This window comes from Ranitomeya imitator, chromosome 10 (genome assembly GCF_032444005.1).
Source record: "Ranitomeya imitator isolate aRanImi1 chromosome 10, aRanImi1.pri, whole genome shotgun sequence".
Lineage (NCBI taxonomy): Eukaryota > Metazoa > Chordata > Amphibia > Anura > Dendrobatidae > Ranitomeya > Ranitomeya imitator.
This window is the reverse complement of record NC_091291.1, coordinates 101180878-101325056: the sequence shown is the minus strand read 5'-3', so window position 1 is coordinate 101325056 and position 144179 is coordinate 101180878. Positions and strand designations below refer to the sequence as shown.

Here is a 144179-nt window from a genome sequence, read left to right as displayed (position 1 = left end):
TTCTATATGTCTAATTGAAGGGGATGTACCAAGATCACTATTTATCACCTATACACAGGTTGGATGATCGGTGTCTGATCTCTGGGATTCCCATCTCTGGAATCCCCATCAATTACAAGGGTTCACATGTTCTCTGGATAACTGACAGGTTGTGTTCTTTGCACGGCCCTTTTAAATCAAATGGATGGAATCCCCTGACCAGAAAGAAAGGAGAACTGCTGGAAAAGTGCCAGCTATTGGAGTCACTTTAGGATCTGGCTCTCCCATGGATTCTACCTGGAAGACCCACTGACAATTTTCAAAATCTCTCCTTTGCTATAAGTTAGGTCTTGCAAAATTCGATAGCTTGAAATCCTGTCCTAACCTGTTCCTGCTCGCACAGCTGCTGTGTGTTACAATGAATCAGTGTAGGTAAGCCATCTCTATCTGAAGTCATCATGACAGTGTTTGCATTGAGTGTACAGCTCATGAGGCCGCTAAATATATACATATATATATTTTCCAACACTGTGGCTGTATGTTATATTACTGCCTCCAAATGTGACACAGGACCCAGACACAATGCGACGCTATAGACTATTCAATGGGGGAGGATTATTAATGTATATATGTTTAATTGTTAGATTTATTGTATATGCAAATTGTCTCTTCAGAGAGGATTTACACATTTAATTCCCCAGAAGAACTTGCATGGCTGATAAGTCTCCTCACTCTAACATGCCAGGCCTTAGATTTATTGTACAAACCAAGAGCAAAAGATATACAGGAAGTTCCAGCGATGGTTTATTAACGCTGATTCTGGTGGATAATTTATTATCCTGTTACTACTTTTTATACCATTTAAAGTTTGTGATGATCTCACATCAAGTTCTGTGACTAAATCACTGGTTTATAAACACTGGCATTGGCCGTGATCTTTCATTCCTGATCCACAACTGTTTTGTGAATTCAGTGTTGAGGACTTTACTTTGACATTACTTTGCTGCATCCATATATAACCTTTCTGATAACTAATCAAGCAGTTAAGGGTTATTCTCAATATTAACAGTGATTACCTTTTTATTATGAAAGGTCCCAATTATCCTCATTCCTTCCTCTTCTTTTAAGAGTAGGTGAGCTATAACAAAATTCATATGGGGGGACATCCCAGAATGATATGTACTATATTATCTAAACCAAAATCCTTAGAAGTTGCCAGCAGCTATATTGCGTAGGATTTTCAATGGAAAATTCCATAGTCGCACCCAACAATGGGTAAACCTAGAATAAACCTTAACTGCTTACAAATTATCGACTCTACCCTGAGTTCTACCTTGTTCCCATCGACATAACGAGGGTAGGACCATCATAGATGACTATTAGTGATGAGGGAGTGTGCTCGTTACTCGAGTTTTTCGAGCATGCTCAGGTGTTCTCCGAATATTTTGGACGTGCTCATAGATTATGTTTGCGTCCCCGCAGCTGCATGATTTGCAGCTGCTAGACAGCCTGAATACATGTGGGGATTCCCTAACAAATAGGCAATCCCTGCATGTGTTCAGGTTGTCTAACAGCCGCAAATCATGCAGCTGCAGGGACGCAAACATAATCTACGAGCATGCACAAAATACTCAGAGAACACCTCGAGCATACTCGGAAAACTCAAGTGACGAGCAAGCACACTCGCTCATCACTAATGACTGTCTTCTATGGACTTTGGACTATTTGATCACAAATAGACAATTTATCCAGAAATATAGCTTTTTAAATGTTTTTTGTCTGTTTTGGAAAAAGCACTGGGCCTGGCTCCCTTATCCTATGGTCGCCTGTGCTTTTCCAATAGTCTTCATCGGTTTTTGGGTATTAAGTGGTTTTGTCCACAGTTATCTCAAGTTTTTCAGGAAATTGCTGCCACTTCTCTTGGCTCAGCTCCAGCCAGGTGTCTGTCATCTCCTCAGTTACTCCAGACTTCCATGCTACAACAGAGTTATTTACAAGCTCAGTCTAATTTTTGTAGTGTTGGCCAAACCTCTTAGCAAATTACCAACTTCTCGCTATCGCTATCGATCCTGTTGAAACCTGGCCACTGTAATCAAGTATTGCATCTCATCAAGTGGGTTTCGAGTTCTATACTACATTGCTATTCTGAGGTAAACCATTTCTTCACTATAAGTCCCAGCTTGCATTCATCATTGCTATTAACTATTTTCCATGCTAGAAGACACCAGTTTGCATTTATTTCTCTGCTTTACCTGTGATTAACATTTTTACTGCAGGAAAATTCCCACAATGTATTTACTACTGTTATACCTGTGATTGACCATTGTCCAGCTGGAATATAGCATACTGTATTTGTAACGAGAGTGGTGGAACCATTGTGCCATGATCCGAGGAGAGCCTGGAGGGGAGTAACTAGGTGAACACTTGACTCTTCACTAGAGCCCCTGATGGTGGGGTTAGACTTGGCTCCAGATGGACACCAGGTGCTACACCAGGACAGACCTCGGACATACGGCAACTGACCCCCAAGGTTGCAGAAAGCTGGAATGATCTAGAAGGGAAGTTTCACCTGGTACAGGCAGACACGGCAGGAACACTGGAGCGGCAGGTGCTGGCGGGGATGGCTGTTATACAGCTGGACACTGGCAGGTGCAGGAAAGTATGGCTGGTATACAGATGGGCACAGCAAGTGCAGGCAAGTACTTCTGAAATACAGGCAGGTACAGGCAGGTATTGGAAGATAAACTAAAACAAGGGACTAGAGAACTAGAGAGTATGCAACTAACAAAGTGAACACCTTGGTCAGGCTCCTCCCATCAGGTGGAGGTGCCTTAAATAATAAGTGTCTCCCAGCCATTGGCTGGGGATACTTTAAGATGGCGAGCGCTGTTCCTTTAAGAAGGTGAGAGCACGCACATGCCCCCTAAGCACAATATTCGGGGATCTGCGAGCCGTGTGCAGATGCCAAGCAGCAGCAGGAGGAAGAAGTGAGGGATGAGGGCCGCAGCGGTGAGTGAGTTGGCGTCCCAGCCAGGGGAGGAGGGAAGTGGAGCGCCCCCAGATGCAGGGCCGCGGGTTACTCGGTACTGGTCCTCTCTATCTCGGTTCTAGGGTTGTCACGGTGGCTGGACCCGGTCCATGACCCTGCTAAGGGGCATCCAATAAAAGGTGATACGAGTCTGTCAAGGTTTAGTGATGCCACCTGTGGTATTCGGTCAGGATGACCGACGCTGCTTGGGATCCACTGGGGTGGTGTTATGGCAGCTAGATGGTATACCTTCCCACAGGTGAAGTATATCCCCAGGGCTTCCCAGTAGTGTAGGTGGTGATGATGTGAGGCGCAGTTAATAACGAGGACACAGGGTTGCAGTCTCTTTACCTTTTACTGAAGACTTCGGGATCCGCAATCCAGAGCACTGCTAACAGGGCTGTCTGAGACCGGCCAGTCCGAAGGCACATGCAGAGTTCCCTTTGCAGGTGGAAATCAGTGCCTACCTCTAGCGCCTGTGTGTTGCAGTTCTTCCCTGCTGAGCATTCGGGATAGTCCTCACAACTTTCGTATTCGTTCTTTCTCTCTCTCTCTCTCTCCGTCCCCCAAGTTTATCTGGATAGGACGCACCCGTTTGACGGGAAGGCTCGGAGCTATTCTGGGACCCTTGAGACGCCCCTCTCCACACTTGCCCCTATGTCTGCTTAGGTGATGTATGGTAGACAGCCAACCTATAATCAACTGTCCTGCGGTATTTGAAGTAATGCTTGGAGTCAGTTACTTCCTCGGTGTTCCGGCCACCGGCTACGCGCCTCAGTAGGATGTTGCCGTTCTCGGGGCACGACTCCTACTGGCTCTCCTTTGTGCTTTGATCTCGTTTCTCACTTCTCCACAATATCCTTCTCTTCGTGTCCTTTCTTTGGATGCCGCCGCAAGACTCCGTCACTTTCTACTCTTTCTGCTAGGTACCTGCCAGGAACCCACCCCTGACAGGTCCTCCCTGGAGGTCTCCCAGGCTGCGTTCTGTTCTAACTTCCTATCCGATCCCCAGTTTTACCAGTGTGAGGAGTGGCCTAATACATAGTGCCTTTTGCTCCCCCTGGTGGCCGGAGTGTGAAGTGTAATGTGTGACTGTGATACCTGGTCAGGTGAACTCCTTTAGTGCAATCAGACATAACATCACTCCCCTTAGCGGCAGAGTGACATTACTGCAATGACCAGGACCCTGGGGCGCTGCAGAAGCATGCAGGATTGTCAGCGCTACAGTACCCCCTTTCACACCCCCTCTTCTTCAAGCCCACAAGAAATATCTCCAGGAGGAGAGGGGCATGGATGTTCTCCCTGAGCTACCATGACCTCTCCTCAGGGCCAAACCCCATCCAATCCACAAGAAAAAAAGTAGTACAAGTAGTAGCTCGGTCCTTGAAGAACGGTCTGAAGATTACAGGCACGAGGAAAGATACCTGAAAAGAATTGGGGATCATAGTAACATACATAGTAACATAGTTAGCAAGGCCAAAAAAAGACATTTGTCCATCCAGTTCAGCCTATATTCCGCAAAGAGGTTGTAAGCTACAGAATTATTCTGTTTGAGAATCTTGAACGGACATATGAAGCAAGGACCCAATTTATACGAGGGTAGCTTGAGACTGACGTACTTTGAAGAGAGCCAAACTTTATCCCCAGAACGAAACAGAGGCGGGTCTAGATGTTTCTTGTCCATGTGCCTCTTCATCCGTTCACAAGATTTCATTAATGTGGTCTTCGTGGTCTTGGTGTTCTCCCATATTCTGGAGAGCCCTTTATGAGAGCTTCAGCCGCAGGAATATCGGTGGCAGTAGACAGAGAGAACAGAATATTGGGGTGTTGACCATACACAACAAAAAACTGAGATTTAGCAGAGGATTCACTCACATGGCTGGAATATGAGAGTTCGGCCCAAGGGAGCAGTTCGACCCAATCACTGTGATGAGCATTATCGAAGTGCCGCATGAAGTTGGTCAGGATCTCATTGACCTGCTCTACTTGGCCATTGGATTGTGGATGGTAGGTTGAAGAGAAGTACAACATTTAGCAGTTTACAGGTAGCCCTCCAGAAGCAAGAGGTAAACTGAAAGCCTCTTTTTGAGACTATATGAAGAGGTAATCCACGGAGGCGGAAAATATGTTAGATTAACATCTCGGCAACCACAGCGGCAAATGGGAGGTTGGTCAGCAGAGTAAAATGGGCCATCTTAGAAAAGCGATCCACAACTACCCAGATGAGGGTATATTTGGCTGATACTGGAGATTCGGTAATGAAGTCCATCGCAATGTGCTGCCAGGGAGCAGATGTTATGGGCAACGGAAGTAAGTGGCCAGTTGGAACCTGTTTTGGAGTTTTATTCTGGGCACAGGAGAGACAGGCGGAGACGAAATCTGCAATATCTTTGTGTAGGGAAGGCCACCAATAATGCCGTGAAATGAGAAGAGCTGTCTTATTCTGTTCAGCGTGACCAGCCAATTTAGCCTAGCAACCCCAGTGAAGAACTCACTTCCTGTCCAGTTGAGAGACAAAGGTCTTTCCGGATGGTACCCGAGACAAGTCCAGCAGAGCGACAGTAAGCATCTTGGAGGACTCAATGATGCGCTGAGATGCCTCCTCCTGGTCAGAAGTCAGAAAGGACCTGGAAAGCGCATCCACTTTTGACGAGCGAAGAACAAGGACCACCTGGCTTGAAGCGGATATAGAACCAGGAACATAGCTGGTAGGCCGGTGATTCACGGCTGAGGTCGCCACAGCTTAAGCAGAGATGGAAGTGGCCGCAGATGTCAGGGTATCCAGTCAGGTGGTCACAGTCCGTAGATAGGACATGATTTTATCCTGCTGGTCCCTCTGGTGGGAAACGTCCTGGTAAAGGTCAGAGATTAGAGAGGGTCGAGAGCCAATGAGTTCCATGGCCTGAGCAAACTGTAACGAGAATAGTTGAACCACTGTGTCATGATCCGATGAGAGCTTGGAGGGGTGTAACTAGGTGAGCACCTGACTCTTCACTAGAGCCCCTGATGGTAGGGTTAGACTTGGCACAAGATGGGCAACAGGTGCTACACACATTGTATGGTCAGGAAGCCACTACAATCTTCAAGTGGCCTTTTTATCCATATTACGGGGAATTCTGTTTTCTACAGCCACACACATGGTAATGCCTAGATATTGGCGAGAGTGCGAGTACCTATCCATTTTGGAATGGCTTAAGGAAATTGGTCATAGAGTGAAGATGATGGAGCTGTTTGAAAATAATTCTGTGGACTGGTATACATTTTATAAGACCTGGTTTGAATGGCAGATGTATTAGACTACTCATCACTTCCACAGACTTTTTTTTAATCTGATCGGAAGGTACAACTAGACGTATGGAGTGATTGGTGATCATGACTCCCCTGTCATGTTTCCAGCATTTTTTTTTGTATTTCTGCTTCCCCTAGTTAACACCTTGGCTGTGTTGGTTATGGGATCTGAAACCAAACATATCAGTTTCATATATATGGCTGTAGTTAATTCTCTTACTGTAAATGAAAACGACGTCATACCAATTTCTGTCTTTATGTATTCTGTGGGAACTTTTTGTGTATGTTTTGCTTCTTTTTTATATGCGCTGCTGTAGATTTTTTTTATTTGAAATGCAATAAAAATGAATAAAACTAAACATTCTTAATGGAACATTCTTTGGAGGTCCGAATACTAATGAATAGGACAGGAGCACGATACCTGCCAATTCTGCACTATTCCAGCATGTATATGTACAAGCTAGGTCATTGGTGTAACTTACTTCACAAAGCAAAGTGGGAGGCTTTGGAGAACGTCTTTAAGGCATGTCTTACATACTCCCTTGTATGAGCCAGAGTCAAGTGCTACATGGAAATGTCAGTGAGTCGCCCGCCAGGGCCGTGGGGTACCCGGTACCGGGTCTCGTGTTCACAGGGGGATGTCACAGTGGTGACCCGGTCCGTGGCCCTGGGTGCCTATGTAAAAGGGAAACTGAATAAAGTTTATGTTCGTGACGCCACATGTGGTATTCGGTCAGTGGGGATGGACGCTGCTTTAAGGGGTCCACTTGGGTGATGTTATGGCAGCTAGATGGTATAACTTCCCACAAGTGAAGTATATCCCCAGGGCTCCCGGTGTGTAGATGGAAGATGGTGAATGTCGCAGTAAAGAACGAGGACACAGGTGTGCAGTCTCATTATCTGGTTTACTGAAGACTTCAGGCAGCCACAGTCCAGGGTACCAGATCACAGGATAGGCAGAGTCCGGCCGGCTTGGAAGCGAATCCAGAGTTTTCCTTTACCAAGTGGAGATGAAAGCCTTCCTCTAGCGCGGTGGTGTTGGAGTCCCTTACTGCCTATGGCTTCTGATAAGGTCCTCACAGTTCTTCTCTGTCCCCCATATAGGATAGGATAGGACACAAACCCATATGGCAGGTGACTCTTTACAGGATCTCTATCATTACCCGGGCTCTATGCGTCACTGTGCCTCCTGGGTATTGAGGCAGACAGGTAAGTTGCAGTTCAGCTGTCCTGCCGGTCTCTGCTGTAAGTCTTAGAGTCCCTCACAACCTCGGTGTTCTGGCTACCGGTAATCTGCGCCAGCCAGGGAGGTAGCTAATTCACTGCTCTGCTCCACTGGTGTTCCTTCTCCTGTGCTTCACTCTCCTACACGCTCACTACAATCTGTTCGGCTTTCAGTATTATTTCTGTCCAGGAGCTGCAGCACTTTCTCGTGGCTGCACGGCTCCTCATACGTTCTTCCTGCCTCAGACTGCTCCAGTCTGCTCTCTGGCACTCTCTGACTAACTTTCCCTTCAAACCACAATATACAGTTAGGTCCATATATATTTGGACAAAGACAACATTTTTCTAATTTTGGTTATAGACATTACCACAATGAATTTTAAACAAAACAACAATTCAGATGCAGTTGAAGCTCAGACTTTCAGCTTTCATTTGAGGGTATCCACATTAAAATTGGATGAAGGGTTTAGGAGTTTCAGCTCCTTAACATGGGCCACCCTGTTTTTAAAGGGACCAAAAGTAATTGGACAATTGACTCCAAGGCTATTTCATGGACAGGTGTGGGCAATCCCTTCATTATATCATTCTCAATTAAGCAGATTAAAGGCCTGGAGTTGATTTGAGGTGTGGTGCTTGCATTTGGAAGGTTTTGCTGTGAAGTAAACATGCGGTCAAAGGAGCTCTCCATGCAGGTGAAACAAGCCATCCTTAAGCTTCGAAAACAGAAAAAAACCCATCCGAGAAATTGCTACAACATTAGGAGTGGCAAAATATACAGTTTGGTACATTCTGAGAAAGAAAGAAAGCACTGGTGAACTCATCAATGCAAAAAGACCTGGGCGCCCACGGAAGACAACAGTGGTGGATGATCGCAGAATAATCTCCATGGTGAAGAGAAACCCCATTCACAACAGCCAACCAAGTGAACAACACTCTCCAGGAGGTAGGCGTATCAATATCCAAATCTACCATAAAGAGAAGACTGCATGAAAGTAAATACAGAGGGTTCACTGCACGGTGCAAGCAACTCATAAGCATCAAGAATAAAAAGGCTAGACTGGACTTTGCTAAAAAACATCTAAAAAAGCCAGCTCAGATCTGGAAGAACATTCTTTGGACAGATGAAACCAAGATCAACCTCTACCAGAATGATGGAAAGAGAAAAGTATGGCGAAGGCATGGTAAAGCTCATGATCCAAAGCATGCCAAATCATCTGTAAAACACGGCGGAGGCAATGTGATGCTTGGGCATGCATGGCTGCCAGTGGCACTGGGTCACTAGTGTTTATTGATGATCTGACACAGGACAGAAGCAGCCAAATGAATTCTGAGGTATTCAGAGACATACTGTGTGCTCAGATCCAGCCAAATGCAGCCAAACTGATTGGTCGTCGTTTCATACTACAGATGGATAATGACCCAAAACATAAAGCCAAAGCAACCCAGGAGTTTATTAAAGCAAAGAAGTGGAATATTCTTGAATGGCCAAGTCAGTCACCTGATCTCAACCCAACTGAGCAGCATTTCACTTGTTAAAGACTAAACTTCAGACAGAAAGGCCCACAAACAAACAGCAACTGAAAACCACCGCAGTGAAGGCCTGGCAGAGCATCAAAAAGGAGGAAACACAGCTTCTGGTGATGTCCATGAGTTCAAGACTTCAGGCAGTCATTGCCAACAAAGGGTTTTCAACCAAGTACTAAAAATGAACATTTTATTTAAAATTATTGAATCTGTCCAATTACTTTTGGTCCCTTTAAAAACAGGGTGGCACATGTTAAGGAGCTGAAACTCCTAAACCCTTCATCCAATTATAATGTGGATACCCTCAAATGAAAGCTGAAAGTCTGAACTTCAACTGCATCTCAATTGTTTTGTTTAAAATTCATTGTGGTAATGTCTATAACCAAAATTAGAAAAATGTTGTCTCTGTCCAAATATATATGGACCTAACTGTATCTCTATATGCAGGGGAGTCACCTAGAAATAGGATCAAAAGCTCCCCCTTGTGGCCTGGAGTGTGAACATGTTGCATGTTTGTGTTACCTGGTGAGAGTTATCCTTCATCACTTCCAAGCGTGACTCTCCCCGTGAGGAAAGTAATGTGACTGTGACGACCAGGATCCTGGGGCGTCACACTAGCTTACATTGGAGAACTTGTCCCAGCCACGATTTGGAAACCTGTTCCCCAAGCTGACCAGCAATAATTTGCTGCTGGCAGGGGAAGTTTGGATATAGAAAAGGGTTCCTTTTTAGACCATTGCCCTTTTATGTTGGAGAAAGGGTCCTATGACAATGCCTTACTGCTTTGTACTTTATTTGACCTTGACTAAATCAAGCATTCCGATCAGTGAGAGTATTGCAGAGCTATCTAACCATATCCTCTCGTGGAAGAGAAAACTCCACATTCTTTTGGATGCTGAACACCGGCTTTAGAGGTTCTTACCGGTAAATCTCTGTCCTGCTTTGATGGCTTCATATTCTTTCATCCATGATAAAATAAACATTAAAAGTATCTGATTTCACAAAGAGCAACAAATTGTATTCTCAAAACTGTGCCAAGCATTGCCAAGTGAAGCTGAGAAACATTGGATGGCCTATTAAGATAATGTAGCCACTATGGTGCGAAAGATTGGCAACAACTAAGTATGGTCCAGACTACTGCACTGGACTAGCATCCTTTTGTAGGTCATCAAAGGCTTGGTTTTCTCTGATACCATCAAAAAATGCCTAAATTCTGTAATTTACAGATGGTTTTGAGTTTTCAGGGTTCAAGCATGGTGGTGAATGCATTGGATCCATGAATTAATATAGGCTTAGCTCACTAGTCATCAATAGCGTGTGACGTCACAAAAGCTTGCTACGGGATCCTGTGAAGTCCAGAAACCTACGCGTTTCAGGGAATCTCTGTTCCCCTTCATCAGAGTATGCTGGATAGGAGTCACAGGTGGAGATTTAAAGCTTAGAAACCCATCCATAAGATGTTTATTCTAAGAAGAGAGAAGCACGAAAATCAATAAAGTCTATTTATATATATATTTAAATATTAAGACATAAAAGTCCCATGAGGATTGTGGTCAAATGCCATAGGACCAAAATTTTCTGATTATCTTTAACCCCTTAGTGACTGAGCCAAATTTTTGAAATCTGACCAGTGTCACTTTATGTGGTAATAACTCTGCAACGCTTCAACAAATCCCAGTGATTTTGAGATTGTTTTTTCGTGACACATTATACTTTATGATAATGGTAAATTTAGTTCAACATTTTTTGTGCTTATTTATAAAAAATATAAAAAATTTGAGAAAAATGTTAAAAAATTAGCAATTTTCTAAATTTGAATGATTATCCCTTTAATCCAGATAGTCATACAACAGCAAACCATTAATAAATAACATTTCCCACATGTCTGCTTTACATCAGCACCATTTGTAAAATATTATTTTATTTTGTTAGCATTTTAGGAGGTTTAAAAATGTAGCAGCAATTTTTCATTTTTTCAAAGAAATTTACCACATTTATTTTTTTAGGGACTTATCCATGTTTAAAGTGACTTTAGGGGTCCCATATATTGGGAAACCCCCAAACGTGATACCATTTTAAAAACAGCACCCCTAAACATATTGAAAACTGCTGTCAGGTAGTTTATTAACCCTTCAGGTGCTTTACAGGAATTAATGTAAAATGGCATGACAGAAATGAAAATGTGTATTTTTACCACCTAAATGTTGCTAACTTCTAAACAGATTACTGCAGCCGTCAGACTCTAAGGCCGCTATTTGGTCATGAATTGCCATCGCAAACATCAGGACAACAAAATCATGATCTGTGGGCACCAATTGGAATAAAGAAGAAGCCCCCACACTCTGTTAACCATTTATAACGATGTAGTCACTATTTACAGCAGCATCTAAGGGGTTAAACAGATTTAGAAGGCGCAAATACTGATTGTGGCTGATACAGCAAGTTGTCAGCTATAGTGTACAACCAACAGATGCTGGATTGTCATCTGTATGGGGAGGCTATTCTCTTAAATCTCAGGTCAGTTAAAAGACGTATTGGCGGTCATTAAGGGGTTAATATATTTTTTTTTACTTTTAATATGTTATATGAAAGTTTAGGTGTATTAATTAATAAGCATACAGTTAGGGCCAGAAATATTTGGACAGTGACACAAGTTTTGTTATTTTAGCTGTTTACAAAAACATGTTCAGAAATTCAATTATATATATAATATGGGCTGAAAGTGCACACTCCCAGCTGCAATATGATAGTTTCCACATCCAAATCGGAGAAAGGGTTTAGGAATCATAGCTCTGTAATGCATAGCGTCCTCTTTTTCAAGGGACCAAAAGTAATTGGACAATGGACTCTAAGGGCTGCAATTAAATCTGAAGGCGTCTCCCTCGTTAACCTGTAATCAATGAAGTAGTTAAAAGGTCAGGGGTGGATTCCAGGTGTGTGGTTTTGCATTTGGAAGCTGTTGCTGTGAGCAGACAACATGCGGTCAAAGGAACTCTCAATTGAGGTGAAGCAGAACATCCTGAGGCTGAAAAAAAAGAAAAAATCCATCAGAGAGATAGCAGACATGCTTGGAGTAGCAAAATCAACAGTTGGGTACATTCTGAGAAAAAAGGAATTGACTGGTGAGCTTGGGAGCTCAAAAAGGCCTGGGCGTCCACGGATGGCAACAGTGGTGGATGATCGCCGCATACTTAATTTGGTGAAGAAGAACCCGTTCACAACATCAACTGAAGTCCAGAACACTCTCAGTGAAGTAGGTGTATCTGTCTCTAAGTCAACAGTAAAGAGAAGACTCCATGACAGTAAATACAAAGGGTTCACATCTAGATGCAAACCATTCATCAATACCAAAAATAGACAGGCCAGAGTTAAATTTGCAGAAAAACACCTCAAGAAGCCAGCTCAGTTCTGGAAAAGTATTCTATGGACAGATGAGACAAAGATCAACCTGTACCAGAATGATGGGAAGAAAAAAGTTTGGAGAAGAAAGGGAATGGCACATGATCCAAGGCACACCACATCCTCTGTAAAACATGGTGGAGGCAACGTGATGGCATGGGCATGCATGGCTTTCAATGGCAGTGGGTCACTTGTGTTTATTGATTACATAAAAGCAGACAAGAGTAGCCGGATGAATTCTGAAGTGTACCGGGATATACTTTCAGCCCAGATTCAGCCAAATGCTGCAAAGTTGATTGGACGGCGCTTCATAGTACAGATGGACAATGACCCCAAGCATACAGCCAAAGCTACCCAGGAGTTCATGAGTGCCAAAAAGTGGAACATTCTGCAATGGCCAAGTCAATCTCCAGATATAAACCCAATTGAGCATGCATTTCACTTGCTCAAATCCAGACTTAAGACGGAAAGACCCACAAACAAGCAAGATCTGAAGGCTGCGGCTGTAAAGGCCTGGCAAAGCATTAAGAAGGAGGAAACCCAGCGTTTGGTGATGTCCATGGGTTCCAGACTTAAGGCAGAGATTGCCTCCAAAGGATTTGCAACAAAATATTGAAAATAAAAATATTTTGTTTGGGTTATGTTTATTTGTCCAATTACTTTTGACCTCCTAAAATGTGGAGTGTTTGTAAAGAAATGTGTACAATTCCTACATTTTCTATCAGATATTTTTGTTCAACCCTTCAAATTAAACGTTACAATCTGCACTTGAATTCTGTTGTAGAGGTTTCATTTCAAATCCAATGTGGTGGCATGCAGAGCCCAACTCGCGAAAATTGTGTCACTGTCCAAATATTTCTGGCCCTAACTGTATATAATAGCTTAAGGCTGTGTGCATACGTTGCGGATTTTTCGCATTTTTTCCGCCATAAAAACGCGATAAAAACACTTAAAATACGCATACATATGCATTCCATCATTTAGAATGCATTCCGCAATTTTTGTGCATATGTTGCGCTTTTTTCCGAGAAAAAAAACGCATCACGGAAAAAAACGCAGCATGTTCATTAATTTGGTGGATTTTTGCGTATTTTCCTCTATATTATTGCATCCCAGAACCTCCGGAAAAAAATGCAAATAATCCGCAAAAAAAAAAACGCGCAAAAAAACGCGAAAAGTCCGCATGCTGATTTCTTGCAGAAAATGTCCAGTTTTGTTCAGGAAATTTCTGCAAGAAATCCTGACGTGTGCACATAGCCTAAAGTTGTAATTTCTTTGAAAAACAACTCACCATTGAAGTTGCATGTTTTAAAAATGTATGCAAAAAAAAATTAATTCTTAGTTACGGGCCATCACAAAGGACTCGTTGGTCTGTCAGCAGATTCTAGAAGTTTCTATCATGTTGGGCACTAGTGTATTACATATCTTACATTTTCCTTATCATGTGTGTTACATTTTAGCAGACTACTTATGGTAACCAGTAGCTTATGGTGTAACAGGGGCAATAGGATTAACTTTGTCCAACATTTTTTCAGCATCCCAAGAACACCCAACCAGGGGACCTGGAAATAGCCAAAGATCTCTTAAGGACTCTAGAAAACTCCTAATGATTGAAATGAGGGACCTCTGGGAAGTGGTTTCATTAAAACAATATCAACAGGCAAACATCACACCAAAAGGTCTTTTGGTCTCCAAAACCCTAGCAGGTGACTTTGGGGAACCTGTGATCTCTAAGGAATGGGATCTCTTGTTTACCAGTTTTTCTAAGCAAACACTTCAGTTCATTATCACCCAAAAAATCTATGAAGAATTTGGTTATCATTGGCCCCTATCTCCTCCTTCTATGTCCTGACTCTGCACTGAAACATTATAATGAAACACAGCAAAGTGCCCTGGTTAAATCTGCACCTCCTATACATAGAACAACTCGGCACAGATGGCAACAACCCTGGCACACTCTGCAAACACGTTTCCTACAGCAGTGCTCCAGGTGCGCCGAACGTCTCTGGAGAAAGTCCAATCTGCCCGAAGATTTCATCCATTATAAGTTTATGCTTAAAACATACAACTCTGTCCTTCACCTCTCCAAACAAACCTATATCAACACCCACATCATCTCACTATCAAATAATCCTAAACGTCTCTTTCACACTTCTTATTCCCTACTCAACATAAGAGTGCAAGCCCCAACCACAGATCTCCCTGCTGATGTTCTGGCCAACGATTTCAAAGAAAAAATTGACCATATCCGACAGGAAATTTTTTTCCCAAACCCCTCATACCATGCACTGCCCTCTCCTTCCCCCATTGCATCTAGCTCACTCTCTGACTTTGAATCAGTCACACAAGAAGAAGTGATCAGGCTCCTTGCATCTTCCCGCCCTACCACTTGCACCAATGACCCTATTCCCTCACATCTCCTCCAGTCTCTTTCACCTGCTGTAACCACTCACATAACAAAAATATTCAACCTTTCTCTCTCTTCTGGTATCTTTCCCTCCTCATTTAAACATGTCATCATGCATCCATTACTTTAAAAAAATCCCTCGACCAAAACTGTGCTGCTAACTATAGACCCGTCTATCTTCCCTTCATCTCTAAACTCCTGGAACGCTTGGTCCACTACCATCTAATCAGCTATCTATCAGATCACTCTCTTCTTGACCCTCTTCAATCCGGTTTCTGCTCTTCACACTCTACAGAAACTGCCTTCACTAATGTCTCTAATGACCTACTAACAGCTAAATCTAATGGTCACTACTCCATACTAATTCTCCTGGATCTATCTGCAGCATTCGACACTGTGGATCATCAGCTCCTCCTCACTATGCTCCACTCCATCGGCCCCAAGGACACCGTTCTGTTCTGGTTCTCCTCCTACCTCTCTGACCTCTCCTTCACTGTATTTTTTGCTGGCTCCTCCTCCTCTCACCTTCCTCTTACTGTCAGTGTTCCTCAAGGATCAGTCCTAGGCCCCCTCCTCTTCTCCTTGTATATTGCCCCTATTGGACAAACAATTAGTAGAATTGGTTTCCAGTACCATCTCCATGCTGATGCCACCCAACTATACACCTCTACTACTGACATCATGGCTGCATTATTACAAAACACCAGCTGTTGTCTTACCGCTGTCTCCAACATCATGTCCTCCCTCTATTTGAAACTGAACATGTCAAAAACTGAACTCCTTGCGTGTCCTCCCTCTACTCCCTTTGCCCGACATTGCCTTTTCTGTGTGTGGTTCTATCATTACTCCCCAGCAACATACCCGCTGTCTTGGGGTCATACTTTCGACTCTGCAAAAACTCTTACTGTTGCTCTTATTCATTCTCGTCTGGACTATTGTAACTCTCTACTAATAGGTCTACCTCTTACCAAACTCTCCTCTCTCCAATCTGTCTTGAATGTGGCAGCCAGGATCATATTCCTCACCAACCGTTACACCGATGCCTCTACCTTGTGCCAGTCATTGCACTGGTTACTCATCCACTCCAGAATTCAATACAAACTTATCACTCTCACCCACAAAGCGCTCCACTGTTCAGCACCACCCTACATCTCCTCCCTCGTCTCAGTCTACCACTATACCCGTGCCCTCCGTTCTGATAATGACCTAAGGTTAGCATCCTCAACAATCAGAACCTCCTACTCCCGTCTCCAAGACTTCTCATGTGCTGCTTCAATTCTTTGAAATGCACTGCCCTGGATAATTCGATTAATCCCCAATACCCACAGTTTTAGGCGTGCCCTAAAAACGCATTTCTTAAGACTGGCCTACGCCTCAACACATTTGTTTAACTATCCCTGTGTTGCCCATTCAAAATTCAGGATAGAAATCAGGATAGAAATAACAAAAAACTAATGTGAGAAGAAAAAAAAATATCAAATTCACATCAAGTTAGAATGGTCTGGACAAATATCCATTATTAAGCTGCTGGTCACTTTTTAAGGAAAAATGGTAAATACACAAGTACGCAAATCCAATTTATTACTGACAGCATCCAATTCATTCTTACCCACAATTAAGTTATATATACAGTAATGGTCAATTGTACCTTCAGACATGGGGTACAACCATGGACACCAAATTTGCCCCTAGTTATGCCAACTTATATGTGGGTGAGTGGGAATAATCCTCCATATATACTCAAGAAGAATTACATGCTGGTTTAGTTCTGTGGTGTCACTTTATCAATGATGTTCTTTTTATATGGGAGGGCTTCCATGATACTGTATCCAATTTCCTTAAGGAATTGAACCAAAATGACTACGGCCTTTAGTTCCCCCCACAGTCAATTTAAAAAGTGTCAATTTCTTAGACTTAACCATAGTCATGGATCAAACCAATCTAGTTACCAAGAGTTTTCAAAAGAGGTGGATTGCAATAGCTTTATAATTCTAGCAAGCTGCCATCTTTCAGCAGGGCTACTGAACATCCCTAAAAGTCAATTTACTCATATCCACCAAAATTGTACCGATTTCATTGACTATACTGAGGAAGCAAAATTCCTAAAAGAACTATTCATCAGTAAAGGTTATAATGCAAATTCATTAGAAACCACCTTAAAGGAATTACAAGACATTCCAAGGACAAGCTTGATCCATACTACGAGGGCATCACTAACACCCCAAAGTATACAGGAATAGATTGGCCAAATCACTTCTTTATTTATTACTTGAATGACAAGTTCTCTATATATCAATAATGTGTCATGCTCCCTTGAGCATCAATTACAGCTTGACAATGATGTCTCCTTCTCCTCACAAGTTGAGTTATTGTCCTTTCTTGAAGGGTGGCCCTCAGATTATTGAGGTTCTGGGATACAGAGTTACGAGCAACTACTAAGCTTATCCCATAGGTTTTCTATTGGATTCAGGTCTGGAGAAAGTGCAGGCCACTCCATTTGAGGTGCCCCAGTATCCAGCAGCCATTTCCTAATGATGCAACCTCGATGAGCTGGGGCATTGTCTTTCATGAAGATGAAATTAGGCCTGCACTGTTCATGCAGAGGCATAATGACTGGATTAATTATGCTATTGAAGTAGTAGGCACTGGTCACTGTAACATTCACAAAGCATAGGGCAGTTCTGTATTGACTAGGCCACCTGCCCACCCTGTAACACCACCACCAAAGGCTCGTCTAGAGACAACAGTGGCTGACGTATAGTGGTCTCCTTGACGTCTCCAACATTGTTGGCGGCCATCATTTCTGCTCAGCATGAATCGAATTTCATCAATGAACAACAGTGAGGCCCAGTTGTCCCTCGTCCAGTGTAGATGCTTGCTTGCCCATGCAAGACGATGACACCTGTGCTTGGTGGAGTGGTCAGGTACCCTTGCAGGTCATCTAGCACACAGACCATACTGGTGTAACAGATTTTGAATGGTCTGTCAGTCATCAGTCAAAAGCTTAGAGAAGGTTACATTAAGTTCACCTGCAAAGGTTAGATTGCATTTTAGGTTCATCCTGAAAGTTCACCGAAAGCCAAATATCCATAACTTTTTGTGAAGAGTATCTGTATAAAGCTTTCTTTTTGCTGCCCTCCTGCTTCTCTTTTTGGAGCAAACATTCCTATAGACAGGGTTTCTGGACTCCACAGGATCCCAAAGCAAGCTTTTGTAACGTCATCCGCTACATCCGCATATGCCCTAGTGGTTACCAGGGATGCTAGTAGCCCATGCTTCATTGTTGCTTGGAAAACATCAGCGTCTCGCTTTAACAAGAACTTCAGACTCTGACAGCAGGAGACTGTGTGCATTGGAGCGCATACAGGGAGATCGGCAACCCACATCCATCATTAGAATTTCATGTACCTGAACAAGGGACCAGTCTAGCAAGCTGTATGTTTGGCTTCACAACCTATGTCAACGTAAGGTTACGTTTCGACCCAACCTGGGTCTTTCTCAAACATTGCTTGATTCGGTTGTATAGAAAATGTAGGGTGACTGCCTGTTGGGTGTTTGTGAGAATGACATGCTGTCCAAGAAGAGGGCTTTTGGAGAGCTGTCCGGGGAGCTGGGTGAAAAGCGCAGCGCGCGCTAGGCTGTGGTAGAAACAAGGGACTAGCCTAACAAGCTGTATGTTTGGCTTCACAACCTATGTTAATCCTTGCTATGAATTATCCGGCATTAACAGTGTGCCAAGATTAGGAGTCCAATTCATCAAATATATGAACTTCCATTCCTATTGAGGAATACTACATTACTTATCCCTTTTAACCCCTTATGTGCACATATATTTTGATTCTACAGGAATCATCTTTTTTTATTTTCTTTTAATTTTTTTTACAAAGTATAAAGCATAGATAGCATTTTCTCTTGTGTGGGTTTTTTAATATAACCCTATATAATTATATACCAGTATATCTCTATACTTCTGCCACCACTTTTTTTCTAATAGCGTGACAGCATGTTTATTTATCCCTTAGTAGGTTCTTACTTACGGGCCATCACACAAGACCTGTTGATCTGTTGGAAGCTTCTAGCAGTTTCTATAATTTTGGGCACTCGTATATTTGCATTTCTTACAATGTATGTAAAGCGCTATTGAATAGGTTGACGCTATATAACTAAACATAATAGACTATCAAGTCTGCATTCAAAAGGATCCTGAGCAACTTCTGGAAGAGCTGTGGATGACTAGAAGAGTATTTTCCGAGGGTAGAATCATAGAATCATAGAATGTTAGAGTTGGAAGGGACCTCCAGGGTCATCGTGTCCGACCCCTGCTCAGTGCAGGAGTCACTAAACCATCTCAGACAGATGTCTGTCGAGCCTCTGTTTGAAGGATTCCATTGAAGGAGAACTCACCACCTCTTGTGGCAGCCTGTTCCACTCACTGATCACCCTCACTGTCAAAAAGTTTTTTTTCTAATATCTAAGGCCGGTTTCACATTAGCGTTGCGGAGGGCTGCGGACTTCCTCCGTGAAGCCCCGCCCTCGGCCGCACCTCCGCCGCTTGCACCGCTTACTTCGGCATGCGGCCGGCATTCGGACAGCATACCTATCTTTAACATTAGGTACGCAGGTCATGCCGCTGTATGCGGATGCTTCCGCATGCGTCGTTTTGACGATGTGGCGACCAGCATAGAACGCAGCTTGAAGCAATTTTTTTTCTCCGCATCGTCAAAACGATGCATGCGGAAGCATCCACATACAGCAGCACGCCCTGCGTACCTAATGTTAAAGATAGGTACGCAGGCTGCATGCCGGCCGCATGCACAAGTAGGCAGAGCTAGCGGCCGAGGGCAGGGCTTCACGGAGGAAGTCCGCAGCCCTCCGCAGCTCTTCAAAACGCTAGTGTGAAACTAGCCTTATCTGTATCTTCTCCCTTTTAGTTTCATTCCATTGCTTCTCGTAGTGAGGTATGTGGCCAGGTGACCTGATTGTCCCAACCTGGATTCTTCAAGACGTCTCAGAGGGTTGAGTGATGGTCGATGATAGAGCAGATCTTTGTTCTTCTAGCTGACGCCGTAGTCCCCTAAGCTGACATCCTGTAGAAAGTTCTTGGCTGTCATTTTGTAAAGAGTTACTGGTTCTTTGGATCTGAAAGGTTAGAAAGGATAGAACTCCAATTGTAGCTGACGCATTTCAGAGCTCAACTTTTAGTTGTGGAGGATATGACCAAAGATTGAGGTCTGAAATGACATTGATATTTTCATAGATCAAATAAGTAGGTCTTTACAAATACTGGAGTTCTGGACTTTTCATGGTTTTAATTATATATTGGGTATTCAGCAAACTTTTAAAAATCTAATATACAGTGAACAGAACCTTTCACAACTGGAATTTTCCATGTATGGACACTGCAGCGAAAATCAAGTGAGCAGGATTCTCATGAGTACTTTTCAGTGTAGAATGGAAAGATCATACAATCTGAGCAACTGCGAGGAAGCCTTGTTATTAATGCTAGACTACTGGGGCCGGCATTTCACAGACTGACAATCTTGTAGGGTTTTGTCATATATCAGTGTCAAGTGCATACCAAGAATGGGGCAATTGTGGAAAAACATTGAGTGAAAGGGGATACCGTGGATGTGAATGAAAGTGGGCAGAGGAAGATGGCAACAATCATTCTGAAGAAGCAGCAAACTGCAGCTGAACATAACGCTGATGCTCCAACTTACGTGTCTGAATACACAAATCTTGCAAAAGAAAAAAAGGAAAAGCGCAAAATTCCAACATTCTAATTTTTTTTTAACTGAAGATATCTTGACACAAAAGCAGGAGGTATAGTAGCTCTGTAAGAGCTGTAGATAATTAATAATAGCATTTGTAAAAAAAAAAAAAAGAAGAATATTTCCAAATAATATAAGCTTTGATTTACTCCTTTTTAAAAACTTTACACAGGTTTATCTTAATTCATATGTAACAACATGGCCATGGCGTAAGTATCTGGGTAGCAGGCCCAGCATCTGCTATGGAGTGCAGTGACTAAGGGGCCATTTCCAATAAGTAATAAGTGGGTGTGTAAGATGTAATGCAGCCCCATCCTATACCGGCTCTACCGTTACCCCTGCTGCGTTACCCAGCTCTTTTCTGGAGGATTATGTTTTGTCAATCTCTGTATTGGGGCATCTTAAATGAATGCTGTGATGTCACCGTATAAACGGTGATCTGTTCAATGTGCTTTTTTCTGTGCTGATATCATAGTGCACATCTTTCCTGTACTGTGACATCACTGTGTGCATTCTCTCTGTTCTGTGACATCACTATATGCATTCTCTCTATACTGTGACATCACTGTATGCATTCTCTCTGTACTGTGACATCACTGTATGCATTCTCTCTGTACTGTGACATCACTATATGCATTCTCTCTATACTGTGACATCACTGTATGCATTCTCTCTGTACTGTGACATCACTGTGTGCCTTCTCCCTGTACTGTGAACATCACTAATTTAACCTTATTCTTTTTCCCACTACTCTGACATTATTGTGTGCATTCACCCCATACTGTGAACATCCCTGTTAGTGTATCACCTGTTCTATAACATCACTGAGTCACCCATGCTCTTTTACGTTGCTATGTGCATTATTCCTGTACTATAGATCAATGTGTGTTGTATTTGGTACTGTCATCACTTTTTGTGTAATCATTGTGCTATAGTCACTACATAGGTGACCCATGCACTAAAACCACACTTTGGATTATCTCTGTCCTGTGACAATACTGTGTGAATTCTCCCTGTACTGTGACATCACCGTGTGCATTATCTCTGCACTGTGACAATCCTGTGTGAATTCTCCCTGTACTGTGACATCACCGTGTGCATTATCTCTGTACTGTGACATCACTGTGTGCCTTCTCCCTGTACTGTGACATCACTGTGTACATTATCTCTGTCCTGTGACAATACTGTGCCTTCTCCCTGTACTGTGACATCACTGTGTGTATTATCTGTCCTGTGACAATACTGTGCCTTCTCCCTGTACTGTGACATCACTGTGTACATTATCTCTGTCCTGTGACAATACTGTGTGCCTTCTCCCTGTACTGTGACATCACCGTGTGCCTTCTCCCTGTACTGTGACATCACTGTGCACATTATCTCTGTCCTGTGACAATACTGTGTGCCTTCTCCCAGTACTGTGACATCACCGTGTGCCTTCTCCCTGTACTGTGACATCACTGTTTACATTATCTCTGTCCTGTGACAATACTGTGCCTTCTCCCTGTACTGTGACATCACTGTGCACATTATCTCTGTCCTGTGACAATACTGTGCCTTCTCTCTGTACTGTGACATCACTGTGTGCCTTCTCTCTGTACTGTGACATCACTGTGTGCCTTCTCCCTGTACTGTGGCATCACTGTGCACATTAGCTCTGTCCTGTGACAATACTGTGCCTTCTCCCTGTACTGTGACATCACTGTGTACATTATCTCTGTCCTGTGACAATACTGTGCCTTCTCCCTGTACTGTGACATCACTGTGTGCATTATCTCTGTCCTGTGACAATACTGTGCCTTCTCCCTGTACTGTGACATCACTGTGTACATTATCTCTGTCCTGTGACAATACTGTGCCTTCTCCCTGTACTGTGACATCACTGTGTGCATTATCTCTGTCCTGTGACAATACTGTGCCTTCTCCCTGTACTGTGACATCACTGTGTGCATTATCTCTGTCCTGTGACAATACTGTGCCTTCTCCCTGTACTGTGACATCACTGTGTGCATTATCTCTGTCCTGTGACAATACTGTGCCTTCTCCCTGTACTGTGACATCACTGTGTGCATTATCTCTGTCCTGTGACAATACTGTGCCTTCTCCCTGTACTGTGACATCACTGTGTACATTATCTCTGTCCTGTGACAATACTGTGCCTTCTCCCTGTACTGTGACATCACTGTGTGCATTATCTCTGTCCTGTGACAATACTGTGCCTTCTCCCTGTACTGTAACATCACTGTGTACATTATCTCTGTCCTGTGACAATACTGTGCCTTCTCCCTGTACTGTGACATCACTGTGTACATTATCTCTGTCCTGTGACAATACTGTGCCTTCTCCCTGTACTGTGACATCACTGTGTGCATTATCTCTGTCCTGTGACAATACTGTGCTTTCTCCCTGTACTGTGACATCACTGTGCACATTATCTCTGTCCTGTGACAATACTGTGTGAATTCGCCCTGTGATGTAACTTTACTGTTTGCATCTTCCCTTGACTGTGACATCTCTGCGTCCATCATCCCTGAGCATAATACAAAACCAATATAGTCAATAGCTGAGCTGGCTGCTAAAACTGGTCATGGTGGAGCGGAGTCCTCTCCGTTAGGCCAGAAAATATGGCTGTCACTACATTTCCCACAAGGGGTATCAGCCTGCTCTCTTAGGATCTTGAACAGCAAATTTTCTTAATCGCGCAAGGATGAGCCCAAGGATGGAGGTTAACCACAGGGTGTCTGGCAAAGCTGCATGTGGGATATGTCATGGTGGTGACTGTGGTTGTCACACAGCGTTCCCAGAAACACAACAATATACTGTATATCATGTATCGGACAAACAGAAAATAAGAGTCACTTGGTCATCTCCCCGTGACCTACCTGCAAGATCCTCGATGATATCCAGGGATGAACTCCAGGAGAAGCGCTCCACAGCGCTGTAGCCCAGCTCCGTCAGGGATGTGGGGAGCGTCTCAAGCTCATAAGCTCCCCGTTTTTTCCAATACAGAAACATATTGAAGACAAATGCAATAAATATCCCCAGATAAAGAATCTTAGAGAAGCCTCCTTATGATCTTACTGCCTTCATTCCTCCGTCCAGAACCTAGTGCTTTGGATTTGGGGGATTTGTGTGAAGAATTTTAGCTGTATCATCCCTGGGGTTAAAGGAAACGGGACGCTCTTTACTTCCAAAGGGGAGAAAAAGCTCAAGAGTTCTGAACAAATAATGAATTCATGTTCATAAAAGGCAGAAAACTGGTAAAACACAGACTGTGGCTATACACTGACCAATGGTCTCCTCACCAGACCAGACAATGGGCCTTTCTCTCGCCTCCTACAGACGGCTTTGAAAATGTGTTTTTCATGGCTCTGAAAGAAATTAATGTAAGGAAGTATGACATTTAATATAAGGATAATTGCATTTCTTAGGGTTTGCTGTTTAGTCGCTGGATATTAAAAAAAATAAACATAATTGGGGACAGCAGCGATGCGTAGAGAAGAGGCCCTCCAACATCTTAAATGTTGAGATTAGCATAGTAACATAGTTAGTAAGGCCGAAAAAAAGACATTTGTCCATCCAGTTCAGCCTATATTCCATCATAATAAATCCCCAGATCTACATCCTTCTATAGAACCTAATAATTGTATGTTACAATATTGTTCTGCTCCAGGAAGACATCCAGGCCTCTCTTGAACCCTCTCGACTGAGTTCACCATCACCACCTCCTCAGGCAAGCAATACATGGTTATTAGATCGCCCCTCAGTCGTCTTTATTCTAGACTAAATAATCCTAATTTCACTAATCTATCTGGGTATTGTAGTTCTCCCATCCCCTTTATTAATTTTGTTTCCCTCCTTTGTACTCTCTCTAGTTCCATTATATCCTTCCTGAGCACCGGAGCCCAAAACTGGACACAGTACTCCATGTGTGGTCTAACTAGGGATTTGTACAGAGGCAGTATAATGCTCTCATCATGTGTATCCAGACCTCTTTTAATGCACCCCATGATCCTGTTTGCCTTGGCAGCTGCTGCCTGGCACTGGCTGCTCCAGGTAAGTTTATCATTAACTAGGATCCCCAAGTCCTTCTCCCTGTCAGATTTACCCAGTGGTTTCCCGTTCAGTGTGTAATGGTGATATTGATTCCTTCTTCCCATGTGTATAACCTTACATTTATCATTGTTAAACCTCATCTGCCACCTTTCAGCCCAAGTTTCCAACTTATCCAGATCCAACTGTAGCAGAATACTATCTTCTCTTGTATTAACTGCTTTACATAGTTTTGTATCATCTGCAAATATCGATATTTTACTGTGTAAACCTTCTACCAGATCATTAATGAATATGTTGAAGAGAACAGGTCCCAATACCGACCCCTGCGGTACCCCACTGGTCACAGCGACCCAGTTAGAGACTATACCATTTATAACCACCCTCTGCTTTCTATCACTAAGCCAGTTACTAACCCATTTACACACATTTTCCCCCAGACCAAGCATTCTCATTTTGTGTACCAACCTCTTGTGCGGCACGGTATCAAACGCTTTGGAAAAATCGAGATATACCACATCCAATGACTCACCGTGGTCCAGCCTATAGCTTACCTCTTCATAAAAACTGATTGAATGACAAACTACTTTTCCTATTTTTTCCTTTGACAGCTGCGTATATATATATTGGCCCCGCATGGCTGCTATCTGGGGCACTGTTATGGTGTGAGGCATGACTACTGAGTGGTGCACTATTATTGTGGTGGGGGCATGACTACTATCTGGGGCACTATTATGGTGTGGAGCATGACTACTATCTGGGGCACTATTATGTTGTGGGGTATGACTACTATCTGGGGCACTATTATGGTGTGGGGCATGACTACTATCTGGAGCACTATTATGGTGTGGGGTATGACTACTGAGTGGTGCACTATTATAATGTGGGGAATAACTACTATCTGGGGCACTATTATGATGTGGGGCATGACTACCATCTGGGGCACTATTATGGTGTGGGGCATGACTACTCTCTGGGGCACTGTTATGGTGTGGGGCATGACAACTGAGTGGTGCACTAATATGGTATGGGGCATGACTACTATCTGGGGCACTATTATGGTGTGGGGCAGTACTACTGAGTGGTGCACTATTATGGTGAGGGGCATGACTACTGAGTGGTGCACTATAATGGTGAGGGGCATGACTACTGAGTGGTGCACTATTATGGTGTGGGGAATGACTACTGAGTGGTGCACTATAATGGTGAGGGGCATGACTACTGAGTGGTGCAGTATTATGGTGTGGGGAATGACTACTGAGTGGTGCACTAATATGGTGTGGGGCATGACTACTGAGTGGTGCACTATTATGGTGTGAGGCATGACTACTGAGTGGTGCACTATTATGGTGTGGGGCATGACTACTGAGTGGTGCACTATTATGGTGTAGGGCACGACTACTGAGTGGTGCACTATTATGGTATGGGGCATGACTACTGAGTGGTGCACTACTATGGTGTGGGGCATGACAACTATCTGGGGAACTATTATGGTGTGGGGCATGACTACTATCTGGGGCACTATTATGGTATGGGGCATGATTACTGAGTGGTGCACTATTATGGTGTGGGGCATGACTACTGAGTGGTGAACTAATATGGTGTGGGGCATGACTACTGAGTGGTGAACTAATATGGTGTGGGGCATGACTACTATCTGGGGCACTATTATGGTGTGGGGCAGTACTACTGAGTGGTGCACTATTATGGTGTGGGGCGTGACTACTGAGTGGTGCACTACTATGGTGTGGGGCATGACTACGGAGTGGGTGCACTATTATAGTGTGGGGCATAACTATCTGGGGAACTATTATGGTGTGGGGCATGACTACTATCTGGGGCACTATTACGGTGTGGGGCATGACTACTGAGTGGTGCACTACTATGGTGTGGGGCATGGCCACTGAGTGGTGCACTAATATGGTGTGGGGCATGACAACTATATGGGAAACTATTATGGTGTGGGGCATGACTACTGAGTGGTGCACTATAATGGTGAGGGGCATGACTACTGAGTGGTGCACTATTATGGTGAGGGGCATGACTACTGAGTGGTGCAGTATTATGGTGTGGGGAATGACTACTGAGTGGTGCACTAATATGGTGTGGGGCATGACTACTGAGTGGTGCACTATTATGGTGTGAGGCATGACTACTGAGTGGTGCACTATTATGGTGTGGGGCATGACTACTGAGTGGTGCACTATTATGGTGTAGGGCACGACTACTGAGTGGTGCACTATTATGGTATGGGGCATGACTACTGAGTGGTGCACTACTATGGTGTGGGGCATGACAACTATCTGGGGAACTATTATGGTGTGGGGCATGACTACTATCTGGGGCACTATTATGGTATGGGGCATGATTACTGAGTGGTGCACTATTATGGTGTGGGGCATGACTACTGAGTGGTGAACTAATATGGTGTGGGGCATGACTACTGAGTGGTGAACTAATATGGTGTGGGGCATGACTACTATCTGGGGCACTATTATGGTGTGGGGCAGTACTACTGAGTGGTGCACTATTATGGTGTGGGGCGTGACTACTGAGTGGTGCACTACTATGGTGTGGGGCATGACTACGGAGTGGGTGCACTATTATAGTGTGGGGCATAACTATCTGGGGAACTATTATGGTGTGGGGCATGACTACTATCTGGGGCACTATTACGGTGTGGGGCATGACTACTGAGTGGTGCACTACTATGGTGTGGGGCATGGCCACTGAGTGGTGCACTAATATGGTGTGGGGCATGACAACTATATGGGAAACTATTATGGTGTGGGGCATGACTACTGAGTGGTGCACTATAATGGTGAGGGGCATGACTACTGAGTGGTGCACTATTATGGTGTGGGGCATGACTACTGAGTGATGCACTAATATGGTGTGGGGCATGACTACTATCTGGGGCACTATTATGGTGTGGAGCATGACTACTGAGTGGTGCACTATTATGGTGTGGGGCATGACTACTGAGTGGTGCACTATTATGGTGTGGGGCATGACTACTGAGTGGTGCACTACTATGGTGTGGGGCATGACTACTGAGTGGTGCACTATTATAGTGTGGGGCATGATAACTATCTGGGGAACTATTATGGTGTGGGGCATGACTACTATCTGGGGCACTATTATGGTGTGGGGCATGACTACTGAGTGGTGCACTAATATGGTGTGGGGCATGTCAACTATCTGGGGAGCTATTATGGTGTGGGGCATGACTACTGAGTGGTGCACTAATATGGTGTGGGGCATGACTACTATCTGGGGCACTATTATGGTGTGGGGCATGACTACCATCTGGGGCACTATTATGGTGTGGGGCATGACTACTCTCTGGGGCACTGTTATGGTGTGGGGCATGACTACTGAGTGGTGCACTACTATGGTGTGGGGCATGACTACGGAGTGGGTGCACTATTATAGTGTGGGGCATAACTATCTGGGGAACTATTATGGTGTGGGGCATGACTACTATCAGGGGCACTATTACGGTGTGGGGCATGACTACTGAGTGGTGCACTACTATGGTGTGGGGCATGGCCACTGAGTGGTGCACTAATATGGTGTGGGGCATGACAACTATATGGGAAACTATTATGGTGTGGGGCATGACTACTGAGTGGTGCACTATAATGGTGAGGGGCATGACTACTGAGTGGTGCACTATTATGGTGTGGGGCATGACTACTGAGTGATGCACTAATATGGTGTGGGGCATGACTACTATCTGGGGCACTATTATGGTGTGGAGCATGACTACTGAGTGGTGCACTATTATGGTGTGGGGCATGACTACTGAGTGGTGCACTACTATGGTGTGGGGCATGACTACTGAGTGGTGCACTATTATAGTGTGGGGCATGATAACTATCTGGGGAACTATTATGGTGTGGGGCATGACTACTATCTGGGGCACTATTATGGTGTGGGGCATGACTACTGAGTGGTGCACTAATATGGTGTGGGGCATGTCAACTATCTGGGGAGCTATTATGGTGTGGGGCATGACTACTGAGTGGTGCACTAATATGTGTGGGGCATGACTACTATCTGGGGCACTATTATGGTGTGGGGCATGACTACCATCTGGGGCACTATTATGGTGTGGGGCATGACTACTCTCTGGGGCACTGTTATGGTGTGGGGCATGACTACTGAGTGGTGCACTATAATGGTGAGGGGCATGACTACTGAGTGGTGCACTATTATGGTGTGGGGCATGACTACTGAGTGGTGCACTAATATGGTGTGGGGCATGACTACTATCTGGGGCACTATTATGGTGTGAGGCATGATTACTATCTGGGGCACTGTTATGGTGTGGGGCATGACTACTGAGTGGTGCACTATAATGGTGAGGGGCATGACTACTGAGTGGTGCACTATTATGGTGTGGGGCATGACTACTGAGTGGTACACTATTATGGTGTGGGGCATGATTACTATCTGGGGCACTATTATGGTGTGAGGCATGATTACTATCTGGGGCACTGTTATGGTGTGAGGCATGAATACTTTCTGGGGCACTATTTGAGCATTATTTGATAAAAATAAGTATGACACCATTATACCTGAACTTCAATATATGGGGGCAGTTTGCAACACAGCAGATGCAAAATTATGGATAAAAGAGGCAGCAGCATGCAAAAAAAATCGCAGAAGGCAAGTTAGAGAGTTTGAGTAGTTAACAAGAAAAATAAAGAGGGTGCTTGAAAACTGAGACGGCAAAGATGTCTGTGCAGCAAATTTTCAGAAAAAAAGTTGTCATGGTGGTCTGGGCCAGATGGAAAACACAAGAAGTATGAGGCTACAATAACTTTCTAAACATAAAATTGTAATATATTTTGATACAGGAAAGATATATATCTTGGTATCGTGTTAGCCAGTAGATAGAAAAATATTTAGAATTGAGAGTGCTCAATGGTTGATAACTTTTAATGGCTAACTGAAAAGATGGTAACAAATTGCAAGATTTCGAGACTACTCAGGTCCCTTCATCAGGCAAAGACGATGAAGAGACGTATGTAGTCTCGAAAGCTTGCAATTTGTTACCATCTATTCAGTTAGCCATTAAAAGTTATCAACCACTGAGGACTCTCAATTCTAAATATATTTTGATAAATTCTGCAGAGCGCCTGCATAGAACTGTTATCCACCACTATATGGCCGCTGTATGGTGGCATGGTAGCAGTTAGTAACATTGGTATGATTTATTTGTAGCTGTAACATGTTGTCATCGTGTGGCGGAATAGGAAAAGTATGTAGATAAGATTTAATCATATTTGAGCACTTGGGGACCGAATATGGCCACAAGTTTCCTGCCAGTTGTCTATCCTCTACATTTTTAAACCTTCATCTTTGTTATTTTGTTTTCCACAATACTGGAGCAACGGTGTTCGCTATTGTCTAAGAGAAACCATCAAAACTCTAAATACCACAAAAGCTTTTAAAGTATTAAATCATTTGTGTTAGACAAAAACATTCCAGCGTTTTATGGGAGATTTGTTTGAATTCTCATTGATTTCAGAAGAATGCAGCGTCCTTCACATAGAGACAATTTATTGTGTTTTTTTACCCTCTACAAAATAAATAGTGGAAAATGTTAACACGTTCAGCTTTACTTTATCAAAGGTGTCACTGGAGATGTGTCCTGTAAAGAGGGGAAGAATGAATCATCGGGACTATTTTCCATTAATTAGGCATTGTGTGCATTCAATAGACGCTGAAATCTGTAGAATAAGAATAGAAGTGACAGAAAAATGTGTCTCGTTACAGCACAGAGTCTGCTGGGCCGGGTAATGTTATTTTCTTTAAAGCAGCAAAATTATATATTTTTGCACATCGGGAACAGTATTATAGTAGTTATATTCTTGTACATAGCGGCAGTATTATAGTAGTTATATTCTTGTACATAGGGCCACTATTATAGTAGTTATATTCTTGTACATAGGAGCAGTATTATAGTAGTTCTATTCTTGTACCTAGGAGTAGTATTATAGTAGTTATATTCTTGTACATAAGGGCAGTATTATAGTAGTTATATTCTTGTACATAGGAGCAGTATTATAGTAGTTATATTCTTGTACATAGGGGCAGTATTATAGTAGTTATATTCTTGTACATAGGGGCAGTATTATAGTAGTTATATTCTTGTACATAGGGGCAGTATTATAGTAGTTATATTCTTGTACATAGGGGCAGTATTATAGTAGTTATATTCTTGTACATAGGGGCAGTATTATAGTAGTTATATTCCTGTACATAGGGGCAGTATTATAATAGTTATATTCTTGTAAATAGTAGCAGTATTATAGTAGTTATATTCTTGCACATAGAGGCAGTATTATAGTAGTTATATTATTGTACATAGGGGCAGTATTATAGTAGCTATATTCTTATACATAGGAGCAGTATTATAGTAGATATATTCTTGTAAATAGTAGCAGTATTATAGTAGTTATATTCTTGTATATAGGAGCAGTATTATAGTAGTTATATTCTTGTACATAGGAGCAGTATTATAGTAGTTATATTCTTCTATATAGGGGCAGTATTATAGTAGTTATATTCTTGTATATAGGGGCAGTATTATAGTAGTTATATTATTGTACATAGGAGCAGTATTACAGTAATTATATTCTTATACATAGTTACATAGTTACATAGTTATTAAGGTTGAAGGAAGACTATAAGTCCATCTAGTTCAACCCATAGCCTAACCTAACATGCCCTAACATGTTGATCCAGGGGAAGGCAAAAATAACCATGTGGCAAAGAGTAAGCTCCACCTTGGGGAAAAAAATTCCTTCCCGACTCCACATACGGCAATCAGACTAGTTCCCTGGATCAACGCCCTATCAAGGAATCTAGTGTATATACCCTGTAACATTATACTTTTCCAGAAATGTATCCAGTCCCCTCTTAAATTTAAGTAACGAATCACTCATTACAACATCATACGGCAGAGAGTTCCATAGTCTCACTGCTCGTACAGTGAAGAATCCGCGTCTGTTATTATACCTAAACCTTCTTTCCTCCAGACGTAGAGGATGCCCCCTTGTCCCTGTTTCAGGTCTATGAGTAAAAAGATCATCAGAAAGGTCTTTGTACTGTCCCCTCATATATTTATACATTAACATAAGATCACCCCTTAGTCTTCGTTTTTCCAAACTAAATAGCCCCAAGTGTAATAACCTATCTTGGTATTGCAGACCCCCCAGTCCTCTAATAACCTTGGTCGCTCTTCTCTGCACCCGCTCTAGTTCAGCTATGTCTTTCTTATACACCGGAGACCAGAACTGTGCACAGTATTCTAAGGGGGCAGTATTATAGTAGTTATATTCTTGTACATAGGAGCAGTATTATAGTAGTTATATTCTTGTACATAGGGGCAGTATTATAGTAGTTATATTCTTGTACATAGGGGCAGTATTATAGTAGTTATATTCTTGTACATAGGGGCAGTATTATAGTAGTTATATTCTTGTACATAGGGGCAGTATTATAGTAGTTATATTCTTGTACATAGGGGCAGTATTATAGTAGTTATATTCTTGTACATAGGGAGTAGTATTATAGTAGTTATATTCTTGTACATAGGAGCAGTATTATAGTAGTTATATTCTTGTATATAGGAGCAGTATTATAGTAGTTATATTCTTGAACACAGGGGGCAGTATTATAGTAGTTATATTCTTGTACATAGGATCAGTATTATAGTAGTTATATTCTTGTACATAGGAGCAGTATTATAGTAGTTATATTCTTGTACATAGGAGCAGTATTATAGTAGTTATATTCTTGTACATAGGAGCAGTATTATAGCAGTTATATTCTTGTACATAGGAGCAGTATTATAGTAGTTATATTCTTGTACATAGGGAGCAGTATTATAGTAGTTATATTCTTGTACATAGGGGCAGTATTATAGTAGTTATATTCTTGTACATAGGGAGCAGTATTATAGTAGTTATATTCTTGTACATAGGGGCAGTATTATAGTAGTTATATTCTTGTACATAGGGGCAGTATTATAGTAGTTATATTCTTGTACATAGGGGCAGTATTATAGTAGTTATATTCTTGTACATAGGGGCAGTATTATAGTAGTTATATTCTTGTACATAGGGGCAGTATTATAGTAGTTATATTCTTGTACATAGGGAGTAGTATTATAGTAGTTATATTCTTGTACATAGGAGCAGTATTATAGTAGTTATATTCTTGTATATAGGAGCAGTATTATAGTAGTTATATTCTTGAACACAGGGGGCAGTATTATAGTAGTTATATTCTTGTACATAGGATCAGTATTATAGTAGTTATATTCTTGTACATAGGAGCAGTATTATAGTAGTTATATTCTTGTACATAGGAGCAGTATTATAGTAGTTATATTCTTGTACATAGGAGCAGTATTATAGCAGTTATATTCTTGTACATAGGAGCAGTATTATAGTAGTTATATTCTTGTACATAGGGAGCAGTATTATAGTAGTTATATTCTTGTACATAGGAGCAGTATTATAGTAGTTATATTCTCGTACATAGGGGCAGTATTATAGTAATTATATTCTTGTACATAGGGGCAGTATTACAGTAGTAATATTCTTGTACATAGGGGCAGTATTACAGTAGTTACATTCTCGTACATAGGGGCAGTATTATAGTAGTTATATTCTTGTACATAGGAGCAGTATTATAGTAGTTATATTCTTGTACATAGGGGGCAGTATTATAGTAGTTATATTCTTGTACATAGGAAGCAGTATTATAGTAGTTATATTCTTGTACATAGGAGCAGTATTATAGTAGTTATATTCTTGTACATAGGAGCAGTATTATAGTAGTTATATTCTTGTACATAAGGGCAATATTATAGTAGTTATATTCTTGTACAAAGGGGCAGTATTATAGTAGTTATATTCTTGTACATAGGGGCAGTATTATAGTAGTTATATTCTTGTACATAGGAGCAGTATTATAGTAGTTATATTCTTGTACATAGGGGCAGTATTACTGTAGTTATATTCTTGTACATAGGAGGCAGTATTATAGTAGTTATATTCTTGTACATAGGGGCAGTATTATAGTAGTTATATTCTTGTACATAGGAGCAGTATTACAGTAGTTACATTCTCGTACATAGGGGCAGTATTATAGTAGTTATATTCTTGTACATAGGAGCAGTATTATAGTAGTTATATTCTTGTACATAGGGGCAGTATTACAGTAGTTATATTCTTGTACATAGGAGGCAGTATTATAGTAGTTATATTCTTGTACATAGGGGCAGTATTATAGTAGTTATATTCTTGTACATAGGAGCAGTATTACAGTAGTTACATTCTCGTACATAGGGCAGTATTATAGTAGTTATATTCTTGTACATAGGAGGCAGTATTATAGTAGTTATATTCCTGTACATAGGGGCAGTATTATAGTAGTTATATTCTTGTACATAGGAGCAGTATTATAGTAGTTATATTCTTGTACATAGGGGCAGTATTATAATAGTTATATTCTTGTACATAGGGGGCAGTATTATAGTCGTTATATTCTTTTACATTGAGGGGGCAATATTATAGCATTATAGTAGTGATATTCTTGTACATACTGACTGACTTTAGGGCATTGAACAGCCTACAACCTTTTACATACTGTACATAGTGTTATTGTTATTATAGCGGCATCAGATGGGCAGATTTTCTTACGTCTTTATAAAAGTTTGTATGAGATTTTACTACAGTTTACAAAATCTTAGGCACAATTCTAAACAGTTAAAATAATGGCCATAAGTGTTCCATCTTACTGAAGTAAAGCCATTAATATGTTTATAAACCCTGAACAGTTATAAACAGGGCGAATAATGACCATAAATGTTTTATTTTAATGTAGAGAAATAATTATTTACTGTTTAAAGGAGAACTACCAAACATCTCAGAAGTTCTCTGCTACTTTTTAAAAAGGTTTCTTGACAAAAAAACAGATCGCAAATTTGTTTTCCCGCTTTGATTCTCAGTGTTTAGGTATAATCTGTGGGGAAACCTGGAAATACCTGTTCAGTTTCCCTGCAGCACGACCGCAGGACAAAAGGAGTATTACACAATGCTAATCCAAGTCAATGGGTTGTCTGTGTAATGCAGGACAAGACATGTCCTCCAGGTCTAGAGACGCTCTCGGCAACTGCCTTCCACTATGGTATGCTTTTACTTACAGCAGGAAGCAGTCTTGGATTTTGTCTTGGGTTTGTTGGCAGTGCTGACGTCACATCAACAGCCAATAGGTGAGCTCAGCGGCTTGTGCCATCTTTACGAGCAGAGACGCTGAGCTCGGTGATCGACTGCAGTGTTGTCGAGGTGACCTCAGTGCAGACCAACAGCAGAAATTGGGGGAGCAATGAAGACCCAACGCTGGACCTTGGGAAGAGTAAGTAATAATCAGGTTATTGAGTTATAGCTGCCACAGTCTATAGTTTTCTGAACAGGAACAACCTTTTTAAAGGGGTTTTCTTAAGTTTCAAAATGGGATAGGGCATAATTTGCCTATCACTAGGACCCCCATCGATTTGGAGAACCAGGGCTCTGAAGAACTCCCATGTCAACGGAGCAGAGGTTGATCATTTGCAGTTCCTCTTTAGTCATTCTTGTAGGATTGCCAAAGACCAGCTGAAGGCCATGCTTGGCAGTGCACATGATCGACCACTGCTCCATTTACACCAGGGTCTTCAGAGCCTTGGTTCTCGGGGTCCCAGCGTTCGGACAGCCAGTGATCGGGAAGCTGTCCCGTAGGGGATAACTTCCGAACTTGAGAATAACTCCTTTAAGTCATGGTTGTGAATGTGGATAGTGATTTCAATGTTCTTAATATCTCTAGAATGCTAAATCTGCAAGAACGGGGAGTTTGGTAATGGAGATTCTTTGAACCCCAAAAGTTCTCTCTCATTACTTAAACCCCGTCAAATGTTTGAAAATAACAAAACGCAGACTGTGAGTTGTAGTTTTGTAAAGACCTAAATGTTAAATAAAATTGTTATAGAGTATTTAAGAAACCTTCAAAAATGCCTTTTATTTTCTGTGATGAGATGGCTTTAGAGGGTTGTTTAGCCTGGCACAGGACCACAGTTTCCAATGCATTGGTGCCAGCTGGTCCTTTGGATAACCTTGCGTGACAAGAATGAATATTATGGACGGGATGACTGAAGAGCGCAAACTTCCAGGATTTCTTTTTAAGAAACTGGATAGTCGACAGACTCTAGGTTTGGCTCGGAGATCAAATGTCTGGCCTCTTTGCTGCTCAGGCTGACTTATTATACCAAAACATGACTTCTCGAGCATTATAGAAGAGCAAATGGACATTTCTAGAAATATATTTCATCCATCATTTCAATCATGGAATGTTTAAAGGTTACACTAACAATAATCCGTTCCCGAAACAGGCTGCTTTAAGAATAAGGAATCTGTACGGTGCCCTTACAGAACGAGAGGTTGAAATTGTACTCACTAGCTCCTCGAAATGCCACCAAAAGGACAATAGGTGTCCATATACGTCATATACAGTATATAGAGTGTACGAATGTGCAAAGGCAGCGGTTTAACGAGGGTTACAAGCTTGGGACAAGACAAGTATTTAGCACCTCCGAGCCCGTGAACGTTAGGACTCCTTCAGTTCCTTCCACCAGTCCTCCGAGCACATGTAATTTAAGGAAAATGCTGATGTAATTATAATTTGTGCATTAACCTACTTTTTCTAAGCTTTTTGCTACAATTACAAAAAAGAGTTGTACGTTGTTATATATTTATTTTATAGCGTTTTTTAATCCTACAAGGTTACTACCGTAGCCCTAAGCCTGGATTCACATGTCTATGTCCATGCATCGAGGTCCGTCCTCAGACCACCAAAAACAGATGTCTCCATCCTGCCTTAATCTATGTCAAAGTATAACAAAGCTCGGGGGGCGTGGTTTGCCAAGGGACAGGAGTGGACGTGCCTGTGCAGGGCTCCTGCTAATCCCTTAATTGCTACTAATTTAGCCTACATATATCTGGACTATTCTATTCCTCAACACCTATAAACATGCCAGGATCAAGAGGGAAGAGGAAAATCGCTGGCACACCTAAGAATTCTCCCTCATTTGGGCAGAGAAGTACCCGGGAGAAAAACAATGGCGGCAGCAGCAGGCTTCCCCCTGGTGGGAAAGAAAGAAGTCCCGGGAGCCTAAGCAGTGGAACTAACAGCCGAAAACCAGCGGTCCTGCGGCACCAAAGTGCACAGAAAATCACCCAGACTGCAGCTCCGAGGTCCCCTGCCCCTGCACCAACTCTGACAAAGACTGCAGGTACATCGGTGGGAGGCAGAGGGACCGCTGAGACTTACAATGCAGCGACGCGGCGGAGGGATACGCTGGACGGCGCAGAGGTGCCGGCTTCGGGGATCCCGACGCCTGTCAAACCAGCGGCGCCGGGCAAATCAGAGACGCCGGGCGGTGAGGAGAGGAGAGGGAGCCGTGGATCCATATCAGCGACGCAAGCCACCGCGTCGCTATGGGAGCCAGGAGCGGAGAACGGGACGGAGCGACAGACCGGCGGCGGAGTGATCCCGCCGACGCAGCGCAGCTCATTGAGGTACGATGCGAAGGAGTTCGTACCCGGAAGTGACAGGAGATGCCAGACGCCGGGAGCTGCAGCAGGGGACAGCGAATATACAGAGAAGCGGCGGGTCTCGCCTGCCGCATTGGCTTTCGAGGGAGAGTGCTTGGGGAAGCGATCGCCCCCCCAGAGTAGGGGGGGAGGTTGATCCCCAATAAAAGCAACGCTGTTAAAGGTGAGACTGAGAGAGATAATCAAAGAGGGGGCAGGTTTGTGAGAGATGGGGCGGAGCCATATTCACAGCAGGGACTCAGCCTTGGTTGTGGCTCCCTCTCACCCCCACTACGGACTTTTGATAGGAAGGAGGCATTAGAAATAAAATCGAGTAACCAAATGAACACCACCAATGAGTGCCTATATGATAAGGAATACACCTCATTTGGTAAAATGGCTGAACATGCTGCTTTGCTGCCCAAATCACTTATTAAATCTTTCGCCATTGGGCTTGAAGAAAAACTTAAAGAACAGTCTATTTTTGATAACCCTTACTTGACCCCTGACCTCTCTATGACATCTTTGGTGGGGAGGGAGGCGCAATCAATCAGTCACACAGCGTCTTCAGCTTCCTCCGAATGTGATTATAAAGATCTTATGGATGACTGTGACAATGAGGGGTTAACAGATTTAGAGGGGTGCTCAGAGGAGTCCAGCGATATGGAGGACTTAAGTGGCTCAGATGACACATCAAAAACCTCATATGTGAGCGACATGGAGCAGGAGCAGCCTTGTACTGAGGTCCCTAATTATTCCCCAATTGATAAAATTGTGGCCTCTGACGAGTATCCCTCTATGAAATTCATGGTCAACCTGTGTAGGGCTCTTTTGTCATCTATGGAGCTAAAAGGAACTAGGTTATCTGAAAAAATATTCAAAAAACTATTCAGAGAAGTTTTCTCGCATTTTGGCGGTGCCCCATTCTCTATCGCCAACACGACCTCTGATGATTCCCCTAACATCCCGAATAAATCCTACTCTCCAAGCAAACACCAAGGGTTGGCGTCTTGCAATAATGCGGAGGGCGAGCCTGCACGTCCAGATCCCCTGGTCAATCTAAAAAACGATATAGACTCCTTCAGAGCCAAATTAACTGATTTTGAAAATTACAAAAGAAAAAACAACTTGAAAGTCCGCGGTATCCCGGAATCGGTGGGGAAATCCCAGCTAGAAAAATATATTTCCTCTATGATATCTTACATGCTCCCTGAAACTAAAGGTAAAAACCTAATCGTAAAAGCATTCAGGATACGGAGACCTCCCTTTCTCCCGCCTAATACTGCCGCGGATGTTATCGTCTCACTATACCCCAATTGGCTTAGAGACTCGTTGCTCGTCGCCGCAAGGGAGCCAAGGTTCCTCTCGTCTCACTATGGACACTTGACATTGTACAGGGATCTGTGCAAGGACACTATGCAAAAACGTAAAATGTTTCAGCTCGCCACCAATAGACTGCACCAGGCTGGAATGCAATATAACTGGCACCAGTTCTCTAACCTGAGATTCCTCTTCGCGGCAAAATGGCGTACTTTTACTTCTCCAGCAGAGGCGATGAACTTCCTAGATCGTGCGGGTATAGGACATCCCGGATCTTCTTCTGACCCTACTTCCAAAACCAAAATTAACTCCTGAATGTTTCTCTTCTCTTTGTATAGTCCAGGTCACAACATGTGATTGAACCGATCTTGTTGCCCAATTAGTATTGGACCATTATCGATGGTCCTACCTTGACAGGCTGTCATTTTTTCCCATCAGTTACGCTAATTCTGGTTACTAAATTTTTGCAATATTGATTAAGTGAGGCTACTTATTTTATTATGCAGCTTTATACATAATCTCAGCCGCTGGCCTACACTATTTTTAGTTAACCCGTATCCTACTGCTCCTTTAAAGTTGATATATTCATCTGTTATTACATAGTTTAGAGAGATACATATACTATTCTTGTCTATGCATATTTCATCTAACCTACTCTTAAGTGGTTCTCTTATGATACAGCTACCATGTTTAATTCTACTGAACTAATGTCTGCTTGTCTCCCCTATTGTATAGGGGTCCTTCCCTGGTCTCGTGTCCCTTCCCTCCCTTCCTCCCCTCCCTAGTTTACCCTTCCCGGTTAAATATAATTGTTAAAATCCAATAAAAATTATTTTGAAAAAAAAAAAAAAAAAAAAGTATAACAAAGCTCTTAGTTATAATTGAAGACAGTAGTGAATCATGAGCACTGTGCTTTATTCAATATTGTCTTCATTCATTTGCTTCTTGTCTGTTGTCTTTGTTCGCTGCCTATGCAGAGTGCAACAGTCAGAAGAGTTTGTAATTGGCTGCTGCACTCTGCATAGGCAGCGACCGAGATTGACAAAGCTCACTTAGTTATGCTGAGCTTTGCCATCTTGGTTGCTGTCTATGCAGAGGGCAGCAGCCAATGACAAACTCATCTTGCCGCTTGCGTCCTGCATAAGCACCTCCAGGCAGGAATTCATGTGCCACTCCAAGAAAAAGTGGTGCTTGTAGTTGTCATTCAATTGACAGTCAGGATAGTGTGGCAGAGGCAAGCTGCCCCCAATAGATTTTGGTGCTTTGGACAACTGCCCCCTAGTTCCCTAATTCACTGTGGAAAAGTATGGGAAATCTCTAACATCAACCCCACAAATTATATACAGGTCTTTGACATGTAAAATCCATCAAAACCTTTACATCTTCTATCTGTTGCTGCATTCCCGAGTAATTACCATTTTAATTCATATGCAAATTAGGTGGTAAGTGCTCTGGGCTTGACAAAGCATTTTCCGAGTCTTTGCCTCCTGAGGTTGTTTCTTCGCCCAGAAGTAGTGTCTTTTTATTGATTCATAGTTAAAGACAAACTAATTCCTTGGGAATGCAGCAACAGATGGAAGACATAAAGGCGTCAATAGATTTATATTTCAAAGACCTGCATGCCCATATATTCAGTTTAGGAGAGTGGGATGTTGATTTTACTCACAGATTCCCTTTAAGTAAAATCTGAAAGGGTCCACTTGAAGCAAAAAAAGGGGCGAGACATAGAAGAGCCACGGTTAGATACAATGTGGAAAACTTACTGCAACGGCAAATAAACTCCTTACACGGTGCAGACAGATACATTCATTGATTGGAGTTCCCCTTTAACTTCAGGTAGGGTAGGAGTTAAGGTTGTAACGATGTTTAGAGTGGCTTTATTTCTGTACAGGTCAACTTATATCATATCAGCACATTGCCTTTAAAAGAGCAGCTAGGACCTCATGTAACCTGTGTACACATAAAAACTGACCGTATGGTTCTCGCCCCTTCGTGGGAACATAAACTTCTAATAGGGGACATTTAACTTTTCCCGTAAGTAAATTGGCAGAGCCGAGTGCGGAGTCTCAATGATGCTTCTGTTGCAGATCGTTACAGGGAATAACAAGTGCTGAATGAGGGTCGTGATCCATTCTGCTACACAAAAGACAGAAATATCCATCTTGGTTTAAAACCAACGATCTTTTAAATAGTCAGAATTTCTTCTAATAAAGCCTACAGTGAGAAAAGGAAGGCCCATAGCAAATTCATAATAGGGCCCCATCAGGACCCAGATTAATGGAACCACACTCCCCAACCCAGGAGAGAAGGGGCCCAGATAGTTTTACCTTTGCAAATGTTTCACCTTGGAAAATTTTGACCATCATCATCATCATTTTTATGCAGATTTTCCCACTCATCTATATATATAATTGTCTAAGGGTTTTTCCGTCTGTCTGTCTGTCTGTCCTGGAAATCCCGCGTCTCTGATTGGTCGAGGCCGCCAGGCCTCGACCAATCAGCGACGGGCACAGCGACGATGATGTCATAAAGGACGTAGACATTCCGCGTCTCTGATTGGTCGAGGCCGCCAGGCCTCCACCAATCAGCGACGGGCACAGTATCAACGTAGATGTCATAATGGTTGCCATGGCGACGATGATGTCATAAAGGTTGCCTCGACCAATCAGCGACGGGCACAGTCTGCCGCGAATTCTGGAATCATCATTGTCCATATACTACGGGGACATGCATACTCTAGAATACCCGATGCGTTAGAATCGGGCCACAATCTAGTTGCTTTATAACTTTGAATGCTTATTGGACGAAGCAGATTATGTGATGTGTATTTGTATAACGAGGAGGTTGCGGCCTAAGGATACAACGCCCTTCATCAAAGTGTGCAGAATTATTAGGCAGCTTGTCTGACTCAGGCAAAATGGACCAAAAAAAAAAAAGATTTAACGGAACCTTAAAAGTCAAAAATGTTAAAAGTATTGCAGAAGGACGCAGCGATCTTGTAATGTTAAGATATTGGGGCGATCACAGAAACATCAAAAGTTTTGTTGCAAAAGTCAACAAGGTCGTAATAAACATATCGAGCTAAAAAAGATGCCAACGATTTGAGAAAAATCAAATGTGCAGCGACCAGACAGCCATAATCCTCATGTGCCAGTGGCTGACACAGACTGAACAGGGCCCCTGTAAGAACAGTACACGGGCCCATTATGTGTCTGTGATAGAAACTGCTTGCTCCTTTGGAGATGGAATTGGGCCCCTTTATGCCTCGGGCTGCACCAATGGTATGTCATCTCCTGTCCAGTGCTGTCATACTCCAGAAATGTGACCTCCCTGCAGGCCCAGAAATAATAATAATAATAATTTTTATTTATATAGCGCCAACATATTCCGCAGCGCTTTACAAATTATAGAGGGGACTTGTACATACAATAGACATTACAGCATAACAGAAATACAGTTCAAAACAGATACCAAGAGGAGTGAGGGCCCTGCTCGTAAGCTTACAAACTATGAGGAAAAGGGGAGACACGAGAGGTGGATGGTAACAATTGCTATAGTTATTCGGACCAGCCATAGTGTAAGGCTTGGGTGTTCATGTAAAGCTGCATGAACCAGTTAATTAATTTTTTTTTTTTTTTTTTTTAATATAGGCCACACAGGGATCGTTAGGTTAATGCATTGAGGCGGTAGGCCAGTCTGAACAAATGAGTTTTTAGGGCACGCTTAAAACTGTGGGGATTGGGGATTAATCGTATTATCCTAGGTAGTGCATTCCAAAGAATCGGCGCAGCACGTGTAAAGTCTTGGAGACGGGAGTGGGAGGTTCTGATTATTGAGGATGCTAACCTGAGGTCATCAGCGGAGCGGAGGGCACGGGTAGGGTGGTAGACTGAGACCAGAGAGGAGATGTAGGGTGGTGCTGAGCCATGGAGTGCTTTGTGGATGAGGGTAGTAGTTTTGTAAATACAAGGTGTGGAGTTATCGGGTTACTAAGGGCGGCCCTGTGCTTAGTAACCCGATATTTACCTTGGTTACCCGGGGACTTCGGCATCGTTGAAGACAGTTTCAACAATGCCGAAGTCTTTCCCCTGATCGTTGGTCGCTGGAGAGAGCTGTCTGTGTGACAGCTCCCCAGCGACCACGCAACGACTTACCAACGACCACGGCCAGGTCGTATCGCTGGTCGTGATCGTTGGTAAGTCGTTTAGTGTAACGGTACCTTTACACAGTATGTTAGATAGTATATCAGTTGGCAAGTCTGTCTTTTGACCCACCAGACATAAACACTTAAATTCACAAGCTAATTTACAGATAAAAAAGCCAGTTCTTTTGGTTTTGCAAAAATATGGTTGTCGGGGAAATTAAGATACAATCTGGTTTCTTCACACAAGGTGTTCAATGCTCATAGACATGGCCGAGGTAAGGGAGGCTGAAACACAACCACCACTGAGCAAGGGACAGAAATGGCAAGACTGGGCCAAGAAAACAGATTTGTAAGACGTTTTATGGACTGATGAGATGAGAGTGACGCTTGACAGACCAGAAGGCCTATGGTGGACCTACACCAGCAGCTGACATGGCTCCCCAAACCATCACTGATTGTGGAGACATCACACTAGACCTCTAGCAGCTTGGATTGTGGCCTCTCCACTCTTCCTCCAGACTCTGGGACCTTGATTCACAAATGAAATGCAATATTTACTTTCATCTGAAAACACCTTGGACCACTGACAACAGTCCAGTTCTTTTTCTCCTTGGCCCAGGTAAGACGCTTCTAGCGTTATCTATTGGTCATGAGTGGCGCGACACAAGGAATGTGACACTTGTAGCCCATGTCCTGTATACGTCTGTGTGTGGTGGGTCTTGAAGCAATGACTCCAGCAGCAGTCCACTCCTTGTGAATCTCCCCCAAATTTTTGAATGGCCTTTTCTTAAACAATCCTTTCAATTATTTGAGCACCATATGATGCTATTACTTCACCACACTGTCGCAGAGTCATAAAGGGCTTATATGGTGGTATTATAGGCACTGTTATGGCGGTATCACAATACCACACTATGGTGGTATTAAATAGGCACTGTTATTGAGGTATCACAGTATCACACTATGGTGACATTATTTAGACACTCTTATGGAGGTATCACAGTACCACACTATGGTGATATTATTTAGACACTCTTAGGCTGCCGTCACACATTTGGTCAGTATTTTACATCAGTATTTGTAAGCCAAAACCAGGAGTGGAACAATTAGACGAAAAGAATAACAGAAAAACGTCACCACTTCTGTATTTATCACCCACTCCTGGTTTTGGCTACAAATACTGATGTAAAAAACTGACCAAATACTGATAGTGTGACGGCAGCCTTATGGCAGTATCACAGTACCACATTATGGTGGTATTAACCCTTATCCGGCTGAATAGGTACAATTGTAACTATTCCGTTTTAAAATTGCAATAACTTTTTTTTGAAAAGACGTAGAGGGCTGAAATTTCGTGACATCTCTACATTTTTGGTCCAGAATATATTGGCCAAATTTCAATAAAATATCTCCACCCGCTTCCGAGATAAGGGGTCGAGATCTTTTTGCATCCATAACAAGCTGCATAGGTACAAATGTACCTCATATATTTTGAATGAAGATAATGCAAGGGAAAAAGCATAAATTTTTTTTTAATGATAATGCTATTTAACTATTATAAACAAGTAAAAAACTGTTCATTTACATTATAAAAGAAAATGTAAGAAACTTTTTTTTATTGATTTTCTTTGCAAGTAATGCATGTTGGCTTTGCTACAGAGTGTTCATCGCAAATGGGTTTCACACAAACCACACAAGACTTTCTAGTCTTGCGTTGTTTTCGCCTCAGGTCTCTGCAGACATAGCAACTACCAACAACAGGGGAGGGTCCACGACTACCATGAGGTATTTTGGGGCCAGCTGCTGGCTGCGATGCTACCACAATGCATCGTCCAAGCACCATTTCTACTGCACCTCGAAGAAAATGGTTTCTCATTATCATTTTGTTTGTACTACGATCTTCAATTGCAATCATACACAGCTGATTTGCGAGATCTTTCAGGAACTTTCTTCGTTGATCCTTTGCCCTGAAGCTTGGATTGTGTTCTCTGTAGATGATGTAGGATGCTAACCCACTGACATCAATCATATTGTAGAAAAATGCCAAAGTCCAACGTGATGTTCGTCGTTTCACAGTGTACTCTCCCAACATTTTATCCATAACATCAACGCCACCTTTTGTTATGTTGTAGTATTTTATTATCTCTGGCTTGGCTGCTAGTGTCTCTTCAACTTCTCCCGTCATGTGCATAGATGATAGAAGCACGACTGATTTGTTCTTCTTTGGTACATATGAACAGACTGTTGCATCATGATTGTAGGCAAAATTTGTCGAGTATACAGGCCTTTCTTTGGCAGGCTGCATGTTGTTAGGTAGGAACCTTTTGTTTTTTCTCACTGTACCAACTAGTGTCATGTTCCAGGAGTTCAATACCTTAGCTAGTTCCATGGTTGTAAAGAAGTTATCGGTGGTGACATTTCTTCCAGAGCCTTTATACGAGCTCACTAGGTCCAATACTGTTCGTTCTCCAATGTTTACTTGTCGAGGACCATCAGTTGGTTTCCCAGTGTAGAGCTGACCTTGTAAAGGGTAGGCATTTGATGAGTCACAAGCCCAGAAAATCTTTATGCCATATTTAGCTGGTTTTGAAGGTATATACTGGGTAAATTTAGTATGACCTCTAAATGGAAATAATTGCTCGTCGACGGTGATACAATGATATGGCTTGTAGGCTCTCTCCAGATTACTGTTCAGCATTGTCCAGATGTCCCGTATTGGTGCAGCTTTATCTGTTTGCACACGTTCTGCACGTGTATTTTCGTTGTCAAACCTGATAAATCTGAGTATCATCTTGAAGCGGTCACGAGACATGGCTGCACGTATAAGAGGCAGAGCAGCAACATTCCACATTTCCTCCAGATTCTCTTTGTTGGCTCTGTGCACACCAGCAGCAATCAGTATGCCCAAAAATGCATGAAGTTCAGTTTCAGTAAATTGCTTGAATGTTTTTTGTGGTGGCCGTTTGGAAGAATCAGGAAAACGTTGTACCAGTTCGTTGTTGTAAGCATCACAAACTCTCTTGGCCTTTCGATTCGTTTCCCGTAATATGATGTCACACATCTCGGGAGTCATGATGGACTTGAATAGCTCTTTTGCTGTATATAGGTTGCTGATTGCTGCAGGGCCACCTCTTTGTCGTAGGACATTACGAGATTTTGTTTGTGCATTTGGCAGTGGATTACTGCACCATTGAGTTTCATCCTTAGCAGTCCAAATGTCGCCTGCACTTTGAGGCACAGAATCATCCTCAACACTTTCGTCTGATTCGTATTCATTTTCATGCTCTATGACCATTTCTTGTTCAATGTCTGAATCTTCTTCAGTAACATCCACTTGTGGTACATAGTTTTCATCATCAGATGGAACATATGGTTCATCCTCATGCTCAGAATCAGATTCTTCTAGCATTCGCATTATTTCGTCAGACGTAAATCTGTAAATATGAAAAAATGTAAAATAAATAATTTTCCGAAATACTACATTATTGGCTTTTCACAAAATTATACTAACCTGCAAACACGTTTTCTTGGATTATGGCGGAAACTAGATCCAGCATTACTATCACTCATGATGACTTGCTAGATGAATTTTGGCTTCGTATTTTGTGCTGAATATAAATAAAACATCGTAAAACAATATGTAGATACTAATTATTATCCATTTTTCGTATAAAAATTATACCTATAGTGATAAGTTTCATACAAAATATATGTAAGCCAAGTCCAGGCTGAAAGACAATTTGACTGTTCTGTCCCCACATAATGAGAATAAAGGTATAACTGGCTGTTAGATGCTGTGAGACTTTCCTACCTTCGTTTCCAAGAAATTGAAGACTTCACAAGCCTAGAAATGTGTGCTCACAGCAATGAGATGAACAGCAAAATGGCTAATGAGAGGAGGGAGGCAGGAAGACAAGTAGAAGCCACTCCCAGTTTGAATTAACTTAATTGACAGCAACATAAGTGACCAGTAACAACACTGAACAATAGATATCAGCATAACATTTGTAGCTGAATGAACTTTAGTTTCTGAAACCAAGTAAAGTCTTCCCACAGTGGAGGTATATGTGAAGGTACAATTGTACCTATGCAGCCTGTTAAGGTTGTAAAATTATGCAGCCTGACAAGGGTTAATTAGGCACTGTTATTGAGGTATCACAGTACCACACTATGGTGATATTATTTAGACACTCTTATGGAGGTATCGCAGTACTACACTATGGTGATATTATTTAGACACTCTTATGGAGGTATCACAGTACCACACTATGGTGGCATTAATTAGGCACTGTTATTGAGGTATCACAGTACCACACTATGGTGATATTATTTAGACACTGTTATTGAGGTATCACAGTTCCACACTATGGTGATATTATTTAGACACTCTTGGAGGTATCACAGTACCACACTATGGTGGTATTGTTTGAGCACTGTTATGGCGGTATCGGAGTAGCCTGTAGTGTTATTATTTAGACACTTATGGCGGTATCACAGTACCACACTATGGTGGTATTATTTGAGCACTGTATAGTGGTATTATTAGAGTACTGTATTGTAATATTATATTACCACTTTGTATTGGTAGTGTTTGAGCACTATATGGCAGCATTATCTATGCACTATGAAGAGATCGGGCACTTGTGATGCTTTTAATTGAGCAAGGAAAGTCTGTGAAATGTGTGTGATTGAGTCCTGTCCCCTCAGCCACTTGGACTCTTGCTGTCTGGATGTACAGTCAGATGTAGGTACAGAGTTGAAGTCTTGCAGCACTAAATTCCTTGACCGCTGCATAACATTTTGGGCTTTTGTTAGTTGCACCCTTTACAGAGCCTGGCAGCCGTTTTTATGGTAGTACCACCATTGCTTATTCTACATAATTTCCACGGTATCTGATTCGGGCGCTCTATAACTTGGCAACAATTATAGGCATCAGTATAACACTTATGTCATGAGCGAAGCTGGCAGCACATTGATGATATTTTTCTTGGATAGGAGAAATAAAAAAGTAAACTTGTAAATGGAGGTTATGTTTAACTTTCGGGTACCGGTATTTATTTCCAACAAAAACAAATCAAAAGAAGAGATGCCGATGTGACACTGAACGTTTCATTTACATGATGGTCAAAACTGAATTATACAGTGGGGCAAAAAAGTATTTAGTCAGTCAGCAATAGTGCAAGTTCCACCACTTAAAAAGATGAGAGGCGTCTGTAATTTACATCATAGGTAGACCTCAACTATGGGAGACAAACTGAGAAAAAAAAATCCAGAAAATCACATTGTCTGTTTTTTTAACAATTTATTTGCATATTATGGTGGAAAATAAGTATTTGGTCAGAAACAAAATTTCATCTCAATACTTTGTAATATATCCTTTGTTGGCAATGACAGAGGTCAAACGTTTTCTGTAAGTCTTCACAAGGTTGCCACACACTGTTGTTGGTATGTTGGCCCATTCCTCCATGCAGATCTCCTCTAGAGCAGTGATGTTTTTGGCTTTTCGCTTGGCAACACGGACTTTCAACTCCCTCCAAAGGGTTTCTATAGGGTTGAGATCTGGAGACTGGCTAGGCCACTCCAGGACCTTGAAATGCTTCTTACGAAGCCACTCCTTCGTTGCCCTGGCGGTGTGCTTTGGATCATTGTCATGTTGAAAGACCCAGCCACTTTCATCTTCAATGCCCTTGCTGATGGAAGGAGGTTTGCACTCAAAATCTCACGATACATGGCCCCATTCATTCTTTCATGTACCCGGATCAGTCGTCCTGGCCCCTTTGTAGAGAAACAGCCCCAAAGCATGATGTTTCCACCACCATACTTTACAGTAGGTATGGTGTTTGATGGATGCAACTCAGTATTCTTTTTCCTCCAAACACGACAAGTTGTGTTTCTACCAAACAGTTCCAGTTTGGTTTCATCAGACCATAGGACATTCTCCCAAAACTCCTCTGGATCATCCAAATGCTCTCTAGCAAACTTCAGACGGGCCCGGACATGTACTGGCTTAAGCAGTGGGACACGTCTGGCACTGCAGGATCTGAGTCCATGGTGGCGTAGTGCGTTACTTATGGTAGGCCTTGTTACATTGGTCCCAGCTCTCTGCAGTTCATTCACTAGGTCCCCCCGCGTGGTTCTGGGATTTTTGCTCGCCGTTCTTGTGATCATTCTGACCCCACGGGGTGGGATTTTGCGTGGAGCCCCAGATCGAGGGAGATTATCAGTGGTCTTGTATGTCTTCCATTTTCTAATTATTGCTCCCACTGTTGATTTCTTCACTCCAAGCTGGTTGGCTATTGCAGATTCAGTCTTCCCAGCCTGGTGCAGGGCTACAATTTTGTTTCTGGTGTCCTTTGACAGCTCTTTGGTCTTCACCATAGTGGAGTTTGGAGTCAGACTGTTTGAGGGTGTGCACAGGTGTCTTTTTATACTGATAACAAGTTTAAACAGGTGCCATTATTACAGGTAATGAGTGGAGGAAAGAGGAGACTCTTAAAGAAGAAGTTACAGGTCTGTGAGAGCCAGAAATCTTGATTGTTTGTTTCTGACCAAATACTTATTTTCCACCATAATGTGCAAATAAAATGTTAAAAAAACAGACAATGTGATTTTCTGGATTTTTTTTTCTCAGTTTGTCTCCCATAGTTGAGGTCTACCTATGATGTAAATTTCAGACGCCTCTCATCTTTTTAAGTGGTGGAACTTGCACTATTGCTGACTGACTAAATACTTTTTTGCCCCACTGTACATGACAAGATGGATTAGTGATAAAGCATCGATCCGGAGTTAGATGGCTTTTTCTTCCCCATTTACGTCAACAGCTAAATTCAGAACTCTGAATTTTCCTCTCTGTTGATGATTTTTTTTTTCCTCTCCAACTTCTCCTTGCCTTCTTTATAGTCATCTATAGGCAGCAGATTTAAATTAATCTCCCACTGGAGACAGAACCGTAGACAGATTTGAGCAGCTTTTCATAGCTTCTATTTTTTATTTAAAAATTAAATACCGTAATTAAAAGTGTAGTTACTTACTTTTTAACAAGCCACTTATCTATTGGTTGGCTGCGAAGTTTAAAAAACACTGTGTAAGTGAAATGCATAGATTTAAAAAGAAAAAAGGTAAAAAATAAAAGAAAATAAAAAATAATTCTACATAGCTACCGTATATTTAATTATATAGGAAATCTGTTGCTATTCTGGATTACTATAATTTTAGACTGGAACATTGCACTCTCTAAAAATATTCTGTCTTAATCACGGGGTCCTGTCAGAACACGTCATGTCAGTGAAATGAATGTGGCTGGCCTCGGCAAATACAGAATGTTCATTTGGAGTCCATTAAGGCTGCGATCACTAATAAAAAATTAAAATCACAGCACAGTGCACATTCGAGATGGAAACGTTGCCATCGCAACTGTGAGTCCTGAAGTCGAGCAGCCTCCTTGGTTGGTCACTGAGATTTCTTACCCAGCTCGTACCAGTCTTCAGATCGGGGGAACCAACTATTTCATTAGAAAGTATTGGGTCTATTTAGTTTGATCTGCAACCTGTCGCTCTCCAGCTACTGTAAAACTACAATTCCCAGCAGACCCTGTTGGACTCTTGCTTCTGTCATTTTATACAATTGGTGCCGCAGTTGTCAAATTGAACTTCTCCAGTTGCGCCAACCTATAAGCCATAGCCTCCCCTTGCTGCAGAGCCACAACGTGCAGGGAACCAAGTCCGTGAAGGGAGATGCAGTTTCCTTGCAACTTTTGTCTTCCTGTCCCCCACCCCCACTCTATGTTAAACAGATGGCCTCCATAGCCAGCCACTGTTTGGGGGGATTTGATAGTCAGCCAAGTCTATTCTTTGTAACCAGATCAAACCATATGGAGAGAATTAGGAATTGACGCATTAAACGGTTAACCCTAGGAAATCCAAAAGAACGGAGTTCCGATTAGAAAGGAATGTAGCAGCCACTAAGCATCCAATATATATACACTGCTCAAAAAAAATAGAGGGAACACTTAAACAACAGAATATAACTCCAAGTAAATCAAACTTCTGTGAATTCAAACTGTCCACTTAGGAAGCAACACTGATTGACAATCAATTTCACATGCTACTGTGCAAATGGAATATACAACAGATGGAAATTATTGGCAATTATCAAGACACCTTCAATAAAGGAGTGGTTCTGCAGGTGGGGACCACAGACCACATCTCAGTACCAATGCTTTCTGGCTGATGTTTTGGTCACTTTTGAATGTTGGTCGTGCTTTCACACTCGTGGTAGCATGAGACGGACTCTACAACCCACACAAGTGGCTCAGGTAGTGCAGCTCATCCAGGATGGCACATCAATGAGAGCTGTGGCAGGGTTTGCTGTGTCAGTCAGCGTAGTGTCCAGAGGCTGGAAGCGCTACCAGGAGACAGGCCAGTACACTAGGTGATGTGGAGGGGGCCGTAGGAGGGCAACAACCCAGCAGCAGGACCGCTACCTCAGCCTTTGTGCAAGGAGGAACAGGAGGAGCACTGCCAGAGCCCTGCAAAATGACCTCCAACAGGCCACAAATGTGCATGTGTCTGCACAAACGGTTAGAAACTGACTCCATGAGGATGGCCTGAGGGCCCGACGTCCACAGATGGGGTTGTGCTCACAGCCCAACACCGTGCAGGATGTTTGGCATTTGCCACAGAACACCAGAATTGGCAAATTCGCCACTGGCACCCTGTGCTCTTCACAGATGAAAGCAGGTTCACGCTGAGCACATGTGACAGATGTGACAAGAGTCTGGAGACACAGTGGAGTGCAATCTGCTGTCTGCAAAATCCTTCAGCATGACCTGTTTGGCAGTGGGTCAGTAATGGTGTGGGGTGGCATTTCTTTGGAGGGCCGCACAGCCCTGCATGTGCTCGCCAGGGGTAGCCTGACACATTAGGTACCGAGATGAGATCCTCAGACCCCTTGTGAGACCATATGCTGGTGCGATTGGCCCTGGGTTCCTCCTAATGCAGGACAATGCCAGACCTCATGTGGCTGGAGTGTGTCAGCAGTTCCTGCAAGATGAAGGCATAGAAGCTATGGACTGGCCCGCCCATTCCACAGACCTGAATCCGATTGAACACATCTGGGACATCATGTCTCGCACCATCCACCAATGTCACTTTGCACCACAGACTGTCTAGGAGTTGGTGGATGCTTTAGTCCAGGTCTGGGAGATCTCTCAGGAGACCATCCGCCACCATACTCTCGTGCGCTTTTAGGCTATGTGCACACGTAGAAAAATCCGCTGCGGAAAAATCCAAAAATTTGATGAATCCACAGTGCAAAACCGCTGTGGTTTTTAGTGCGAATTTATTGCAGTTTTTAATGCGGATTCTGCTGCGGTTTTCCATCTGCAGTTTTCTATTGGAGCAGATGGAAAACCGCTGCGGATTCCGCACAAAGAATTGACATGCTGCGGAAAATAATCCGCTGCGTTTCCGCGCGGCTTTTTCTGCAGCATGGGCACAGCGTTTTTGGTTTCCCATAAGTTTACATTGTACTGTAAACTCATGAGAAACTGCTGCAGATCCGCAGCAAAATTTGCAACGTGTGCACATAGCCTTAGACATCATCACCCCTGTTCCCATTTGGGCACAAATCAAAATGCCCTATCAGTATGTCTTTGGAATGTGGGAAGAAACCACACAGCTTGTTGTGCTGAAAGGTGAAACTCATCTTCAGCTTTTCAGCAGAGACCTGAAGGTTTTGTTGTAAGAACTGAGCTCTGTTTGGAACTAATCCTAATTACCTCCACTTTGAGAAAAGCCCAAGTTCCAGCTGATAAAAATAGCCCCAAACCATAATACTGCCTCCACCATGCTTCACTGTTGGTATAGTGATCTTTTGGTGACGTGCAGTGTTGGCTTTGGAATGAAGTCCAAAAATTTCAACCTTACTCTCATCAGAAAATAGCATATCTTTTAACCTCTTCAGGTCCAAAGAATACAAACAGTTAAATGAGTGGACCATTCTTCAGGTGATTACAGTACAAATCAATGGGAACACTGAAAAACCACCCAGAAGACGCATTTTACCAGTGTTTACACTTCAGAAAACACTGCCGTTTTTTAATTGCTCAGTGGCGCTATTTTTAGAAGGAGCTAAGTGCCACATTAATTATTACATTTGCACCATTTTCACATGTTTTTCATCTGTGCCTAATATATTTTTTTAATTTGCATCTGTTTTAAATCTGCTTTATATGCGTTTGCTTGTTTTTTTAATGTTTGTGTGACGCCCCAGGGTCCTGGTTGTCACAGTGGCATTGCTTTCCTCACAGGGAGAGTGATGTCACGCTTGGAAGCGATGGAAGATTCCTCTTAACAGGTAATTAGCACATACAACACCATTCTGACTCCAGGCCAGAAGGGGGAGCTCTACACCCAACTTCAGGGGAGCTGCTCCCTCTGGTTGTAAGGAGGAGTTAGTTGCTAGGCTGTTGCTAGGCAGTTGGGAAGATATAGTCAGTTGGTGCCAGAGAGCAGACTGGAGCAGTCTGAGGCAGAAGAACGGGTGAGGTGCTGTAGCTCCTAGATAGCGAGATACAGAAGGAAGAACAGCTTGTAGCAAACGTGCCAGAGAGCGAAGCACAGGAGACAACAGGGGAGAATAGCTGCGACTAGGTTACTTCCCCGATTGAGCGCAGATACCGGTAACCGGAAGACCGAGGTTGTGTCATACTCTAGGAGGCACAGCAGAAATCGGTAGGACAGCTAGACTACACGTAACCTGTCCACCCTAACACTCAGGAGACACAGTGACACATAGAGCCCGGGTCGTGATAGAGACCTTGTAAAAAGGCTCGAGTCACCTGTCATACGGGTTTGTGTCCCACTTCAACAAAGGACTGAGAGGACCTTGCTACAAAGCCATAGGCAGTAAGGGACTATAACAACACAGCGCTAGAAGGAAGGCTTTTAACTCCACCTGATAAAGCTGGACTCTGAACTCGCTTCCAAGCCAGCCAGACCCTGCCTGTACCTGTGATCTGGTGCCCGGACTGTGGCTACCTGCTACTATCAGTAAAGCAAGTAAAAAGAATGCACAACTGTGTCCTTTGTTCTTTACTGCACCACTCACCATCCTCATCTATTCTACGGGAGCCCTGGGGACCTACTTCACCTGTGGGAAGTTATACCATCCAGCTGCCATAACATCACCCCAGAGGATCCCATTAAGCAGCGCAGGTCACCCCTGACCGAATACCACAGGTGGCGTCACGAACACTCCTTTATTTCAAAAACCCCTTTAAAGACCTTTCCTTTAACATGGGCGCCCAGGGCCACAGACCGGGTCGCCACATCACTTCCCTTTAAGTACCGGACCCAGTACAGAGTACCCCTCGGCCCTGTCGGGCGTTCCATTAGTCATTGTGAGTGGTGTTTGGGGTTCCCAGATGTTTGCGAATGATTCATTAATTGTGACTAAGTCGCAACGTTTTTTAACAAATGTTCTGCAGTCCCTTTCTTCTTCCGTGGAGCGTTTTTATGTAAGGCTGAAAGTTTCGTGCAAATTTTGTGCCATTTTAGACATGCAACTTTTTGAGCTTTAAAAAAAAACTTTATAAAATAAAGGGCATTTTTTTTTTTTACATCTTTGTGCAATATTCATAAACCATGGGTGCTGTTTTGGAGAATTTGGTGAAAAATGTGAACGAATAGCACAAGGCAAAAGAGGAAAAACGTAAATAATAAATTGCGCCTAAAGTGTCTTATCTAGGGAAATCTCCTACATAAAAAAAGAGAAAGAAAGGGAAAGTTGAATCAAGTTCATGCTGTAGTTTGTAGTTTCACGCAGACAGAACCATCATGGGGAAAGCTGAGGTCAGTGCTAAGTGCTCAGCACCATGTGTTTGTGTTCCAGGCTGCCAGAACATCTGCTCACTGCAGTCAGAAACCTCTTTAGACGTGTTTACGTCAGTAATGACTACATTTTTAAAAAAAACCCTGTTCTGAAATCTCAGTGTGAACATAGCCTTTGAGGGTGGGTTCACAATGAGTTTTTTTGCTGAGTTTTTGGAGCAGAAACTCTCCAAAAAAAAACCTAAAGATTTCATTGGAGAGTTTCTGCTCCAAAAACTCAGCAAAACAACGCAAGGTGAATACACACTAGCCCTCTTTTCACACGCAGCATTTTTGAAACTTTTTTCTGCAGCCTTATATGGCTGCAAAAACAGAGCTCAAACCGCCCATTTTGCTACCTCTTTTGCAGCATTTTTTGGGGTACGGATTACAAGTGTACTTTGCCTACAGTGCATGTTTAATAAATTTAGTTTTATTAACCAAAAGAGCTGCAAAACCAATCGTAAAAAAAAAAACACAGCTTCTTGTGTTTTTGCAGATTTTTTTTCACTCTCTCACTACGGGTGAAAAAACTCTGAAAATTGACATGCTGCCAACTTAAAAAAAAGTTGCAGGTCTCAAATTAAGTCAGGACAAAAAAAAAAAAAATACCATTGTGCATGAGATTACTGAACTCATAGTTTTTGCCAGTACTGTAAAAAAAAAAAAAAAAAAGCTTTTATTTGCATAAAAAAAAAGCAGCAAAAACGCTGCATGTGAACATCGCCTAAGGGTGTGTGCGCTCGCAAGACTTTTTTTCCATCTGATTTTTTTCCTTTGTTTTTGTGGGGGTTTTCTGTTTTGCTTTATTTTGTAATATACATTTTAGATAGCAAAGTCAGACAAAGAATGAACATGCTACTTCTTCTGTTTCATGGAATTCGAACACTGAAACGCTTGAAGGAAGTGAGCAGATCGTTATTCTGTTTTTTTATGCAACGATTACACTGAATACTTTACAATATAAATGAAAAGGTTAAAAAGATGTTAGCAGTTACCAATGTGCACTGTGCGCACCGTGAGGATTCACAAGTCTGCAGTCATATAGAGTGAATGCAGACATAAGTTCCAAGTCTGGACAACCCCTTTAAATAAACGCCAGCCCCGATGTAATGAATGAGCCGGTCAGTTTGCTTACTGCCAATTCCTGGTGCCAACATCGCTCACAGAGGATAAACACTCCCGGCCACTGTTTACACTTTCATCTTCTCGGCTCGGTAGACGGAGGGCGATTTATGTTCTGTGCAGAATTTAATGGGCCGATTGCTCCGTAGGGAAATTAAAATTATATAGTATCAGGAATAAGAAGGAAGGAAAATTTGCAAAAGCTCAGCCACCGGAAGCCAAGGAATGTATGTGGAAACCAGCACATAAAACAGACGGGTAAAAGAAGGACGGAACATCAGGTTTGTAGAGAAGTAGAATGGAAACGAAAGACGAGGTTACGACCAACTCTGAAGGCATTTATTAGCTAACTAGATGGTGGCCTGATTCTAACGCATCGGGTATTCTAGAATATGCATGTCCACGTAGTCTATTGCCCAGCCACATCGTGGCAGGGCAATATACTACGTGGCTGGGCAATATACTTAGTACATTGCCCAGCCCGCGTAGTACACTGCCCAGCCCGCGTAGTACTGCCCAGCCCGCGTAGTACATTGCCCAGCCCGCGCAGTACACTGCCCAGCCCTCGCAGTACACTGCCCAGCCCGCGCAGTACACTGCCCAGCCCGCGTAGTACATTGCCCAGCACACGTAGTATATTGCCCAGCCCATGTAGTACACTGCCCAGCCCGCGTAGTATATTGCACAGCCCACGTAGTATATAGCAATGTGGGCATCATAACCATGTTAAAAAAAAAAAAGAATTAAAATAAAAAATAGTTAATCACCTTCCGTTGGCCCTTGGATCCAGGAAACGCTTACCGAAGCTCCTCGCGCGCTCCGGTCTCAAGAGTGCACTACGGTCTCGCGAGATGATGACGTAGCGGTCTTGCGAGACCGCTACGTCATCATCTCGCGAGATTGCAATGCATGGACCGGTTACCGGAGCGTCGTGAGGAGCAGGGAAGGCGCCGGAAGGTGAGTATATGATTTTTTCTTTTTTTTTTAATTTTTAACATTAGATCTTTTTACTATTGAGGCTGCATAGGCAGCATCAATAGCAGTGATAAGGGAGGGTTAATAGCAGTGATAATAGAGTGCGTTACACCGCGGCAAATCGTGGTCTATTAGCGCTGCCATTAACCCTGTGTGAGCGCTGACTGGAGGGGAGTATGGAGCGGGCATTGACTGCAGGGAGGAAGGAGTGGCCATGTTGCCGCCGGACTGCGCCCGTCGCTGATTGGTCGTGGCAATAGTCGTGGGCGTTTTGCCATGACCAATCAGCGACTTGGATTCCATGACAGAGGCCGCGACCAATGAATATCCGTGACAGAAAGACAGACAGAAAGACGGAAGTGACCCTTAGACGATTATATAGTAGATATAGGGATACAATAAGCATAAGGGGGTGTTCACACACAGCAGTTTTGTTATTCGGTTGCATCTAGGAGACATCCAACAAGACACTGCGTGTGCGATCCCCAGGGTGGTTACTATGCATAGGGTTAATTTCAAATACTAGAAATCTGCAGTAATTTCTTCAGCATTCCCCAAAAACTTGGGAATCGACACAATTTTCAGAATTTAAAGTAACTGGTCACATCCTTTGTGCCTCCCAACACAACACCCCCTAGGACCAGATAATAAAACCTACACCCCGAACGTGGTGTCATAAGGTGGCCAGTGTCAGAAAATCATAGAAAAACCACTATCACACCTTTCGCCTGGATCCCAGAACAGTGAAGCTTCAGCGCCTGTACTTGCGCCATAGCCCCTGCCCAGCAGGGTTTGATTGACGGGCTGTACCGTCCGACCTCTCCCTCCTCCGATATGAAATCTCCCATCAAAGACCTTTCCAAGGACCAAATGACAATTTCCCCAATACCGGCCACCTACGGTACAGACGGCTTCTCTTGTCCATCTCTCCTGGTGATTGATTGTTGCGGTGCTGTCTACAAACCGGATTCCCTCCCATCAGATTACATCTATAGGGGGCGCTCTCCATCTACAGTAGTTTCTATTTATCACATGTGCATTCTACAGCCAGCCAATCAGAGCGGGCTCGCTCACCGATATATGCAAATGAGCTGGTGGCAAAAAGTAAAAACCACCAACTTCATTGATTTTCTCCCATATATTCAGCAGGGGCGGATCATGATGTCAGCAGGGGCGGGTCACAATGTCAGCAGGGGCGGGTCACAATGTCAGCAGGGGCGGGTCACAATGTCAGCAGGGGCGGGTCACAGTCAGCAGGGGCGGGTCACAGTCAGCAGGGGCGGGTCACTGTCAGCAGGGGCGGGTCACAATGTCAGCAGGGGCGGGTCACAATGTCAGCAGGGGCGGGTCACAATGTCAGCAGGGGCGGGTCACAATGTCAGCAGGGGCGGGTCACAATGTCAGCAGGGGCGGGTCACAATGTCAGCAGGGGCGGGTCACAATGTCAGCAGGGGCGGGTCACAATGTCAGCAGGTTACTTTTTTTTTTTCTTAGTCTAAGGTAAAAGTTTCTGCCATCGCTGGCACATAAATAGAGCTGAGGTTTTCCTGTATAATTGTGTGTTGTGCTGAGATCATGGCAGTGTAACGTATCTGCCAACAAGCTGAAATGGACGTCCATCAATGAACAGGGCACCCACAGGCGTACCGGATAGGCAGATGTGAGGGTTCTCATATGGGGCAGGGCCCAGGGCACATACATATCTGGCAGGACATCACGAGGCTTCAAACAGGAAGTACGCGGCATGAATTTGTCTCTCCGCTGCACATTTTTTCCTTATTCCCCTTCCCCCCCCCAAAGAATGACAATTGCAACCAATTGGGGAGTCCTTGGGATGCGATAATCTTTAATGGCTTCCAGCTTAAGAGAAACACCGGGCCCTTAAAGGGGCTGTCCGACACCCAACTAAGTTTCATATGATTCGTTATTTAATGTGAAAAAAACAAACAAACACCCAAGCACTTTTCTAATATTTTTCAATTAAAAATCCCCTCTCCACTCTAACTTCCCATTACTGTTTTATATTTTCTTACTTTCAATGATTTATCATTAGGTCTCCCAGCATGCACTGGAGATTTTGAAATGAAACATCAGCATGCCGACGCTGCAGTCACTGCTGCATCTACTGTCCCCAACCTGAGATGATCATGAGGAACGACCCTTTCAGAGGCTGGGTTATTCTCGGCCATTACTGAGCATGTGCAGGTTGTCAATACCAGCACATGCTCAGTACGCTGTCCCTGCTCGCCACTTTCATTGCTCTCTCACCAACTCTAAGGCCGGCTGCAGATGGGTGTATGAAAAATAGTCCCAAGTTTCATCCAGAAAAATTTGGATGATTTTCAACTAATTTTTATCCATGTCCGCTTTTTACGTCCATTTGACATCTGTGTGCGATCAGTTTTCATACATCTAAATAAAAACAAACAAAAAAAAAAAGTACATATGATCACTTAGTTTCCTGTGTTTATAATAAAAATGTGTCTGGGGAAAAAAAATAATAATCGGATGCCACATTGATGGGTGTGGGACCTATTTTTTTTTTTTTAACGCACCCATAGTCTTGAATAGGCGAGTCTCATCAGATTTTTTCTCTCTTGGACCAAGAGATAAATCATTCATCTGAGCAGCCCTACTGAATAACATGAGCTGATCAGCAGGGGGGGCAGGTGTCGCACCCCCACAGATTTGATATTGATGACAAATCCTTATGATAGTTTTACATGGATGACCTACCAGACAACCTCTTTAAAAGTTACTTTCTAGTAATTCTGTGTCATATGCAATTCAGCACTGAGCAGGATGAACCGGCTCCGACCATCCAGGGCTTATTCTCACTTTCCAGCTGGTGTTCTCTGCACCTCCCCAAGGATTGGAAATGAGTGGGTGCAGGGAGAACATAAACCACATTTTTTCCTAGTACCCGCTGATCCAGTAAGGCCGCCAGGAAGAATTAATAAGCTATTTATCTGCAGCTTATCCCCGCATCTTTATATTATTGGAAAGCAACATGTTTCCTTTAAAATAAAGACACAGGTTATAAAGCGTTTTAGAGGGGAAGCAACCTGGTGGCAAAATAAAGAACACACATTATTTTTCTTAAATCTTTATTGCAAAACTTCTGACGTTGGAAAAGCTCAGTCTTTGCAATTTAAAAAAAATATTTACATAATATACAAGTCGACTTAAAACCAAAGTGTGAGCAGATAAACACCGCTAATCCCACAGAGCGCCCCATTACACTCGCCTTAAATTACCATTAATGGCAGGATTAAAAAAAAACAACTTTGATAGAAAATATTTACATGAGGACGATTGCTGCCATTTATCTAATAGGAAGCTAAAAAACAAAATTAAGATAGAAGCTTGTAACGAGTATGTCTCCTCTAAATACTTGTATTCCTTCTAAAGGGACCGAATGTTACTATTCCTCTAGTCAACAGGGCGAGTCTCTGCACAGCCTGACAAGATCAGTACCGATTATGTGCAGCCGTCTAAGGCCGGGATCACACATGCGAGAAATACGTCCGAGTCTCGCATGGTAACACCCGGCATTGCCGCCGTCACTCAGGAGCGGAGCGTCGGCTGCATGTATTGCTATGCGGCCGACGCTCCACTCCAGAGTGACGGCAGGAATTCCGGGTGTTACCATGCGAGACTCGGACGTATTTCTCGCATGTGTGATCCCGGCCTAACTGGAAGTGCAGGTAGAAAATGAAGTTATATCTTCCCTGCAGCCGATCGCTTTCAGTCATCGGGGCAGCACCCGCATTGTAATCACTCCCCATGCTCCTTGACTGACACACTACTCTGCAAGACACAATGTGAGTAAAGAAGTGGTGGAAGCAATTAATGCACGCTCACTGAACGGAGCGCTGACTGTGCACAGCCCCGATGCCTGGAAGCCAGCAGCTGCAGGAAGGATAGGACTTCATTTTCTCCCTGCAGCTGCACTTTCCAGGTAGACTGTTGTACATGTTTAAAATGGTATTTACCTGCAGATTATCTCTATGGCTGCAGCTAAATACAATTTTTTTTACTGACTGTTTTCCTTAAAGGCAGGTGCAGAGGGCAGTAGATTTTCTCGTTTGAGAGAATCGGGCCAATTACGCAAATTACACTCTGATAAGAGTTTGATCAGTGTCTGCACAGTGTCATCTGATTCTATTAGAAGAGAAGATTGAGGGGAAAAAAAAGTGTCTCCATCTTCTCCATTTGTGTCAATGCACGGAAATCGGACTGCACTCAGATGTCATCCGAGTTCAGTCCGATGGTTTCCAAGCACTCAAAGACTTGCATCACTGAGTGCAAACTGGTAATCAGATCAATCTCGGGCACGCAGCAAGTTTTTTCCTTGGACAGACTGTAACAGAGGAAAAACAATCTGACATGTGCACGGCCCTTTTAACCAACACTGGTCCAGGTGCGATCTGATGCTTTGACCGATAATACAGCTGCCTGCCCCTACCCTTAAAGTAACAAAATAAGAAGTTTGCTTCTTATAGATGTTCCGGTCTTTTCAGACGTTTGTTAATTTTTAATTTTCCAGATCCGTATATAGAGAAGTCGTATTCTGTGGTTACATAGGGGAGGTCACCCTGCACGCCAGGCTGTAAAAAAGAAAAAACAATGTAAACATACAGAATATCTACTATATCATTAGATCTATTATGGAGGTGCCACGTGTCTCCCAAGGCGCTCCTACCTGATGCTTGAAGATGCTGTGTGGTACGGATATGTTGCCTATGAGAAAACAATTGACCAATCGAAGAGTTTCAGGTGGCAAAGGGGTCAGAATGTAGTAGAGCTTTTCTGTGATATTAACCCCTCGAATAATACCTGGTGATAAAGACAGCACATTGGTATAAACATAATGTCAAGGGGAACAGAAGGTATAAAGGTAGACTATATACATCAGACAGGACATTAAAGCCCAAGTCTAATATTGTGCCGGTCCTTCTTGTGCTGCCGAAACAGCTGAAGATGCCACCAGACCTCGGAAGGTGCCGTGCGGCCGTTTGTCACCCAGACGTTAGCACCAGATCCCTTATACTGTAGTCCTGTGAGCTCCATGGATTGATTTGGTTTTACCAGCACATCCTGGAGGAATGGTTGAGTTTTGTCATGTTCATCCAACCATTCCTGAGCTATTTCTGCAGAGCGCAGTACCCTGCTGGGACAGGCACTCTCATTAGGGAATACTGCTACCATGATTGCCAGGACCCCAAATTTCTCAGAAAACTGATGCCCAGAGCATCATTTAAGCAATTCTGTCTTACGCCTATAGTGCATCTTCTCTCACCAGGTAAGCGGCACATGAACACCCAGCCGTCCATGGACTCATCAGACCTATCCACCTTCTTCCACAACTGTAGGTGATGTCAGTACGGACATTCTGCGGCCTCGCACCAGGCGGGCATAACCTTCACTTCCCATGTGCATCAATGAGCCTTGAAGACCAGTGTTCACTGGTTTTCCCTCCTCGATCCCCTTTTGATAGGTGCTAGTGATGAGCGAATGTGCTGGGATAAGTTTTTATCTGCGCATGCTTGGGTGATAGAGTGATTTTGTAGTGCTCGAATAATATGTTCAATTCCCTGCGGCTGCATGTCTCGCAGCTGATCGACAGCTGCGACACACGCAGGGATTTCCTCACGAAGTTTGGATTTCTTTGACCACTTAGATAAAAAAAGAACCTAGGCATGTTTGGTGTCTACAAGCTCGTACTGACCTGGAGAATCACAACGGCAGGTCAGTTTTAGCATTTAGCGAACATTTCCCTGCACTTGTGAAATTTTCTTTCACCATCTTTCACTACACTATATGATAGTTTGTTCAAACGTACAAGTCATCCCGCAAAAAAAAGCCCTCACATGGCAAAATTGAAGGAGAAAATCCATTACTGTGACTTCTTGTGCTTCCTACTGGGCTGATACTTTGGGGCCAACACATCAAAGTATTTACAGGTAAAACATTTTGAATAGTCGCAAATTTTTATGACTTAGCATTTTCACGCCAGTTTCACTAAAATAGCCGCAGCTGGGGAAGTGCCGGGGCATTGTTACATCCATCAAGTCCATGGTAAGTGGCGATGTTTCTAACACTAGAAACGTCATTCCAGACCGTGACCGGAGTAACATCTCTGGAGAGGCGCACGCCATTCAGAAGATGCGCTGAATTCAGTAAGTGATGCGCTAACGAATTTGGTGCATCATTTTGGGGCTGATCAATAATTCCTTATCATGCCGGAAAGATGCAGACAATTATAGGTCACCGATAGCGCTGGGATGACACGAAACATGCAGAATATCTTACCAAACCCCAAGCAGTCACAGATCGGCGTCTGAGTCAATAAAACGGGGCCGCTGTCCTTACTGCTGATGTCATCCAGAATATGGCAGAGGCCGACCCAGCTGGCGTTCACCGAATACATGATGTGAGACGGAGCTACGTCTGCATGGATCACACGCAGAGCCACCGCGTTAAAAGGGATCTACGAAAAAATAAACACAAATGAGCCAAAAATGGAACATTGGGGTTATAAAATAGCGACAGCGCAATGTTAGCAGCCTGATAGACGTGAGGACGGCTGCGGGCTCATACTTCAGGCACTTTATATTAAACCTTTACATTTTCCTTGGAACTCTATATTGTGCTGTTCCTCCTGGAAGTGAATGCAAAATAAATAAGTAGAATTGACAACTGGGTGCTACCATTCCCCTTGTCAATATTCACTCTGCATTTACCAGGAAAAGGTAATGCTCAGCTGTTACTACAGTCCCATTTCCAGGAGGAACAACAGAGGTGGATTTCAAAGAGCACCAATTCATTTTAATACTAAACGTGGAACAAGCGGCTGTTCCCTCAGGTGTAAGAAGCATGTAGCTGTGGAAAAATATTTTTCTGGGGAATGGGGTGTATAGCTAGTGCACTGGTTTAACTCTTTAGACCAACTCACAATAGTTTGCTAATGTCGTAACTTCAATTAGCCCGCGTCCTCCAATAAGCGCAAATCGCAGAACAAAACGTGCGCTTCTACGCATGCAAGTCCAGAAAACGCCTTACTCCCCAGGGTTTTACACCGAGGACTACTATAGCGCTTAAGTTATCCTTGTTGCATTCTAGATTATTTTCTGCTTTGCATCAGACTTACGAAGGCTCCGATCTTATCCTGTACGTACACAATGCAAATACAATAGGAAAAACATTTAAAAAGGGGTTGGCCGCTTTATTTTTCACTAATGTATTGGTTACATGATTTTATGAACTTACCCCTTCATGCCGCAGTTTTATTTTAGTGGTTAAAAAAAAATAAAAAATGCAAAACAAACTTTTTTGGAGTTTGTGTCACCATTTCTTGAGACCCGTAACACTTTTTTTTTTTTGGTCGATGGAGCTGTGTGATGGCTTATTGTTTTCGGGATGAGGCAACATTTTTATTAATACCATTTTGATCGCTTGTTAGTGTTTTTTTTGTGGAATTGCAGACACCAAAAAACCTAATTTTGGAGTTCTTGAAATTTAAGGCGTTTACAGATTGAGTTACTAATTTTGATATTTTGACAGATCAGACTTTTCTGAACACAGAGATACGTGTATTTTTTATTCTTGATGATCCAAATGAACTACACCGGCGCTGCGCTAAAGTCTACTCCACAAGCTGCAGGCACCTATGCAGGTGGTGTGTGCACACCCGCTGACACTAAATAAATACCAATAACTCCAATATAGGATGCCGCGCTACAAACAAATGCCTAATAGTTGTGACTGCAACATAGACCCTACAACCAATGAATGCTAAGGTATATTACCTTGTGAATGTGACTGACTTGATCACCGTAAATGAAGTGGGCTGTTGAAAGCGGCATTTTGCAGACCACTAGAGCAAGGGAGCGTCCTCCCAGTCTGCTAGGACCCCTGCGCGCACGCTGCTGGAGGTGCCGGCAAGCTGCCTCGGCCGATGGCTCCGCCGTGCAGTTGCGTGGTGTGCGGCTAACCCGGTGACATCACCTGTCCAACTGACGGACACTAACAAGGGGCTAAACCCGACGCGTTTCGAGGGAGCCGTCCCTCTTTCTCAAGGTGTGGCCACACTGCCTGTTATATAGCCACGCTGTCAAGCTCCGTGTATAGCAATAAACCGCCTTCCTGCTTCCAGAACGCCCACAATGTCACTCAGTGAATCTCCAGCCTGTGAACCCTGGTGTCGCTCACAAATAATTAATATGGCTCTAGCCCCAATGCTAATGCTGGTGGTAGGCTTACACCTCCGTATTCACCTTCCATGTTCTAAAATAAGAATTTATTTATTAATTAAAACCAACACAATTTTAATCTAAACTTAAAAACCAATCATAAATGTATGAGAAAAACTTTCATTATGTGCTATAAAAATCTTGTAAAATTACAAAAAAATTCCTAAAAAATCCCTGTAAACTGCCTATTTATATTTCTAAGATTTCCACTATATATTCTTTTTAAAAAAAAATAAATGAAGCCCATAATCGGACTCCACCTGATGAAATAAAAAAAAAAAAAAAATACATAGAGTAAATGGAACCATACCTAAAATGTTATTAAATGGAACCATACCTAAAATGAAGACGGGAGGCCCCGGACCGGACCGCGACGCCCATCGGATCAGACCACCCGCATGAGTATAATATAACCTCTTTTTCTCATCTTTCAGGTGACATCAGGGGCTTATCTACAGCATTACAGAATTCATTACAGAATGCTGTAAATAAGCCCCTGATGCCGGTAGGCTTAGCTCACCTTCGATTTTGGGGGTCACAGGTTCCCTTTAATCCCCTTAGGGGACTTAAAGCTGCAATTGTCTCTGTTGTGGTAAAAATCATGGTCCCAGGATGGGTATCAAAGGAGCTCCATAATGACAAGCATGGGGTTCTTCAACAGAGCCCCAGCTGTCGTAGCTAAACCAACAGCGACCCACGAACACCTGATGGGAGCACCCATGGGCACATGGAATGACGTGCAACTATGCCAGTGCGTGCCAAATGTCGCTGTCAAGAGTTTGACCGCTCCACCCGCGATTGTTAGAGGCAGGTCCTGGCTGTTACACCCTTCATGTCACGAAGGGGAGAATAGATCTTTATTCAAGCTAATGTGTTTGAGGCATGATTTGATACCACTTTCTAACACCTAAACACACTTTCGTAAGAGCCACAAAATCATGTCCCCAACACACTTGCTAAGATTAAATGGCCAACCTCTTTAATCCTTCAAAACGCAAAATTTTGAAAATTTTATTCATTTTACTAGGACTGTACAAAAAAACCCCCACAACACTGTGCAAATACCCAAAGTATAAACAAGCCCTTAAAAGTGGTAATCCATTAAATCTGAAATCATCTTTCCTCCATCCCATAGATCTTCCTTACCTGACCTATCTATCGCAATCAACGACATCATGCTTTCCCCCGTACCCGAAGTCCGCTGCCTCGGAGTAACCTTCGACTCTGCCCTGTCCTTCAAACCGCACATCCAAGCTCTTTCCACCTCCTGTCGCCTCCAGCTCAAAAATATCTCCAGAATCCGTCCTTTCCTCAATCGTCAATCTACTAAAATGCTTGTGCATGCCCTCATCATCTCCCGCCTTGACTACTGCAACATCCTTTTCTGCGGCCTCCCTGCTAACACCCTTGCACCTTTCCAGTCCATCCTTAACTCTGCTGCCCGACTAATTCATCTCTCTCCTCGCCACTCCTCTGCTTCCCCCCTCTGCAAATCTCTTCACCGGCTCCCATTCCCTCTGCGTATCCAGTTCAAATTACTAATACTGACCTACAAAGCCATCCACAACCTGTCTCCTCCATATATCTCTGAACTAATCTCCCGATATCTTCCCTCTCCGGTTCTCCCAAGACCTCCTTCTCTCCTCCTTATTCGCTCCTCATCCAACCGCCTTCAAGACTTCTCCTGAATATCCCCCATCCTCTGGAACTCTCTGCCCAACACGTCCAACTATCAACCACATTTGGATCCTTCAGACGGAACCTGAGAACCCATCTCTTCAAGGAAAGCCTACAGCCTGCACTGACCCCGCTGCCTCCTCATCACTACCGAAGCTACCGCCTCACCAACACCGGAGCTCCTGCAACCCCCAACCTATTGTCTCCTTCCCCATAATCCTGTAGAATGTAAGCCTGCAAGGGCAGGGTCCTCGCCCCTCTGTACCAGTCTGTCATTGTTAGTTTATTTACTGATATCTGTAACTTGTATGTAACCCTTTCTCATGTACAGCATCATGGAATCAATGGTGCTATATAAATAAATAATAATAATAATTAACTGAACGAAATCCTGTCCAGTCTCATCTTTCCACTTAATAAAGTAATAACACTTCTACTCACCTCGGCACTGGCTCTCCCGGGGAAGGCATAGCATTTTTTAGGTCACGCGATCCCTGAGGCCAATCAGCGACGGCTTCATGCTCTTCTCCTTCATGTATCACATACATCTGGAGGAGAGCACAGAGCAGCAACAGCTCTCAGTTCCTCTGAATGTATGCGATACGTCCAAAGGAACAATCGCGTGACATAAACAATGCTATGCCTTCCCTGGGAGAGCCAGTGCCGATACTGGAAGTGAGTAGAAGTGTTATTACTTTAGAAGAGGGAAACATGAGGATGCAGCAGAGGCTGAGTAGTGGAGAACTCCTTTAAGGTGTTCATTTTTCCGCACAGTTTTTGTAAAATCGGCAGGTAAAACGCACTGCGTTTTACCTGCAGATTTACCACGGATTTCCTGCGTTTCTTGTGCGGGTTTCACCTGCATTTTTACACCTGCAGATTCCTATTGAGGAGCAGGAGTAAAACGCTGCGGAATCTGCACAAAGAATTGACATCCTGCTAAAAGTAAACAGCAGAGTTTCCGCGCAGTATTTTCCGCAGCATGGGAACAGAGGATTTGGTTTTCCATAGGTTATGGTACTGTACATCGCATGGAAAACTGCTGCGAATCCGCAGGGCCAAATCCGCAACGTGTGCACATACCCTAAGACTTTTACGACTGGCCAGAAACTCACCTCATAGGGTAACAGCCCGTTCAATGGGATTATCTGGTCTGGATCAAACTGCTGTAATTTACTGAGGTATCCCGACATCGCCAGGTCACGCAGGATCCAGGTGTGGCAAATCCTAGGTGAAAGAAGAAAGTCATTAAACATTAGTGCTTGGATGCAGAATCTTACAAAAAGTTTGCAAAATGTTGTTGGTGCCAGATTACATCCCAATTTAGAACCATCAAAACTTGCAGGGACGGGTTGTTTCCTTGTGTGCTATGGTGGCACCCCCTATTGTGCTGGGGGAGAGGAAATCAACAAACTCAATGGTCCCAGAGGCGTCATTTGTGGCCCCTAGCGTGGCCAGCTTACATCCTGTCAGTATCTCCGGCTTTTGTAAAGGTGCTCTCGATCTGTATGAGATGATGCCCTTCGGATGTTCTGGAGTGGTGCTGGTCATTGTAGTCCGACTCCTCTAAATCTAACAAGTCAATGCTTCGGTTCCTGCACTGTGCCTGAGCTTTTGTCATAAAGCCTGCGGAGTTCCTGATGTAGTCGGGTGTCAGTGGCTTCATCACGTTTTTGTCATTGATGGTCATCTGGACTATATGACTTGGAGAAAGGAGATGTATGAGGTCAATCAGGAGCAGCAATCCAAATCCTAAAAGAGAAAGCAAAAATGGCGACATGACAGACAGGATACCACTGTGCCGCAAATATGGACGAGAAACGGGGACGCTGACCTTTAACCCATCCCATGGTATTAATGATGAGCGGCTGGTCTTGCTTATAACCCGTAACGACGTATTTCACCGACTCGATAAACCGCTCCATGTCCTGCTCACAGCTGGGCTCGCCAAAGTAAACCATTTTCTGAGGGTCCCGCTGCTGAGTGAATGGAGGCCCTGATACCAAAAAGAGGTAAGTGGTAAATGAGAAACACATGCAGCCAAGGGCAACAAAAGTCAGGAGTGCTCACAGCACGTGGGTCACAAATAATGGAGAGGGGGCTTCCTGGACACTACACTGCTGACCATGCCACTCAGCAGAACCAAGGGTTAATGGATCTTTTTCTTACAAGAGAAATAGTAATCAGGCAGCGAATGATGACACTGAAATTGTGCAGAAGCAGGAAGCCGGGTTCCCTCTACAGCTTTTTCGGTAAGTGCTATCGCTTGCTGAATAAACAGGAACCTGATCAAATTAGCTCATCTCTATTCAGGAGGAAGAAATGTCATGTATGGACTTATTACCCCGGTGGTTTCTATTACAGGACCGACCGTGCTGGTATCTGAGCTTTGCACCAACGGCCATTCTGTCACATGTTAGTTATGTCAGATAGCATAGCGGGGGGTAAGGGGCCGAATGTTACACACTGGAGGAGCATGGGAATGGATATTATACATCGGGTGGCGAGGGGCCGAATGTTACACACTGGGGGAGCAAGGGACTGGATATTATACATCTGGGGACGAGGGGCTGAATTTTATACACTGGAGGGGGCTAAGCGAGGTGACAGATACAGATGTTATACACCGGCGGAACGAGGAGACGGAATGATAAATCTAAATACAATGATTAAGACCTGTGCCCCAATACTGTGTCCAGGTTGAGACCACACCAAAGGCCTTAATAATAATAAATAATAATCTAAAATTTTTATATAGCGCTAACATATTCCGCAGCGCTTTACAGTTTTTTGCACACATTATCATCACTGTCACCGATGGGCTCACAATCTAGAATCCCCATCAGTAGGTCTTTGGAATGTGGGAGGAAACCGGAGTACCCAGAGGAAACCCAAGCAAACACGGAGAGAACATACAAACTCCTTGCAGATGTTGTCCTGGGTGGGATTAGAACCCAGGACCCCAGCGCTGCAAGGCTGCTGTGCTATCCACTGGGCCTTGGGTTAGGATAAGGATGGTGCACATGCTGATAGAGACGTCCTCATAATTTTGGCCATGGAGTGTATACGCAGATACTTACCCAGAACTGGCTTAGTGACACTTGTCAATGAGATACAACCAGGAGGAGTGAATTCAGTCTGCCCCAGGTCACAATCTAGGTAGTCAACACACGGGATGCTGAAAGACACAGAAGCTAGAAGGATGAGCGAGGTCTAGCTGCAGATGTTCAGGTCGGTGGTCGGCCACTTGTAGTCTGTTGTAAAGTTTATTAAATATCTACTCACTGCTGTAGCAGCTGGTTGATGAGATATCTGGTGAACGTTGATTTTCCGACGTTTTTGGGGCCACACACCAAAATAATAGGGCAGCCATTGTCTTCCTCTAAAAAGAAGAGAAACCCTGAATATAAGCAACCAGCAGAAGGTGACATTACAGTGTCTTCAGGACATCCAGTATTTGGAGACCCTTCTTTATATGTGATCTGATGTACACCAGGGTAACCTGCCACTCTCCCTGTTGCTGCATACAACACCGAGCATGCTGGTGGTTGTGGTTCACAACAACTGGAGTATCTTATCAGAGAAATCTGCTCCTTCCCCCCCCACGACTGATCTTCCATTCTAAAGTCACAGGTAAGATCTGCATTCAGTGAGTACAGAGGTTTGCATTATGGAGAGATCTAAAAAGCGAGAAAAAAAAATGAAGTCATGTGTGATCCCACAGGACATACCGAGGCAGGCGCTGACCAACTGCTGAGCTGCTGACGTCACGGCCTCCGACATAGTGACGGCGCTCTCGGGATCACAGCTGTAAACGCCAATAGATTGTAGAACCGGATCCATCACCGTGGACGACTGTTTATTTTTCTGAAAAGCAAGGAAAGTTTTTCTGACAAACTTTCTTACAAGATCAGTGAATCGGTCCAATCATACTGAAAGCAGAGTGACAAATCTATTTCGAGTCACTTAGGCAAGGCAGAAAGAAGCGGGACCCCAGTCACTGCCAGGGATCAACGGTGGTCTTCTCCCCAATGACCACCTGTGGTTTATTATATCTCTATGACAAGCGGGATAGAAAATCAAGGACGGGGCTCAGAGAGAATCAATAAAACCCCATAAGAATGAATGGGGTCAGAGGCACAGCACATACCACCTTGTACAACACTGACTCAATGATAGTAGGGGGTCCAACCACCAGAAATGGGTGGTGGGTGCAAAGATGGGGCTGCAGCAAAATACAAATTGACATTTTTGTCCCTCTGTTATTCCTCCTGGAGAGTTGGCACACATTGTACCATTCTCCGTGGGACGTGTCCTCGCAGAATCCAACGTTTATTGACAAGGAAACCGGTAACACTCAGGTGCTGATTTCTACCAACATTTCCAGGAGGAATAAAAAGGAAATACAATGTTACTAGAACGTCGTACCACTTCTGTGCCAAAGAAGCCGGCGTATTCCGGGTGACTCAAGATGTAGTTGACTGCGGCATCCTCCAAGCGTTCGAGCAGCAGGATGGAGCAGGAGGATTTGAAGTTTTTCATTACTGCCCTTCTGCAATCTGCAACAAGAGAAGGTCTGCATTACAATGATGTGACTCTAGGTAAGCACCTGTTCAGACTTAGTTTATGTTTGGATGTGACGGTCAGTTTTTTTTTTAAAATTTGCATTAAAATGGCAGCTTTATAAGATCAGGAACCCGACCTCCGAGGCTGCCACTACTTCCAGAAATGGACCCAACATGGCGCACATGTACGTCAGCTCTGATCATGCAGGGCACAACAGATATGGCTCTGCCAAAAGGAGCCTGGCAGTGACTGACACTGGCACGATCGCCCAGGATTAGAGAAAACTCTGATCCGGTCTGTTTTACCCAAAAAACAGTGATGATGCTTGTAAGGCAGAGAGGCCCCCTCTGTGCAGTCTAACAGCCCCCATAAGAAAAACACGGCCCCTAACCGCTATAGACGTTATGGCTGACATGCATGCCACGTACTAGTGGTGCCCAGTCCTCAGTTTTTATGGTCCAGTATCAATATTCAGACGGCACTCCCTGCGGAGGAGTCATTTCTTACCCAAGGAGAGATATCCACGGAGCAGCATCCGGGCCTCCATTCGGATCTCCTTCCGCATTTTATTCTTCTTCTTCAGCTTCAGTCCTTCGATTGCCAGGGGCGCATGGGTTTTTGGTGAAAACAGCTCATAAGGGATCTGGCTGGAGTTGATTGTTAAGCCCAGCACTTTCACGCTGCCGTACAAACAGGTCAGGACACATTTACCTATAAAAGTCAATTTCTGGGGAGAAAAAAAAAATGCAATAATAATTTTTCATGGTGCCAAAATGTGTAAGAAATACAGATAGTGAATGACATTAAGCCCCACCAGAGAAAGGCCCATGTCGTTAGAATCGGGCCACCAGCTAGTAAAATACAAAAGCTTAAGTAAAACAAACAAAAAAACTATAGAAAAATAAAACAATTAAATAAAACACAAAGGAACCACAAATCTCCTTTCAATATCTTCCAAAATCCTTCATTACTGGAATTTAGAAGGAAAATCCTAAACATAAATCAGTACTGAGGCATCTGGATGGACACGTATGGTAAAATTAACATTAATTGTGTGCAAGTTGAATGGAAAAAAAAAAATAACTAAACAATGCTGTTTTTACTAAGGGTATGTGCACACGTTGCGGATTTCCTGCGGATCCGAAGCGTTTTTTTGCTGTGCAGAAACGCTGCAGATTCGCAAGTGATTTACAGTACAATGTACCGTGTATATACTCGAGTATAAGCCGACCCCCCCCCCTAATTTTGCCACAAAAAACTGGGAAAACTTATTGACTCGAGTATAAGCCTAGGGTGGAAAATGCAGCAGCTACCGGTGAATTTCAAAAATAAAAATAGATGCTCCATACCGTTCATTATTGCCTCCACATAAAGCTGTGCCATATATAATGCTCTGCACTATTCATTATGGCCCCATAGATGCTCCACATAAAGCTGTTGCACATATATAATGCTCTGCACTATTCATTATGGCCCCATAGAAAGCTGTGCCATATATTGCTCTGCACCGTTGATTATTGCCCCATAGATGCTCCATATAAAGCTGTCCAATATATAATGCTGCTGCAATAAAAAAACAAAACAAAAAAAACACTCACCTCTCTTGCTCAGGACGCCGGCGCTTTCAATATTTACCTGCTCCTCGTGCGGCTCCGTCTCCAGCATTGACGCTCAGCAGAGGGCGCGCACTGACTACGTCACCGCGCCCTCTAACCTGAGCGTCACTGCTAGAGGACGCTGCAGACGGAGCCGCACCAGAGCGAGGAGCAGGTAAATATTGCGCAGCGCTGCGCTCCCCGTATACTAACCTGCTCCCGGCGTTGCATCTTCTTCCTGTATTGAGCGGTCACAGTTACCGCTCATTTTCAGTCATGAATATGCGGCTCCACCTCTATGGGAGATGGAGCCGCATATTCATGACTGTAATGAGCGGTGCCATGTGACCGCTCAATACAGGAAGAAGATGCAGCGCCGAGAGAAGCCGGGACTGCAGGGTCCGCGCCAGGAGTAGGCAAGTATAATTACACAGCCCCCGATCCCACTCACCTGCCGACCCCGGGTATATGACTCGAGTATAAGCCGAGAGGGGGACTTTCAGCCCAAAAAAATGGGCTGAAAATCTCGGCTTATACTTGAGTATATACGGTAAATCAATAGGAAAAAAAACCCGCTGTGCTGATGGTGCGGAAACGCTGAGGATTAAAAGTAGCATGTCACTTTTGTGCGGATCTGCAGCGTTTTTGTACCCATTCCATTATAGAAATCCGCAGGGGTAAATAACGCACTAAATCTGCAGCAAATCTGCACAAAATAAGCACCAAATCCGCATCTGCGTTTTCTGCAAAGGGATTCAGAATTGGCACAAAAAATTCCTGAGGCTAATCCGCAACGTGTGCACATAGCCTTAATTTGGTTTCCTGAAAACAGTGACAAAAAAATGTGTCCCGCTACATAAAAAAAAAAATAAAATAAAAAATAAAACCCTGATACATACAAAAGAGACCATAAAAAGATAACATGCTCACTTCTGCATTGGGAATGGAGAGGATATCGCCTGTACACCTAGCTATTGGGCACCTGTTAATATAGACATGCTGCCCGAACCATAGGCAACATGAATCTGAGCCTGGCTGTGGTATAGCTGACAGGTATGGCGGTGACTGACAGGCGTCCCCATGTGCACATACAGCCAGTCACCTGTCAATCACGAGAAGCCGGCCGGGGGCAGTGCAGGACTAGTCTGGTCTCTATAGTCAGACGGCTAGTTAAATTATGGGCCAGATTTAAAGGGAACCTGTCACCCCCAAAATCGAGGGCGAGCTAAGCCCATCAGCATCAGCGGCTTATCTACAGCATTACAGAATGCTGTAGATAAGCCCCCAATGTAACCTGGAAGATGAGAAAAAGAGGTTAGATTAAACTCACCCAGAGGCGGTCCCGGGACAATCCGATGGGCGTCGCGGTCTGGTCCGGGGTTTCCCATCTTCTTACGATGATGTCCTCTTGTCTTCACGCTGCGGCTCCGGTGTACTGATCTGTCCTGTTGAGGGCAGAGCAAAGTACTGCAGTGCGCAGGCGCTGGGCCTCTCTGACCTTTCCGGCACCTGCGCACTACAGTACTTTGCTCTGCCCTCAACAGGACAGACAAAGTACGCCTGCGCCGGAGCCTCAGCGTGAAGAAAAGAAGAGGACGTCCTCTTTCAGATGAGATCGGGGGCTTATCTACAGCATTACAGAATGCTGTAGATAAGCCCCTGATGCCGGTGGGCTTAGCTAACCGTTGATTTTGGGGGTGACAGGTTCCCTTTAAGTGGTTTCTCTAGCTTTCTCTTGGAAAAAAATAAAATAAAATTAACTGCAATTAATTACAGCCACCTCTTCCAAAGTAAGCAGTGCTTGGGTAGGATGGAGCGTGGTTAAAGGGAACCTGTCACCCCGAAAATCGCGGGTGAGGTAAGCCCACCGGCATCAGGGGCTTATCTACAGCATTCTGTAATGCATTCTGTAATGCTGTAGATAAGCCCCCGATGTTACCTGAAAGAGGAGAAAAAGACGTTATATTATACTCACCCAGGGGCGGTCCCGCTGCTGGTCAGGTCGGATGGCCGTCTCTGGTCCGCTGCGGCACCTCCCATCTTCATTACATGACGTCCTCTTCTGATCTTCAGCCACGGCTCCGGCGCAGGCGTACTTTGCTCTGCCCTGTTGAGGGCAGAGGATAGTACTGCAGTGCGCAGGCGCCGGAAAGGTCAAAAGCCTCTCCGGGCTGCAGCACGGTCACGCACACGCGGCACTCACCTCTCCGGGCTGCAGCACGGTCACGCACACGCGGCCTCACCTCTCCGGGCTGCAGCACGGTCACGCACACGCGGCCTCACCTCTCCGGGCTGCAGCACGGTCACACACACGCGGCACTCACCTCTCCGGGCTGCAGCACGGTCACACACACGCGGCACTCACCTCTCCGGGCTGCAGCACGGTCACACACACGCGGCACTCACCTCTCCGGGCTGCAGCACGGTCACACACACGCGGCACTCACCTCTCCGGGCTGCAGCACGGTCACACACACGCGGCCTCACCTCTCCGGGCTGCAGCACGGTCACACACACGCGGCACTCACCTCTCCGGGCTGCAGCACGGTCACACACACGCGGCACTCACCTCTCCGGGCTGCAGCACGGTCACACACACGCGGCACTCACCTCTCCGGGCTGCAGCACGGTCACACACACGCGGCACTCACCTCTCCGGGCTGCAGCACGGTCACACACACGCGGCACTCACCTCTCCGGGCTGCAGCACGGTCACACACACGCGGCACTCACCTCTCCGGGCTGCAGCACGGTCACGCACACGCGGCACTCACCTCTCCGGGCTGCAGCACGGTCACACACACGCGGCACTCACCTCTCCGGGCTGCAGCACGGTCACACACACGCGGCACTCACCTCTCCGGGCTGCAGCACGGTCACGCACACGCGGCACTCACCTCTCCGGGCTGCAGCACGGTCACACACACGCGGCACTCACCTCTCCGGGCTGCAGCACGGTCACGCACACGCGGCACTCACCTCTCCGGGCTGCAGCACGGTCACACACACGCGGCACTCACCTCTCCGGGCTGCAGCACGGTCACGCACACGCGGCACTCACCTCTCCGGGCTGCAGCACGGTCACGCACACGCGGCCTCACCTCTCCGGGCTGCAGCACGGTCACGCACACGCGGCCTCACCTCTCCGGGCTGCAGCACGGTCACACACACGCGGCACTCACCTCTCCGGGCTGCAGCACGGTCACACACACGCGGCACTCACCTCTCCGGGCTGCAGCACGGTCACACACACGCGGCACTCACCTCTCCGGGCTGCAGCACGGTCACACACACGCCCTCCTCCACCAGCAGTGCGCCGCGGCTCGTCGTCTCCTCACTGGGGGCGCTGGAGCGGGACGTGTGCGGCTCCGAGCTGGCGGCCAGCTTACAGCGCACAGCCAGGGCATGCCTGTTTTTAGCGGAGCCGCTCTTCCCCGGCCGGATCCTGTAGGAAGGCCCCGGACGGGCACTGAGCAGCCGCTGCTTCATGGCGGAAATTCACCGCGTCCGGAGGAGCAGCGGCGCCGCAACAAGAGCGTGTAGGAATGGTGCTACAGAACGGGACAATCATACATTTCCCTGGGTGATACGACTGCTATTTAAAATGAGACAAGGCACAGCGACGATAACTCAGGGCGATTGAGTTTTTGGCCCTTACCCTTTGACGTCTCTAGGCTCCGCCTACCAGTGAGGAGGAGGGACTGCAGTGCGCAGCAGCGACCTCTACTGCGTGCTGGCGGTAAGTGCCGGAGCTCTTCTAAAAGAACAAGGACCTTTTTTTTTGGGGGGGGGGGGGTTACTCAATTTCGTTTTGTAACAATATTTAGCCCTTAACCCCTTCACTCCTGGGCCATTTTTTTTCCTTAGTTTTTTGTGTTTTGAAATTGCAAGAAAAGTGCAATCCCACACCTGTTTTTTTTCTTTCTTTTACCGTGTTCACGAAATGGTAAAGCTTACCTGCCAGTATGATTCTCCAGGTCATTACGAGTTCATAGACACCAAGCATGGCTAGGTTTTATTTTATTTAAGAGGTGAAAAAAAATCCAAAGTTTCTTAAAATGTAGCAGTATAAGGCCGGTATCATCATTCGTCCTGATATTTCCAGCACCAGACATTTATTTCATTGATTTTGATCCTTGCACATTCTTATAAAGCAAATCTTAATTACATACACTGTATACATCAAATTATTGGGACATGCGTCTTAAAGGCGCTTACTGCTACTTTTATTTTGATGAACATTATTACAAAAGTGACAGAAAACTTTTCTAAAGCGTAAAACCATCTATATACAACTTCTGCAGTCTCTCCTGACTCTTTATTGATGATGGATAATAGATTGAGTCTCTGAGATCCTTAAAGGGGATGTCCAGACTTCAGTCACTCACTTGTGAATCCTTACATGGCGCAGTGTGCATGCTGTCAGGATTCTCCAGCACTGGGAGCAGCGGTCACTTCACCAGAAGAGTTAGATTTATGTACAAGCTGTCATTTGTCAACTAGACGTGCATGGCCTCACTCTATGGGCTCACACTCACGAGAAAAACGGACGAGTGCAATCCGATAAAAAATCGGATTGCACTCGGACCAATGTTATTCAATGGGTGACATCTCCTTCCTTTCCGAGCTCTGCCATGCGCCCAAACAGTGGTTCCCCCCCACATATGAGGTATCAGCGTACTCAGGACAAATTGTACAACAACTTTTGTGGTCCAATTTCTCCTGTTACCCTTGAGAAAATACAAAAACTGGGGGCTAAAAAATCATTTTTGTGATAAAAGAATTTTTATTTTCACGGTTCTGCGTTATAAACTGTAGTGAAACACTAAGGGGTTGAAAGTTCTCACAACACATCTAAATAAGTTCCTTGGGGGGTCTACTTTCCAAAATGGTGTCACTTGTGGGGGGTTTCAATGTTTAGGCACATCAGGGGCTCTCCAAACGCAACATGCCGTCCTATCTCAATTCCAGTCAATTTTGCATTGAAAAGTCAAACGGCGCTCCTAACCTTCCGAGCTCTGCCATGTGCCCAAACAGTGATTTACCCCCACATATGGGGTATCAGCGTACTCAGGACAAATTGCACAACAACTTTTGGGGTCCAATTTCTCCTGTTACCTTTGGGAAAATAAAAAATTTGGGGCGAAAAAATCATTTTTGTGAAAAAATATGATTTTTAATTTTTTTCGCTTCTACATTATAAACTTCTGTGAAGCACTTGGGGTTCAAAGTGCTCACCACACATCTAGATAAGTTCCTTAGGGAGTCTACTTTCCAAAATGGTGTCATTTGTGTGGGGATTTCCACTGTTTAGGCACATCAGGGGCTCTTCAAACGAGACATGGTGTCCTATCTCAATTCCAGTCAATTTTGCAATGGAAAGTTAAACGGCGCTCCTTCCCTTCCGAGCTCTGCCATGCGCCCAAACAGTGGTTTACCCCCACATATGGGGTACCAGCGTACTCAGGACAAATTGTATAACAACTTTTGGGGTCCAATTTCTCCTGTTACCCTTGGTAAAATAAAACAAATTGGATCTGAAATAATTTTTTTGTGAAAAAACGTTAAATGTTAATTTTTTTTAAACATTCTAAAAATTCCTGTGAAGCACCTGAAGGGTTAATAAACTGAATGTGGTTATGAGCACGTTGAGGGGTGCAGTTTTTAGAATGGTGTCACTTTTGGGTATTTTCTATCATATAGACCTGTCAAAGTGACTTTAAATGTGATTTCCCCCCAAAAAATGGTGTTGTAAAAATGAGAAATCGCTGGTCAACTTTTAACCCTTATAACTTCCTACCAAAAAAAAATATTTTGGTTCCAAAATTGTGCTGATGTAAAGTATAGACATGTGGGAAATGTTACTTATTAAGTATTTTGTGTGACCTATCTCTGTGATTTAAGGACATAAAAATTCAAAGTTGGAAAATTGCGAAATTTTCAAAATTTTCACCAAATTTCCGTTTTTTTTCACAAATAAATGCAAGTAATATTGAGGAAATTTTACCACTATCATAAAGTACAATATGTTATGAGAAAACAATGTCAGAATCACCAGTATTCAAGTATTCATGGAAGCGTTTTTCAGAGTTATAACCTCATAAAGGGACAGTGGTCAGAATTGTAAACATTTGCCCGGTCATTAACATGCAAACCACCCTTGGGGGTTAAGAGGTTAAATGGAAGAAGTTTGGGACCACCAGAAGTCTTCCTAGATCTGGACAACCAGCGAAGCTGAGCAATTGTGTGAGAAGAGCCTTGGTGAGAGAGGAAAAGAAGAACCCCAAGATCACTGTGGCTGAGCTCCAGAGATGCAGTAGGGAAATGGGAGAAAGTTCCACAAAGTCAACTATCACTGCAGCCCTACACCAGTCAGGCCTTTATGGCAGAGTGGCCAGACGGAAGCCTCTCCTCAATGAAAGACATGAAAGCCCGCATAGAGTTTGCTAAAAAAAACACATGACAGAATCCCAGACTATGAGAAATAAGATTCTCTGGTCTGATGAGACAATGATAGACCTTTTTTACGATAATTCTAAGCGATATGTGTGGAGAAAACCAGGCACTGCTAATCAGCTGCCCGTTACAATCCCAACAGTGAAACATGGTGGTGGCAGCATCATGCTATGGGGGTGTTTTTCAGCTGCAGGGACAGGACGACTGGTTGTCATTGAAGGAAACATGAATGTGGCCAAGTACAGAGATGTCCTGGATGAAAACCTCTGCTCTGGACCTCAGACTTGGCCGAAGGTTCACCTTCCAACAAGACAATGACTCTAAGCACACAGCTAAAATAACAAAGGAGTGGCTTCAGAACAACTCTGTGACCGTTCTTGACTGGTCCAGCCAGAGCCCTGAACTAAACCCAGTAAGCAGTTAAACTGTAAAGCAGTTAAACTGTAAGTTTAACCCAGTAAGCAGTTAAACTAAACTGTAAGCAGTTAACTTACAGGGTTACAGTCTGTTTAGAAAGGATCGTAAAAATCGGAGAGGAGGAGGGGTTTGTCTCTATGTAAAGTCTTGTCTAAAGTCCACTTTAAGGGAGGATATTAGCGAAGGAAATGAGGATGTCGAGTCCATATGGGTCGAAATTCATGGAGGGAAAAATGGTAACAACCATGGAAAGTCTACTTCTAAAGCAGATAGATGAAGCTGCAACCCATAATGAGGTCCTGGTTATGGGGGACTTTAACTACCCGGATATTAACTGGGAAACAGAAACCTGTGAAACCCATAAAGGCAACAGGTTTCTGCTAATAACCAAGAAAAATTATCTTTCACAATTGGTGCAGAATCCAACCAGAGGAGCAGCACTTTTAGACCTAATACTATCTAATAGACCTGACAGAATAGCAAATCTGCAGGTGGTCGGGCATCTAGGAAATAGCGACCACAATATTGTACAGTTTCACCTGTCTTTCACTAGGGGACTTGTCAGGGAGTCACAAAAACACTGAACTTTAGGAAGGCAAAGTTTGACCAGCTTAGAGATGCCCTTAATCTGGTAGACTGGGACAATATCCTCAGAAATAAGAATACAGATAATAAATGGGAAATGTTTAAGAACATCCTAAATAGGCAGTGTAAGCGGTTTATACCTTGTGGGAATAAAAGGACTAGAAATAGGAAAAACCCAATGTGGCTAAACAAAGAGGTAAGACAGGCAATTAACAGTAAAAAGAAAGCATTTGCACTACTAAAGCAGGATGGCACCATTGAAGCTCTAAAAAACTATAGGGAGAAAAATACTTTATCTAAAAAACTAATTAAAGCTGCCAAAAAGGAAACAGAGAAGCACATTGCTAAGGAGAGTAAAACTAATCCCAAACTGTTCTTCAACTATATCAATAGTAAAAGAATAAAAACTGAAAATGTAGGCCCCTTAAAAAATAGTGAGGAAAGAATGGTTGTAGATGACGAGGAAAAAGCTAACATATTAAACACCTTCTTCTCCACGGTATTCACGGTGGAAAATGAAATGCTAGGTGAAATCCCAAGAAACAATGAAAACCCTATATTAAGGGTCACCAATCTAACCCAAGAAGAGGTGCGAAACCGGCTAAATAAGATTAAAATAGATAAATCTCCGGGTCCGGATGGCATACACCCACGAGTACTAAGAGAACTAAGTAATGTAATAGATAAACCATTATTTCTTATTTTTAGTGACTCTATAGCGACAGGGTCTGTTCCGCAGAACTGGCGCATAGCAAATGTGGTGCCAATATTCAAAAAAGGCTCTAAAAGTGAACCTGGAAATTATAGGCCAGTAAGTCTAACCTCTATTGTTGGTAAAATATTTGAAGGGTTTCTGAGGGATGTTATTCTGGATTATCTCAATGAGAATAACTGTTTAACTCCATATCAGCATGGGTTTATGAGAAATCGCTCCTGTCAAACCAATCTAATCAGTTTTTATGAAGAGGTAAGCTATAGGCTGGACCACGGTGAGTCATTGGACGTGGTATATCTCGATTTTTCCAAAGCGTTTGATACCGTGCCGCACAAGAGGTTGGTACACAAAATGAGAATGCTTGGTCTGGGGGAAAATGTGTGTAAATGGGTTAGTAACTGGCTTAGTGATAGAAAGCAGAGGGTGGTTATAAATGGTATAGTCTCTAACTGGGTCGCTGTGACCAGTGGGGTACCGCAGGGGTCAGTATTGGGACCTGTTCTCTTCAACATATTCATTAATGATCTGGTAGAAGGTTTACACAGTAAAATATCGATATTTGCAGATGATACAAAACTATGTAAAGCAGTTAATACAAGAGAAGATAGTATTCTGCTACAGATGGATCTGGATAAGTTGGAAACTTGGGCTGAAAGGTGGCAGATGAGGTTTAACAATGATAAATGTAAGGTTATACACATGGGAAGAAGGAATCAATATCACCATTACACACTGAATGGGAAACCACTGGGTAAATCTGACAGGGAGAAGGACTTGGGGATCCTAGTTAATGATAAACTTACCTGGAGCAGCCAGTGCCAGGCAGCAGCTGCCAAGGCAAACAGGATCATGGGGTGCATTAAAAGAGGTCTGGATACACATGATGAGAGCATTATACTGCCTCTGTACAAATCCCTAGTTAGACCGCACATGGAGTACTGTGTCCAGTTTTGGGCACCGGTGCTCAGGAAGGATATAATGGAACTAGAGAGAGTACAAAGGAGGGCAACAAAATTAATAAAAGGGATGGGAGAACTACAATACCCAGAAAGATTAGCGAAATTAGGATTATTTAGTCTAGAAAAAAGACGACTGAGGGGCGATCTAATAACCATGTATAAGTATATAAGGGGACAATACAAATATCTCGCTGAGGATCTGTTTATACCAAGGAAGGTGACGGGCACAAGGGGGCATTCTTTGCGTCTGGAGGAGAGAAGGTTTTTCCACCAACATAGAAGAGGATTCTTTACTGTTAGGGCAGTGAGAATCTGGAATTGCTTGCCTGAGGAGGTGGTGATGGCGAACTCAGTCGAGGGGTTCAAGAGAGGCCTGGATGTCTTCCTGGAGCAGAACAATATTGTATCATACAATTAGGTTCTGTAGAAGGACGTAGATCTGGTGATTTATTATGATGGAATATAGGCTGAACTGGATGGACAAATGTCTTTTTTCGGCCTTACTAACTATGTTACTATGTTACTATGTAAACCCAATTGAGCATCTCTGGAGAGACCTGAAAATGGCTGTCCTCCAAAGTCCACCATCCAACCTGACTGAACTGGAGAAGATCTGCAAGGAAGAATGGCAGAGGATCCCCAAATCCAGGTGTGAAAAACTTGTGGCATCATTCCCAAGACTCATGGCTGTACTAGCTCAAAAGGTGCTTCTACTCAATACTGAGCAAAGGGTCTGAATACTTATAACCATGTGATATTTCAGTTTTTCTTTTTTAATAAATTTGCAAAAATTACATTTCTGACTTTTTTAAGTTAAGATGGTGTGCAAAGTGTACATTAATGAGGAAAAATTAACTTTTTTGAATTAACCAAATGGCTGCAATGAAACAAAGAGGGAAAATTTAAAGGGGTATGAAAACTTTACGTACCCACAGTGTATATATGTGTATATATATATATATATATATATATATATATATATATAGCCCCGAGGGGTAAATGTTTTTCAGCCCATGTACTTATTGCTTGCGCATTACCAGTCTAGGATACCCACTTCTTAATAATTGGAAAAAAATGTTTTCTGAAGCCCTCCATTACATCTCTTCAAAGGGCGATTGGAGTGCCTCCTTCTTCTAATTTTTGGCATCCCTTGCACTTATTGCATGCGCTTTACCAGCGTAGAAGTTCCACTCCTTAGTAATAGGAAACAATGCTTTTCTGTGGATCCACCTTCTAGTCGAGGGGAAAACATTTTTTAAACCAAAAGAGCTGTTTGGTTCTATTAGTATATGATCCAGTGCCTTGTTGTGGGCTGTCACATGGTCGTCACGTAGGGAGTTCTCACACTGCATACAGAATTTCACAGCCAGGACAGGAGCCTTTGTACAGTAAGTACAGAAGATCCTAGTATCCTCCATATCAGGCTGAGTAGATGCAAAACATTCCACTATATTCCCCAGCAGGGTTGATGAAATAACAGCCCTTGATGCTGCTACATTAAATTAATCACTTTTTCAGGGCTAATTCAAATAGATTCTATTTTGTAATAATAGTACCACCATTACCTGCAATTTGTGTAGGGTAAGGTGTGGCAGTAGGTATAGCGTATGACAGGCATCTAGTCAGAGATTTTTGCCTTAGAAATTGAAATCCTTGCTGACGTTTTTCCATGCACTCATTGACCGCTTCATGTTTTTTTACGGTTATCTGTGCTCAATAATTCATCAAAGCTGGATGTTACTTGCGTTACTCCACAGTTTCTTGTTGCCGCATAAAAGAAAAAAAGTTCAGGGCCGATTCAAATCCCTTCTATATTCTACAATAATTTCGCTATTATCTGCAATTCGTCAATGGTGAGGTGTGGCAGGAGGTATAGCGTATGACAGGCGTATGATCTAGTCAGGGATTATTGCCTTATAAATTGTAAGCCTTGCTGCTGTTTTTTTCCATGCAGTCATTGAACGATTCATGTTTTTTATGGTTTTCTGTACTCAGAAATTCATCAAAGCAAGAAAAATTAAATGATTTACTGTTTAATTTCTCCATAGAATCTGTATGTAAGAGGGAGTTGTGGGAGACTTTACACTTCTGTAGCTGGAATTACCATTTCTAAACTATCCAGTGCTTTTTCCATCTATTTCTGAGGGGTTCTTTAAGTATTGTCCTACTGGAAGATCCATGACCTACTATGAAGCAATCCCAGCTTTCTGAACCTGTGTACTACATTGCAACCCAAAATCCTTTGGGAATCTTCACATTTCAAGGCACCCAGGGCCACAGGCAGCAAAACAACTCCAAAAATTTTTTGAACCTCCACCATATTTGACTGTAACTACTTTGTTCTCTTATTTGTAGACTTCCATTTACACTAAACAGTAGAATGATGTGCTTCACCAAAAAACTTTATATTAGTCTCAACTATCCACAAGACACCTGATGACCCTCTAAAAATAGAAAGGGCCCCCTGATGTCCCTCAACAAATAGTGATGGCCCTGCAAAAAAAAAAAAAAAAAGTATTCAATGTGTCTGATCATGTCTGAATCATCACATGGTCAGATAAGGAATTAAAATGATAAAATTACAAGCATGAGATGCTGAGCTTGCTGATTGACTGCAGCAGGGGTGTAACTAGGCTGGGCAGGTGCTGCTTGAAGGGGGCACCCTATTGTGGCGACCTGATGGGTATCTCAACTGTATTCTGTTTGGATGAATGCTTTTCTCATTTGCTGGTACGTATTTACACTTTTAAGATTTTGATCCCTTTGGAGCTTCTGCAATCATTCAGTGCGCTCAGATTTGGATACGATCAGCTCTACACTTAAAGTTTCCTCTTTCATAATCCTATGGATGATACAACAGCTTTAAGTCCAAGTCCACTCATATACAAATCAGCGCGTATGCAGATCCTGTGGGAGAGCATCCATCATATGTATGTACACAGCAGCCATTACCCCTGGGAAGCAAATACTCTATTAACAGGCGTCAAGTTCATTATTTCCCAAACTAGAGCGCTCCTGCCTTGTCTTGTCCCCCATCCGAGGTCCTGGGAACATTATGCTTATCACATCTCTAACATCGGGTTATGTCTTCATATTAATTCTTCATTTCTACTCCGCTCTGAGCTGTAAGGAAACCAAGTATAAGACTGAATTTAGTGTTCCCGGAGATTACATCGTAGGAGGATTATTCACTTATCATAAAGCCGATGTATCGGTATCCATCACACCCATGATCGACAATTGCGATAGGTAAGATGGGCAGGAGGGGAGTGGGGCAAATATTTATTTTAAATTACTGCAAATATTTAGAAAAATATTTAGAATTCAGACTTTTCTATCTACTGGCTAGCACGGTCCAAAAATATATATCTTTCCTGTATGTAAATATTTATTTTTTTATTATTTGCACAGATCTAAGATTTCTAACAGCCGAAGGGTTTTTGCTTCTGCATTCAGTCTAGATACATATTTGTGAGCTCCACATAAACATTTGGATTACCCTGATACAATGTTGGAAACGATCATAGAACACTGTATCCTGCTGATGTGCACTGATCAGTCTGGATATCTAATAGTGCAGCAAATCCTCAGCTGTAGAATGTATCAGATCTCTTACATTCCCAATGATTTTAGCAAAGAGATTTTATTACGGTATTCCCATGTGCCCAAAATGGATTATTATCCATACCATCATCCGTGTGTCTTTTTTTTTTTTTTTTACATCCGTGTGGCACGGGCATTCAACATCAACAGTTTAAAATATACACAATCAGATAGTTTCCTATGTTAATAATGACACTGTATCCATAAAAAATGATACATTATGGATGATCCATATGGGACTTGACTTTTTTGGGGACATAAAAACCTACAAGAAACAAAATGAGCAAAAACCCTACTGTAACTAAATAAGTGAAAAGCAAAAGTGCATTTAAATAACAGAGTTTAGTTTTTTTTTATCAAAAACAGCAATAAAGCCATCCTCCACGACAAGGTGACTCTGATCGGGACGGTCCTACGCTGTCTAATATTAAAAACCTTACCATGTGTCAGAGTTGACCTCAGTGTTTGAATAAGGGCAGGCAAAAGGATTGTGTCCCAACATCAGTCTGGGGAAGCCTTTAAATGTAACTTCCAGCTCAGGAAAGGGAGGCCACACCTGGCTTGCACAGAATGCAAAAATACAAAGAAAAACTTGTCCATCCCCAGCCAGTTCGCCATGTCCGCCTCTTTTAATGTATTTTTTTGGGGGGACATGTATAGATGAGCTATAACTGTAGAGAAAAAGACATTGACTGCCCTTCCCAATATTCATATTTTGATCTAATGCCCCTAGCCAAAATTTTACAAACTGAACGTGAGGTTCTTAGTACGGACTGCGCTAACGCAATGTCCCAAAAGGGATCGCGTTAGCCGATCCCGCTGGCGCAGATCCCCGATCTGCGGTAGCGAGGAACGGACCGCGAATGCTGCAAGCAGCGTTTGTGGTCCATCACTCAAATGACGGCACACCGCTAGCGCATGCCCAATGTGGGCGTGCGCTAGCGATGCGTTCGCCATTACAATCAATGGCGGCGTTAACGGACTACGTTACACCGCGTTATGCCGCGGTGTAACGTAGTCCGTTACACGCAGTCACATAACGCAATGTGACCCTAGCCTAACATTCTGATCGGATTGTATAAAGCCCACTGCCACGTCACGGCGAACTTCTCAGGGGTCCGTAGCCTGAAAGGTGCAGCATTGTGTGCAGCCCACCATCACAGGGACAGTGCACCAGCAGGGTGTGCGACCTGGTCCCCATGACTTTCAGTTATATACTGTCCCTACTCTACATTGTATTTAGGAACCAGGAAGCCCAGGATGAACGGTGCTATAGGAAAGAAATTAACGCTGTTGTGCAATGTAAAATGGGACCGTTTTATCGTCGTTTTTGTTCTTCCAGGACCACATTCGACTCCCAAGGTTATCATTTGCTGCAAGCAATGAGATTCGCCATTGAAGAAATCAATAACTCCAGTCTGCTTCTCCCCAACGTCACACTGGGGTACGAGCTGTATGACACCTGCTCAGATTCTGCCAACATGTACGGGACGCTGAAGATCCTCTCCAAGTGTGCCGCACCTTATATAAAGATGGAAAACAACTTTACTGACTACAAAATGAAAGCCATTGCCTTAGTGGGGCCCTCCAGCAGTAGTTTTGCGTTTGATACAGCGAGTATATTAGGAAAATTTCTTGTTCCGCAGGTGAGTCTTCTGGGGCTACAATCAGAATCAAAGGGGACGTTTAATGAAATCTGTTACACCATAAAAGTGGCCTAAAAGCTTTGAAAAGTCTCAAAATTATGAGACTTTAAGTATTTCCATGCCACATTGGATCAGCTCCATCAAAATGGATGGAACTAGGGAGGATCCAGCACGGGGCATGGCCATGTCAAATTCATCAAATGTGCTGATGTTTTCTATACCAGAAATCCTACTCCAGTCGCAGACTAGAGTAGCATCTCTGGGGAATGTCACTAACTAAAGGTTTCAAATTCATTAAGTGGCAAGCGCCTTGTAATTAATTTGGCACCTTGTACCCTTTCAAGACTAGTGTAGAGTGAGCCTGCGCTATTCCAGTCTTGACAAATGGGCTCCAAAGTGTTTGCTAACAGCTGCCAATAGGAGGCGCACAATGCATACAGATTTTATAGCCTCCTAAACCAGCTGTAGAACTCCATGTGCAGTTAGACCCTACCTAGTGGCTGCAGCAGGGAAACAAAATTTGATAATTGCGAAAAAGTAAGGGCTAATTGAATGGAGCAGTGGTGCAATTCCATTGTACAACAGGTGTGTGGGTGCTGCATGAAGAAAGACTGTGAAAATAGTGTAATAAAGGATGAAACTCAGGATCAGTACAGGATAGGTAATGCAATGTATGTACATAGTGACTGCACCAGCAGAATAGTGAGTGCAGCTCTAGGGTATAATACAGAATGTAACTCAGGATCAGTACAGGATCAGTAATGTAATGTATGTACATAGTGACTGCACCAGCAGAATAGTGAGTGCAGCTCTAGGGTATAATACAGGATGTAACTCAGGATCAGTACAGGATCAGTAATGCAATGTATGTACATAGTGACTGCACCAGCAGAATAGTGAGTGCAGCTCTGGGGTATAATACAGGATGTAACTCAGGATCAGTAATGTAATGTATGTACACAGTGACTCCACCAGCAGAATAGTGAGTGCAGCTCTGTGGTATAATACAGGATGTAACTCAGGATCAGTACAGGATCAGTAATGTAATGTATGTACACAGTGACTGCACCAGCAGAATAGTGAGTGCAGCTCTAGGGTATAATACAGGATGTAACTCAGGATCAGTACAGGATCAGTAATGTAATGTATGTACACAGTGACTGCACCAGCAGAATAGTGAGTGCAGCTCTGGGGTATAATACAGGATGTAACTCAGGATCAGTGCAGGATCAGTAATGTAATGTATGTACACAGTGACTGTACCAGCAGAATAGTGAGTGCAGCTCTAGGGTATAATACAGGATGTAACTCAGGATCAGTACAGGATCAGTAATGTAATGTATGTACACAGTGACTGCACCAGCAGAATAGTGAGTGCAGCTCTAGGGTATAATACAGGATGTAACTCAGGATCAGTACAGGATCAGTAATGTAATGTATGTACACAGTGACTGCACCAGCAGAATAGTGAGTGCAGCTCTGGGGTATAATACAGGATGTAACTCAGGATCAGTGCAGGATCAGTAATATAATGTATGTACACAGTGACTGTACCAGCAGAATAGTGAGTGCAGCTCTAGGGTATAATACAGGATGTAACTCAGGATCAGTACAGGATCAGTAATGTAATGTATGTACACAGTGACTGCACCAGCAGAATAGTGAGTGCAGCTCTGGAGTATAATACAGGATGTAACTCAGGATCAGTAATGTAATGTATGTACACAGTGACTGCACCAGCTGAATAGTGAGTGCAGCTCTGGGGTATAATACAGGATGTAACTCAGGATCAGTAAAGAAGCCACCGGAGACTAGACGGAGGTGGACATGACTTGGGGATGGGTGGACTGAGAACTCCTGCAGCCTTTGTTTGTATTGCGGTGTAGATTTTAAACAAGAGAGTTGTTGCTTTAAGAGGAAGTTTAGATGTTTGTGCCTGGTGTTTTACTGTGAGGAGGGTAGGGCTTACATAGGGGAGGCAACTCTGGCTCTCCCTCTTTCTCTCACAGGATGGACAGGAGGAAACATTACCCGCCCTCCCGCCCTGTTTATAATCTCTGCCCTTAAACTTTTTAATTATTGATTGTATAATGATAAATGCTTTATTGTATTTTTGAATTTGTCATTGTATATCTTGTACCAGGTTCAATTGTATATTGGCTATAAAGAGTTATTATTTGCGGTAATCTTCTAAGCCCAAGGGAAGGGCAATCCTTCAGCCATGGTTCCCCGGAGGTTTCCTCCACAGGGGGTTTTTCCTCTCCTGAGCGCTGTAGGATGACTCTTTGTGAGTCGGGGGTTTGCCAAGTTTAGTCCCATTAATGCTTTTGCAGGGACTTCTAGTTTTTAAGTTTACAAAAATGATTTAATTATTAAGAAAAAAAAATTGTCAAATGAGACTTGGAATTTATAACCCGTCACGGATTTGCGGTTTAGGAGTCAGGTGGAAGTTGCAGACAAGTTAAGGTGGACTCATTTTATCTAATAGAGGATGTAAAATCTCATGGTGGTGAGCAGGCTCGGCTTTGGTGGCCAGCCTCAAGGACGTTGTAATGGTAACATCAATCAGGGGCGGGCACAGTGGTTAAGCACAGGAGTGATGATAATAGGGTCATTGGTGCCCTGAAAGTTTACTGGCTCTGCTTGAATGGCAAGCCAGTGCGTGCCGCCCCTTTATAGCTGTCTGTCCTGGTGCTGTATGTCAGACAGCTGGGGATATCGCAGTACTAGTGAATCCCAATGTACTAGCACTCCACCTGACTCCTACTGTGATTATTTAATCCTGTGATTTGAATAAAAGCTGTGGCCATTTTGACAACCAAAATAATGTGTTTTGTGTATTTATTTTAGTACCTAGGTTTACAGTAATTATGGTGGTGTTAAGAAGGAGTGGGGGCCATCCCATATCCAAAAGTCATGTAATGTATGTACACAGTGACTGCACCAGCAGAATAGTGAGTGCAGCTCTGGAGTATAATACAGGATGTAACTCAGGATCAGTACAGGATCAGTAATGTAATGTATGTACAAAGTGACTGCACAAGCAGAATAGTGAGTGCAGCTCTGGGGTATAATACAGGGTGTAACTCAGGATCAGTAATGTAATGTATGTACAAAGTGACTGCACCAGCAGAATAGTGAGTGCAGCTCTGGAGTATAATACAGGATGTAACTCAGGATCAGTAATGTACTGTATGTACACAGTGACTGCACCAGCAGAATAGTGAGTGCAGCTCTGGAGTATAATACAGGATGTAACTCAGGATCAGTACAGGATCAGTAATGTAATGTATGTACACAGTGACTGCACCAGCAGAATAGTGAGTGCAGCTCTGGGGTATAATACAGGATGTAACTCAGGATCAGTAATGTAATGTATGTACAAAGTGACTGCATCAGCAGAATAGTGAGTGCAGCTCGGGGGTATAATACAGGATGTAACTCAGGATCAGTACAGGATCAGTAATGTAATGTATATACACAGTGACTGCACCAGCAGAATAGTGAGTGCAGCTCTGGGGTATAATACAGGAGGTAACTCAGGATCAGCACAGAGTGACACACCTTTCTATGTAGCTTTATTAGATATGTGTATTTATGCTTTATTAGGATAACATAATGCACATTTCACCCACCCTATTTAATGTATATTTTGCAGATAAGTTACTCGGCCTCCAATGAGTTGCTCAGCCGTAAGCAGATATACCCATCCTTCCTTCGTACTATCCCCAGCGACAAACTGCAAGTTGAAGTCATTTTGAACTTGCTGCTGAGATTCAGATGGACTTGGATAGCGATTGTGGGCAGTGACGACGTCTATGGCAGGCAGGGCGTACAAGACCTCTACTACCTAACAACAGACAGCGGCATCTGTGTAGCTTACCAAGGGTTAATCCCGTACAGCACAGACCGGACCAGTGTGCAGAAGATGGTGGCTAGCATAGTCCAGGCTCGGGTCCGGGTAACTGTGGTTTTCTCTCCCTATTTCAATGCCAGGATATTTTTTGAAGAAGTGGTCAATGCCAATGTGACTGATGTTGTCTGGATCGGCAGTGAGGGCTGGTCCGTGGACTCACAGATTGCTGGGCTGGCAAATATCAATACCATTGGCTCCGTCCTGGGGGTCTCAGTGGGTCAGATCAATTTCCCAAAGCTTATAGACTTTGAGATTGCGTACGTTAAATCAATCAAAGCAACAAACTCAAGTCTTTACGGCTGCAACCAAATCTGCCGGGACTGTCAGTCGTTCACCCTGCAGAACATGTCCATCCCCAGCGAGTTCACCATGTCCGCTGCTTTTAATGTGTATTCTGCTGTCTACGCCATAGCCCACGCCTTGGATGAATTACTGGATTGTAAATCTGGACAATGCAGAAATGACACTGTTTATCCTTGGCAGGTAAGTGTCTGTTCACACTTGTCTCACTACTGGGGCCTCCGGCAAAGATGAGATGGCACTGAAGTTCTGTTTTGACAGACACGGCGCCACCCTCGCTCACAGGCCATTTCTGATATTGTAGCTGAGTCCAGATCTCTTCCGTTCAGGGGAAACAGAGTAACAATGCGAGTACTAATTGGACAATCCCGCCCAAACTTTATCCATTTTTTAAAAATCTTGGACCGGCATAAAATTTTGAAAAGTTGAACAATGTTTGTACAACTTTGAGCTGCACAAAAAGTTTGTGAAATGGGACCTCAGTGTTTAAGATGGAAAACTCCGTACTGACAATGGATATATAGCAACACCCAGTCATCAATTTTATTATACATTCCCAGTAAGAGTAGTAGAGAGAATTCATATACCTTTACATGCAAACTAACTCTTCAGAGAAGAAGAGGACTAGAACTTTGGCTACACCTACTGGAGGTAGCAATCCTAAGGGTATGTGCACACCTAGAATGATCCTCTGCGGATTTTTCCGCAGTGGATTTGATAAATCCGCAGTGCAAAACTGCTGCGTTTTTTCCTGCGGATTTATCGCGGTTTCTATTGCGGATTCCGCTGCGGTTTTACATCTGCAGTTTTCTATTGGAGCAGATCTAAAACCGCTGCGGATTCCGCACAAAGAATTGACATGCTGCGGAAAATAAAACACTGCGTTTCCGCACATTTTTTTCCGCAGCATGTGCACTGCGAATTTCGTTTCCCATAGGTTTACATTGTACTGTAAACTCATGGGAAACTCCGCAACTTGTGCACATACCCTAAAAGGCAATATTGACCACTTAACAAGCCTTGCATCTTAAGATAAAAGACAAACCACAATCTCTATTTGTAGGCACGTGTTTCAGGGTGTTGCCCCTCCTCAGTGCAAATCAAGAGATCTGATTTGGCTGTATGAGAGGCCTCTGACTGGGGTCTAAGGGATAATGTATTTTCTTGTGGGGCGTTAAATGCTTGTCATGCTATTGTAAGGATAGACCGTGTAATGCTCCACTTGGAAATTAAATATGCTTTATCACAGTGGAAGACTGAGGAGGGGCAAACACCCTTAAACAGTTGTCTGAAAATAGAGTATCTGGTTTGACTTTTGTTCTAAGTCATGTGGCAAGGATCAAGCTTGACTTTTAGGACTGTTACTTCTAGCAGGTGGCACTAAAGTGATAGTTCTCTTCCTCTGTAGAGGGAATTTGAATATTTAATTTCCCAGAAGAGCATTGCATGGCCTGTAAGTCTCCTTACACGGGCATGTCAGGCATGTTACTCTTCACAAGGAGAAACATTACCCCTTATATCCTTAAAGGGACACTGTCACCTGAATTTGGAGGGAACAATCTTCAGCCATGGAGGCGGGGTTTTGGGGTTTTTGATTCACCCTTTCCTTACCCGCTGGCTGCATGCTGGCTGCAATATTGGATTGAAGTTCATTCTCTGTCCTCCGTAGTACATGCCTGCACAAGGTGCAATCTTGCCTTGCGCAGGTGTGTACTATGGAGGACAGAGAATGAACTTCAATCCAATATTGCAGCCAGCATGCAGCCAGCGGGTAAGGAAAGGGTGAATCAAAAACCCCAAAACCCCGCCTCCATGGCTGAAGATTGTTCCCTCCAAATTCAGGTGACAGTGTCCCTTTAAAATGACACCTGGAAAGGGATTTTCGTACTGAGACATCCTCTTACAGGGGTTGTCTGCTCGCCTATTTTTTTTAAAGAAATCTTTCAGAGTAATGAAAAAGGCTAAAAAAGTAATACTATACTGACTCTAAACTCTGGTGCTTCGTGGGTCCTGTATTGGTCTTTGTACTTTTTGCTCTGTCTGGACGGACATGTGACTGCTGCAGATACTTACTGGTCCCAACAGCAATGAACACGTGACCACTATAGTCCATCATTGTATCCAAGGGTCATATGTCTGTCTGGATGGAACAGGAACTATAGAAAATTTACCAGGACAAATTTTATTTTTTTTATGCCATTTCATTTTTGTTTTTAAATTAAGTGGCCAGACAATCACTTTAATACATAAAAAGCTACATTTTCATCTTGCGCAGATTACAGTAGTGACGTCGTGTGCTGCAGCCAGTAGACGCTGCACCTGCCTGCACTAATTGCTTTTGTTTCTATTCCACCAGCTCCTAGAATATGTGAAGACGGTGAATTTCACTCTCTACAATCAGTCCATCTATTTTGACAGTAATGGGGACCCAGCCACTGGCTATGATATCGTAATGTGGTCTTGGAACACCGTTATCCCGACCTTCAGAGTCATTGGTTCATACAGTAAAATTGCAGGAAGACTCGAGCTGACAGAGGAGCCTCAATGGCACACCAAGGATAACTCTGTAAGTCAGTCTCTGTGCTGGAGAGCCCAGGGCTTGTACCGGCAAAATCATGGTATAGCAGCTCCAATCTTACATGAGATCTTAAGTAGAGGGTGTCAACGACACAACGTGGAATCACACGCCTCTCCCGGTTGGTACCAATTTGTCAGAGAACAACACTCCGCTGCCTCCAATCGTCAAGAGAAGTACGTAATTGACTGACGAGTGATGCATAAGGCCGTCGCTATTTCCACTACTAGGCCGATAATTGGGGAACTAACAGTGAGCGTAGATTATTCACACATCCAATGCAAATGCATGGAATACATATACGGTATATGTCCCAGTACAGTCACTGCCAAACTCCACAATAACAAAAGGAACTAGCTGCCACCACCAATTATTTATACAGGCTGATTGGATACCAGTCACAGAGAGTGGATTGCTCCAGGGGTGCGGTTTATAGAACAAGAGGAACAGAGCTATTACATTTTTTATATATTTAATCCAAAAAGTAGGCAGTGTTTATAAAAATATACAAAGATGTTACAAAATGGACAAAACAATACGGTATAAACAATCACATACAATAACAAGAATAAAGAGAAGAAATTTACTAAATCTGATGTCACAGGGTTGACTTCGGGATTTATGAAGGGGAGCTCATTTTTGGGGTGTAACAGGCAGAACTGCAGCCCACTGTGTCTACCTGGACTGACGTTGATCATAGTTTGATATTTGCTTTTATTATCACGCCTACATACCTCCCCTCCTGTTACTCATAGCAGGGCTGGTCAGGCATGGGGCTATTCTTTTAGACAATTTGAGATCCCCAACTTCTATGATATTTTGCTCCTGGAGGTCCCAGGCGAGAGATATTACTGTCATGTTCATAAAGAATAAAAATGGCATACATATCGTCATCCATCTCCTCGATATTAAACAAAGCAGTTTAATATAGTTTACCCCCCAGTTCTGATCAAGTTGAGGCTAAAGGTACCTTCACACTGAACGATATCGCTAGCGATCCGTGACGTTGCAGCGTCCTGGCTAGCGATATCGTTCAGTTTGACACGCAGCAGCGATCAGGATCCTGCTGTGATGTCGTTGGTCGCTGCAGAAAGTCCAGAACTTTATTTTGTCGCTGGACTCCCTGCAGACATCGCTGAATCGGCGTGTGTGACGCCGATTCAGCGATGTCTTCACTGGTAACCAGGGTAAACATCGGGTTACTAAGCGCAGGGCCGCGCTTAGTAACCCGATGTTTACCCTGGTTACCAGCGTAAAAGTTAAAAAAAAACAAACACTACATACTTACCTTCCGCTCTCTGTCCCCGGCACTGTGCTTCTCTGCACTGGCTGTGAGCGCCGGCCAGCCGGAAAGCAGAGCGGTGACGTCACCGCTGTGCTTTCCGGCCGCTGTGCTCACAGTCAGTGCAGAGAAGCACAGCGCCGGGGACAGACAGCGGAAGGTAAGTATGTAGTGTTTGTTTTTTGGTAAGCAGGGTAAACATCGGGTTACTAAGCGCGGCCCTGCACTTAGTAACCCGATGTTTACTCTGGTTACCGGCATCGTTGGTCGCTGGATAGCTGTCTGTGTGACAGCTCTCCAGCGACCAAACAGCGACGCTGCAGCGATCGACATCGTTGTCGGTATCGCTGCAGCGTCGCTGAGTGCGAAGGTACCTTAAAGGTACCAACGATATCACAGCAGGATCCTGATCGCTGCTGCCTGTCAAACTGAACGATATCGCTAGCCAGGACGCTGCAACGTCACGGATCGCTAGCGATATCGTTCAGTGTGACGGTACCTTTAGGCCATAAGTCTGTCACCTTCCCATTCTTCTGCATCTGAGGATACAGATGATAGGTTATCTCTACCGGCCATAAATCTGTCGTATCCCCGAATTATCCTTTCATCCATGCCTGGTCTGCGAGCCATCCAATAATCCTCTTTAATTACCTATTCACATCAGGGGGTCCCCTTGCCCTGGGGTCATCTAGAGGTCATAGCCTTGCTTCAATGTTCATGATCAACTATAAAATGCCCACCTTTCACTCAGCATCATGGTGGTCTTTGTGTCCAGTGTTGTCTCTGAGAATCTGAGATATGAGACTACAAGGCATCTGCAGTTGGGGACGATGCTTGTTAACAAAGGCAGTATTTTATCATCATCTGTATTATATGGGCGCCTTTTGTTTTTCACTGCAGGTTCCTGAATCAATTTGTTCAAAGGAATGTGCAAAAGGAGAGCGACGGGTGCAGACCGGATCTCATTCTTGCTGTTTCGAATGTTTACCTTGCCCCAAAATGGCTTTTGTCAACAAAACGGGTAATATGCAGAGTTATGTGTAATGTATGGTTAGCTTTTAAATAACTTTGGGCTCTAGGAGGCCCAATATGGCACAGAGCTTCCAGCAAATCCTATATTCTCCATGTTTGTTACATTCTCCTCCTGTTCACATGGGGTTTGTCAGAGCATTCAAAATTTCTTCCAATGCAGAACCATCCACAAATGACATTTGTCTTCTTCATTAAAGGTAATCTGTCATCAGGTTTTTACTATGTAATCTGAGAGCTTCATGGTGTAGGGGCTGAGAGCCTGATTCCAGCAAGGTGTCACTCAATGGTCTGCATACTGTCATTTTGATACAATCACCATTTTATTTGCTGCAGATCTAGCAGTGCTCAGAATGATGAGCTGTATATAACCACACCCACGCTGTGCATAGGCAGAAAGCTGCTAATCATTAGTGTGGGTGGGATTATACAGAGCAGTTGACTAGGAAGCATGAGGCACCTAGTTCAGCAATGATAATCTCCTCCTGATAAAATGCTGATTTTATTGAAACAGGAACACACAGCCCAGTAAGTGACACATTACAGGAATCAAGGTCTCTGTCCCTACATCATGATGCTCTCAGATAACATAGCAAAACCTGTTACAGATTCCCTTTAAACATAGTCTGATTTGGACAAGGTTCCCCTCATTTAGTTATGAAATTCTAATTGCTCCTATCTGTCCACAATTTTCCTTGTAAGGATAGATCCTAGAAATGTTGTCAAACTTAAAGCACTTTTTACCATATTCCTTAGCAGCTCTCAAAGGCTTTTACTTATTATTATTTGCTTATATGGCATCATCATAGTCCTCGGCACTTTACAAACATTATCATCGCTGTCCCCATTGAGGCTCACAATCTAAATCCCGTATCATTATGTTTTTGGAGTGTGAAAGGAACCCGGAGAACTTGGAGGAAACCCACACAAATACAGGGAGAATATACAAACTCCTTGCAAATGTTGTCCTCGGTGGGATTTAAACCCAGGACCCCAGTGCTGCAATGCAACAGTGCCAACCACTGAGGCACCATATAGTGCTAACCACTGAGCTACCATACAGTGTTAACCACTGAGCCACCATACAGTGTTAACCACTGAGCCACCGTACAGTGTTAACCACTGAGCTACCATACAGTGTTAACCACTGAGCTACCATACAGTGTTAACCACTGAGCCACCGTACAGTGTTAACCACTGAGCTACCATACAGTGTTAACCACTGAGCCACCATACAGTGTTAACCACTGAGCCACCGTACAGTGTTAACCACTGAGCTACCATACAGTGTTAACCACTGAGCTACCATACAGTGCTAACCACTGAGCCACCATATAGTGCTAACCACTGAGCTACCATACAGTGTTAACCACTGAGCCACCATACAGTGTTAACCACTGAGCCACCGTACAGTGTTAACCACTGAGCTACCATACAGTGTTAACCACTGAGCTACCATACAGTGTTAACCACTGAGCCACCATACAGTGCTAACCACTGAGCCACCGTACAGTGTTAACCACTGAGCCACCGTACAGTGTTAACCACTGAGCTACCATACAGTGTTAACCACTGAGCAACCATACAGTGCTAACCACTGAGCCACCATACAGTGCTAACCACTGAGCCACCATACAGTGCTAACCACTGAGCCACCATACAGTGCTAACCACTGAGCCCCCATACAGTGCTAACCACTGAGCCACCATACAGTGTTAACCACTGAGCCACCATACAGTGCTAACCACTGAGCCACCATACAGTGCTAACCACTGAGCCACCATACAGTGCTAACCACTGAGCCCCCATACAGTGCTAACCACTGAGCCACCATACAGTGTTAACCACTGAGCCACCATACAGTGCTAACCACTGAGCCACCATACAGTGCTAACCACTGAGCTACCATACAGTGCTAACCACTGAGCCCCCATACAGTGCTAACCACTGAGCCACCATACAGTGTTAACCACTGAGCCACCATACAGTGTTAACCACTGAGCCACCATACAGTGCTAACCACTGAGCTACCATACAGTGCTAACCACTGAGCTACCATACAGTGCTAACCACTGAGCCACCGGGCTGCCCAAAGCTTGCTTCACAAGTTCAGCAGGGTCCTGACATGGACTCAACAACCTCATAAGCACATATAAGACTGTGGAGTTTGGGTCACTACAATCATGAATGGTCTGGACATGATGGTCAAAACTCAGACCTTGAATGTTGGACATGAGAAGCCGGCTTAAGATCTTGGGGTTCTTGCAGTGTTTTATTGAGTTTGTGCACAGACCTGTACTGTATCACTGCCCCATAAATTCAGCTGGGGACACCACATATACTTTTGCAACTTCAACTTTCTAACACAAGACCTTGTTGTAGGCTGGAGAACATGGATTTATTAGTCAGATTACTAAGGTAGCATTACGAAGATATTACTATTGGATATACAGTGGGGAAAAAAGTATTACGTCAGCCACCAATTGTGCAATTTCTCCCACCTAAAAAGATGAGAGAGGCCTGTAATTGACATCATAGGTAGACCACAACTACGAGAGTCAAAATGAGAAAACAAATCCAGGAAATCACCTGGCAAGATTTACTTTGCAAATTATGGTGGAAAATCAGTATTTGGTCATTAACAAAAGTTCATCTCAATATTTTGTTACATATCCTTTGTTGGCAATGACAGAGGTCAAACGTTTTCTGTAAGTCTTCACAAGGTTGGCACACACTGTTGTTGGTATGTTGGCCCATTCCTCCATGCAGATCTCCTCTAGAGCAGTGATGTTTTGGGCCTGTCACTGGGCAACACGAACTTTCAACTCCCTCCGAAGGTTTTCTATGGGGTTGAGATCTGGAGACTGGCTAGGCAAGTCCAGGACCTTCATATGCTTCTGACGAAGCCACTCCTTCATTGCCCTGGCTGTGTGCTTGGGATCATTATCATGCTGAAAGACCCATCAATGTTTCATCTTCAATGCCCTTACTGATGGAAGGAGGTTTGCACTCAGAATCTCACAATATATGGCCCCATTCATTCTTTTATGTACACGGATCAGTCATCCTGGTCCCTTTGCAGAGAAACAACTCCAAAGCATGATACTGCCACCCCCATGCTTTACAGTAGGTTTGGTGTTCTTTGGATGCAACTCAGCATTCTGTCTCCCTCAAACACGATGAGTTTTGTTTCTACCAAACAGTTCTACTTTGGTTTCATCAGACCATATTACATTCTCCCAATACTATTCTGGATAATCCAAATGCTCTCTAGAAAACTTTAGACGGGCCCGGACATGTACTGGCTTAAGCAGTAGGACAAGTCTGGCACTGCAGGATCTGAGTCCCTGGCGGCGTAGTGTGTTACTGATGGTAGCCTTTGTTACGGTGGTCCCAGCTCTATGCAGGTCATTCATTAGGTCCCGCCGTGTGGTTCTGGGATTTCTGCTCACTGTTCTTGTGAATATATTGACCCCACAGGGTGAGATCTTGCGTGGAGCCCCAGATCGAGGGAGATTATCAGTGGTCTTGTATGTCTTCCATTTTCTTATTATTGGTCCCACAGTTGATTTCATCACACCAAGCTGCTTGCCTATTGCAGATTCAGTCTTCCCAGCCGGGTGCAGGGCTACAATTTTGTTTCTGGTGTCCTTCAACAGCTCTTTGGTCTTCACCATTGTGGAGTTTGGAGTGTGACTGTTTGAGGTTGTGGACAGGTGCATTTTATACTGATAACAAGTTCAAACAGGTGCCATTACTACAGGTAATTAGTGGAGGACAGAGGAGCCTCTTAAAGAAGAAGTTACAGGTCTGTGAGAGCCAGAAATCTTGCATATTTTTAAGTGACCAAATACTTATTTTCCACCATAATTTGCAAAATAAATCTTGCCAAATCAGACAAGATGATTTTCTGGATTTGTTTTCTCATTTTGACTCTCGTAGTTGTGGTCTACCTATGATGTCAATTACAGGCCTCTCTCATCTTTTTAAGTGGGAGAACTTGCACAATCGGTGGCTGACTAAATACTTTTTTTCTCCACTGTACCATCCATACCAAGCCAGACCAGTCACCTCAACTTGATGTTTTCACTTACCTATATATTAAACATACTAGATACCCAGCAAATTCTCAGCAAAATCCTTAGCAAATCCATATGTAATTCTTGAAGATTTTGCCAAGGATTGGCAGCAAATTTTTCAGTGGATTTGCAGCAAAATCTGCAGTGAACATATTCACATTGATCATCAGAATCCCCTTTAACTTTCAGCTACAAATATGAGTGAAGTTGACAGATTGAATGGTTTAATGCTTGCCAGCCAGTAAGGTTACTGGTCACTCAAGCTGTCAAGCAGAATGGGCATGGTGGTCTGCCATCTGTCATGCCATACAGGAAGAAACATACGTCCTTTATACAGAAGTGCTCACTGTTACCCATAGATGCTGGACGTTCCGAGACCATGTGCACCCCACACACCCTGGTGTAGCATTTTCCCATGATTACTATCTCACTTATGTCTTCCAGATCTCTACACCTGCCAGCCATGTGGATCTCATCAGTGGTCACCCATGAAGAGTGAGGTCTGCTACAACAGAACCCTAGAATACCTTCCTTGGACCCATCCATTGTCCCTTGCCCTTCTCTCTATAGTTACTTTGTTGCTCCTATTAATTGCAGCAATCGCAGTTATATTCTTTATGAATCTCAATACCCCGGTGGTGAAGTCAGCAGGAGGGAAGATGTGTTTGCTGATGTTATGGTCCTTGGCATGCTCCTGTTGCACCCTGTATTGTTATTTCGGTAGGCCGGGAGTTGTCCCGTGTATGGTGAGACAACCCATCTTCTCTGTAAGCTTTACCATTTGCTTTTCTTGCATCGTGGTCCATTCATTCCAGATCATCTGCATCTTCAAAATAGCCACCTACATGCCTAAAGTGTACGACATGTGGGTGAAGAAGAATGGCTCGGACATCTTCATCGCGGTCAGCACCGCTGGTCAGGTCCTCATGTGTGTCATCTGGTTGTTGGTAAGGCCGCCTTTACCCATTGAAGATTATGCCACGTTCCCAGACCAGATCATCCTGAAGTGCTCCGAGACTGCTTCTTTGGGCTCCATTGCTCAGATTGCTTACATCGGGCTCTTGAGTATGCTGTGCTTCATCTTCTGCTACATGGGCAAAGATTTACCGGACAATTACAACGAGGCAAAATGTATCTCCTTCAGTTTATTGGTCTACTTTTTCTCCTGGATTGCCTTCTTCACCACCTATGTCATCTACCAGGGGAAATACATAGCGGCCGTCAACGTAACCGCTGTATTAGTCAGTGTGATGGGGATTCTTATTGGTTATTTCACTCCAAAGTGTTACGTCATTCTCTTTAGGCCAAAACTCAACACCACCGAGCATTTCCAATCTGCCATTCAGAACTACACCAAGAAACAGTCTGCTGCTGACTAGCAGGCCCTCCGTTATTGTACTCTTCTATATTCCTAGAGATGAGCAATTTCATTCGTGTTGCCCTGGTCAAGCGTTTGGTCCGGTCCTCCGTGGCAGCCAGTCTTCTCTTCTGCAATTGAACTTCTCGACCCGGCACCCTGGGCGCCTCTGTGGCTTTCTACATCCTGTGACTTCCAGTAGGGTCTAGTCATTAGGATGCCGAGAGTATTGGGCTAGGCGCCAAACCATGACAGCATACTGTAAATGCAATTTCTCATCTCTAAATCATACCTGTAGACACAGAGAACTAGTGGGACAGGAGGGCACATAAGGCATGCGCCCTGGGTCAGCCATTGCCGACCCTCTTCCATCCTGTCCATCACTTTATGGTTGTAGTTTGCACCTGGAGGTCACTATATGGGTAATTTATATGTGGCTCAATTCTGGGCCCTCCACTTGTACGAATAATAATGGGACCTTGTTGATCCTTAGTCCTCAGAATAGGTGGGATGGGGGTCATGCATTAGAGTTACTCTCTATTAAACTCTGCTGGTTCATAATGGTCCATTACTTCCATAGGGTCTAGTGGGGAGATGATTGCGCAGGATCATGTAAAGAATCACCCACAGACTCTAAAGCCTTAGCAACTCTCTGATTTGTAGAAAGTGGTTCAGATTCTTCATAATTATGGCACTCAGTCAGAAAACGATATTTGTTAGTATATTTACAAGAAGCAACTGACATAAATGCCTTGATAATGAAAATAAATCTCTTGAGACAGATGATGAAACTTGCTGTCTGCAGCTGCCACCAGGGGGAGCTCTGCGCATACAAAGGTATACAGCTACCATTAAACTGAATGAGAGCTGTAAACGTCTCTAAGGGCCTCCTAGTGGCAGCTGCAGGAATATGCAGTGGATCTATAAAAGCCGGAGTAGATCCCTTCTCATCCCTGGCCCCATAGCACTGCAGTGGTCTGACTATAAGGTACCCACCTGTATGGCAAGTTAGCATGTGTATGGACAGCCATCTGTCTTATGTGGATGCGATAAGAGGCCAGGTATAGTCCAAGTCCCAAAGGTAAAAAAAAAACAAATAATCCCAAAAATGTGGCACATTTTCACTCTCGCTACACCAAAAGTAGGAGAATGAGCTCCCAGTCAGCACATTCTTCAAATTCTAAACAATTATAATAGAAGAAATTGTGTTATTAAAATTGGGATTTTTATTTATTTATTGAGGATTTGAGTGAGTTTTAAAAACTTTTCTAAAAAATGCCATCCAATAATCTGTAACATCTGATGGTCTGAATCCCAGGATGCCATAATTCTGGATTAAATGAATGTTTCCATATTGTGACCGTCCATAGTTTTGATATGACTGTTCAATGTTTGCTATTTCTTGGGGTCATTTAGCCTTTTTTTCCATCCAGTATTATGTATAAAAATGCTGTAGGGTGTTTGCATCTGTTAATAAACAATCGTTTCTCATCTTTTTTTTCTAATTTTTAGAAATTACAAACTTATTTTGGATTACTGCATAATAAAATATCAACTAGAATTTGCCTTGTGAAAGGCTGTGATTGGTAAAAGGGTGATAACATGAGGAAAAGTTCCTGAAGTTTTATTTTTATGCACAGGAACTGGAACTCTTCATTAGAAAACAGGAGCTTCAATATTAAATATCGAAAAAGTTGTTAAGCAGCACGAAATGGGCCAAAATGATATTTTGTTACAATGAGGATATTCACTTCAAAGTGACACTGTATTTTTCATTATTAAAGGGGTTGTCCGATAAATCAAGATGATAGCATATAAATTAGTGGGGTTTCAACCCGCAAGGATCAGCAGAACGGGGCTCTGTTATTGCCATTAGAATGGAGCTGCAGTGCACATACTCGACCCTCGCTCCATGCATTCCCTATGGGGCTGCTGAGCACCACGCTCAACTCAAAGAATGAATGCAGCGACAGTCAGGCATTCCTTTTTTTTAATTTCCCTATTCTGCTGATCCCAGCAATCAGCCCCCACAATCACTCAGTTATCCCCAGAGAACCTGTTCAAGATCTTAGTAGAAGATAAGACGTGCACTCTCGCTACAGGTGGTGCAGACTGAACATGGAGGGGCAGGGGTGGATTAAGGGTAGCCAGGGCCCCGGGCTGTTCAGACACTGTGGGCCCCCCCCGGTCATGTGACGGGGGTCATGTGACGGGGGTCATGTGACGGGGGTCATGTGACGGGGGTCATGTGACGGGGGTCATGTGACGGGGGTCATGATATACCCGAACCAGATTATTCCAGAAAAATGGCCGGGCCCTACTCTACTGTAACCTATTAAATATTTGTTAGAATCTGCAATACAATTTAGGTATATTTTGACCAATAATATCACATACAAGGAACAAATACCACCGCACCGTGACCAGACCACAAATTACAACCACAGTGATCGAATAATATTACATACAAGGATCAAATACCACCGCGCCATGACCAGACCACAAATTACAACCACAGTGATCGAATAATATCACATACAAGGGACAAATACCACAACACCATTTCCAGACCACATATTACCACCACATAGTGACTGAATACTACAATACTGATCAGTAAAAAACAACAACACAATACTATCACCATAAGTGCCAGTATTCACAGGAGATCTGTACTTAGTATGCAGTGTCTGTGTAGAGGTAATACAGAGATCACTGGTGGTATTATACACAGGAGCTCAATATAGTATACATTGTATAGTGTCAGTGTATAGGTAACACTGACTCACCAGTGACGTCTCTAGGTGAAGTCCTTCATCTTTCAGCCAGCACAGACCGCCATCATTTCTCCCAGCCAGGACTCGTTTCTGCAGGAAATAACACAGTTATCTCGAGCTCCGCTTGCAGAACACATTACTTAATTTTCACAACTTCTACATTACACCACATGAAGAAAAAAAGGTGATATAGTGTCACTCTGCACAGTAACAGGACCGCCCCCCATTTAAAACAGTATACTCAAAAAATAAAATAAATACATCACTGCAGTAATAATATCCCTAAATTAGCCCCTATGGTAATAATATTCCACATCCTGGCCCCGTGTGTCTCATTCCTGGCTCCAGCCATATGTTCTCGCATCCTGCCCTCATGAGTATCCATTCTACCCCATATGATCTCCACATCCTGCCCCATATGTCTCCATCGTATCCGTCCTGCCCCATGATCCAATCCTGCCCCATGTCTTTAATTCTGCCCCGTGTCTCCAATCATGCCCCGTGTCTACATTCTGCCCATGCCTCCAGTCCTGCCCCCATTGTGTCCAGCAATCTGCCCCAGTATGTCCAGCATATTGCCCCAGTGTCCAGCAATCTGCCCCAGTGTCTCCAGCATATTGCCCCCAGTGTGTCCAGCATTGCCCCCAGACAGTGTGTCCAGCAATCTGCCCCAGTGCGTCCAGCATTGCCCCCAGACAGTGTGTCCAGAATATTACCACCAGTGTGTCCAGAAATCTGCCCCAGTAAGTCCAGCATTTCCCCCAGTGTCTCCAGCATTGCCCCAGTGTCCTCCAGCTCCAGCAATCTGCCCCAATGTCCTCCAGCATTGCCCCAGTGTCCTCCAGCATTGCCCCAGTGTCCTCCAGCAATCTGCCCCAGTGTCATCCAGCAATCTGCCCCAGTGTCATCCAGCAATCTGTCCCAGTGTCATCCAGCAATCTGCCCCAGTGTCATCCAGCATTGCCCCAGTGTCATCCAGCCATCTGCCCGTGTCCTCCAGCATTGCCCCAGTGTCTTCCAGCATTGTCCCAGTGTCCTCCAACAATCTGCCCCAGTGTCCTCCAGCCATCTGCCCCAGTGTCCTCCAGCCATCTGCCCCAGTGTCCTCCAGCCATCTGCCCCAGTGTCCTCCAGCCATCTGCCCCAGTGTCCTCCAGCCATCTGCCCCAGTGTCCTCCAGCCATCTGCCCCAGTGTCCTCCAGCATTGCCCCAGTGTCCTCCTGCCATCTGCCCCAGTGTCCTCCAGCCATCTGCCCCAGTGTCCTCCAGCCATCTGCCCCAGTGTCCTCCAGCCATCTGCCCCAGTGTCCTCCAGCCATCTGCCCCAGTGTCCTCCAGCCATCTGCCCCAGTGTCCTCCAGCCATCTGCCCCAGTGTCCTCCAGCCATCTGCCCCAGTGTCCTCCTGCCATCTGCCCCAGTGTCCTCCAGCCATCTGCCCCAGTGTCCTCCAGCCATCTGCCCCAGTGTCCTCCAGCCATCTGCCCCAGTGTCCTCCAGCATTGCCCCAGTGTCCTCCAGCATTGTCCCAGTGTCCTCCAGCAATCTGCCCCAGTGTCCTCCAGCATTGCCCCAGTGTCCTCCAGCATTGCCCCAGTGTCCTCCAGCCATCTGCCCCAGTGTCCTCCAGCATTGCCCCAGTGTCCTCCTGCCATCTGCCCCAGTGTCCTCCAGCCATCTGCCCCAGTGTCCTCCAGCATTGCCCTCAGTGTGTCCAGTCCACCGTTGTAAAAAAAAAAAAACAAAGTCTCCTCACCTGTCCTCGCTCCAGCGCCGCGGTGAGCTCCCTCCAACAGAGCACACTCGCCGGCGACTGACAATGACGTCAGACGCCGGCGACGTGTGCGCCTGCGGCCGACATCAGCCGCCAGCCTCCAATTGGCTGGCGGCTGGTGTTAACTATTGACGTGCGGGCGCGTGCCCGCACGTCAATAGGAAACCGCCGCAGGCAGCGCCGGAAGGGGCCCGGTGAGCAGATGAGAAGGGGCCCCATGCGGGCCCCCTCTCTCTGCCCACCGGCTACGGCAGGGGGCCGGGGGCGGGCACATAAATGCCGGCGGCGGCCGCCGGCAGCGGCATTCGAATAACAGATGATCAGAGGGTCAACAGTGCGGTAGCCCAGGGCCCCCCCAGACCACTGGGCCCTGGGCTACCGCCCATATTGACCCTCTGATAATCTGCCCCTGTGGAGGGGTCCTCCAAAATATCGTCTTGGACAACAACAGTCGCACTCAAGAAAGAAGTCTTTTCTTTGCCAAACAAACGTGGTTTATTATTGTGAGCGAACACCAATTTAAGAGATATCACTGCAGTATTACAAAGTATTTCAAAGTTTCAGGGTATTTCTCAAACCCCACTTTTAATAAGTAGAAATCATGAAGGGCATAGATCCCTGGAGAGAAGCAGGAGTCCCGTTAGGGGCTGGAATGTGGCTGTAGCAGGTGTCTGCGGTGGTGGCCCTTCATGATATCTACTTATTAAAAGTGGGGTTTGAGAAAGACCCGGCGGGTCGAAACGTTACCCTGAAACTTTTAAATACTTTGTAATACTGCGGTGATATCTCTTAAATTGGTGTTCGCTCACAATAATAAACCACATTTGTTTGGTAAAGAAATTTCAAGACTTCTTTCTTGAGTGCGACTGTTGTTGTCCTGTTCAAGATCTTGTTAGCTACTAAAATCCGCAAGTCTATAATAATACTAACGATTGTCCCTCATCAAATGCCCGTGTATATAGAGGAGGACAAGGGGTAATCATTGAAGTCAGCAATCATCAGAAGATTCCCAGGATGCAAAATACCTGTGCTGCTTACTACACACAACTTGTACTGCTTACTACACACTGCCTGTGCTGCTTACTAGAGTTGAGCGACTTTAACTTTTTTAGGATCGAGTCGGGTTTCGCGAAACCCGACTTTGTCAAAAGTCGGGTCGGGTGAAATCGGCCGATTATTGCGAAAAGTCGGGGATCGACCGAAACACGAAACCCAATGCAAGTCAATGGGGAATCAAAGTCGGCAGTGAGTGGAGGACAGGAAAACACCTACAGTGCCCATTGTTATGCCAAAAACATCAATTCTTACTTCTTAAGCTTGTCAATCTTAATTTACTTTATAATAATAGTTAGGCATTGAAAACAGGGGGTCATTTGGCTAAAGTTGTGGGGGTAGGGCTGGCTCAAGATTTTAGTGGCCCCAGGAAACGCAGACTACGTCATGTCAGTGAAGAAGGGAGAGGTAAGTTTTGAAACTTTGCAAGTGCTGTGATCCCGAGCAAGCAGGGGGGGCCCACTCGTTTGCATTGGCACTGGCACAGGGACCCTCAAAGTACGGCGGTGTGTTTGACGGCGGGGACGCCTCCCACCGGCAGAGACACTTTTGTGTACTATGAGGGGCCCTGTGCCAGTGACGTCGCCAACTAATATGCCCAAATTCAGTGTAATATGTGATGTAGGCCGAAAGCCTGAAAATTGAAGCTCAGCTTTGTAAAGTGGAGGAGAACACCAAGCAGCCGCAGACACCATTAGTACGCCCAACCAAACCAGTAGCCCAAATTCAGTGTAATATGTGATGTAGGCCGAAAGCCTGAAAATTGAAGCTCAGCTTTGTAAAGTGGAGGAGAACACCAAGCAGCCACAGACACCATTAGTACTCCCAACCAAACCAGTAGCCCAAATGCAGTGTAATATGTGATGTAGGCCGATAGCCTGAAGATTGAAGCTCAGCTTTGTAAAGTGGAGGAGAACACCAAGCAGCGGCAGACACTGCTAGTAGGCCCAACCAAACAAGTAGGCCAAATGCAGTTTAATATTTGATATAGGCTGAAAGCCTGTAAATTTAAGATCACCTTTATTCTGTGGAGAACACCAAGCTGCGGCTCACACCATTTGTAGGCCCAACCAAAGAAGTAGGCCAAATGCAGATAAATATCTGACACCGGATGAAAATTGAGGCTCAGCTTTGTTCAGTGGAGGACAACAGTAATGGGAGGCAGGCACAGTTAGTAGGCCTTAATAAGTAAGTAGGCAAAATGCAGTTCAAAATAGGTAAGTGGAGTACACAGGCGGCATAGCTTTGTTCAGCGGAGGACAGTTGTAATGTATGGCGCTGACAGACAGACAGCGGCCTAAAATAAAAAAAGCAGGCTAATGTCTGTTCAAAATTAGTTTCAGTAGTACACAGGTGGCATAGCTTTGTAAAGCGGAGGACAGTTGTAATGTGTGGCGCTGACAGACAGACAGAGGCCTAAAATAAAAAAGGTGGCAAAATGTAGTTCAAAACTGCTAGCAGGACTAACCAGGCGGCCTAGCTTGTTTCAGAGGGGGGAGAGTTGTAATGTGTGGCGCAGACAGACAGACAGACAGAGGCCTAAAATAACAAAAGGTGGCTTCATGCAGTTCAAAAGTGCTAGCAGGACTAACCAGGCGGCCTAGCTTGTTTCAGAGGGGGAGAGTTGTAATGTGTGGCGCAGACAGACAAATAGACAGACACATAGCTCCCAACTTTTGAAGCTGGGTAAGGGGGACAAAGTTTGCGGCGCGCAACGCGCGCCGCGGCAACTTTTAGGCCACGCCTCTGACCACACCCATTCACTAGTCACACCCATATCCACGTCTCAACCACACCCATTTAGCACTGCTGATCACACTGTTCAAAAAGAATAATTATAAACAAAAAAATATGGCCACACAGTGCTCCATACTGTATAATGGCCACACATGATGCTCCATACTGTATAATGGCCACACATGATGCTCCATACTGTATAATGGCCACACAGTGCTCCATACTGTATAATGGCCACACAGTGCTCCATACTGTATAATGGCCACACGTGATGCTCCATACTGTATAATAGCCGCACATGATGCTCCATACTGTATAATGGCCACACATGATGCTCCATACTGTATAATTGCCGCACATGATGCTCCATACTGTATAATGACCGCACATGATGCTCCATACTGTATAATGACCGCACATGATGCTCCATACTGTATAATGACCCCACATGATGCTCCAAACTGTATAATGACTGCACATGATGCTCCATACTGTATAATGGCCACCACACATGATGCTCCATACTGTATAATGACTGCTCATGATGCTCCATACTGTATAATGACCGCACATGATACTCCATACTGTATAATGGCCACACATGATGCTCCATACTGTATAATCGCCACACATGATGCTCCATACTGTATAATGACCGCACATGATGCTCTATACTGTATAATGGCCACACATGATACTTCGTACCGTATAATGGCCACACATAGCTACTCATACACACGCGGCTGCGCTCCGTACACTTTGCACACACGGCTCCGCTCCGTACACACGGCTCCACTCCATACATCTTATACACACACGGCTCCGCTCCATACACCTCATACACGGCTCCACTCCATACACCTCATACACACACGGCTCCACTCCATACATCTCGTACACACGGCACTACTCCGTACACCTCGTACACACACCGCTCCGCTCCATACACACTGCACACGCTGCTCTGCTCCGTATACTTTGCACACACACAGCTCCGCTGCATACACCTCATACACATATGGCTCCTCTCCATACATCTCGTACACACCCGGCACTACTCCGTACACCTCGTACACACACGGCTCGGCTCTATACACATTGCACACGCTGCTCCGCTCCGTATACCTTGTACACACGTGGCTCTGCTCTGCACACCTCGTACACGCGTGGCTCTGCTCTGTACATCTTGTACACACACGGCTGTGCTCCGTACACCTCGTACACACGCGGCTGTGCTCCGTACACCTTGTACACATGCGGCTGTGCTCCGTACACCTCGTACACACGCGGCTGTGCTCCGTACACATCGTACACATGGCTCCGTACACCTCTTACACACGACTCCGCTCCGTACACCTTTCACATGCTGCTCCGCTCCGTACACCTTGTACACACACGGCTGCGCTCCGTACACCTCATGCACACGGCTCCGTACACCTCTTACACACGACTCCGCTCCGTACACGTCTTACACACACGACTCCGCTCCGTACACCTCGTACACACACGGCTGCGCTCCGTACACCTCTTGCACACGGCTCCGTACACCTCTTACACACGACTCCGCTCCGTACACGTCTTACACACACGACTCCGCTCCGTACACCTCGTACACACACGGCTGCGCTCCGTACACCTCTTGCACACGGCTCCGTACACCTCTTACACATGACTCCGCTCCGTACACGTCTTACACACACGACTCCGCTCCGTACACCTCGTACACACACGGCTGCGCTCCATACACCTCATGCACACGGCTCCGCTCCGTACACGTCTTACACACATGACTCCGCTCCGTACACCTCGTACACACGCGGCTGCGCTCCGTACACCTCATGCACACGGCTCCGTACACATCATACACACACACGACTCCGCTCCATACACCTTTCACATGCTGCCCTGATCCATACACCTCGTACACACACGGCTCTGCTACATCCACACTGTAAACACCTCCAGACCTCACACATACGCTGCCTTACCCTCCTCCGGCGCCATGGCAACCAGCAGAGTCCTGTACACGGAGGTCCTCCTCCCGATCATGTGACCCCTGACTCCTCCCATCCTGTGACCTCATCACAGGTCCTGTGCGCACAGAGCAGCCATTATGTGGTGTGCTGCTGTGCGGGCCGGGTGCAGGGACTCAGGGAGCTCTCAGCTGACCGGGTAATATCACACACCTCCCAACCAGTGCGGGACAATTAATGTCCCGCCCGGGATCGCGGGGCTGACTGTCAAAATCAGGACAGTCCCGCTGGATCCGGGACGGTTGGGAGGTATGCAGACAGAGGCCTAAAATAAAAAAAGGTGGCTAAATGCAGTTCTAAACTGCTAGCAGGACTAACCAGGCGGTCTAGCTTGTTTCAGAGGGTGAGAGTTGTAAGGTGTGGCGCAGACAGACAGACAGACAGAGGCCTAAAATAACAAAAGGTGGCAAAATGCAGTTCTAAACTGCTAGCAGGACTAACCAGGCGGTCTAGCTTGTTTCAGAAGGGGAGAGTTGTAATGTGTGGCGCAGACAGACAGAGGCCTAAAATAAAAAAAGGTGGCTAAATGCAGTTTTAAACTGCAACCAGGACTAACTAGGTGGCCTAGCTTGTTTCAGGGGGGAAGAGTTGTAATGTGTGGCGCAGACAGACAGACAGACAGAGGCCTAAAATAAAAAAAGGTGGCTTCATGCAGTTCACAATTGGTAACAGGATTTCTCAGGTGGCATAACTTTGTTCAGCGGAGGGCAACTGTTATAATTGGCTGACACAGTTAGTAGGCCAAAATACTAAAGTGGGCTAAATGTCAGCCAATGAATTGGTCAGGTCATAAATTAACTGGTGGCATAGCGAGGTACAGGGGTGGGCTCCTCTGCAGAGTTGCAGACAGTGGTAGTTGGCGCAAAACATTAAAGGGACTCTGTCACCTGAATTTGGAGGGAACAATCTTCAGCCATGGAGACGGGGTTTTTGGGTGTTTGATTCACCCTTTCCTTGCCCACTGGCTGCATGCTGGCTGCAATATTGGATTGAAGTTCATTCTCTGTCCTCCGTAGTACACGCCTGCGCAAGGCAAGATTGCACCTTGTGCAAGCGTGTACTACGGAGGACAGAGAATGAACTTCAATCCAATATTGCAGCCAGCATGCAGCCAGTGGGTAAGGAAAGGGTGAATCAAAAACACAAAAACCCCGCCTCCATGGCTGAAGATTGTTCCCTCCAAATTCAGGTGACAGTGTCCCTTTAAGGGGTCAAAAAGGAAGCAAGGGCCCCTGTATATTTAACTATCATCTATCATTGCAACAAATTTGTAATGGCAGTGCTATTTAAGGATTTAACAGCACAGACTACACAGTGGTAGGGCAGGTAAGTTTTGCAAGTGGTAGAGCACAGTTCGAGCTGAGGGGGAACACTCTCTCGTGGGCGGCGGTACTGGCACTGGGCCCCTCATATTACGACGGTGTGTCTGATGTTGTTTGTGCACCACCACCATCAGAGACACTTCATTGTACTATGAGGGACCCTGTGCCAGTGCCGTCGCCCAAGAGTGGGCACACACACCTGTCCAGGCAAACAACACTCGCACGGGTGCTTGCTCCAAGCTGTGACCACGGACCTGTGGGGGAAGTCAGCCCATTTAGGGAGGTATAAAAATGGACCATAAGATTAGTAGAAAAAAGACATGTTGTAAAGGAGATCAACAGGACAAATAGTTACTATTTGTCCTGTTGATCTCCTTTACAACATGTCTTTTTTCTACTAATCTTATGGTGCTTGTTTACTTGTTGAGGGGGATTCAGGATTTTCTTATTCATAATTTATATGTAAGGTGGTGCCCTCCACTGGTATAATTATAAGAGGTATAAAAATGGCCTATGGTGGACATTCAGCAGCTGCAAATGGAGGAATTGGAGCAGTCAGTAAGAGGAGGCCAAATACAAGCAATTATTCAGGCAAGCTACGTGTCTGCAGGTGAAGGTGGGGCAAAATAATTTGAAATCCATAATTGGTTCATTTTAATGAAGATTAGATCATCAACATTTCGGGGAGCCAGACGTGTCCTTTTTTCGGTCAATATTGAACCAGCAGCACTGAAGACTCTTTCTGAGAGCACACTAGCTGCTGGGCAAGCGAGCTCCTGTAATGCATATTCTGCCAATTCGGGCCAGGTGTCTAGTTTAGATGTCCAGTAATCAAAGGGGAATGACCTGTGAGGGAGAACATCGATAATGGCGGAAAAATAGTTGGTAACCATACTGGACAAGTGTCTGCGGTCATTGCGAAATCACTCCACAACCTGGTCATAAATCCCCTCTGTCCAACGCCACTTCGGCTTTGTGCACCTCTAACACCTCTGCCATGTTGCCCCCCTACAGCTCGTGTGAGAACCATCAGCGCCGCTGTGTGCTGGGAATGCCAGAACCAAACGGTCTACAAGAGTTGCTTGTTTGGTAGCCAATATTTGCTCAAGGTTCTCATGTGGCATGATACTTTGTAATTTGCCTTTGTATCATGGATCCAGGAGGCATGCTAACCAGTAACCGTCATCGGTCATCATTTTGATAATGCGGGGGTCCCGTTTTAGGATACGCAAGGCATACACTGCCATGTGGGCCAAAGTTCCAGGTGTCAATTCACTGTTTCTGCTGGGTTGAGGAGCACTTTCTTGAAAATCTACATCACTTGTGGCACGCAAAAACCCTGTACCTGACCTTGCAATGCCACCAGTTTCTATTGCCGCCCTGTGAAGCATCCTCCTCCCATAAATATTCAGCCCCATCATCCTCCTCCTCCTCCTCTTCATCCATCACCTCATCCAGGAAAGTTCCCTGAGCAGACAATGGCTGACTGTCATCAAGACTTCCCTCCTCCTCGGCCGCAGACGCCAGCTCCTTGATGTGCGTCAAACTTTGCATCAGCAGACGCATTAGTGGGATGCTCATGCTTACAATGGCGTCGTCCGCACTGACCAGCTGTGTGCATTCCTCAAAACACTGAAGGACTTGACAGAGGTCTTGGAGCTTCGATCACTGCACACCAGACAACTCCATGTCTGCCATCCAACTGCCTGCCCGTGTATGTGTATCCTACCACAAATACATGACAGCACGCCTCTGTTCATACAGCCTCTGAAGCATGTGCAGTGTGGCGTTCCACCTTGTTGCCACATCGATTATTAGGTGGTGCTGGGGAAGGTTCAGCGATCGCTGATGGTTAAGCATACGGCTGGAGTGTACGGGCGACCGGCGGATGTGCGAGCAAAGTCTGTGCACCTTCAGGAGCAGGGCTGGTAAATCTGGGTAATTCTTGGGGAAGCACTGCACCACCAGGTTCAATGTGTGAGCCAGGCAAGGTATGTGTTTCAGTTCTGGAAGGGCTATGGCAGCCATAAAATTCCTTCTGTTATCACTGACTACCTTGCCTGCCTCAAGATGTATACTGCCCAGCCATGAGTTTCTTGCTGCAAGTACACGGCCAGTACTTCCGCGGTGTGTCTGTTGTCACCAAAACACTTCATTTGCAGCACAGCCTGTTGATGCTTCCCACTAGCTGTTCCATAATGGGACACCACAGGTGCAAGACTGACAGCTGCGGATGGAGTGGTCATGTGACTGCGCTCTGTGGATGCGCTTTCGCTTCTGGATGAGAAGGAGGAGGAGGAGCAAACGCCTACAGCAAACTGTTTCCTAGACTGTGGGCTAGGCAGAACTGTGTCAGTATTGTTGTCCCCTGTGGACCCTGCATCCACCAAATTAACCCAGTGTGCGGTAATGAACACGTAACGTCCCTGGCCATGCCTACTGGTCCATGCATCTGTTGTGAGGTGCGCCTTTCTACTGACCAATTGCCTGAGTGCATGGACAATACATTCTTTGACATGTTGGTGGAGTGCTGGGATGGCTTTTCTCGCAAAGAAGTGTCGACTGGGTAGGTCATAGCGTGGTACTGCGTAGGCCATCAGGGCTTTGAAAGCTTCGCTTTCAACCAAACGGTAGGGCATCATCTCTAATGAGATTAGTCGAGCAATGTAGCCATTCAAATCCTGTGTACGCGGATGAGAGAAAGAGTACTTTCTTTTCCTATAGAGAGTCTCTTTTAGGCTGAGCTGGACTGGAGAGCTGCATATGGTGGAACTAGCGGGGGTGGTGGTGGACATGGCAGATTGAGAGAGGCTTGGCAATGGTATTCTTGATGTGGGCCTACCTACTGTGTTTCCAACCAAGAACCTTGCGATTCCCTGACTGCTTTGGCCTTGCGACAATACCTCCACATTTGCTACTGGTGGTGTCATAACCGGTAGGCTTCCAGTAAGGGAAGCAATGTTGCGTTGCTGACTAGCTTCAATATGAGCAGGTGCACCAACAGTAATAATAATAATAATTTTTATTTATATAGCGCCAACATATTCCGCAGCGCTTTACAAATTATAGAGGGGACTTGCACAGACAATAGACAGCACAGACAATAGACATTACAGCATAACAGTACGGTACGTTTGGTAGTTAGTCCATGCTTCCAAGTGCCTGCTGGTTAGATGTCTACGCATGCACGTTGTATTTAAATTTTGAACATTCTTCCCTCTTCTAAAGGTCTTGGAGCATTTCTTACATATAACTTTCTACTGATCATTCGGATCTTGGTTAAAAAATTGCCACACTGCACTCTTCCTACTATGGAATACCTTTTCAGGCTTTGCACGCCGTGCTACTGCCACCGGATTGCAACGCTGTGCTACACCTGTTATGGCTTTTGACACACGTTTTGGGCCTGATGCGGGCCTGCCAGATGACAACTTTTGCGATGTAGATGGCTGCTGCAGATCATCCTCCTCCGCTTCTGAGCTACAGGCTGCGGCACCCTCTTCCCCCAATGACTGCCAATCAGGGTCAACAACTGGGTCATCTATCACCTCTTCTTCAATGTCATGTGCACCGTCCTCTGTGTCACCGTGTAAGGTGCTATAGCGTTCGGAACTGGGCACCATAGTCTCATCAGGGTCAGATTCGGGCTCAGTACACTGCGAGGGCAAAGTTGTGATCTGAGTCAATGGAACAGCATAATAATCAAGCTGTGGCTGTGCATCTGTGCACTCCATGTCCGATTCTTCCTGTAATGGGCTTTTAACAATTTCCCTCTCTAACCCAGGCACGGTATGTGTAAAGAGTTCCATGGAGTAAAGTGTAGTGTTGCCTGCCGCATCCTTCACTTTTGTTTTGGGTGAAGGACACAAGGAAGCAACTTTTTCCGGACATGAAGCATCCACTGACGACTCGCTGGTTTTAGATTTCGAAGCTTCTGAAGAGGAGGTGAAAGAGCTGGAGGCTGAGTCAGCAAGGAAAGCCAAAACTTGTTCCTGCTGCTCCGGCTTTAAAAGCTGTTTTCCTACTCCCAGATAAGGGAGCCTTTGAGGCCTTGTGTAGCCAGACGATGACGCTGCCTCTACACCTCGAGCCTTTGGTGCTATCTTGCTTTTCCCAGTACCACCAGATGCTCCACTACCACCTCCACCATCAGTACCAGCTGGCAACGACTGCCCACGGCCTCTTCCACCAGACTTCCACATTTTTGTGGAAATTTTACCAAAATAACAAACGTTATATGCTACTGTTAAACAAGGTAGAAGGTGTATATTAACTATTGGAAAATTTATATCTCCCTTTTTTTGGCGGGAAGACTGCAGGAAAAAACAGGCCCTGTGTATTACACCACACAATGTACAAGGCAGAACGTGGCTGGCAGATATACGCCAAACAGAACTCACGTAGATCCACTTAGTGGCAATTTAAAGCTCCCTTTTTTTTTGTTGGGGGGAGACTGCAGGAAAAAACAGGCCCTGTGTATTACACCACACAATGGACAAGGCAGAATGTGGCTGGCAGTTATATGCCAAACAGAACTCACGTAGATCCACTTAGTGGCTATTTAAAGCTCCATTTTATTTTTGTTGGGGGGAGACTGTAGGAAAAAACAGTCCCTGTGTATTAGACCACACAATGGACAAGGCAGAACGTGGCTGGCAGTTATATGCCAAACAGAACTCACGTAGATCCACTTAGTGGCAATTTAAAGCTCCCTTTTTTTTGTTGGGGGGAGACTGCAGGAAATAACAGGCCCTGTGTATTACACCAGATAATGGACAAGGCAGAACGTGGGTGGCAGATATACGCCAAACAGAACTCATGTTAATCCACTTAGCGGCAATTTAAAGCACCCTTTTTTGTGGGAGACTGCAGGAAAAAACTGGCCCTGTGTGTTAAATTACACACAATGTACAAGGCAGAACGTGGCTGGCAGATATACGCCAAACAGAACTCATGTTGATCCACTTAGTGGCAATTTAAAGCAACCTTTTTATTTTTGGGTGGGAGACTGCAGGAAAAAACAGGCCCTGTGTGTTAAACTACACACAATATACAAGGCAGAACGTGGCTGGCAGATATACACCAAACAGAACTCACGTTGATCCACTTAGTGGCAATTTAAAGCAACCTTTTTTTTGTGGGAGACTGCAGGAAAAAACAGGCCCTGTGTGTTAAACTACACACAATGTACAAGGCAGAACGTGGGTGGCAGATATACGCCAAACAGAACTCATGTTAATCCACTTAGCGGCAATTTAAAGCACCCTTTTTTGTGGGAGACTGCAGGAAAAAACTGGCCCTGTGTGTTAAATTACACACAATGTACAAGGCAGAACGTGGGTGGCAGATATACGCCAAACAGAACTCATGTTGATCCACTTAGTGGCAATTTAAAGCAACCTTTTTATTTTTGGGTGGGAGACTGCAGGAAAAAACAGGCCCTGTGTGTTAAACTACACACAATGTACAAGGCAGAGCGTGGCTGGCAGATATACGCCAAACAGAACTCCCGTTGATCCACTTAGTGGCAATTTTAAGCACCCTTTGTTTTTTTTGTTAATTTTTAGTGGGAGACTGCAGGAAAAAACAGGCCCAGTGTATGACAACACACAATGTACAAGGCAGAACGTGGGTGGCAGATATATCAAAAAATACAAGGGCTGTAGTAGAATTTCAATCTCCCTACAATGATCAAAGGACAAGTATGGCAGCAATAAAAAGGACTGGTGCACAGTGCACACAAAACAGTGTGGACAAAGAAACAACAGAACTTTGCAGAAAGAAGTAACAGGATTTTTGCTTTGAAAAAAGAAGTTATTTTGCACAGCGGCGTACACACAGCAATGCAGCTATCAGGGAGCCTTATAAGGCAGCAGCTACAGAGCTGATGCACCCCCCCCAAAAAAACACTGTCCCTGCAAAGAAAAGGTGGTGTTGGACTGTGGAAATCGCTACAGCACAAGCGGTTTGGGGGTTAATATTCCCTCCCTAAGTATATCCCTGCTTCTGACGAAGCTGCAGCAACCTCTCCCAATGCATGACATTATACCTGAGGAAGACTCTAAGAAGTCGAAACCGGTTGTATTTTAGTTTGAAATAAAAATCATCCTTGAATCAGAATATCGAGTTCCATCATCATCCTTCAGGAGCGCATATTGCTGGGAAAAACATCCACAAAATATGCTCAGATCGGCAGAAGTAAGATGGCGGTCGGCGTGCACGCCCCTTTATAGCCCCTGTGACGCCGCAGAAAGCAAGCCAATCACTGCCATGCCCTTCTCTAAGATGGTGGGGACCGAGACCTATGCCATCAAGCTGCGCACACTCTGCATGCACCGTCATTGGCTGAGAAATGGCGCTTAAAGCGTTTAACGAAACGCAACTTTGGCGCGCAGATTGCCGACCTCATGGCCGATCCCACAGTGGGATCGGGTCGGGTTTCACAAAACCCGACTTTGCCAAAAGTCGGCGATTTATGAAAATGTCCGATCCGTTTCGCTCAACCCTACTGCTTATTACACACTGCCTGTGCTGCTTACTACACACTGTCTCTACTGCTTACTACACACTACCTGTACTACTTACTACACACTACCTGTACTACTTACTACACACTACCTGTACTGCTTACTACACACTACCTGTACTGCTTACTACACACTACCTGTACTACTTACTACACACTACCTGTACTACTTACTACACACTACCTGTACTACTTACTACACACTACCTGTACTACTTACTACACACTACCTGTACTGCTTACTACACACTACCTGTACTACTTACTACACACTACCTGTACTACTTACTACACACTACCTGTGCTGCTTACTACACACTACCTGTACTACTTACTACACACTACCTGTACTGCTTACTACACACTACCTGTACTGCTTACTACACACTACCTGTACTACTTACTACACACTACCTGTACTACTTACTACACACTACCTGTGCTGCTTACTACACACTGTCTCTCCTGCTTACTACACACTACCTGTACTACTTACTACACACTACCTGTACTACTTACTACACACTACCTGTACTGCTTACTACACACTACCTGTACTGCTTACTACACACTACCTGTACACTACCTGTACTGCTTACTACACACTACCTGTACTACTTACTACACACTACCTGTACTACTTACTACACACTACCTGTACTGCTTACTACACACTACCTGTACTACTTACTACACACTACCTTTACTACTTACTACACACTACCTGTACTGCTTACTACACACTACCTGTACTGCTTACTACACATTACCTGTACTACTTACTACACACTACCTGTGCTGCTTACTACACACTGTCTCTACTGCTTACTACACACTACCTGTACTACTTACTACACACTACCTGTACTACTTACTACACACTACCTGTACTGCTTACTACACACTACCTGTACTGCTTACTACACACTACCTGTACTACTTACTACACACTACCTGTACTACTTACTACACACTACCTGTACTACTTACTACACACTACCTGTACTACTTACTACACACTACCTTTACTACTTACTACACACTACCTGTACTGCTTACTACACACTACCTGTACTGCTTACTACACATTACCTGTACTACTTACTACACACTACCTGTACTACTTACTACACACTACCTGTACTGCTTACAACACACTACCTGTACTACTTACTACACACTACCTGTACTGCTTACTACACACTACCTGTACTACTTACTACACACTACCTTTACTACTTACTACACACTACCTGTACTGCTTACTACACACTACCTGTACTGCTTACTACACATTACCTGTACTACTTACTACACACTACCTGTACTACTTACTACACACTACCTGTACTACTTACTACACACTACCTGTACTGCTTACTACACACTACCTGTACTACTTACTACACACTACCTTTACTACTTAATACACACTACCTGTACTGCTTACTACACACTACCTGTACTGCTTACTACACATTACCTGTACTACTTACTACACACTACCTGTACTGCTTACTACACACTACCTGTACTGCTTACTACACACTACCTGTACTGCTTACTACACACTACCTGTACTACTTACTACACACTACCTGTACTGCTTACTACACACTACCTGTACTGCTTACTACACATTACCTGTACTACTTACTACACACTACCTGTACTACTTACTACACACTACCTGTACTGCTTACTACACACTACCTGTACTGCTTACTACACACTACCTGTACTACTTACTACACACTACCTGTACTGCTTACTACACATTACCTGTACTGCTTACTACACACTACCTGTGCTGCTTACTACACATTACCTGTACTACTTACTACACACTACCTGTGCTGCTTACTACACATTACCTGTACTACTTACTACACACTACCTGTGCTGCTTACTACACACTGCCTGTGCTGCTTACTACACACTACCTGTACTACTTACTACACACTACCTGTACTACTTACTACACACTACCTGTGCTGCTTACTACACACTACCTGTACTACTTACTACACACTACCTGTACTACTTACTACACACTACCTGTACTACTTACTACACACTACCTGTACTACTTACTACACACTACCTGTACTACTTACTACACACTACATGTGCTGCTTACTACACACTACCTGTACTACTTACTACACACTACCTGTACTACTTACTACACACTACCTGTACTGCTTACTACACACTGTCTCTACTGCTTACTACACACTACCTGTACTGCTTACTACACACTACCTGTACTGCTTACTACACACTACCTGTACTGCTTACTACACACTACCTGTACTACTTACTACACACTACCTGTACTACTTACTACACACTACCTTTACTACTTACTACACACTACCTGTACTGCTTACTACACACTACCTGTACTGCTTACTACACATTACCTGTACTACTTACTACACACTACCTGTACTACTTACTACACACTACCTGTACTGCTTACTACACACTACCTGTACTGCTTACTACACACTACCTGTACTACTTACTACACACTACCTGTACTGCTTACTACACATTACCTGTACTACTTACTACACACTACCTGTGCTGCTTACTACACACTACCTGTACTGCTTACTACACACTACCTGTACTACTTACTACACACTACCTGTACTGCTTACTACACACTACCTGTACTGCTTACTACACATTACCTGTACTACTTACTACACACTACCTGTACTACTTACTACACACTACCTGTACTGCTTACTACACACTACCTGTACTGCTTACTACACACTACCTGTACTACTTACTACACACTACCTGTACTGCTTACTACACATTACCTGTACTACTTACTACACACTACCTGTGCTGCTTACTACACACTACCTGTACTGCTTACTACACACTACCTGTACTACTTACTACACACTACCTGTACTGCTTACTACACACTACCTGTACTACTTACTACACACTACCTGTACTACTTACTACACACTACCTGTGCTGCTTACTACACACTACCTGTACTACTTACTACACACTACCTGTGCTGCTTACTACACACTACCTGTACTGCTTACTACACACTACCTGTACTACTTACTACACACTACCTGTACTGCTTACTACACACTACCTGTACTACTTACTACACACTACCTGTACTACTTACTACACACTACCTGTGCTGCTTACTACACACTACCTGTACTACTTACTACACACTACCTGTACTACTTACTACACACTACCTGTACTACTTACTACACACTACCTGTACTACTTACTACACACTACCTGTACTACTTACTACACACTACATGTGCTGCTTACTACACACTACCTGTACTACTTACTACACACTACCTGTACTACTTACTACACACTACCTGTACTGCTTACTACACACTGTCTCTACTGCTTACTACACACTACCTGTACTGCTTACTACACACTACCTGTACTGCTTACTACACACTACTTGTACTACTTACTACACACTACCTGTACGACTTACTACACATTACCTGTGCTGCTTACTACACACTGCCTGTGCTGCTTACTACACACTACCTGTACTACTTACTACACATTACCTGTGCTGCTTACTACACACTGCCTGTGCTGCTTACTACACACTACCTGTACTACTTACTACACATTACCTGTGCTGCTTACTACACACTGCCTGTGCTGCTTACTACACACTACCTGTACTGCTTACTACACACTACCTGTACTACTTACTACACACTACCTGTACTACTTACTACACACTACCTGTACTGCTTACTACACACTACCTGTACTGCTTACTACACATTACCTGTACTACTTACTACACACTACCTGTACTGCTTACTACACACTGTCTCTACTGCTTACTACACACTACCTGTACTGCTTACTACACACTACCTGTACTGCTTACTACACACTACTTGTACTACTTACTACACACTACCTGTACGACTTACTACACATTACCTGTGCTGCTTACTACACACTGCCTGTGCTGCTTACTACACACTACCTGTACTACTTACTACACATTACCTGTGCTGCTTACTACACACTGCCTGTGCTGCTTACTACACACTACCTGTACTACTTACTACACATTACCTGTGCTGCTTACTACACACTGCCTGTGCTGCTTACTACACACTACCTGTACTGCTTACTACACACTACCTGTACTACTTACTACACACTACCTGTACTACTTACTACACACTACCTGTACTGCTTACTACACACTACCTGTACTGCTTACTACACACTACCTGTACTGCTTACTACACACTACCTGTACTATTTACTACACACTACCTGTACTGCTTACTACACACTACCTGTACTATTTACTACACACTACCTGTACTGCTTACTACACACTACCTGTACTGCTTACTACACACTACCTGTACTGCTTACTACACACTACCTGTACTATTTACTACACACTACCTGTACTGCTTACTACACACTACCTGTACTATTTACTACACACTACCTGTACTGCTTACTACACACTACCTGTACTGCTTACTACACATTACCTGTACTACTTACTACACACTACCTGTACTACTTACTACACACTACCTGTACTACTTACTACACACTGCCTGTACTGCTTACTACACACTACCTGTACTACTTACTACACATTACCTGTGCTGCTTACTACACACTGCCTGTGCTGCTTACTACACACTGCCTGTACTACTTACTACACACTACCTGTACTACTTACTACACATTACCTGTGCTGCTTACTACACACTGCCTGTGCTGCTTACTACACACTACCTGTACTACTTACTACACACTACCTGTACTACTTACTACACACTACCTGTACTGCTTACTACACACTACCTGTACTGCTTACTACACACTACCTGTACTACTTACTACACACTACCTGTACTACTTACTACACACTACCTGTGCTGCTTACTACACACTACCTGTGCTACTTACTACACACTACCTGTACTACTTACTACACACTACCTGTACTACTTACTACAGACTACCTGTACTGCTTACTACACACTACCTGTACTGCTTACTACACACTACCTGTACTGCTTACTACACACTACCTGTACTACTTACTACACACTACCTGTGCTACTTACTACACACTACCTGTACTACTTACTACACACTACCTGTGCTGATTACTACACACTACCTGTACTGCTTACAACACACTACCTGTACTACTTACTACACACTACCTGTACTGCTTACTACACACTACCTGTACTACTTACTACACACTACCTGTACTACTTACTACACACTACCTGTGCTGCTTACTACACACTGCCTGTGCTGCTTACTACACACTACCTGTGCTACTTACTACACACTACCTGTACTACTTACTACACACTACCTGTGCTGATTACTACACACTACCTGTACTGCTTACAACACACTACCTGTACTACTTACTACACACTACCTGTACTGCTTACTACACACTACCTGTACTGCTTACTACACACTACCTGTACTACTTACTACACACTACCTGTGCTGCTTACTACACACTTCCTGTGCTGCTTACTACACACTACCTGTACTACTTACTACACACTACCTGTACTGCTTACTACACACTACCTGTACTACTTACTACACACTACCTGTACTACTTACTACACACTACCTGTGCTGATTACTACACACTACCTGTACTACTTACTACACACTACCTGTACTGCTTACTACACACTACCTGTACTGCTTACTACACACTACCTGTACTACTTACTACACACTACCTGTACTACTTACTACACACTGCCTGTGCTGATTACTACACACTACCTGTGCTGCTTACTACACACTACCTGTACTACTTACCACACACTACCTGTACTACTTACTACACACTACCTGTGCTGATTACAACACACTACCTGTGCTGCTTACTACACACTACCTGTACTGCTTACTACACACTACCTGTGCTGATTACTACACACTACCTGTACTGCTTACTACACACTACCTGTACTACTTACTACACACTACCTGTACTGCTTACTACACACTACCTGTACTACTTACTACACACTACCTGTACTACTTACTACACACTACCTGTGCTGATTACTACACACTACCTGTACTGCTTACTACACACTACCTGTGCTGCTTACTACACACTACCTGTACTACTTACTACACACTACCTGTACTACTTACTACACACTACCTGTGCTGCTTACTACACACTACCTGTACTACTTACTACACACTACCTGTACTACTTACTACACACTACCTGTACTACTTACTACACACTACCTGTGCTGATTACTACACACTACCTGTACTGCTTACTACACACTACCTGTGCTACTTACTACACACTACCTGTACTGCTTACTACACACTACCTGTACTACTTACTACACACTACCTGTGCTGCTTACTACACACTTCCTGTGCTGCTTACTACACACTACCTGTACTACTTACTACACACTACCTGTACTGCTTACTACACACTACCTGTACTACTTACTACACACTACCTGTACTACTTACTACACACTACCTGTGCTGATTACTACACACTACCTGTACTACTTACTACACACTACCTGTACTGCTTACTACACACTACCTGTACTGCTTACTACACACTACCTGTACTACTTACTACACACTACCTGTACTACTTACTACACACTGCCTGTGCTGATTACTACACACTACCTGTGCTGCTTACTACACACTACCTGTACTACTTACCACACACTACCTGTACTACTTACTACACACTACCTGTGCTGATTACAACACACTACCTGTGCTGCTTACTACACACTACCTGTACTGCTTACTACACACTACCTGTGCTGATTACTACACACTACCTGTACTGCTTACTACACACTACCTGTACTACTTACTACACACTACCTGTACTGCTTACTACACACTACCTGTACTACTTACTACACACTACCTGTACTACTTACTACACACTACCTGTGCTGATTACTACACACTACCTGTACTGCTTACTACACACTACCTGTGCTGCTTACTACACACTACCTGTACTACTTACTACACACTACCTGTACTACTTACTACACACTACCTGTGCTGCTTACTACACACTACCTGTACTACTTACTACACACTACCTGTACTACTTACTACACACTACCTGTACTACTTACTACACACTACCTGTGCTGATTACTACACACTACCTGTACTGCTTACTACACACTACCTGTGCTACTTACTACACACTACCTGTACTGCTTACTACACACTACCTGTACTACTTACTACACACTACCTGTACTGCTTACTACACACTACCTGTACTGCTTACTACACACTACCTGTACTGCTTACTACACACTACCTGTACTACTTACTACACACTACCTTTACTACTTACTACACACTACCTGTACTGCTTACTACACACTACCTGTACTGCTTACTACACATTACCTGTACTACTTACTACACACTACCTGTACTACTTACTACACACTACCTGTACTGCTTACTACACACTACCTGTACTACTTACTGCACACTACCTGTACTACTTACTACACACTACCTGTACTGCTTACTACACACTACCTGTACTGCTTACTACACATTACCTGTACTACTTACTACACACTACCTGTACTGCTTACTACACACTACCTGTACTGCTTACTACACACTACCTGTACTGCTTACTACACACTACCTGTACTACTTACTACACACTACCTGTACTGCTTACTACACATTACCTGTACTACTTACTACACACTACCTGTGCTGCTTACTACACACTGCCTGTGCTGCTTACTACACACTACCTGTACTACTTACTACACACTACCTGTACTACTTACTACACACTACCTGTGCTGCTTACTACACACTACCTGTACTACTTACTACACACTACCTGTACTACTTACTACACACTACCTGTACTACTTACTACACACTACCTGTACTGCTTACTACACACTACCTGTACTACTTACTACACACTACCTGTACTACTTACTACACACTACCTGTGCTGCTTACTACACACTACCTGTACTACTTACTACACACTACCTGTACTGCTTACTACACACTACCTGTACTGCTTACTACACACTACCTGTACTACTTACTACACACTACCTGTACTACTTACTACACACTACCTGTGCTGCTTACTACACACTGTCTCTCCTGCTTACTACACACTACCTGTACTACTTACTACACACTACCTGTACTACTTACTACACACTACCTGTACTGCTTACTACACACTACCTGTACTGCTTACTACACACTACCTGTACACTACCTGTACTGCTTACTACACACTACCTGTACTACTTACTACACACTACCTGTACTACTTACTACACACTACCTGTACTGCTTACTACACACTACCTGTACTACTTACTACACACTACCTTTACTACTTACTACACACTACCTGTACTGCTTACTACACACTACCTGTACTGCTTACTACACATTACCTGTACTACTTACTACACACTACCTGTGCTGCTTACTACACACTGTCTCTACTGCTTACTACACACTACCTGTACTACTTACTACACACTACCTGTACTACTTACTACACACTACCTGTACTGCTTACTACACACTACCTGTACTGCTTACTACACACTACCTGTACTACTTACTACACACTACCTGTACTACTTACTACACACTACCTGTACTACTTACTACACACTACCTGTACTACTTACTACACACTACCTGTACTACTTACTACACACTACCTTTACTACTTACTACACACTACCTGTACTGCTTACTACACACTACCTGTACTGCTTACTACACATTACCTGTACTGCTTACTACACACTACCTGTACTACTTACTACACACTACCTTTACTACTTACTACACACTACCTGTACTGCTTACTACACACTACCTGTACTGCTTACTACACATTACCTGTACTACTTACTACACACTACCTGTACTACTTACTACACACTACCTGTACTACTTACTACACACTACCTGTACTGCTTACTACACACTACCTGTACTGCTTACTACACATTACCTGTACTACTTACTACACATTACCTGTACTACTTACTACACACTACCTGTACTGCTTACTACACATTACCTGTACTACTTACTACACACTACCTGTACTGCTTACTACACACTACCTGTACTACTTACTACACACTACCTTTACTACTTACTACACACTACCTGTACTGCTTACTACACACTACCTGTACTGCTTACTACACATTACCTGTACTACTTACTACACACTACCTGTACTGCTTACTACACACTACCTGTACTGCTTACTACACACTACCTGTACTGCTTACTACACACTACCTGTACTACTTACTACACACTACCTGTACTGCTTACTACACACTACCTGTACTGCTTACTACACATTACCTGTACTACTTACTACACACTACCTGTACTACTTACTACACACTACCTGTACTGCTTACTACACACTACCTGTACTGCTTACTACACACTACCTGTACTACTTACTACACACTACCTGTACTGCTTACTACACATTACCTGTACTGCTTACTACACACTACCTGTGCTGCTTACTACACATTACCTGTACTACTTACTACACACTACCTGTGCTGCTTACTACACATTACCTGTACTACTTACTACACACTACCTGTGCTGCTTACTACACACTGCCTGTGCTGCTTACTACACACTACCTGTACTACTTACTACACACTACCTGTACTACTTACTACACACTACCTGTGCTGCTTACTACACACTACCTGTACTACTTACTACACACTACCTGTACTACTTACTACACACTACCTGTACTACTTACTACACACTACCTGTACTACTTACTACACACTACCTGTACTATTTACTACACACTACATGTGCTGCTTACTACACACTACCTGTACTACTTACTACACACTACCTGTACTACTTACTACACACTACCTGTACTGCTTACTACACACTGTCTCTACTGCTTACTACACACTACCTGTACTGCTTACTACACACTACCTGTACTGCTTACTACACACTACCTGTACTGCTTACTACACACTACCTGTACTACTTACTACACACTACCTGTACTACTTACTACACACTACCTTTACTACTTACTACACACTACCTGTACTGCTTACTACACACTACCTGTACTGCTTACTACACATTACCTGTACTACTTACTACACACTACCTGTACTACTTACTACACACTACCTGTACTGCTTACTACACACTACCTGTACTGCTTACTACACACTACCTGTACTACTTACTACACACTACCTGTACTGCTTACTACACATTACCTGTACTACTTACTACACACTACCTGTGCTGCTTACTACACACTACCTGTACTGCTTACTACACACTACCTGTACTACTTACTACACACTACCTGTACTGCTTACTACACACTACCTGTACTGCTTACTACACATTACCTGTACTACTTACTACACACTACCTGTACTACTTACTACACACTACCTGTACTGCTTACTACACACTACCTGTACTGCTTACTACACACTACCTGTACTACTTACTACACACTACCTGTGCTGCTTACTACACACTACCTGTACTACTTACTACACACTACCTGTGCTGCTTACTACACACTACCTGTACTACTTACTACACACTACCTGTACTACTTACTACACACTACCTGTACTGCTTACTACACATTACCTGTATTACTTACTACACACTACCTGTGCTGCTTACTACACACTACCTGTACTGCTTACTACACACTACCTGTACTACTTACTACACACTACCTGTACTGCTTACTACACACTACCTGTACTGCTTACTACACACAACCTGTACTGCTTACTACACACTACCTGTACTACTTACTACACACTACCTGTACTGCTTACTACACACTACCTGTACTGCTTACTACACACTACCTGTACTACTTACTACACACTACCTGTACTGCTTACTACACACTACCTGTACTGCTTACTACACACTACCTGTACTGCTTACTACACACTACCTGTACTACTTACTACACACTACCTGTACTGCTTACTACACACTACCTGTACTGCTTACTACACACTACCTGTACTACTTACTACACACTACCTGTGCTGCTTACTACACACTACCTGTACTACTTACTACACACTACCTGTGCTGCTTACTACACACTACCTGTACTACTTACTACACACTACCTGTGCTGCTTACTACACACTACCTGTACTACTTACTACACACTACCTGTACTACTTACTACACACTACCTGTACTGCTTACTACACATTACCTGTATTACTTACTACACACTACCTGTGCTGCTTACTACACACTACCTGTACTGCTTACTACACACTACCTGTACTACTTACTACACACTACCTGTACTGCTTACTACACACTACCTGTACTGCTTACTACACACTACCTGTACTGCTTACTACACACTACCTGTACTACTTACTACACACTACCTGTACTGCTTACTACACACTACCTGTACTGCTTACTACACACTACCTGTACTACTTACTACACACTACCTGTACTGCTTACTACACACTACCTGTACTGCTTACTACACACTACCTGTACTGCTTACTACACACTACCTGTACTACTTACTACACACTACCTGTACTGCTTACTACACACTACCTGTACTGCTTACTACACACTACCTGTACTACTTACTACACACTACCTGTACTACTTACTACACACTACCTGTGCTGCTTACTACACACTACCTGTACTACTTACTACACACTACCTGTGCTGCTTACTACACACTACCTGTACTACTTACTACACACTACCTGTGCTGCTTACTACACACTACCTGTACTGCTTACTACACACTACCTGTACTACTTACTACACACTACCTGTACTGCTTACTACACACTACCTGTACTACTTACTACACACTACCTGTACTACTTACTACACACTACCTGTGCTGCTTACTACACACTACCTGTACTACTTACTACACACTACCTGTACTACTTACTACACACTACCTGTACTACTTACTACACACTACCTGTACTACTTACTACACACTACCTGTACTACTTACTACACACTACATGTGCTGCTTACTACACACTACCTGTACTACTTACTACACACTACCTGTACTACTTACTACACACTACCTGTACTGCTTACTACACACTGTCTCTACTGCTTACTACACACTACCTGTACTGCTTACTACACACTACCTGTACTGCTTACTACACACTACTTGTACTACTTACTACACACTACCTGTACGACTTACTACACATTACCTGTGCTGCTTACTACACACTGCCTGTGCTGCTTACTACACACTACCTGTACTACTTACTACACATTACCTGTGCTGCTTACTACACACTGCCTGTGCTGCTTACTACACACTACCTGTACTGCTTACTACACACTACCTGTACTGCTTACTACACACTACCTGTACTACTTACTACACACTACCTGTACTACTTACTACACACTACCTGTACTACTTACTACACACTGCCTGTACTGCTTACTACACACTACCTGTACTACTTACTACACATTACCTGTGCTGCTTACTACACACTGCCTGTGCTGCTTACTACACACTGCCTGTACTACTTACTACACACTACCTGTACTACTTACTACACATTACCTGTGCTGCTTACTACACACTGCCTGTGCTGCTTACTACACACTACCTGTACTACTTACTACACACTACCTGTACTACTTACTACACACTACCTGTACTGCTTACTACACACTACCTGTACTGCTTACTACACACTACCTGTACTACTTACTACACACTACCTGTACTACTTACTACACACTACCTGTGCTGCTTACTACACACTACCTGTGCTACTTACTACACACTACCTGTACTACTTACTACACACTACCTGTACTACTTACTACAGACTACCTGTACTGCTTACTACACACTACCTGTACTGCTTACTACACACTACCTGTACTGCTTACTACACACTACCTGTACTACTTACTACACACTACCTGTACTACTTACTACACACTACCTGTGCTGCTTACTACACACTACCTGTGCTACTTACTACACACTACCTGTACTACTTACTACACACTACCTGTACTACTTACTACAGACTACCTGTACTGCTTACTACACACTACCTGTACTGCTTACTACACACTACCTGTGCTACTTACTACACACTACCTGTACTACTTACTACACACTACCTGTGCTGATTACTACACACTACCTGTACTGCTTACAACACACTACCTGTACTACTTACTACACACTACCTGTACTGCTTACTACACACTACCTGTACTACTTACTACACACTACCTGTACTACTTACTACACACTACCTGTGCTGCTTACTACACACTGCCTGTGCTGCTTACTACACACTACCTGTGCTACTTACTACACACTACCTGTACTACTTACTACACACTACCTGTGCTGATTACTACACACTACCTGTACTGCTTACAACACACTACCTGTACTACTTACTACACACTACCTGTACTGCTTACTACACACTACCTGTACTGCTTACTACACACTACCTGTACTACTTACTACACACTACCTGTGCTGCTTACTACACACTTCCTGTGCTGCTTACTACACACTACCTGTACTACTTACTACACACTACCTGTACTGCTTACTACACACTACCTGTACTACTTACTACACACTACCTGTGCTGATTACTACACACTACCTGTACTACTTACTACACACTACCTGTACTGCTTACTACACACTACCTGTACTGCTTACTACACACTACCTGTACTACTTACTACACACTACCTGTACTACTTACTACACACTACCTGTGCTGATTACTACACACTACCTGTGCTGCTTACTACACACTACCTGTACTACTTACTACACACTGCCTGTGCTGATTACTACACACTACCTGTGCTGCTTACTACACACTACCTGTACTACTTACCACACACTACCTGTACTACTTACTACACACTACCTGTGCTGATTACAACACACTACCTGTGCTGCTTACTACACACTACCTGTGCTGATTACTACACACTACCTGTACTGCTTACTACACACTACCTGTACTACTTACTACACACTACCTGTACTGCTTACTACACACTACCTGTACTACTTACTACACACTACCTGTACTACTTACTACACACTACCTGTGCTGATTACTACACACTACCTGTACTGCTTACTACACACTACCTGTGCTGCTTACTACACACTACCTGTACTACTTACTACACACTACCTGTACTACTTACTACACACTACCTGTGCTGCTTACTACACACTACCTGTACTACTTACTACACACTACCTGTACTACTTACTACACACTACCTGTACTACTTACTACACACTACCTGTGCTGATTACTACACGCTACCTGTACTGCTTACTACACACTACCTGTGCTACTTACTACACACTACCTGTACTGCTTACTACACACTACCTGTACTACTTACTACACACTACCTGTACTGCTTACTACACACTACCTGTACTGCTTACTACACACTACCTGTACTGCTTACTACACACTACCTGTACTACTTACTACACACTACCTTTACTACTTACTACACACTACCTGTACTGCTTACTACACACTACCTGTACTGCTTACTACACATTACCTGTACTACTTACTACACACTACCTGTACTACTTACTACACACTACCTGTACTGCTTACTACACACTACCTGTACTACTTACTGCACACTACCTGTACTACTTACTACACACTACCTGTACTGCTTACTACACACTACCTGTACTGCTTACTACACATTACCTGTACTACTTACTACACACTGGCAGACGCGGTACTGTATAAGGTGCGCGTCTCTGACTGGGGAGCACATAGAGAGCAGCACGAAAAGGTGGTGTGTGCCAGATCCCCCCTAGCATCACTCCCCCCTTAGTGATGCACTAATTAGAAGACCCCCAGCCGGCCAGTGGGCACTAGAGGGGAGGGGTCCTACGGCCACTCCTACAGGGGTTAAATCCAGGTGTCCGGCCGAGAACTTTCTCTTTCACTCTCGGCGGGACACCTGGAAGCTTTTGTCCTGGAAGCTCTTGTGATGTCGGATTCCCTTGTGGAGGCCCTGCTGCGGAGAGCGGCGCAGGAAGGTGAGCACTGGCTTCAGGCCCTTTTCACTGGTGTCAGGGCTCACCTCCCTGGGCCCTCTCCTGACCCCCTGCTCGCCTTCCCCTTAGCTTGTCCAGATAATTTTTCCACGCCTCCCTCTGCGCCCCCGGGTCCCTAACCCACCTCCGCTGCTTATCAGCACGCCAGCTGGGGGAGGTTCAGCACGGCGTCCCACGGCTGGATCGGCCCTGATCCCTGCGCGGAGTCCCCTCTTGGCATCGCTGCATGGTGGGGGCCCCCCAGCAGCGGCCGTTCAGATGGCTTCCCGGAGGCGGCGGGTGAGGGCCGGGCGCCGCACCCCCCGGAGAGAAGTCGGCGTCTCCTCACTTAAGGCGGCAACAGGCCGCGCCGAACCGCTCGCCGCGTCGCCCCCCCTCCCTCAGTGTCCGGACAGAGTGCGGCGGTGCATCCTTCCCCAGCGGCTGCGGTGGCTCAAGATGCAACGGTGAGCGGCGCCGCCTCCTTCCCCGGTCGCTCCGGAGTCTCGGCAACCTGCGCCGAGAGGTAGGCGGTCCCCCCGCTTGCCCCGGGCTCCGGGGCGGCCACAGGTTGGGGATGGGGCTGCCTCGCAGCTGCCGGTGGCTTCCGGCTCCCGCAGATTAAGGCCGACACTCTAGGAAGGCCCCGCCCACCCACTTCCGGTTACCGGCCAACCACTTCCGGTCACCGCAAATCACAGAGGAGAGCCGCGCTGGCCAGCTCTCCATGTCCTTCCCTGCGGGCAAAAAGGTGCCGCCCGCAGGGGGGTGATAGGGAGGCTGGCTGGAGCGCCGCAGATATCCCAGGGCACGCTGATCGGTCAAACCAGACCGAGCAGCGCGCTCATTTCCCACATGGCCTGACCTCCAGCCTGCCCCGGCAGACGCGGCACTGACGCCTGCACAGGGGTCAGGCTGTACAGGTTACATGGCGGCTGAAGAGCGCATTGTTCGGTCTAACCAGACCGATCAAGGCGCTCAACAGCTGCAGTAATGGCACCAAGCACGTACACATTTATACCTCCCCCCTCAGCCCAAATACTTAATAAAGAGGTCCCATTACCCGCGGCCCCGTCATATCCCAGCGAGGGGAATGAATACAGTTACCTTCAAACACCCCCTATTCTAAGTAGCACGACGGTGCCGTCTATGGCCAATCATCGCCCTCAGATGGGTGATAGAATCCCCCCCCCATTACGCTGCGTAGTGGCGGTGGACGACGGCGTAGACGCCGCACGTCCTCCCAATCTTCCACTGATAACTCCCGTCGCCATTCGTGAGGCCCCTCTAGACGCCCCTCCCATCACCGACGCAGCTCGCATGGGAGCCTACGCAGATCTCGGGCCTCAGGATGGCTGTCATCAGCCACTTCGGATGGGTCCGAAGCATCGCAGAGCCCGGATAGGAGATACATGACCAGCTACGGCCAATTATCCCCCTCTGTCTACTGATAGAATCCCCCCCCTATTGCACCGCATAATAACGGCGGATAACTCCCGTCGCCGTTCCCGCTACTCCTATAAACACCCCTCCCGTCACCATCGCAGACGCAGCTCCCATAGGAGCCGCCGCAGATCCCGGGCCACAGGATGGCTGTCATCAGCAACATCCGAGGTGTCGCTAAGTCCGGATAAGAGTCATCATGCACGTGATCAGTCCTCTAAATCACAGGCACCCTGTAGGGCTTTCAGCCGGGGAGAACAATCCCCCGCGGCTTCCAGCCACAACAACCACCACGCAGCGGGAGCCAGAGTTTCCCCGTCCTGCGACATCCCCCCGTCAACATTTGCGGGGGTTCCTCCAGGATCGGTGTACACTCATCCAGAATCACGCAGTGGTGAGTGTTCCAAGGGTAGCGAATCAGCCAGGGAAGAACAATCCCCCGCGGCTTCCAGCCACGACAACTGCAATGCAGTCGCTGAAGACAGAGCCATTAATCCGCCACCACGTGGTAGTAATCGGGCTCCAACGCACGATATTCAGTGCATCGGACAGCACATCGGCCAATCCCTTGCTGTAGCGGGAGCCAGAGTTTCCCCGTCCTGCGACATCCCCCCGTCAACATCTGCGGGGGTTCCTCCAGGATCGGTGTACACTCGTCCAGAATCACGCAGCGGTGAGTGTTCCAAGGGTAGCGAATCAGCCAGGGAAGAACAATCCCCCGCGGCTTCCAGCCACGACAACTGCAATGCAGTCGCTGAAGACAGAGCCATTAAGCCGCCACTACGTGGTAGTAATCGGGCTCCAACGCACGATATTCAGTGCATCGGACAGCACATCGGCCAATCCCTCGCTGTAGCGGGAGCCAGAGTTTCCCCGTCCTGCGACAGCACCCCGTCAACATCTGCGGGGGTTCCTCCAGGATCGGAGCACACTCGTCCAGAGTCACACAGCGGTGAGTGTGCCAAAGGTAACGAGGAAATCTTACGCTACAGGGTTAACATAAAGGAAATGGAGCTAACTTCAGCGGTAAAGGAGTTAAGCCTACAACTATCACATCCAAACGGATAAGTGGTGAACAAAGATCTGGATCAAAAATAGCTTTAACTATAGATCAGGAAACTAGACAGAAAATCAGGAGCAACGATTATATTGACATATGGTCGCCGTTATCAGCGGACCAACAAACTGTGGATAAAGCTAACGATAGGGTTTTCGATAGGGGCAGATCAAAAATCGGATTAACCATGAATAATTGGCTCCAGGCCTTCGTAGTATTGGGCTGTATTATGGGTGGCCCCCTGGCTAAAGCTTTACCCCAATAAGGAAGCGGCTCAGCAACTGCAATCGGGCTTCTCCGACGGGTTCTTTATTCCCTTTAGGCTAACAAGAACGCCAACCCTATCCGATAACCTAAAATCGGCTCGCGAATTCCCAAAATTCTTAGACAAAAATTGGGAAGGAGGTAGAATTGGGTAGAATAGCCGGCCCCTTTAAGTCGCTCCCCTTCAAAAACATTAAAATATCTCCATTAGGCATCATACCAAAAAAGGAACCCGGTAAATACCGTTAATCCATCATTTATCTCACCCAAAGGGCGATTCGGTTAACGATGCTATTCCCCCAGAAAAAGCTTCTGTCTCGTATGTGTCTTTCGATAAAGCGGTAGAATTAGTCCGGGCAGCCGGACCCGGCACCCTGCTAGCCAAATCCGACATTGAATCGGCATTCCGTTTACTACCCATGCACCCCGAATGTTTCCACCTTCTGGGCTGCAAAGTGGACCAACACTATTACTTCGACATGTGCCTCCCGATGGGATGTTCCATCTCGTGTCACTATTTCGAGCTGTTCAGCACCTTCCTAGATTGGGTAGTTCAGTACGAAACGGGCAGTAAATCCCTAATTCACTACCTCGACGATTTCCTGTTCGTCGGCCCCAGTGATTTTAATCTCTGCTCCGATTTACAAGAAAAATTCAAATCTATCTCACTCAAATTCGGCGTGCCATTGTCACCTAAAAAAAAAAAAAAAAAAAAAAAAAAAAAAAACGGGGGGACCATGTAAGGTATTGCCCTTATTGGGCATCGAAATAGATACCAACATGATGGTGTTCCACTTACCAGAGGATAGAATACAAAAAACCCAACAAATGTCGAAAGGCTTCCGCGAAGTTAAGAAGGTAACCCTACAGCAAATGCAGGCGTTATCGGGTCTACTGACGTTCGCCTGCCGCGTAATGCCGGTCGGCAGAGCATTCTCATGCAGACTATCTCTGGCAACAAAAGGCGCTTCTCAGCCCGGCCATAGAATTAGGCTCACTCGTTCGCTAAAAGCGGATCTGCTAGTATGGCAGACGCTCCTACAAGCGTACAATGGTCACACGTGCGTCATGGCTAGAGAGATCACAAGCAAGGAATTAGGTCTGACAATAGGGTGGAACAAAAAAGAGGGTTTCGCTGCAATCTATAAAAACCAATGGTGCAAATCTGGTTGGCCAGAGAAATGGACGACAACAAAGTGGGGGCAAGACCCGGCCCTACGGGAATTGTTTGCGGTAGTAGCAGCGTTGGAGATATGGGCTGATCTGTTGAGAAACATGAACATTCGTTTTCAAACTAAAAATACGAAAACAGCGAAGAGTTTAAATCACATGTCTTCTTCATCCTTGCCCATACTCGCTCTCTTGCGCCGGCTAGCGATGATATGCCTTGAAAACAATATCTGGTGTAGAGCCACCGTGGTGGCGGAAGTAGATGATAATATCAATAACCCATTGTTGTTTTCCAATTGGCAGGCTTTCAGAATCCAGCAGCCCAACGCGCAACCCCTGGGTATCCTGTGTCCCTGTGGGATACAGTGGCCAAACATTGATGCCCTTAATCCGGGCCTAGCAGGTGTATGGTAAGGCTTGGGAGGAGTGGTGCTCACTAATTCAGCCAGTTCAGCTGATGGCTGAGTGGTTAAGCTCTTTCACCGAAGAGTGGGAAACATGGGTTCTATCCCCAGTAAAAGTAAATTTCTTCTTTATTTATTGGTAGGCCAGTCAACGAATGCGACGGAGCATGAAGCGCGGTTACAAGCAAATTGTTATTACGGATGAGGGAAGGCTGGGCGTCGGGTACCTCGGCACAACGGAAATTATCGGGGCTAGCATTTTTCTTTCAACTATTGGGATGGGTAGACGTAACTAAGTCCTTCTGCATAAGACAAGCCATAAAAGGTGGGAAAAGGCTTCAGCCAAGCCAGGAATGTCGCCTCCCCATTTCACTGAGACTATTGCAGGAACTGATTGCTGCGTCGGAAGGAGGCCTAATTAATGAGGGCATAGTTATATGCAGCGACGCCCCGCGCATATATGCAGCGACGCCCTGCGCATCATGGTTCGAAAGTCCAAATGCGATCCCACCGGTAGGGGCACATGGGTCCTAGTTAACTCTACAGATGGCCCAGCTTGTCCGCTAAAAATGGTTAGAAGATACGCCGTGATAAGACACGCTGGTAGATTTTTTCTTCACTCATAAAGACATGTCCCCTCTGACCAAGTACCAATTCCAGGCGATGTTCAAGCTATGCTTGGGAAAAACCGGCGCTAATCCAAAGGAGTACGGAACACATTCGTTCCGCATAGGGGCGGCCACAGCGGCAGCTAAGGCAGGAGTGTCAGAGGCCGAGGCGCAGAGAATGGGTCGCTGGAAGTCCGCATACTTCGCCAGATACATAAGACCTGACTTGCTTTATTAACATGTGTTGTCTCTTACAGGGGTGGAAGTGTGGGTTGTAGGAGATTCCTACGTGTACTGGGCCAAGGAGAGGGCCAAACTGCGGCCAGGAGGAACAAATCTTTACCTCCCGGGCATAAAAGTTAACTGGAGGGGTATCAGAGGCCTCCAGTGGAAACAGGTGTTCAAGGAGATGGTTGGCATAGCAAGGAGGGCGGAAAGCCCTGTGGTAATGGTGGTACACGCGGGTGGCAATGACCTTGGCAAACAAAAGGTGGCCGAATTGTACAAATGGTTGACAACGGATATGGATACAAAAGGTGGCCGAATTGTACAAATGGGTGACAACGGATATGTATTGGTTCAGCTGTCTTTACAGGAACATGATACTGGTGTGGTCGGATATAATACACCACGGGCCGTCTGGCGAAGAGCAAGAGATAAAAGAGCCATAGAACGGACAAGGGGTAAATTCAATGCTCGGATTGGAAAATATGTGAGAGGAAGAGGCGGTATCGTGATTCGTCACCTCCCGTTACAAGGGGGTAACACGCCACAACTAAGACCGGACGGAGTTCACCTAACGGACATTGGCCTCGATATTTTTCTGTCTGGTTTACAGGATGGGGTTGAACAGGCCCTAACATCGAGGGGTGGGGTCGGAGTCCCGCGTAGTTAATACACGGGATCCTCCGTGGCGGAAAAAGCGGAGGAGGGCAAAGGTCGTAACCGCTCGTTGGGCCAATTCCCCTGTCGATCACGGACAGGAGCTCGGCGCGAGCCGCTCGTTACGATATGTAATTGCCCTTTCTCCGATTATTTAATTAATAAACTGTGACCGACCTGTTCAACCCACCTAGGACTGTGTGTGTTTGATTACGGGATTGATGGGAGGGGGGAAGGCACTGGTTACGACACCCAGGTCTCCACAGTCTGGCAGACGCGGTACTGTATAAGGTGCGCGTCTCTGACTGGGGAGCACATAGAGAGCAGCACGAAAAGGTGGTGTGTGCCAGATCCCCCCTAGCATCACTCCCCCCTTAGTGATGCACTAATTAGAAGACCCCCAGCCGGCCAGTGGGCACTAGAGGGGAGGGGTCCTACGGCCACTCCTACAGGGGTTAAATCCAGGTGTCCGGCCGAGAACTTTCTCTTTCACTCTCGGCGGGACACCTGGAAGCTTTTGTCCCACCCACCCTCCCTTTTAAAGGCTAATGATTAAACTAACCCGCAGGAGAATGTAAATGTGTGAATTATGTTGTAAGTCTAAAAAAAAAAAAAAAAAAATTTTTACTCATGTTGATAGAACTAAACCCTGGTAACCTTTATTAAGTCACAGCGGAAAAAGCGGAGGAGGGCAAAGGTCGTAACCGCTCGTTGGGCCAATTCCCCTGTCGATCACGGACAGGAGCTCGGCGCGAGCCGCTCGTTACGATATGTAATTGCCCTTTCTCCGATTATTTAATTAATAAACTGTGACCGACCTGTTCAACCCACCTAGGACTGTGTGTGTTTGATTACGGGATTGATGGGAGGGGGGAAGGCACTGGTTACGACACCCAGGTCTCCACAGTCTACCTGTACTGCTTACTACACACTACCTGTGCTGCTTACTACACACTACCTGTACTACTTACTACACACTACCTGTACTGCTTACTACACACTACCTGTACTGCTTACTACACACTACCTGTACTGCTTACTACACACTACCTGTACTGCTTACTACACACTACCTGTACTACTTACTACACACTACCTGTACTGCTTACTACACACTACCTGTACTGCTTACTACACACTACCTGTACTACTTACTACACACTACCTGTACTGCTTACTACACATTACCTGTACTACTTACTACACACTACCTGTGCTGCTTACTACACACTGCCTGTGCTGCTTACTACACACTACCTGTACTACTTACTACACACTACCTGTACTACTTACTACACACTACCTGTGCTGCTTACTACACACTACCTGTACTACTTACTACACACTACCTGTACTACTTACTACACACTACCTGTACTACTTACTACACACAACCTGTACTGCTTACTACACACTACCTGTACTACTTACTACACACTACCTGTACTACTTACTACACACTACCTGTACTACTTACTACACACTACCTGTACTACTTACTACACACTACCTGTACTACTTACTACACACTACCTGTACTACTTACTACACACTACCTGTACTACTTACTACACACTACCTGTGCTGCTTACTACACACTACCTGTACTACTTACTACACACTACCTGTACTACTTACTACACACTACCTGTACTACTTACTACACACTACATGTGCTGCTTACTACACACTACCTGTACTACTTACTACACACTACCTGTACTACTTACTACACACTACCTGTACTGCTTACTACACACTGTCTCTACTGCTTACTACACACTACCTGTACTGCTTACTACACACTACCTGTACTGCTTACTACACACTACCTGTACTACTTACTACACACTACCTGTACTACTTACTACACACTACCTGTACGACTTACTACACATTACCTGTGCTGCTTACTACACACTGCCTGTGCTGCTTACTACACACTACCTGTACTACTTACTACACATTACCTGTGCTGCTTACTACACACTGCCTGTGCTGCTTACTACACACTACCTGTACTACTTACTACACACTACCTGTACTGCTTACTACACACTACCTGTACTGCTTACTACACACTACCTGTACTGCTTACTACACACTACCTGTACTACTTACTACACACTACCTGTACTACTTACTACACACTACCTGTACTACTTACTACACACTACCTGTGCTGCTTACTACACACTACCTGTGCTGCTTACTACACACTACCTGTGCTACTTACTACACACTACCTGTACTACTTACTACACACTACCTGTGCTGATTACTACACACTACCTGTACTGCTTACAACACACTACCTGTACTACTTACTACACACTACCTGTACTGCTTACTACACACTACCTGTACTACTTACTACACACTACCTGTACTACTTACTACACACTACCTGTGCTGCTTACTACACACTGCCTGTGCTGCTTACTACACACTACCTGTGCTACTTACTACACACTACCTGTACTACTTACTACACACTACCTGTGCTGATTACTACACACTACCTGTACTGCTTACAACACACTACCTGTACTACTTACTACACACTACCTGTACTGCTTACTACACACTACCTGTACTGCTTACTACACACTACCTGTACTACTTACTACACACTACCTGTGCTGCTTACTACACACTTCCTGTGCTGCTTACTACACACTACCTGTACTACTTACTACACACTACCTGTACTGCTTACTACACACTACCTGTACTACTTACTACACACTACCTGTACTACTTACTACACACTACCTGTGCTGATTACTACACACTACCTGTACTACTTACTACACACTACCTGTACTGCTTACTACACACTACCTGTACTGCTTACTACACACTACCTGTACTACTTACTACACACTACCTGTACTACTTACTACACACTACCTGTACTGCTTACTACACACTACCTGTACTACTTACTACACACTACCTGTACTACTTACTACACACTACCTGTGCTGATTACTACACACTACCTGTGCTGCTTACTACACACTACCTGTACTGCTTACTACACACTACCTGTGCTGATTACAACACACTACCTGTACTACTTACTACACACTACCTGTACTACTTACTACACACTACCTGTACTGCTTACTACACACTACCTGTACTACTTACTACACACTACCTGTACTACTTACTACACACTACCTGTGCTGATTACTACACACTACCTGTACTGCTTACTACACACTACCTGTACTACTTACTACACACTACCTGTACTACTTACTACACACTACCTGTGCTGCTTACTACACACTACCTGTACTACTTACTACACACTACCTGTACTACTTACTACACACTACCTGTACTACTTACTACACACTACCTGTACTACTTACTACACACTACCTGTGCTGATTACTACACACTACCTGTGCTACTTACTACACACTACCTGTACTGCTTACTACACACTACCTGTACTACTTACTACACACTACCTGTACTACTTACTACACACTACCTGTGCTGATTACTACACACTACCTGTACTGCTTACTACACACTACCTGTACTACTTACTACACACTACCTGTACTACTTACTACACACTACCTGTGCTGATTACTACACACTACCTGTGCTACTTACTACACACTACCTGTACTGCTTACTACACACTACCTGTACTACTTACTACACACTACCTGTACTACTTACTACACACTACCTGTGCTGATTACTACACACTACCTGTGCTACTTACTACACACTACCTGTACTGCTTACTACACATTACCTGTGCTGATTACTACACACTACCTGTACTGCTTACTACACACTACCTGTACTACTTACTACACACTACCTGTACTGCTTACTACACACTACCTGTACTACTTACTACACACTACCTGTACTACTTACTACACACTACCTGTGCTGATTACTACACACTACCTGTACTGCTTACCAGGGGCGGACTGGGCCGGGTGGCAGGAATGCATATGCCCCCCGGGCCGGTGCCTGAGCAGCTGGACAGGGCCGCTGGAGGACCGGCAGCGATTT

The 144179-nt window shown here is 44.5% G+C and overlaps 2 protein-coding genes across 2 annotated transcripts; one reads left to right on the top strand and one right to left on the bottom strand.

Moving 5' to 3' along the window:
* Positions 1-59844: 59844 nt before the first annotated feature.
* Positions 59845-76336, bottom strand: NOL9 (nucleolar protein 9). The gene is made up of 12 exons (XM_069741889.1): positions 76112-76336; positions 71760-71979; positions 71115-71245; positions 70418-70553; positions 69972-70068; positions 69767-69864; positions 68521-68682; positions 68150-68438; positions 67802-67913; positions 63070-63247; positions 61460-61593; positions 59845-61364 (listed from the first exon to the last, which is right to left on the bottom strand). The coding sequence occupies exons 1-12, from the start codon at positions 76334-76336 to the stop codon at positions 61254-61256; spliced, it is 1893 nt and encodes a 630-aa protein (XP_069597990.1). The 3' UTR covers positions 59845-61253.
* A 117-nt stretch (positions 76337-76453) lies between these two features.
* TAS1R1 (taste 1 receptor member 1) lies at positions 76454-103259 on the top strand. Its single transcript, XM_069741888.1, has 6 exons — positions 76454-76586; positions 86925-87228; positions 90887-91627; positions 93801-94010; positions 96202-96322; positions 100854-103259. Exons 2-6 carry the CDS (start codon positions 86965-86967, stop codon positions 101786-101788), a joined length of 2271 nt encoding a protein of 756 aa, XP_069597989.1. The 5' UTR covers positions 76454-76586; positions 86925-86964; the 3' UTR covers positions 101789-103259.
* Positions 103260-144179: the final 40920 nt, after the last annotated feature.

Bases quoted from the DNA above. Each gene is read 5' to 3' on its own strand.
- NOL9 (XM_069741889.1), bottom strand. From the start codon at position 76,336: ATGAAGCAGCGGCTGCTCAGTGCCCGTCCGGGGCCTTCCTACAGGATC. The intron at 68,683-69,766 runs GTAAGTATCTGC...TTTTGGTATCAG, and splicing joins TGTCACTAAGCCAGTTCTGG to GGCCTCCATTCACTCAGCAG. The intron at 61,594-63,069 runs GTAAGATATTCT...CTTTATCACCAG, and splicing joins CTGTGACTGCTTGGGGTTTG to GTATTATTCGAGGGGTTAAT.
- TAS1R1 (XM_069741888.1), top strand. From the start codon at position 86,965: ATGAGATTCGCCATTGAAGAAATCAATAACTCCAGTCTGCTTCTCCCC. The intron at 87,229-90,886 runs GTGAGTCTTCTG...TATATTTTGCAG, and splicing joins GAAAATTTCTTGTTCCGCAG to ATAAGTTACTCGGCCTCCAA. The intron at 94,011-96,201 runs GTAAGTCAGTCT...TTTTCACTGCAG, and splicing joins GGCACACCAAGGATAACTCT to GTTCCTGAATCAATTTGTTC.